The sequence below is a fragment of the Callospermophilus lateralis genome, chromosome 2 (assembly GCF_048772815.1).
Source record: "Callospermophilus lateralis isolate mCalLat2 chromosome 2, mCalLat2.hap1, whole genome shotgun sequence".
NCBI classification, from domain to species: Eukaryota; Metazoa; Chordata; class Mammalia; order Rodentia; family Sciuridae; genus Callospermophilus; species Callospermophilus lateralis.
The window spans coordinates 148,880,585-149,016,316 of record NC_135306.1 but is presented as its reverse complement, the minus strand read 5'-3'; the positions used below and the strand labels follow the sequence as shown (position 1 = coordinate 149,016,316).

At 46.3% G+C, this 135,732-nt stretch overlaps 3 protein-coding genes and 1 pseudogene across 10 annotated transcripts; 1 reads left to right on the top strand and 3 right to left on the bottom strand.

Moving 5' to 3' along the window:
* Positions 1-31,494: 31,494 nt before the first annotated feature.
* LOC143391289 (olfactory receptor 2AT4-like) lies at positions 31,495-32,460 on the bottom strand. Its single transcript, XM_076843964.2, has one exon. The coding sequence runs from the start codon at positions 32,458-32,460 to the stop codon at positions 31,495-31,497; it is 966 nt and encodes a 321-aa protein (XP_076700079.2).
* A 14,295-nt stretch (positions 32,461-46,755) lies between these two features.
* LOC143391288 (olfactory receptor 2AT4-like) lies at positions 46,756-47,720 on the bottom strand. Its single transcript, XM_076843963.2, is given in 2 exon segments — positions 46,756-46,791; positions 46,794-47,720. Coding segments are annotated over 2 exon segments (963 nt in total).
* Positions 47,721-60,889: 13,169 nt separating this feature from the next.
* LOC143388166 (olfactory receptor 2AT4-like) lies at positions 60,890-62,787 on the bottom strand (annotated as a pseudogene).
* Positions 62,788-76,179: 13,392 nt separating this feature from the next.
* Slco2b1 (solute carrier organic anion transporter family member 2B1) lies at positions 76,180-124,655 on the top strand. Of its 8 annotated transcripts, none has more exons than XM_076846641.2 (14): positions 76,180-76,196; positions 88,775-88,905; positions 90,144-90,281; positions 91,857-92,019; positions 94,670-94,903; positions 95,160-95,258; positions 97,513-97,703; positions 109,727-109,829; positions 113,490-113,847; positions 117,035-117,200; positions 120,825-120,988; positions 121,687-121,751; positions 122,011-122,131; positions 122,659-124,655. In XM_076846641.2, the coding sequence occupies exons 2-14, from the start codon at positions 88,798-88,800 to the stop codon at positions 122,837-122,839; spliced, it is 2,091 nt and encodes a 696-aa protein (XP_076702756.2). In that variant the 5' UTR covers positions 76,180-76,196; positions 88,775-88,797; the 3' UTR covers positions 122,840-124,655. The 8 variants fall into 8 exon arrangements, with proteins under 8 accessions (XP_076702756.2, XP_076702749.2, XP_076702757.2 ...); XM_076846634.2 differs by lacking the exon at positions 76,180-76,196 and adding an exon at positions 76,203-76,450; XM_076846639.2 differs by lacking the exon at positions 76,180-76,196 and adding an exon at positions 82,549-82,604.
* The last annotated feature ends 11,077 nt before the right edge of the window (positions 124,656-135,732 follow it).

The following is a 135,732-nucleotide window of genomic DNA, read 5'->3' as shown; positions in this document are numbered from 1 at the left end:
AGTGCAAGACCAAGGAGTTCGGATTTTAAATCCCACAAAAGTTGGGGATGCAATGGTTTTCAGGCAGGGAATGGTATGGCACTTGTGTTCTGGAAACATCTCTGATGTAGAGCAAGGAAAGTGGATTATAGGGAACCACAGAAGACAGGAACCACAGAAGACAGGAACCACAGAAGACAGGAGAAGACTGGGGCCATGTCACCAGAGAAGGAAAATAAGGCTCCATGTGGACACTGATCATGAGAATGAATTTTAGAGATCTTCTGACAGTGGACCTTGTTTTCTGTGAGCTTCAGAGGACTGCTCAGGAGAATATAGGATTCTCTGTAGGGTATGTGCTCGGCCTACCATTACATCACAGAAATTGGGATAGATACAGTGTCCCCTGGCGTTGCTTTTCTCCAGGCCCAATGGATTATCAGGTGGTGTGGTTTCTGGCCCCTCCCAGTGTACAGGATTCCTTATCAGAACTTGGCGTCTACTGAATTCAGTCTTTAGAGAATGCAGATGGGAAGACTGAGGCCCAGGGAAGGATAACATATGCCCAGCTGCCCCAGTATGTTAGAAATTGGCCTGTGTCCAGAATCCAAGGCTATGGGTCCTAGCTGAGAGTCTTTCTCTCATGCTACATTCCCTCTCTGTAGCATGGGGCACTGAACGAGGCACTGGCAAGAGGTTTTAGAGAGAGAAGAGCAAATGCTCACAAGAGCTTGTCCTCCACGAAGAGAAGCCTGCCCTGCAGGAGCTCAGAATCCAGAAAGAAGACTTGGGCTAGGGAAGGCTTCCCAGGCCTTCCCTACAGAACAGCACATGCCCCTCCTGGGACACAATGCAAAGGCACCATCCAGCCCTCATTCTGCTCAGTCAGGGGTGCACATATGTGTGCATATGCACATGAGTGAATGTGCGCATGCCCACTCAGAAACACAAGCTCCTCTGCTAGGTCCCAGGAACTCTTGGCTCTTGCCCTCTCACAACTTTTAGACCTGGAGATGGGAGATAGGGACCCCTGTAGGGAGAGCCCATGAGGCTACATCATTGTAGCAGTTTGGATGGAGAGGAAGGGAAGAATATAGGAGAGGTAGAATTGGCAGGAATCAGTGGCCAACTAAATGTCCAAGGTCCTTGGTGACCAGGAGTGAGGGCAGCCAGGTGGAGCTTAGGATGCATCTGCCCTCACAGGTTGTTTCTCGGGTCCAGGCCACAGGGCCCTTCAAGAGGATGAATCCTGGTTAGAAAGACTGGCTCCTGCTGGGGGATGGCCTTGCTGAGATTTCCTAGGTCATGGGGTGGGGGATGAGGAATAAAGGGGTGACTTAAGTTTGGTCTGGTGGACTTCCCCGACCACCAACAGACCAACAGTGCAGGTGGAAATCACTGCTGTGAATTAAAGACCAGTTTATGCCTCAGCAGTGGGGAGCAGCCTAATGGGATGGTTGCATAAAGTGTCCCCTTTAGGGAGCTTTTCCAACCATGAAGTTACGCATTTCTTAGATGTAACTTCCTAGGAAGGTGGAGAGGAAGAGGAAGGAGGAACATGGACAAATGGAAGCTCATCAGCCTAACAGCAGAAGAAATGTATTTAAAAAGTAAAATTGAGAGCGGGTGCCATGTTATGGGCTTGGAATTCCAGCTTCTCAGGAGGCCGAAGCAGAAGGATCAAGAGTTTCAGGACAGTCTCAGCAACTTAGCGAGGCCCTGTCTCAAATTAAAAAAAAAGAAAGAAAGAAAAAAAAAAAAAAGAATGTTACCTTCATAGCATGTCTTTTAGTGATGTTACAAACCCTGTGTTCATTCCATGAATAAATATAGAATACTGTGGGCGAGATGAGGTCTGGCACCCGCTTGCGGGGAGGGGCCCAAAGGCATTGCCTGTATTTTCTTTTTGTTTAGTTTAGTGTTATAGTTTCATTTTCACATTTAATTATTTCACTCATCTTGGGCTCATTTAAGTATACGGTATGGGGTGAAGGTCTGAAATGATTTCCCTTCAGTTAGTCTGGGTACATATGAGTTGTCATTTAGGTCAAAATTTTCCAGAGTGATTCTGAAGAACACTGGTTCCATAAGATACTCGGGAGTAAAAAAGTTTCTATAGTTGAAAAAGTTTAGGAACAGTTGCATACCCACAACATTCTCAGAGATTCGTAGCGTGGGTTATAGTAAAGGACCTGAGGTGTCCTGCAGTAAGGAAAGAGTTATTTTTAAGTTACAGCTGCGAACACAGTGCTAAACACTCTGCTTTGGGGTAAAGAGGACTCCAGGGCAGAACTGAGATTGGGGCCTCCTCTGCCTCAGATCCAGCTTCATTCAGCACACTTATAGATCTGGGCCTGGCCTGGAAGCGCAACACACGCAAGGCCAGTTCTGCCCCTGGCCTGCAGGGCAAAGAGCTCTGCCAGGAGCCATAGCCGTGGGTGTCCCAGCTAGGGCAGGGTGGTTTCCCTGGCCTAAGACTTTATAAAAGAGCATTTGCCCTGGGCCTCTGAGTGTGAGCAGAGGTGTGTGAGGTGACACACAGGCAGGACCTCTGAGGGTGATACCATTCCAGGGGAGTGACCCAGACCAGGCCTAGAACAACAAGATGTAAAGAGCTGTATGAACAGAGATGCCCATGGAGAAGCCAGGCGAGAACACGAGCACCCAGCGTGTGCTGTGGAGGTGGGTGTGGGTTGCAACCCTTTGCAGGCTCTAGGGAAGGGCAATGGCATTAACTTCCAAGCGCTGGGTCTGACTTGATGAGGGAGGGTCTCCTGGGCCTTGTTACCACAGTCAGCACAGACCACATATGTGGCCCTCTCCCGAGGCCTCTCTTTCCCTGGGGAGCCTGCAAAGTTCTTTTCTTGTCTGGAACAAATAACTGGGGAGTCAGGCTGGGGTGAGAGGAGAATGTGGGGACCCAGATTCCTAGGGATTAATTAAGGCCCTGAAGTATGATCTGCTTCCCCTTTGGAGGTCAATTAAGGAGCTGGAAGCTTGGGAGGTGGGAAGGAGGTAGGTGAATGTGTGGTGTGCCTGAGACAGTCCCTTTGGGTCCTCCACTGAAAATGGGTAGACCTCAGGGACACCCTGTCCATTTACAGCAAAAGTAAAGATAATCACAGAATTGTTTGCATCACCTAAGAGCAGGACTCGAGTATTGCACCGTATGAAGCTCACTGTCATCATTTCAGAAATCACCCTCATCTCCATAGTAACTGTCTTGTACTGAATATTCATGGGGGGGCCAGGCCCCAGGCTGGGTTTTCTCAGTCATGATCTCATTTTTTACAAAAGTTATGTTGAAAGACAATTCATATGCCATATATTTAACCCATTTATCCATTTTAAGTGGTCTTTAGTATATTTCTAGAATTGTGCAACCATTGCCCACATTGCTTTTAGGATACCCTCATCAGTCCCCAAAAGACATCTTTAGCAGTCGCTTCCCTTTTCTCCCTAACCCACCCTGCCCCCCAGCCCTAGATAATCATTTAATGAGGAAAATATAGTCTCTTCAACAAAAGATGCTGGGGCAACTGGGTAACCAAATGCTAAAGAATGAATTTGGACCCTTGTACACCACACATAAAATTAAAAGTGTAGTGCATAATTTTATTTAAAATACAGTGTATAATTATTTAAAAAAATGGACCAAAGAATTTAAAACCATTGTGTGTGTGTGTGTGTGTGTGTGCGCTCGCGCGCACGCGGTGCACACCTGTGATCCCAGTGATTCATGAAGCTGAGGCAGGAGGATTGTAAGTTTGAGGCCAGACTCAGCAACTTAGTGAGGCCCTAAGCAATTTAGTGAAACCCTGTCTCAAAACAAAAATAAATAAATGAATAAATAAAAAGTGATAAAGCACCCCTAGGTCCCCTGGGTTAAAACCCTAGTACTAACAACAACAGCAACAACAATAAAAACTTTATATTTTTTCTAAGATTTTTATGGTTTTAATTATTCTCCTCCTCCTCCTCCCTCTTCCCCCCGCCTTCCTTCTTCTCCTTCTCCATCTTCTTTTTCTTTTTTTTTTTTTTTTTTTTGGTATTGGGGATTTAAGCCAGGGATGCTTTACCACCAAGCTATGTCCCCAGTCTTTTTTATTTTTTATTTTGAGACAGAATCTCACTAAGATGCAAGGGACCTTGCTATGTTTCTGAGGCTGGCCTCAAACTTTTGATCCTCCTGTCTTAGCCTCCTGAGATGCTAGAATTACAGGCCTATGGCATTATGCCCAGCCTTCCCTGTTCCTCTGTCTCTGCCTTGCTCTCTGCCCTGTCTCTCTTATTTTTCTCTCTGTCCCCTCTGTGTCTCTTTTCTCATTCCTCTCCTCTTTCTCTAGGGAGAAAAACATAAAAGAAACCAACAACCAACAACAACAACAAAAACACAGAGGTACATTTTCGTGATCTTGTATTTGGCGGTGCTCTCTTAGATAAGACACAAAAAGAACAAGCCAAATTTTATTTTTTGGAAAATTTAATATTATTAAGATGGTAATATTTTCATCAAAACTTTTTAAAGTTGTTCTTAAAAAGACACCAACTAGAAAGTGAAAGTTTGCTGATGTACAATTATTCATAGCATTATCTTTTAATATTTTTTATTTCTATATAGTTTGTAGTACAATTCCCAATTTAATTTCTGATTTTAGTAGTTTGAATCTTTGCTTTTTCTGTCTACATACATATAGGTTTTTAATATTGTTAATCTTTTCAAAGAATCAACTTTTGTTAAGTCACTATTGCTTTTCTACATTCTATTTTATTTCCAATATAAACTCTATTATTTCTTTCCATTCCCTCTAGATATATTTAGTTCTGTTTCTAGTTCCTTACAGTATAAACTTAGGTTATTGATTTGATATCTTTCTTCTTTTTAAGGGGGTAAGCACTTATAACTATAAATTTTTATCTGACCACTGCTTTCAGTGCATCCCAAGTTTCTAGTATGTATAAAGAATGCATATTCTGATGTTGTTTGAGGTTGCTACCTATGTTTATCAGGTCTGGCTTGTTTATACTGTTGTTCAAGTTCTGTTTCCTTAGTGATTTTCTGTCTAGTTATCCTATCATCAATAGTGAGACATTGATATCTTCAATTATTGTTGCTTGTTTCTCCCTTAAATTTCTCTCAATTTTTGCTTCTTATATTTTGAAGCTCTTTTGTTGTGTATATATTTAAAATTATTGTGTCTTCCTGTCAGACTTAACCTTTTATCTGTAAGTAATGCCCTTCTTTATCACCTGTAACAATTTTTGACAGAAGTCTCCTTTATCTGATACTACTATAGTCTTCACAGTCACTCTTGCTTACAATTTACATGGAATTTTTTGGAGATGCTAGGGATCGAACCTAAGGTTTCACTTTTAATGTGTTTGTGCCTTTGGCTCTCAGTCTTTTGTTCATAGTTTACAACTATAACTTATTTTAAAGTACATTCTTCTAATCTCTGCTTTTTATATTGGAGAGTACAATCCATTTGTATTTAATATAATCAATTACTGCTAAAGAAAGACTTATTTTTGTCATTATGCTATTTGTTTCCTTTTTATGTGATTTCCAATATTATACTTTATTTTCAAAATTATTTGTCTATTCTATTTCCTTTGATTTTCATATAACTTTAGAATTGGCTTGTGTGTGTGTGTGTGTGTGTGTGTGTGTGTGGATAAAATAGCTGTGATTTTGACCAGATGCAATTTGGGTTTTTTTTCTTTCCAAAATTGGATTTTTAATTTTAATTTTTTAGTCATACATGACAGCAGAATATATTTTGACATATAATACATACATGGAATGTACATACATCAATCATATTGTCTATTCTATTCTGCTGCCCTTCCTATCCTCCCTACTCCTCCCCTCCTCTCCCATCCTTTCTCTCTATCCAATCTAATGTGACACACTTTTTTTTCCTTTTTCTCATTACAACATCATATATGTATTCTGTATAACAATGAGGTTCTCCTTCCATTTTCCGTGTGCAATTTGTTTTCTATATGCCTTTATCTCTTTCTTTCCTCAGTTCCTTAATTTACTGCCTTCTTTTGTTTTTAGGGGTTTATTTGGTTTTTTTTTTATTTTTTATTTTTGTATTGTACTATTTTGATTCCCTCCTCATTTCCTTTTCTTTTTACTTTTTGGTACTGGGATTGAACCCAGGGTCCTTTACCATTGAGCCACATCCTCAGGACTTTTTACTTTTTATTTTAAAATAGGTCTCACTAAGTTATTTAGGGTCTTGCTAAGATAATGAGGCTGGCCTTGAACTTGTAATCCTCTTATCTAAGCCCCCCAAGTTGCTGGGATTACAGGTGTGTGTGTGTGTGTGTGTGTGTGTGTGTGTGTGTGCGCCACTGTGCCTGGCTCTCTCATTTCCTTTTGTGAATATTTTAGAGATATTTTCCTAGTGGTTACCCTGAGGGTTAAAATTAACATTCTAAATTTATAACAGTCTAGCTTGAATTGATACCAACTTCATTTCAATAGCTCCTGTACACTTTGTCCCCTCCTGCTTTATGTAATTGTCACAAATTTTATGTTTTAAAATTTTGTGCCCCTTAGTATAGATGAATAATTATCGACTCATTTATTTTTCTTTTAAAATGTAGGAAAAAGATAATTACAAATCAAGTAATTTGTACTCATATGGTAATTTGAGTACTTGGAAATATTGTGGGTTTGGTTCCAGACCACCATATTAAGCAAATATTGTGATAAAGTAAGTCTCATAAAAGTTTTGGTTTCCCAGTGCACATAAAAGTTATGTGTACACTTTACTATAGTTTGTTAAGTGTGCATAGCATTATGTTTCTAAAATACAGCTTAATTTAAAGTACTTTATTGCTTTTTAAGATAATTAAAATACTAATAATTATCTGAGCTTTTGGAAAAATGGTGCCATTAGACTTGCTTGATGAGGGGTTTACACAAACTTTCAATTTGTTAAAAAAATATGCAAAATGTCATAAAATGAGGCACAATAAAACAATGTATGTCTGTGCTAGATTTTATATTTATGTATGTAATTACCTTCACTAGAGATCTTACCTTTATTTTTACATGTGGCATTGACTTACTGCTTAGTGTCTTTTCATTTCATTCTAAAGGACCCTTTTCAGTATTTCTTATAGGGAAGGTTTGAGCTCAACTTTTGATTATCTTGGAATATCTTAATTTTTATTTATTTTTTGAGAAATTATTTTGCAAAATATAGAATTTGGTTGAGAGACTTTTGATTTCATCACTTTAAATATGTCATTCTATTGCCTACTGGTTTTCATGGTTTCTGATAAGAAGTCAGGTATAAGTCTTATTTAAGAGCCCTTGCACAGTGGCACACCTATAATATTAGTAATTGAGATAATCAGTTATACCTGCAATTACAGTTGTAATCCCAGGAACTGAGGTAGAATACTTGCAAGTTTGAGGTCAGCCTTCAGAACTTAGCAAGACTCAGTCTCAATTTTTTTTAAATATTTATTTTTTTTTAGTTTTAGGTGGACATGATATCTTTATTTTATTTTTATGGTGGTGCTAAGGATTGAAACCGGTGCCTCATGCATGCTAGGTGAGCACTGTACCACTGAGCCACAACCCCAGCCCCTCAATTTTTTTAAAAAAAATAAAGGCCTGAGGATAGAGTTCAATGGCAGAGCACCCTTAGGTTCAATCCCTAGCATCACACCCCCCCAAAAAAAATCCCTCTGATGTGACCACTTTTTTCTTGCTGCTTTCAAGATTATTTGTCTTTTGATAATTTTATTTTAGTGTGAATTTCTTTGAGTTGTTTAGTTTCTTGGGTGTATAGATTCATGTCTTTCATCAAATTTGGGAGATATTTGGCTATTGTTTCTTCAATTATTTATATTTTGTACTTTTTTTCCCTATTCTTCTAGTACTTTCATGGTGCATATGCTAGATGGTGTCCCACAGGTCTTTTAGACTTTGTTTATTTTTCTTCATTTCTTTCTCTTTCTGCTCCTCATATTGGTTTATCTCAATCAATCTATCTTCAAGTCATTGATTTATTCTGCCTGTTCAAATCTACTGTTGAACCCCTGTAGCATTTTTTTTCCATTAAATCTTTGGGCTTTTCAACTCCATAATTTCTAATTAGTTCCTTTTTATAATTTCATTCTCTTTAATGATATTCTCTATTTTGAAACATGTTTTTTTTCTGGTTTCCTTAATTTTTTTTTCTCAATGTTTCCTTTAGCTTTTTGGTCATATACGACAGGTAATTTAAACTCTTTCTCTAGAAATTCCAATATCTGGGATTCCTCAAGGATAGTTACTGTTAATTAGTTAATTTTTTTTCCTGTGAGTGGGTTACACAAAACTTTTTTTTTGCATGCCTCTTAAGTTCTCTTGGTCAATAATTGGACATTTTGAGTATTATAATGTGGTAACACCAGACACATCTGATTCTCCCTATTCTCCCTAGAGTTTGCTTTTTTGTTTGTTTGTTTATCATGAGCTACTGTTATTTATTTGTGAAGTGACTCTTCCAAACTATTTTTTTGCAAGGATTGTGTTTCTTGTCATATGTGTGCTATACCCTGAAGTGGAATTCCTGGAATCTATAATTCTATTTAGTTTTTTAGGAACTGAAATACTGTTTTCCACAGTGACTGCCTATTTTTTCCACAGTTACTGAACTATTTTACATTCCTGTGGCAATGCACAAGTTTCTCATTTCTCTATATCCTTGCCAATACTTCTGGTTTGGTTTTCATTTTCCTGATGATTGGTGATGTTGAGTGTTGTGTGTGCTTATTGGTTACTTGTATATCTTTGAAGAAATGGCTGCCGAAGTCCTTTTCCCATTTTTACTTGGTTGTTTGGTTTTGGCTCTTTTGTTGTTGAGTTTTAGAAACACACACACACACACACACACACACACGCAGGACATCAATTTTTTTATCAGTTCTATGATTTGCAAATATTTTCCTCATTATATGAATTATTTTTTTACTTTGTTGATAGTATTCTTTGATGCACTAAAATTTTAAATTTTGCTGAAGTCCAATTCATGTTTTTCTTTTCTTGCTTATGCTTTTGGTGTCATAGTCAAGAAATCACTGCCACATCTAGTGTCATAAAGCTTTTCTACAGTTTTCTTCTATGAGTTTTGAGGTTTTAGTTATTATGTTTAGGTCTTTGGGGTTATACCTATTTCAGCAGAGCTCATCTATTAACTGCCTGTTAGATGATGGGTCCTGAGTCAGGTGCTGAGGAATACAATGATAAACACAGTTGTATAGGTCAGATATGTTATTGATGAAGTATATGAGATGATGAGAAATGAGATAAACCCACAATCCTACAGCTAATATTTGAGAAAATCATCACTCCAATCTAGGTTTTTGACCCCAAATCTAATTTCCTATGTAATGTCCTTACCTTGTTTGTACATCTGCAACTCCTAAATGCCCAGGGACCAAGACTATATTCCTTAATGAGGCACTCCAGGCTCTTTACTAGGACAGTCCACATTTCCAACCTCATCTTTCCCGAACCACCTTTCTGTATCCCTTACTTGAGCTAGCAGTCAGGTCTCATCCAGTGCCTCAAACTCTCTGCCTCTTTCCTCTTCTTTGTCTCGAACCCACTCACCCTCAAAGACCAAGATAAGAATCCACTTTTTCCACTTTCCTAATGTTTCAAACTTGACACATTTTCCCTTTCCTTCCATTTTAAAGAATACAGAGTATCAGTATTATACCTATATTTAGCTCATCAAAAAAAGTTTAAATATCTGAATCAGCATCAGATTTGGAGTCAGAGAAATCTGATCGTGAAGCCTCTTTTTGCCACTTTATAAAGTCACTTCACTTCTCAAACTCCTAGTTTGCTTCTCTGTAAAATGGGGCAGTAATGCCTTCATGACTAGTTTGTTGTGAGAAACAATAATCTAAAGCTGGTGTCTCCATGCAGGGCCCACAGCAAGTTCTCAGCAATATTGATTATTGGTCTTCTCCGCTCCTCCTCTGGGCCCTGACTCCCATGCCCTAAGTTGAATCTCCTGTCCCCAGCTAGGTTACAAGTGTGTTCCCCTCCAACAATTGAGCTGATTCTCTCACTGTCATGGCAGTGCAGTGCATGGAAACCATCCTGTACTCATCCTTTCCTAACCCCACTCAAGATTCTTATTCTCTTTTTACAGGGAAAGAAATAGGAAAGTAACCTATCTGAATTCACATCATGAACTAGGTCTGCCACACATGTGTCTGATAGTTTACTTCATTTATAGCGCTACATAAATTGTAATTATCTTGCTTATTTTTCTCTGTTCTTTTATGGAGTGTAGTTTCCACAAAGACAGGAATTTTGTCTTGTTAGGTCTAGCTTATAGTTGTTTTTTTTTTTCCATAAATGTGTATTGGGTGAACGAATGGTTACCAATTTGTTTCAAAGGAAAAAGGCAGTGGGAAAAATAGTTAATTCAAAATGTCCCCTGAAGACAGGTGCATATCTATCTATCTATCTATCTATCTATCTATCTATTTATCTATATTTTGGTTGTAGATGCACATAATACCTTTATTTTATTTTTATCTGGTGTTAAGGATCAAACTCAGTGCCTCACACATTCGAGGTGAGCATTCTACCACTGAGCTACAACCCCAGTCCGAAGACAGGCCTTTTTAAGAGCATTCAAATCCCTCAATCTACAAGCAGCTTTCAGCATCCTAGTGGTTCATATTAGGAAGAGCCCTTACAGACATTTAGTCTAAGTTTCTCATTTTACAGAGAGAACTGAAGCTCCAAGGTATGGGAGGGACACATGGCAAGGCTGTGACAAAGCTTGATTGGAGTCCTGGCCTCCTGTATCCAACAGTAGGAGACATTGTTGTGGAACTTGGTTCACGAATATCATTTAGGATGGAACCATTGTGGAATTGCAAAAGCCAGATGGCAGCACTGTCAGAAACAAGGCTGATAAAATTACGGGATTATGCAGTAACAACATATATTAATTTACCTGCATATTTAACCACTTTTGTTGCTATTCACTTCTTGCATCTAAAGGCCTCTATCTGAATTTAGTTTTCTCTTGCCTGAAATACACTTTGGAATAGGTTTGATGATAATGAATTCTTCAGCTTTTGTTTGTCAAAAAATTGTATTTAGCTCTTTTAAAGGATGTATAAATTTTTTGGTTGACAATTATTTTTTTATTACTACTTTGAAAATATTACATTGTCTTTTTTTCATCATTTCTATAAAAAATCTACTGCCAGTATATAAAGGTTGTTTACTGAGGGGAATTTGTCTTTTTAAAAAACTGTCTTATTTAAGAGTTTTTATTGTTCTTTGTTTTTTAACAACCTTATTATGATATATACCTATTTATTCTCATTAGAGTTTTAGGGTGTAATGTTATTTGAATATATGGATTGATGTCTTTAGTTAGAATTTGAAAAATTCTTAATCATTTGCCTTTGAATAGTAAAACTTCTCCATTTTTTTCTACTAGTAGTGATTGAGTTTCGTGTTAGATCCTCTTTCTCCACTGTATATAGTTCTTATACTCTCTTCTGTATTTGTTGTGCTTTTTGTTGTATTGTGTCTAATTCTGGATATTTTATTCTGATGTGTGTAGCAGATCATTTGCATTTTTCTTTAGGTATCTAATTTGCTGGTGAGCTTATCCATTCAATTTTATTTTGAATTATTGTATTTTACAATTTTAGAATTTTTATTTGGGTCTTTATCATAGTTTCTCTGTTGAAATTCTTCATATCTCTAAGTGGTTTTAAAAATAGTTAATATTAAATATACTTCTTTAAAAATTATTTCTCAATTGTAGGCACTTTTTTCAAAGTGGTTTTCCAGTTTCCTATTTATTCTATTGTTAATTTCATGGATTGTATTCTCTATTTTGACTATTGACTTTTTCATCTTTAATATTTCTGCTTGAATCTTTTTTGTTTCCTCAATTGTATTATAAATTGCTAGTGTCTTAACTCATAATTGTAATTTTTGGGAGGGAGGTATTAGAGATTTAACCCAGGAACGCTTTACTACTGAACATCCCCAGCCTTTCTTTTTTTGTTTGTTCTTTCTTTTTTGGGTGGGGAGTGTACCGGGGATGGAACTCAGGGGCACTGGACCACTGAGCCACATCCCCAGCCCTATTTTGTATTTTATTTAGAGACACGGTCTCACTGAGTTGCTTAGTGTCTCACTTTTGCTGAGGCTGGCTTTGAATTCTCAACCCTCCTGTCTCAGTCTCCTGAGCCACTGGGATTACAGGCATGAGCCACCATGCCCAGCTATATATGTAATATTCATTAATTTAATTAGATTTATTAGAGTGGGAAGGTTTAGTAGGTAGGTTAGGCAGGATGTTTTTTTGGGGGGTGACTTTTTTGTTTATTCTTTTTAGATATACATGACAATAGAGTATATTTTGACATATTATACATACATAGAGTATAACTTCCTATTCTTGTGGTTGTAGATGATATGGAGTTATACGGGTCATGTATTCGTGTATGAACATAGGAAAGTTATGTCCATGTAAAATATTTTAAAGCTAAACTTGATTCTTGATCTTTCTGCTTCAATATTTCTGCTACTTTGGAAACCTGTAATCCTGTGTATGTTGTTTTTCCTTAATATTGGTTGTGCTCCTCAAAGAGGAGTTTTGTCCCTGCAAAGACATGGGCTCACTGGGATCTGTCACTTCATACAAGGAAAGGTTAGATCTGTGTAAGTTCCAATTAGCTCAGGATGTGGACAGCAGAGGAACTCCAGGTTGGAGAATACCATACTCAATCACCTCCTCCCTGAAAAAAAAAAAAAATCACTCCTCAGGAGGTCAAGTTATCACCTCTTGCCTTACAGGGAGAAGCTGCATTAGGGTCAGACTGTGCTTAGATGGCAGTTACCCATTTCCAGGCCTCTGGTGAGGAAGTATGCCCAGACAAAGTCTCATACTGTTGTCTAAACTTCTGTTTCTCAGATGTACTTCTATATTACAATCATTTTGCTTGTGAGGTCACCTGGAATTGAGCTCCAAATTGCTGCTGCTTTAGGGAGCAGGAATAGTTTGTCCTAAGACAATGCTTCGAGTGATTTCAAAGCAGAATTCCAATTATTCCCTTTTTGCTTTGTCTCCTACAATCCTTCAAAGCTACTTTCTATCCAAAACCAATGCTCCCACCCTCTAGTCTACCAGCTCCAGATGGGCCCCACCATGCCAGGAACTGCTTATAGTTTTCTCAGCATCCAGGTTTTTCCCTGTGGTGGTAGGAGGAATCAGCAATTGCGCCAGTTCAATGACTGAGTCAGAACACCTTTATTTATTTTATTTAGTTTCTCTTCTTTTCATTAAAACACAAGCAAGTCCTATTAAAACAGTTGAATTTTATTTTACTTAAACTTAACAAAAGAAAAAGAAACTGAAATGAAACTGAAGAAACCTATGGACTTAAGATAAATGTATATTCAGCTTAAGAATGATTAACTCCTAAAAGAAGCATAAGAAATAAGAAATAAAAAGATTATGAAAACTTTAAGAGTTCAGAGTCATTATTTTTTAATTTCTCATTTTAATTTTAGAGGATATTAACTTTAGGATATTAACTTTTACACATTTCTTCTCACTTCCCTTTGATCTTCAGAGCAAATTTGTTATTTGTATTATTAATTTTACTTTGTCAAAGTTTAGAACATTAATTTCTATTCTGTAGTGATAAACCCCAGAGTTCTTTAGTCTGGATTCCATGTTTAAGTGGATTGTTTACTGTTTTATCATTGTCCTTTTTCTTTCTTTCTTTTTTTAGTACTGAGGATTGGACCCAGGGGTACCCTACCACTGAGCTGCATCCCCAGACCTTTTTATTTTTTATTTTTAGACAGGGTCTTGCTAAATTGCCCAGGCTGGCCTCAAACTTGTGATCTTCCTGCCTCAGCTCTCAAATAACTGGGATTATGAGCTACATAACAGAGCTTTTGTTTTGTTTTGGTTTGTTTGCAGCACTAGGGGTTGAACCCATAGCCTCATGCATGCTATCTCTTTAACACTGTAGTCATACATAGCCACTGGGATTACAGGTGTGCACCATTGCACCCAGCTGTGATAAGTTTTTAATGAAGAGCTCACAGGTGCTCTACTGCCTGAGCTCCTTCATGTCTGAGAACAATTGCCTGTTGTGTTTCATCTTAAATGACTTCAGAGACATTGTCCCATCATGTTGTGACATTGAATAATGCTGAGAAGAATTTTTCTTCTTAAATGCTTGAAATTTTTTTTTATCCTTGGAGTTTGATAACTTAACCAAGGTATACATAGGTATTGATTTTCCTGCACCAATTTTTCTTGAAATATGCTCTCCCCTTCAACACTGCATAGTTAGTTCTTTATTGCATGGAACTTTCCTACTATTTATCTTTGAAAGTTCTTTCCATTGCATTCACTGGGATCTGTACCTCAAGGACATCAACTTGCCTTATGATAAACCTTGCTGTTCCATACTTATTATCTGCCCTCCATTTAGATATTGGAAGGAAGGATGGTCTCTCTCTTTCTTTTAACCTGGAAGATATCAGTAAACTAATCCAAGAAACATCTTTATTAAATGACAGAGTTGAAAACCAATCAATCAGCATCTACTGATGACCTACTGTCTAGGATGCAACTTAGTCACAAGATTTAGCCCTTGTTCTGTCAGACTTTGTACTGAGCTCTAAGGACGGAGATGAATCATACTTGGTCTCCATTTCCAGGACTTGAGGGATGACAACAGGACACAGGCATAGTTAGAAGAAAAAGCAAATCTGAGAGAAGCAAGTAGTCTAAGAGGAAGTAAGGCCCCTAATCAAAGAAGGGAGTTGATAGAGACATATAGCATCAGAGCTGTACTGTAGCAGGGATACAAGACCACCAGTGGAAGAGAAAAGGAGACTGTTAGTATCTTCAGGATGCTGAGATCAGGTTGAAGGTGTGCAAGATGCTTTGGGGACAAGGGCTAAGATGGTGGCTGTGAATGAGATGATGGTACTGGCTGTGTGACCATGGGGTAGATAAGCCACTTTATAGGTACTTAGACTAAATTGTAGGTTTGGATCTCTTGAGGCCCTTCCCTTGTCCTTCTGGATTCCTATTGGGCTGCATTTCCTTTTCCTGGGATTTTCTTCTTCTCCATCAGCAGCTTGTCCTTACAGCAGGTCCTGATTTTTTCCCCAAGTCCATCAATTCAGGCAGTCCTGAAGGTACTTCTCTTACATCTTCTTACAGGAGAATGACTGTGATGCTTGTGGGAGGAGAATGGAGCAAACAAAATAATTTTCTTTGCACCCTACCTTCTAAAGATGATATCAGAGGAAAGGTTTCAGATAAAAAAGGTGCCAGAGTCAGGAGAGAAAAGACAAAGGCACTGGGGAGTCTTGGAATCACACTGACCTTTCATGCTGTGCTCTGTGGTTATCCTGGTCTCTGTACTCCTGCCCTGAATAACTGCTCAGCCTGATCTGTCCTTTCTCTCCAGGGATAAAAGAGATGACCTGTTGGTACTAAAAGAGCATAGACTTGTTCTGGACCTGGAGGAAGGTACAGATGCAGAAGAGGGCTCTTCTGTGTTTTAGCAAAAACACTTGATTGCCAGAGAGACAAGCCTAGCTCTAACTAGCTGTACCTGTCAGGGTCTTACCTGCAAATAACAGAAAACCACTCTGTCTGGCTTAATTAGCAAATAATTTTCCTAAAGAATATCAGTGGCTTACAGAATCTCTTTGGGACGGGAGAAGCTAGGCCACATGCCGGGGCTCTACTTGCAAGGGAGACTGGGAAGCAAGGAAAGGCTCCTCAAACCTAGCAAGGTTCTGGGCAGCCAACATAAATGGTTATGTCCATGTCCAAGTTGAGTAAGGAATTTACTTGTTCACTTATCTGGGAATTCTAAGGAAATGGTTTGACTTCTGAAATTGCTGATCTGAGTCCTAAAAATATGGTGTACTCTAGGCTCTGTACCTACTGTGCCTGAAGGTGAGTCAGCCTTGGCTCTTTCCACCTGAGTTGGCCAGTAACAAATCTTGACTCACAGCGCTGATACTGTCTTTATAGCTCATCATTCCAGGTGACGGAAATCCTCAACATGTCTCTCCCATTATATTCATCATTCTTGACAAGTCCCTGGGCTCATTTGTAGAAGATTCACTGTGTTCAGGATGTGGAGATTTTTGTCATCATACTGAGTCACGTGCCCACCTGTGTGGTCAATAGCCTCACTACAGACACATGAGTGGGGCAGGGATTTTCTTAAAAAGAAGAGATCCTAGGCACACAGAAAAGCAACACGGGTCCACTCCAGCACTGCAGAGAAGGTAGAGAAGAGGTCCGCCATCATAAATAATCAGGCCTTATGAGGAACTGGCTTGATGGGAATGAACAGCTATGATCTTCACTTAGGTTCGATTCTGAGCACCATCTTGGAAGGTGTAAGTCACTTCTTGGTAGATGGGCTGGAAAATGGATTTATTTGTTCAAGTGCCACCAGTGATTAGGTATAAAGTCATAAAACTGCAGATCCCATTTTTTTTACTGTTAGAATTCAACTTTTAAGAATTTGGAGTCATTGACAAACTTAGATTCTGAAGGTTTTAGTATTTTAGACTCTACGAATCTAAGCTCTCTAAACTCATCGAATTTTAGATTTTTACTTCTTTGCCCTTGTGATCATCTTGTCTAGGTTGTAAAACTTCACTTTTTAAACCATAAATCTCAAACCTTAGAATTTTAATATCTTACAATCGGAGAATGGTTTAAGATAATAGAATATTTGAATCTTACTCTCAAAATCTTGCCTTGGGGATCATTAGAATAAGAGAAGCTAGGGCTCTGACTCTTGGTCTCTTGACCCTAGGGCCTCTGATCCATCAGGAACTTAAAGTCAGGAAAGACATTTATTTGGCACTTCAGAATTTATTAGGAGGCACTGGGGTGGGAAGGAGGTAAATTTGCAGTTTTAGGCATGGGTTTCTGCTCTGAACCTGAACCTGAACTTCCCCTTGTCCAGTTGCTTCATACTCTTCCCTAAGGCTTTAAACACACATAGACAATCCCCCCACCAACCCCATGTCACTCCATCTCCTCAGGGATATTTCTCCTCTTTGAGGGGCTGATATGCCCAGGCCTTTCCTGGTGGACAGTCAACATGGTTAGGGTCCAAACCTGGGCAGATGAGTCAATAGGAGAGAACATTAGCCCCTTCCCAGACCTTTTCCAAGGGTCCTCTGGGACAATAAAATTCATCTCTGAATATTGGTCCACTGGCAACTGAAATGAATGGAGATCCCAGCCAAAGATGGTCCCCAGTAAGAGAGAATGCCAGTGAAATCTCATCAGACTCTTACCTCACACCATAGGAGCAGCTGCTGGCTTGGCTTAGGTGCTGGTAGTCAGTATCACTCTACCACTTCCCTTATGACGGTTGCTCAGGTCTGATGGCCCACTCTCCCTGAGGATCATTAATTAAACAGTTTAGGGAAAGGAAGATTTCCTGAAACTGGAGATCATCCAAAACAATCTACTGAAAAGAAAAGGTAACACAAAATAATATCTAGTCCTCACATTTTTCTGGTGGTCATTATTTTGTTTTAAGCAGGGATCTTCATAATTATATCTCGACACTTATGTATAATACCTATGTGTTTATTTATATTTGTTGTATAAGAAGGATCTGAGATAGCTTAGGAACTGAAGACAAGGTGAAATAGGACAAAACATAACAAAAATAATTTAGAGGGAGGGAGAAGAGAAATAGATATTTTTAGGTTCTCGACAAAGAAAGGTGCAAAAGATGAGAAAGAGGTTCTGAGTTCCTGTCAGCCAGGCAAAAAAGAATTTGGCTGGGTATGAAGTATTCCATTACCTGACAAAACAAAAGACAGTAGTTTACTTTTAGATAAAACTCTTTTCTTCCACTGCATTTAAGGAGAAACTCATAGAGCAATGCTGAGTACAACAATGGACACTGTGTTCAACTTGTCGTTCTGCACAATATTATTAAAAGCCAGTGTTTACTGAGTACTTGCTGTCCACTTATTTGTGTTAGAATTGCAAATCCTCGGCCCCACCTAAGACCTACTGGATGGAAAAATGAGAACGGAGCCCAGAAACCTTAGGAGGATTTCCAGGCATACTGAAGTTCCAGAAGCAGCTTGGTTTTGCTGGTTGTTATGGAAAATCGCGCTCAGCAAGAGACCAAGCATCACTCAGAAGGTTGGAGAACTCAGAGGTTTATTTGCCCCTGGGAAATCGGAAATCGGATAAGCTAGTGCTCTGAAGTTCTGGGCCTGAGCTAAAGTTAAATTTATAGGAAATTTGACATCATTTTTTAACCATTACAACATGGTGGGTTTGAATCCCTGGCCTATGTGACCCAAGACCATGCACAGGGAAGTTAATTTAAGATAAGTAGTTCACAGGTGCAGAACAAAGACAGTAAAACACCTGCCAGTGTTATGGCGAAGCGGCCTTCACCACAGGCAACAGTAACTCGAGATAACTTGAGTTTTCCTCCCTAAAACCCTATAGTTCTAAGAACTAAGCCTACAAGGATATGGTTTAGACAGCAGTTAATTGGCCAAGCAATTAGGTGATGTAGCTATATTTCCACTGAATTCAGAAAGTTACAAAGTATAGGAAAATCAACACTTTCCCCGGGCATTGATTCTTCATCATAATATTCTTACAACTTCATTGCATAACCAGGTCTGGCGTCTCCATCACACTGTCACCATGAATCACTCTTCAGTTCCCTGGGCCTTTTGAGGCAAATTAACCCTTGACTTTGTTTTCACTTATTGAGTATGAATCTGCCATTCATTTTTCCTAAAAGGTTAAGGTAGGGATAATGAGCAGAGACAACTTAATGGAAATGGAAGGATCTCAGCCATTAGAACTGGGCTGTGGCTCCAGGGTTTTTGTTTTGTTTTGTTTGTTTGTTTTTCATTCACCCTGAGTCCTTAGGAAATGCATGTTCTTGCTCTTCGGACATGAGTGTATCTATCCTACAATGTGGGATCTGATGAGATGATTATTCAGAGAGAGACAGGGCACCAATGCTGAGGGACACTGTGTGCCAAGGGCTGAAGCATTCATTAAGGCCCTACGAAAGGCTGGAGCTAGCGACATGAAAAAGACAGGCCCAGCACCTATGCTCTCCAGATGCCACTGTATCTGGCTTCACTCCTCCAATGAAGATTCCATACAAGTCACAACAGGGTAATTAGAATTTAGTGCCATAGGGCAATGATTGCGAACCCTTTTTTAGCTAGAAACTGTTTTTCCACTGGCATACCAACTAGAAAAACTTTTAAATGCTTTTCATGACAGTTACATAAATAATGAAGTTTATGCTACCAAAAGCACTACCATGTTTGTTGGAAAATTAAAAACTTAAATGATAGACATCAAAAGGGTTGAAAAAATGGAGAGATATATCAAACAAGTGGGAGGAGTAGTAGAATGCAATTCCCCTCAAATTTATTGCTATGTTTATATATATTTTTTGGTACTGGGGTTTGAACCCAGGGTGCTTAACCACTGAGCCACATCTCCAGCCCCTTTGTATATTTTATTTAGAGACAGGGTCTCACTAAATTGCTTAGGCCCTCACTAAATTGCTGAGGCTGGCATTGAACTCATGATCCTCCTGCCTGAGCCACCCAAGCACTGGGATTATGGGCATGTCCCAACTCAGAATGAGTAGTTTTTTTTATCCTGATGAGAAAAAAATTAGAGAGTTGAATATAGCCAGTTTTGGTGAGGATATGAAAATGGCACAATCATTCTGGGAAACAATCTAAAGCACAGTTTTCTTTATTTGCAGTAATTATATTCTGTAAAGTTACTGCAAACAGAATTAATGAACAGTGAAAAATAGTTGTAGGGAAATACAGGGTTAGTTTCCTGTGAACCTATAGTTTCAATATTTTTGTCAATCAAATAATACATAGTCTTGTTTTACATGTGTTTCTGTTTAAAAACAGACACCTTATTTAACAAATATTGATTCATTGACATTGAACTCACAGCCAACAGCACTATAATTCATGCCTGTGCAAAGCCCACCTACCACACCTATTTTTTCCAGAAGGCACATCACAGCCTTCTTAACTTGGCAACACTAGACAACACTTTGGCATCATACTTGGGGGATGTTTTAAACATGAAATCACCAAAAGAGAGTGCAAAAATGCAAAAAAAAAAATGTGACTCTAGATAGACACTGAAAGGACTGACATCCTAAGGCAAAAGGCCATATTATTTGATCTCAGCTGAAAAACTGCTCCTAGGGGACTCAGTTTGACTGCTCTGTGCAAGTTTGAGAATGGCCCTGAATCTTCCTGAGTACTGGTATTGGGTAAGGGAGTAGGCGAATTTGCAAATGTGGACTCTGCAAATCAAGGTTATGCATACCCCATGATAATCTGTTTCACTCCTTGGCATATATTCCAGGGCAAATCCTCTGTGGGTCCCTAAAGGGATATACACAAGCTCATTCATCAAGATCTACTAGTGGTAAAGAGTTAGAGGCAATTTGGGTGTCCTTCACCAGGAAAAAGTAAAATGTGATGAAATCATCCAGTGGATTGTGCATCGGTTGGAACCAATAGAACTTTAGATGTATAAAAGCAACATGAATCTGAAAAACAGATTGGGTGAAAAAAAAAAAGGTCAGAAATAACTGGACTTATGACAAGTCTGTTATATAAATTAGAAGTACACACACAGGTACAAAACAACACTGGATATTTTACAAAGATATACTTTTATCTATGGACCTATATCCAGCACATTAGAATGCTTTGGTGGGAAAGAAGATTGAAAGAGAAGAATAAGTGAACAAGTAAGGGGCCTGCAGAAGCCTAAGGGTCCACTGTGCTCTCATAAGGCCTGAAACAAAAGCTATGATGGGGAATTAACAGTGAGGGGGCCTGCGAGAATGATGCCTGTCTGACCTTTCAGGATGATGAGACAGAGCAGAGATGCTTCAGGAGGAGACTGACTTAGGACAAAGAGGGCTTCCAGAAAAGGAGAGTTTGTTATTGGTGACCATGAGAACTTAGTGTGTTTGAAAAGCTGGAAGGAGGTCAGAAGGGTCATGTGAGAAGCCACTGGGTGACTTGAGGCAAAGAGATCACAGTGCCAGATACAGCGAGCCTGTAAGTCACGTGGAAGGTAGTCAGTGACCATATCCGCATGTCAAGAAGCCCCACTATGGCCTCTGCATGGCCTGGAGCAGGGGCACAGGGAAGATGCCTGGGGCAGGGGCACAGGGAGAGGCCAGGAGAGGGAAGGGGTGACACCTACCCAATGGGTGGGGTGAGAGACAATAGGGTGAAGGGAGAAGGGGAGAGAGGAGACTGCCTGTTGTCTCTCACATCTTTACAACCTCTACTTGAGGGCCACCAGTGAGTCCCTTCCGGAGTGCACGGGGCCTCAGGTGCCTATCTGCCCGCCTGCCCATCTTTTCAAGGAAAATTGCTCCAGTGATTCTTTTTAGTTTATTTATTTAGTTCACAGACAGGTAAAAATTGTATATATTTGTTGTTTACAACATGATGTTTGAAATATGTGTACATTGTGGAATGGCTAAATCAAATTAATTGACACATATATTATCTCATTTTTTGCACTGAGAACACTTAAAATCTATTCTCTTAATGATTTTCAAGTATACAATATGTTGGTATTAAGTATTGTCACCATATTGCAAATATCTCTTGAACTTATTCCTCCCGAATAACTAAAAATTTGAACAAGTCAAAATCCTTTGACTTGTTTCTTTGCAAGATCCTCACCCATCCCTTTCTCTATTCTTGATTGTCAGTGTTAAACCATATGACTGCCCTCCATCCCTCTCCCTCTGACCACAGCTTGTTGGTACAGAGGTGGACATCTGTCAAAAGGGCAGCTAATCCCAAGGCTACTGAATGACCCCACCTGTGGCCTAGTTTGAAACTATTTAAAGTTTTAAAAAACTATGATAAATATATATGACATAAAATTTACTATTTAATCACTTTTATGGATTGGTGGCATTAAGTACATTCACAATGTTATCCCACCAATACTATTATCCACTTAAGAATTTTTTTCATCATCTCAAACAGAAGCTCTGTACCCTTAAAAAACAAACAAATAAACAAACAAAAACCTTTCCATTATTCCCACCCCTCAACTCCTAGTAACTATTGTTCTACTTTCTGTTTCTATGAACCGGACTATTCTCTATGAACTTCACTTATTTAAGTGAAAGTATGACTAGCTTGTTTCATTTGGCATAAGGTCTTTAAAGTTCATCTATATTGCAGCAAGTATAAGAATTTAATTCCTTTTTGTGGATGAATAATATTCCATTGTATGTGTTTTAGTCAGCTCTGTGTTGTTATGACCAAAAATCTGACAAGAACAATTTTAGAGGAGGGAAACGTTATTTGGGGCTCATGGTTTCAGAAGTTTCAGCTCATAGATGGCCAACTCCATAGTTTTGGGCCCGAGTGAGGCAGAGTATCATGGCAGAAGGGCATGGAGGAGAATAGGAGTTCAGGACATGGCAATCATGAAACAGAGGGCTCTGCTTACCAGGCACAAAATATAGATGCTAAAGGCACAACCCCATGGGCCTACTTTCTCCAGCCACACCCTACCTACCTACAGTTACTTCCCAGTTAATCCATATCAATGGATTAATGCACTGATTGAGTTAAAGCTCTCATAACCCAATCTTTTCACCTCTAAACATCTTACATTGTCTTACACATGAACTTCTGGGGACACCTCCTATTTAAACTATAATGGTATGTATATTCCACATTTTATTTTCTCCATTCATCTGTGGATAGACATTTAGGTTGTTTCCACCTCTTGACAATTGGGACTCATGCTGCAATGAACTTAGGTAAACAAATATCTCTTTGGGATCCTAATTATCTGGGATATATGCCCAGCAGTGGATTTGCTGGAGCCTATGGTAATTTTGTTTGATTTTTTGAGGATCTGTCCTATCTTCCATAATGGCTCTACATTTTATATTTCCAACAGTGTCCAAGTGTTCCATTTCTCCACATTTTGCAAGCACTTCTTTTCTTTTTTTTTTTTTTTCAAATATTAGCCATTGGTGAGATACTAGATGCTGGTGTCTCATTGCAGTTTTTTTTTAGTTGTAGTTGGACACATTATCTTTATTTCACTTATTTTTTTTTAATGTGGTGCTGAGGATCGAACCCAGGGTACTGCACATGCGAGGTGAGCACTTTACCGCTGAGCCACAATCCCAGTCCCTCATTGCAGTTTTGATTTGCATTTCTCTAGAGAGTAGTAATGTTGAGCATCTTTTTTTTTGTGCTTATCAGCCTTTTGTATCTTCTATAGAGAAATGTCTTAAGTCCTTTCTCATCTTTAAAGAGGGCTGGTTTTTTTGTTATGTATTCTGAATATTGATTCTCTACTAGATATGTGACTGGCAAATACTTTATTCCATCCTGTGGTTGCTTTTCACTCTCTTGATTATGTTATTCTTCTTTTTTTAAGGACAAATATCTTTATTTTGCTTGTTTATTTTTTTATGTGGTGCTGAGGATCGAACCCAGTGCCTCACCTGTGCAAGGCAAGCACTCTTCTGCGGAGCTACAACTTCAGGCTCTTGATTATGTTCTTTAACGTGCAAAAGTTCAACTACTTATACAAGGGAAATACAGAAACTGTGCCAATTAGCAGATGTGACTGCAGATGAAAATATTGTTTTCATTGTTATTATTTCCTGTCTACTTGTGATAAATGTTTAGGAGGAGCCACAAGAAAATAGTGAGTAATGCTGGGAGCCATCAGGGGTTGTTAGGAAAAAGGCCACAACAGGAGGCTGTTACTAACTCCGTTTTATCACAAGAGGGTGTAATTCAACCAACAGCCCCACCGATAGAGACAGCTGAGTGGCCCTCAAACCCTGTAGTTGATAATTGGGATCCTGAGACAGGGCTCAAAGATTAGCATGCCCTGTACTTGAACAGGTAGGAGGGCAGCGAATTCACCGTGCTTTAGATTTTAAAACAGTGAAGCAGTTAAAGGAGGCTGTAACAACCTATGGTCCCCAAGTTCCCTTCACGGTAAGCATGGTCGAGTCCATTACTAACTTGAACACAACGCCAGCAGATTGGGCTAACATGTGTAAATCTGTGCTAAATGGAGGACAATATTTGTTATGGAAGGTTGCCAATGAGGAATTTTGCGCAGAGACAGCTAGGCGAAATGCAGCAGCCGGTTACCCTCAAAGAAATCTAGAAATGTTGCTAGGGAAAGGACCTTATGAGGGTCAGCGGCAACAAATTGAATATGATCCTGCTATATATGCACAAATTGCTGCAGACGCAGTTAGGGCATGGAAGACTTTACAAGGACATGGAGATTTACAAGGTCAGCTATCTAAGGTAATACAGAGAGCTAATGAACCTTACGCTGACTTTGTAGATAGGCTCATTCAAACGGCTGCCAAAATATTTGGGGATACGGAACAAGCAATGCCATAAATAAAACAACTGGCTTATGACCATGCAAATCGTTGCTGCAGAGAGGTTATTAGACCATGGAGACATGAAGATTTAAACACATATATTAAATTATGTAGAGATATTAATGAACAAGGGCAAGTCTTGGCAGCTGCAGTACAACAGGCTTTAGATGCCAGGCCAAAAACATGCTATGATTGTGAACAAACAGGACATTTTAAAAGGAGTTGCCCCATAGGAGGAGGGTTTAACAAAACTAGGTATCAAAGAAATAGAATACCGGGTATTTGCCCACGATGCCGTAGAGGGAGACATTGGGCTAATGAATGCCGTTCTCAAACCACCATAGAGGGTACTCCCTTATTAAAAAACGGACAAGGACCAGGTATTTACCCACGATATCGTGGAGAAAGGCATCAGGCTCCATTGCCAAAAAACGGACAAGGGGGCCCAATGCTCCGGGGCCCACAACCACAAATATACGGGGCAATGGAGGAACCCAGCAACACCATCAGAGTAGTGCCCAGGACACATTGTCCATTAAATCCCTCATCAGACAAACCTGAGGGAGCGCAGGGTTGGACATCTGCGCCTCTGCCAGAGCAGTACTAACTCCAGAGATGGGAGTTCAAATCATTCCCACAGGAATAAAAGGACCTCTTCCCCAAGGGACAGTGGGCTTATTATTAGGACGTAGTTCATCTACATTAAAAGGACTTATGATAAGTCCTGGGGTAATTGATCCCGATTATGTAGGTGAAATAAAAATTATAGCTAGTTCTCCAAGAGGTATATCAGTAATTTCACCTGGAGATAGAATAGCACAGTTGTTAATAATACCCAGCCTACATAATAAATTTCCTAGTCATAGTGTAAAAAGAGGTTCCAGGGGATTAGGCTCCACAGGTGTAGATTGGGCTATGCTGTCTTTAAATTTAGATTCTCGCCCAATGTTAAAACTAAATATTCAAGGACACGACTTTAAAGGGCTACTGGACACAGGTGCTGACCTTAGCATCATATCTAGTCAGGAATGGCCAAAACATTGGCCATTACAACAAGCCACTCAAACGCTTCGAGGCCTAGGAGTGGCTACTAATCCCCATAGAAGTGCAATGGTATTAGATTGGAAGGATCCTGAAGGATGTGAGGGAACTATACAGCCATATGTATTGGATCATCTTCCTATAAATTTATGGGGATGAGATGTCCTAGATCAATTAGGTTTGACGTTAACAAATAACATCAATCCTAATGCGCCCACTACTAGGGCTAGACAAGGTTTTAGGAAAGAAAAAAGATTAGGAAAACAAGGACAAGATATAGCAGCACCAATTCAAATAGATCAAGGAACAGACAGACATGGGTTGGATTTTCAGAAAGGGCCACTGAGACAATCAAAATTACTTGGAAATCAGAAAGACCAGTGTGGGTTCCTCAGTGGCCCCTGACTAAAGAAAAGATACAAGTAGCCCATGATCTGGTCAAACAACAATTAGCGGAAGGACATATACAACCTTCCATATCTCCCCATAATACTCCCATTTTTGTCATCAAAAAGAAATCTGGTAAATGGAGATTATTGCAAGATTTAAGAGCCATTAATAATGAGATGGTTATTATGGGACCTGCTCAATCGGGGATTCCTCAATTGTCTGCTTTGCCAAAAACCTGGCATGTTTTAGCCATAGATATTAAAGATTGTTTTTTTTCAATTCCAATTCATCCCGAGGATAGTCCACGTTTTGCATTTACTATCCCTGCATTAAATCATGAAGGTCCAGATCAGAGATATGAATGGAAAGTACTCCCTCAAGGGATGGCTAACAGTCCAACTATGTGTCAAATATATGTTAACAAAGCAATCCAGCCACTTAGAAATCAAAATCCTGAACTACAAATATTTCACTATATGGATGATGTATTATTGGCACGTAAAGATAAAAACATATTGCTGGAATGTTATGCCACACTTACAAACTTATTAAAAAATTATAATCTAGAGATAGCAATAGATAAAGTACAATTAAATTTTCCAATTAATTATTTAGGAGTTCTATTATCCTCAACCATGGTCCGTCCACCAAAAATTCAAATATGAGTAGATCAACTCAAATTACTTAACGACTTTCAAAAGTTATTGGGAGACATAAATTGGATAAGGCCTTATCTAGGCATACCAACAGGAGAGTTGGGACCTTTATTTGATATTCTAAAAGGTCCATCAGATCCAAACTCACCTCGCATATTAACTCCTAAAGCAAGAAAGGCATTGAAAATTATTGAAACATATATGGAAAATATACATTTGGATAGAATTGATATAAGTTTGCCTTTATTATTTATTGTAATACCAACAAAAAATATTTCTACAGGAGTATTTTGACAAGAAGGTCCATTATTGTGGATACATTTATCTTATTCTCCTAACACTATTCTTACTAGGTATCCTGAAGCTGTAGGACAATTAATACTCAAAGGAATAAAAGCAGCGAAGGGAGTGTTTGGAATTTCTCCCAATAAAATTATTACTCCATATACTATGGATCAAATTGATGAGTTAGCTAATGAGTTAAATACTTGAGCAATAATCATGTGTAAATCTAATGTTGCATTTGATAATCACTTACCATCTAATCCTTTGTTGTCTTTTTGGTCTAAGCATCCTGTAGTTTTTCCAAAAATGACAAGAAAAACCCCTATCATGAATGCTCCAAATATATTCACTGATGGGTCAAATAATGGTACAGCAGCAGTAGTTACCCCTAATCAAACTTTTACATTTTTAGTACCCAAACAATCAGCTCAAAAGGTAGAGCTTAATGCAGTTTTACAAGCCTTTTTGATGTTTAAAGATTCTGTATTTAATTTATTTTCTGATAGTCAGTATGTAGTTAATGCTATAGTATCTCTTGAAGATGCTGGTAGGATTTCCCCTTCCTCTACTGTTTTCTCTTTGTTTTCCACTATACAAAGTCTAATCTGGGACAGAAAAGATCCATTCGTTATAGGACATATTAGGGCACATACAGGATTGCCTGGAGCCCTTAGTTTGGACAATGATTTAGCAGATAAAACTACACATGACATACATATTTTCTCTACACTAGAAGAAGCTACGAGTTTTCATAAAAAATTCCATGTTAATGCTAATACTTTACAAAAGCGTTTTAAAATAACTAAGGAACAAGCCAGACATATAATAAAACAATGTCAAAATTGTGTGACCTTTTTACCACAAGTTAATCTTGGAGTCAATCCTAGAGGACTGATACCTAACCATATTTGGCAGATGGATGTCACACACTTGCCAGAATTTGGAAAATTAAAATATTTACATGTTACAGTTGATACCTCTTCCGGATTTTTGATGGGCTCCCTTCATGCCGGAGAAAAAACTAAAGATGTTATAGCTCATTGCTTACAAAATTTTGCCACTGTGGGTGTTCCTAAACAGTTAAAAACCGGTAACGGTCCTGGCTATACCTCTACCTCTTTTAAACAATTTTGCTCATCATTTGGTATTACTCATATAACAGGAATCCCATACAATCCACAGGGACAAGGCATAGTTGAAAGAGCTCATCAAACTATTAAAACGTACTTATTAAAGCAAAAAGAGGGAATTGGAAAGGGGTATATACCCCCCAAAGATAAACTTAAAATAAAGCTTTTTACTCTAAACTTTTAAAATTTGGATTCATCAGGACTTAGTGCTGCGGAAAGGCATATGTATCCAAAAAATGTACATAAGCCTAAAATACTTTGGAAAGATATTCTAACAGGACAATGGAAAGGTCCTGACCCAGTGATTGTCTGGAGTCGGGGCTCTGTTTGTGTGTTTCCACAGGGAGAACAGCAAAGACTAACTAAAACGATTTCTACAGATCGAAAAGAAGATGATTTGACTCAAATCCATAACAGCTGATATCCAGAACTCCAGCTTGGCCATTCTTACATCTGCGACAGTGATTAACCAGGATGCTTTTTTCAATATCTATTTTATTATTGCATTTTTCCACATCATAAGGTTCTATTTTTATTTTTTGAGCTCATACAAACCTAGGTTAATGTTTTTCTGATCAGTTTTATTTTTTGACTGTGGAGTTTTTAAACATTGCAATGGAGATTTCACCTAGGTAAAGCTACAAGGCCTTTATTATTATCTTATGTGTTGTACGTTTGTTTGCACATTTGTGTTTTGTGTTGTATGTCTGTGTGTGCGTATGTCCATATTTCATATATGAGGAGCGCTCATGAGAAAATGGATCCAAATTATTATTTTTTTTATTCATGTGATTTAAATGGCTTAATTTAAATTAGGTAAACAGCTGTTAAGGATTGTTTTTTAAGGAGGTTAACAGATCTGTTTGTTTACTTTCACCTTTCCTTTTCATTATATCTAATAATTCTTTTCAGGATAATGTCTCTTTAGCATCATTGCCAGAATTCCTATCCTCATCCCAATGAATATAACTCAACAAGTATGCTCAATCAAGGAGTCAACTTACTTTGGGAGGAAACGGGTTTGGGGAGGAGACGAACATATTGATAGATTCCTCCACTTTGAACTGCTTGCAGAACTTGCCTGGACTATGTAACTATCCTTTGGTGCAGCGAATTGTGGTAATGCTGGCATATCTTTGCTGATGGTGTCACCAGTGATGCAATTTTTATTTCCTTGCCAGCGCACCACATGTTAATTGTTAATATCTTTGCTGATGGTGTCACCAGTGATGCAATTTTTCCAAAGGAACTGTCAATTGGCTTGGTGTCCTGGCATTTCTGTATCCTCTTCCCTTCTGCTAGTGATGGTCTAAAATTTGGGGGCCAATGGCTATATGCTGGACCGGTAGTCAGTGACGGGTATGATCCAATTGCAGTGGTATCAACCTAAGACAGGAGGCTGACGCCTAAAGGTCAGTTTTCCAATGACGGGTAAGAAACATATGTTGAATTGGACAACCTACCAGGCACGGTCCTTAAGCCACATTACTTGTTGTTTAATTAATCAGAAGGGGGGAGATGCTGGGAGCCATCAGCCAAGTAGGTATGACAATTTCCTTGCCAGCGTACTCCCATGCTGTCTAGTGGAAGGACTCCTGAAAGGTGACCTTGCTCAAGGACCAGGGCAGATCCGTGTTTAGGGTGTCCCCGGTTTAGCATAATAGGAGATTAGGGTGTTCCCCGTTTAGAATAGGGCGTATCCTGCTGCCTGAGTTCCTCTTGAGTTCTTAGGGTCAGACAATATATTTTGGGAGACAGAAGCCCGGTGGAGGTGTGGATTTGGGCAGAGAACGTGGATTTCCCCAGAACGTGTTTGTAGACGGCCGGTGTGAGTTCGGGAATAAAAAATTGCTGTTTGAATCTACAAGCTGTGTGGTGGCTCGTGATTTGTGCGGCAGAGTAAACTATCTGGGGATTCCTTATCACCGCAGTTCACTCTCCAGATGATTCTTTGTTCCTTCTACAAGGATTTCTGAAGATGAAAAGGTGTCATGATCTGGGGACACAACAAACCAGTTTCACCTGAAACTCAAATTGCTACCAGAAGATAAGTTCTGAACAGAGGAGCCCCAAACAGAACTTCTGTAGTAAAATGGGGGTAATTTTGGAGTGGTTTATTGCATGGTAGTGGAGTAAAGAGAGAAAAATATTCCTCTTCACATCCTTAGGTTGAATTCTAATAGCTCATGGAACTCAGGGACAAAGTAGTTTATTATTCTGTCTCCTTTAGAACTTGAGGATTATAGCACCAGAGAGGTCTAATACCAATTTCAAAGAGCGAGGAATAAACATAATATCAAATGAATAAATTTTAGATAGAAAACAGGGGTCCCATTCCCAGGTGGCAAACAAGGAAACTTAGTGGCTTTATATCACTCTGCTTCATAAAGCCTTTTCTGACTGTTAGCAGGATTTCTGAGACCTCTGAGAGATGAATTCAGGAGCAAATCATATTCTTTGTGGAATTGTGTTGGTTGAATTTCCATCTTCATTGGGTTTTATGAAATAGGAAAATGGTTAAAATTCATGCTTTGATTAGCAAAAACTGGAACCTTAGAAATTGGAATGAGATTATCTGCGAAGAGCCAAAGATGAGGAGGACATCTGTCACTGGGGTCACCCATCTCCCCACCAAATATTTTTTACTGTTCTCTTATTTCCCTGGTTGGACAAACCTGACAGGTCTTTAAGAGGAAACTTAGCATAGAGGAAGGGATTGAGAGGCTGGGCTGACTATTAAGGCCAGAAAGAGGAATACTGGGGACTATATTTTGAGAAAAAAATGCTGGCTGTGGGAACAGCATGCCACTGATAAGGAGAAATTTCTCTACTTAGCCACCCAGTGTCATGGGTAGAGAAACTGCAGTGTGCTTAGAATTAAAACAACTGTGACACTTTTTGTTCAAACGGGTGTGCTCAGGGACACCCTTAACTGAGCGTAGGCTGGGTGGAGACACCTTTAAGTCCTGCCTTGAAGACACCCTGAGGTTCTAGATAGCAGATATAGACCTCCTGGGGGATGGCATTGAAGTATTTTTAGTGGCAGTGACTTTTCAGCAGCCACTGAGGATTGAGATAACCGTTTCAGTTTTTCCTGGGAGGGGTGTTTGTGAGCTACTTCTCCACAAAGAACAAGAGTGATTTATACCTATATGCCAGAGAAGCTGGTGATTTTCAGAAATACTGAAAGAAGAGATTCAAGTGAAAGACTAAATGTGTTGCTGAATATCTGCAGTCTCTGAGAATGAACATTGATTTAATGATAATGGTGACCCCAATTGTATTTACAGTCTTGTGACATTTAGGACTTATTGCTTAAGCCATGCTGACTATGAATGAAGGAAAATACTCTTATTGGGTTATAATGAAGGAATACCTAGGACATACTGTGAGACTCATTGCTCTGCCTCGCTGCCTGAATTCTCTACTTTTCTCTGTACTGCTGTGTTTATGAGAAAAGATGGAATTGTCCCTCTGAGTCAGGGAATCCCAGAGTTCTTTGGCTCCTGGGGACATGCTATTTTGGCAATGGCTGCTTTGACATCCTTGTTTCTCAGAGTGTAAATGAGGGGGTTGAGGACAGGTGTGAGAATAGCATAGGCCACATTGCCCATGATGTGGAAGTCCAGGGGCAGGTCGGCCCTGTAGGCCACATAGGCCACGGCAATGGATGAGTAGTAGGTGCCCACCACCAGGAGGTGGGAGCTGCAGGTGGAGAAGGCCTTGGAGCGTCCTTCTCGGGATCTGATGCGAAGCACCGAGGCCAGGATGTGAGCGTAGGACAGAAGCACCAGGAGAAGGGGGAGGAAGGAGACCACCATGGCGATGCAGAAGCCCATGAGGGCCTGGGGGGTGGTGTCAGAGCAGGAGGCCTGGACCACAGCCAGGTGGTCACAGAAGCAGTGATAGATGTAGGCAAGGTTGTCGAATGCCATCTGGGAGGTCTGGACCACTGCTGGGATGGGCAGGAGGAGGGCGGTGAGCCAGGCACTGGCCGCCAGTGCAGCGTTAGTCTGTGGGGTCATGTGGACGGGGTAGTGCAGTGGGCGGCAGATGGCCATGTAGCGGTCATAGGCCATGACCACCAGGAGGAAGGCTTCTGAGCAGCTGAAGCCATGGAACAGGTACATCTGCAGAAAGCAGGCAGGGAAGCTGAGAAGGCGGTCCCCAAGCAGGAATAGGGACAGCATCTTGGGGATAGTGGTTGTAGTAAAGAGAATGTCCAAGGCTGAGAGATTAATTAGGAAGAAGTACATGGGCTTGTGGAGGCTGGGCTCTGCCACCACAGCCACCAGGATCAGGGCATTGCCCACTAGGATAAGTAGGTAGAGGAGAAGGAAGATGAAGAAGATAGGAAGGAAGAGGGATTTTGGAAGAGAGGGAATGCCCGTAAGGTAGAAGGTGACGGAGGAGTCCCCTGATCCATTACAGGGTGTGATCTCCATGGTGGGTCAATGCTGAAGGCTCAGGAGGTGAGTCGTGGGAACATCTTGGAACCAGGCTCACTGGAAAGAGAACAATCTGAAATTCTGGAATGAGAATTACAGAGTAATCAATCTATAATTAATATAATCGTGTTTATTGACAAGTAATTATAGTGGATAGATAATGGGACTGTCCTATCCCCAGACTCTTCATCCTATTCTGTAACTCCCTCTTTCCTTTTAAAATTAAGTATAGAAAAAATACCTACAAAATACAACCATGTTTCATTTGCTGGGTGTACAGTAGAGAAGTGGAACAAGCAGGAGAAGGTTTCTAACCTCATGGGACTGAAATTTTAGTAGCAAAGAAATACATTAAGCAATGAATCATATAATTACTTAATTGCAGTTGTGTTAAGTGCTGTGGAAGAACTTCTGTGTTCTTTTTCATGTTCCATATGACTCTTTGGGGGATATCGGATCTCTTAAGCCAGGACCCTAATTCCCTTTCTCTTTTGGCACTACTTCAAGTTTTTTTTTTTTTTTTTTTTTTTTTTTTTTATAAAAGGACATCTTTGTCACAGTGTAGCTAGGGAGAACTGATTTTCTACAACACTCTGCCTTCCTGTTATAATTATTAACCAGGGACTGGCTTCTTTCTCTTGTTTGCTTGGTGTCGTGGTTCTTCTGTCTCCATCTAAGCTGAATCCTCAGGTCCTGTCTCTGGGCATTGGGCTCTTTTCATTGTTAAATGTGAAGGAAGTGACTCTTGGCAGGAAGGGTGATTCCTGACTAGGGTCTGGGTAATAGCCTCTCCCAAAATTCTGCTAAGAGAATCCAGACAATCTCTGCAATTTCACTGAATGTTCCTCCTCAGTGGCTGCTGCAGCCAGCAGTTGCTTGTGCTTGACCACTCAACTAACCCTGCCCAGCAGGCGTCCTGGGGAGCCTCGCTGATGGAGATGACCTGGAGATGACCTGCTCCCAGTAGCTGCTCCAAGACAAAAGGATCTCTCCCAGAGGAATCAGAAATGAGTGCTTCAACCCAAGGACCTAGGGATTTTGAGCTAAAGGAAATACTGATTTCTTCTCTTTTATAGGCTTGTCCTTTGGACTAAGTGACCCTCATGTCAAATTTGTATCATTCTCTCCTTATTCCTGATGATTCCATGTGTAGTTTTCCTCAGAGTCACTTTTAATGTTCCATTCTTTTAACAAAAAATCTCTCATGTGTAAAACCAACAATATCAAAACTGGAAAATACTTTAAAAAAATTTTAATACCTTCTCCCATAGGCCAGAGACTGTGTGGAGAGAGGGCAGGGGCTTTCCCAGGTGCTACAGCCAGTGGCTGTACAGCTAGGAGCTGGGCCAGGTCCTTGATTCCCAGGACAGTGCTTTCTTCTCTACATTTTTTACTGGAGAATCCAAGGGGATTCATATTTCCAAGGGGAAAACATTAGGACAAAGAATTCTGTTTCCCCCCTTTTTTAAAATTGTTAATATCAGACAAAACCAAATTTCAACTTTTCCTCTGGGTTTCTCTATGGTAGATACTAAATTGGTTTCTGGCAATGCCAATGCTTCCTTGAAGTAATGTCCTAGAACCAGGCAAAAGAATGAGACTGCTTTGTCCCAAATTCAGAGGGCTGTCCCTCAGTTAGTCAGATCTCATTCCAACAGATTCACTAACTAGGAGGGACACAAACCGTACCTCCCTGGACATTGTGGCACTCAGAAGAAGCCATTGGCTATTGTTTCTGGGTTAGGCTGAATTGGGACATTGGAGGAACAGAAACTCAGAAGTTCAAAACTAAAGGGACCCTAGTAGGCCACCAAGTCTAGCTGTCCTTCCTCCTCTCTCCTCTGTACACTGTTTTTTTTCAGATGCTAAGATCCTGGTGGAGAGATGGTCCATAGATTTTCATTGTTGGACCGTCTAACAGGAAGCCCAGGCTTAGGTCACCAGCAAAGTAGGGTCATCAAAACTACTTTTCAAAAGATTTAACATTTAATACTTCAAAGCATAGTCAACTAGTTCATCATAGGAAATATTGGAATTTGGCTGGGCTTTCTAACACTTATTTTACAGTTCAAGGTTGTGTTGTTCTGATTTATATGCTACCTCTAAGGAATACAATCCTGTGCTTAGGGCCAAAAGGACTCTATCTCAAGGCACAGATCTTGCCTGTAAGGAATTATCTATAAGTCAGCTATAGGGGGAAAAGACAGAAAGTCACCTGAATGTACATCCTGCACTTTTATGAGCATCTCCTCTCTTCATTCACACAACCCTGCCACAGAGGGGTTATGTGGCTTCAACAAATGAAGAAACTGAGGGTCAGAGAAGGACAGGCCACAGCTGATGAGGGGCAAGAGCAGAGGTTATTTCTGTAGCCAGCCTGCTGCAAAAGGCTGAGCCCCTCCTAGAAACCAAGATCCTGGCTCCTGGAGCAGTCTTGCTGCTTGCTTACTGCGACCTTGAGCCCCTGAGTCTTTGTTTTGTAGTCTGTTCAGTGAGGGGTTTGAGGAAAGGATCCCTGGATGGCTTACAATTCGATGAGCCATTTTCTGTGTCTCTTCTCTGTGTTTGGCAGAGCAGAGCTTTCTGAGACAGATGTTGCATGATCCATGCCCCAAAGTGGAAGAGAGAGTGCTCTTCTGCTTAGCTAGCCCTCTCTGCAAGGCCACAACCTCACCTTTATTATGCCACATGCAGCGTAGTGGTTCTACTACTAGCTAGAGAGGGCTAGATTCCAATCCCTGTTCCTACCTCCAGCTGTGTGACCTTGGACAATTCACTTCCCCCTTTCTGAGCCTTGTTTCCCTCTCTGAAACCTCATAGGGTTTTCTCTATGGAGAGAATGATGAGGCAGTGCTTACAAAGAGCTTGGAACTTTTAAGAGCTCAAGGTTTTCCATGTTTTCAATGGTTTCTGCTGTGGTCAGCTTTGTCTTTGTGTGGGAAGGCCTTAGCCAAGATGGTTTGAATTCCTCCCGTGAACACACCTCTCTTCCCCTGATATACTGAGGTATCTGGCCCAAGGTTTCACAGCTCTGGATTCTGGGTGCCTGCCTCTGTGTATATCTAATTCATCTTCCTAACCTCTGGCCCGGGTTTGTAGCCTGTGAGTCCCCCTGTCCTTGTCTTTCCATTCCAGCTTTCTCTGCCTGTCTCTGGGTACTCCATCCCCAGCAACACGTACCTGCTGAGCCTGATACACACTGGTGTGTTCTGTAGTTCTCCTTGAGAGGCCTTGGTGGAAGTAGCAGGCTGGGACTGAGCCGTGGCCCATTAAACCCTTGGGCCCCTCCTTTCAGGCAGACCTCTTGAGGTACTTTCCCTAATACTAGTGCTCCCCCGGCACACACCTACCATCCCTCAGGGATCACATCCTGGCGTCTCCTAGAGCATGAATGATGTGAGCAGTTAGGATTTGTCCCCAGGCTTTGATGATAGTGAAATCATTGTTAACAGCCCTCAAGGGTGTGGAATTTTACACAAGTGTATTTTTTATTCTCATTAACCCATTTGATATTCTCAATGGTAGAGGAGAAGGAAGAAACAACAGGGCATACAGGAAGTCCAAGAGAAGGAAAATGAGGTCCAGGAGCTGAAATAACTTGTCCATTTTGATACTGGTGTCTATTGGCAGAGCTAGTATTCAGACCCAGGGCCCTATTCCGTGTGTCCTCTTCTCTACAATGGGATTACATACTGGTCAAGAGGATTGGGTATGGAGCTATTAATTATTAAACATCTTCCTGTATTGGTTTGCTGATTTTTCCATTAACTTTTGCAATTGCACATAGAAGTACTAATATATTCTCCAGAGAGTTCTCTGGTTCTAGAAATAATTCTCCTTCCCATTACATAGCCACAATTGTGTTCCCTCTTTGTCCTCAGATATATTAGTTGTACCCTTCTTTGCCTGTTAATTCAGTTGCATGTGGAGTCCTAAAGCTTAGGTGGCTATCTCCACTTACAGTTCAATGAAATGATTATTTCATTTCTGGCAGAAATGGAAAGAAGGAAGGAAGGAAGGAAGGAAGGAAGGAAGGAAGGAAGGAAGGAAGGGAGGGAGGGAGGGAGGGAGGGAAGGAGAAAGGAAGAAAGGTAGGTGCATTTCACACTTAGGAACTAAAAGGTATAAACTAGCAGAATTTGAAGTTGAGGAGAAGCAAGCAAATATTTTGCAACTGGGTTCTTAAGGCTAGTGAGAAGAGGTGCTCCTGCTTCTTGGTTCCCAGACTTGTGTGTTCTGGCCATATATTCTGCTCTGCATTTTGACTGCTAGTTCAGCTTGTCAGGCTGTGCCCATACCTGCCAGGGATTGCTATCTGGCCAGCACCCAAAACTGTCTTTAGGAGTGCAGGTTATTCTCCATTCTTAAACCAATCTAGTTGCTTCTGAGAGATGGGATGCATTGTAAGGTCAGTGACTCCTATGTGCATGAGACTTACTGCTTCACCTCTTTTGCTATAAATTGAGTTTCTTTGTCAAAAGAAGGGCATATGGGATATCAACATGATGAATAAGGCATTTATTAAATCTTTAGAATGTGAAATTGGCAGAAACACTGTGAGCAATAAAGGCAAATTCATACCCAGAATAGGATTCTACTCCAATAAAGACAAACCACTTCCCCCAGATGATGAAAGAGATCCAGTGAAATGAACCTGCCATCTGTGGGGATGAGTGTCCTTGAGTGACAGTTCACATCATTGTGCGTGGCATATTTGATACTTATCAGAAACTAAGCCAGATGAGCCTTGATGAACCCATGTACACCCCCTATCCACACTACTGTGACATTTTTCCCCATGAATATACTGAGCAAAGAAGAGCTAGGATAGACACTGATTGACATCCACGGGATGGATCATCTTGTCTACTTGATTTTTCCTACTCTTGCTGATTTGGGAGATGTAAATATCTCCATCATTTGCACTCATTCTGAGAGGTCTACCACCTCAACTCAGCCTCCTCTCCATCAATTCATCCACCCTTTCCTTCCTTTCCTTCCTTCTTCCTTCCCTTCACCTCACCCACTTTCCTTCCTTCTCTTTCCAGCATGGGGAATTACACCTGGAGTACTCTACCGCTGAGTTATATCCTTAGCCCTTTTTATTTTACTTTAAGACAGGGTCTTGCTAAGTTGCCCAGTGGCCTCAAAGTCCTCTTGCTTTTCCAGGTGAGAGGAAGTTTCCAGGTGAAAGAACCAGATACACAGCCACAAGTTCTGCCCATTGATAGTGTTTACTTCCCTGGTGACCCTTCCGGGCCCTCCCAGATGGCACTGTAAGGCAGCAACAGTCCACTTTGGGGCAGTACAAGCATATTTTAAAGAAATATTTGTAATATAAAGAAAGGAAGGAAGGAATGGAAGGCCTGAATTTTTTCTTTCTGAGGGAATTGATTACAGGGAATTTCCCATGAGGCTGTGTGTTAGAGTTGATGGAAAGATGACAATTGCAACAAGACTGCGTGTTACTGGAGTCTGTATCACCTGCTTATGCTAGTGTCCTCATGATTTGCTTGAACCTAATATAACAGTTCTTACTTTCACTTGATGGTGGGATGTGATCAATTTTAACATTTATTCAAATTAATAACTAATTCATAAGGGAAAGTTGGGGACCCATATTCATTTAGTGTTCCCTGGTTAAGCATTCAGTCTGCACCAAGATTAGGAATAATTTCTCAAAAGATGGCTATCTACAGAACAAAACATGGATTTATGCTAAAATCCTAGGAGACTGTGATTCTCCTATCAATAGTTTACTCAAAAACTTAAGAGGATTTTAAAGTTTGGGCTATGGTAGAGAAGCAGGATTGTTTGGATTAAACTATGCGAAAAAAAAAAAAAACCTGCAAAGCTGCACAAAATATATAAAACAACAGTTTCAAGGCTCTGGAGAGAACCCAGGGCAGGCCTTCAAGACTTCAGTCCTTGGGAGGAGGGAGCCCCAAGAGGTGGAGTTCCATATGTCCCCAGTTCTTCACCTGAGGGCACTTCCCAATCTGTGAGATGGGAAAATAGAGTCCAATTAGGAAACAGAAGTCCTGTTGGGCCGAAGATAAACAGGTTTGAATTTGGGTTGCCAAAGTGAATGAAAGTTTAGAGTCAAATTCCTGGAAAAGAAGACACTGCAGAGAAGGAATGCCAAAATTGGTGTATAAATTCCCTTAAGTCATTGACCAACTTCTAAATTATGTAAATACAGGGAAATACTTGAAAGATCCAGAAAAATGCAGCAGCTGGGAGGCCAAGGAGCTGCAGAAAGAGTTTAACAGCCATGTGATGCTAGAGAATCAGTCAGCTGTTTTCATGGGTTGGGGAGCACCATTTGAGTGGAGGGTATACCAGGCTCTAGGAATAAGGACCAAATCCAAAAGAAAAAGGAAAATGGAAATAAATGAGTCATAATCTAAAACCAAGGCACAAGGACAAACCATTAGAACTATTTGCTGGAAAGAATACAACTCTTTCTGGAGGAGAATAAGTTATCCAGAAATTTATTTTTTTAAAAATATTCAATGTCTAGTACCCAATCAAAGGGTATGAGGCTTGCAAAAACACATCTCGGAGAAAGACAGCCTTTTAAACAAATGTTGCTGGGAAAATTGGATGGCTATATTTAGAAAAATTAAATTAGACCCCTATCTCTCACCCTACACAAAATTCAAATCAAAACTGATCAGACTTAGGAATTATACCAGGAACTTTACAACTGCTAGGAAAAAAAAAAACATAGAGTCAGCACTCCATCATATTGGTGCTGGTACCAACTTCCTTAACAAGACCCACACAGTGCAAGAAATAAAATCAAGAATCAATAAGTGGGATGCCATTAAGCTAAAAAGCTTCTGCACAGCAAAGAGAATGATTAAGAGTGCAAAGACAGTATACAGAATGGGAGAAAATCTTGGCCAGCTACCCCTCCAATAGGGGATTAATATCCAGAATATAAAAGAACTCAAAAACTTAACAACAATAAATAATAATAACCCAAATCAATAAGTGGGCAAATGAACTAATGGGAGAAGGGAGGGAGGAAGGGAAAGAAAAGGGAGGATTATGAACCAAATTCAATTTCCATAGAGGTATGAGTTTGTTGGGATGAACCCAACTACTATGTATAACTATAAAGCTCTAATAATAAATAAGTAAATAAATAAACAAATATTTCTTAAAAGTGTGATGCATGGTTACAAACAAGCAAACAAGTCAGTGAGCAAAAACAAGAAGAGGAAGAGAGAGTAGAAACAGATGTGCGTGATTCAGATATAATTATCAGCCAGAAAATTTAAATACTATTATTAATAATTTTTAAAGGAAAGAAGAAAAAAGAGACAATATGTAAGAATCAGAGAATTTAAAGACAGAATTTGGAACTATCAAAAAAAAAACAAAGAAAAAGAAATGAATGTTCCATAATTAAAAATATAGTGTGCAAACTTCAGAATTTTTTAGATGGTTATAAATAAGAAAGTATGAATGAACTGAAAGACAGAAAATATCCAAATCAAATCACAGGAGGAAAAATATTTGGGGATAAAAATGATTATAGGAACTAGCATAAAGTTCTAATGTGTACTTAATGAGTCCCAATAGTAGAAAAGAAAGAGAGTGATGCAGAAACAATTTAGACAGCTGGATGTGGTGGCACATGGCTGCAATTCCAGTGATTTAGCAGGCTGAGGTAGGAGGATCACAAGTCCCAGGCTAGTCTCAGCAACTTAGAGAGATCCTAAGCAGTTTAGTGAGACCCTGCCTCAAAATTAAAAAAATAAGGAATGGGAATTTAGCTCAGTGATAAAGTACTTATGGGTTCAGTCCCCAGTACCAGAAAAAGAAAAAAAGAAAAAAAGAAACACTTTGTATAAAGATAATGTCTGAGAAATTTCCAAACTGACTCTAAAAGGTCAATTCATAGATTTAAGAAGCTCAACAAATTCTAGGCCAAACAACACAAAAACAAACTAAAACAAAACAAAACAACAACAACAAAAGGAAGCACATTATTGCAGAGTCAAACTGCTGGAAACTAAAGATACAAGGAATAACTGAAAAATAGAGAAAGTGAGATTCACTTTGTTTAATATAGCAACATAGGACTGACAGCTGTCTTTTCAACAAGAACTATTGAAGCCAACAGACTATGGGATGGCATCTTCACAATGCTAAAAGGAAAAATCTCTAGCTTAGAATTCTATACTCACTGAAAGTATCCTATACAAACAGAATTCATAGAAAATAACATCCTCAGCTTGGTCTGAGGACATCTATGAAAATTCCACAACTGACATCATAGTTAATGGTGTAATGTTGAACACATTTTACCATAAGGTCAAGGCAAGACAACATGTCTTCTCTCGCAACTTTTTTTTTTTTTTTTTTTGGTACTGAGGATTGAACCCAGGGGTACTTAACCACCAAGCCACATCCCCAGTCCTTTTTTATATTTTATTTAGAGACAGAGTCTCACTGAGTTGCTAAGTGCCTCGATAAATTGCTTAGGCTGGCTTTGAGCTCGCAATCCTCCTGTCGCAGCCTCCCAAGGCACTGGGATTAGAGGCGTGAACCACTGTTCCTGGCTTCTTTTATTCAACATTGTGTTGGAGGTCCTAATCAGTGTGAAAATGGGAAGAAGAAAATAATAAAAGGCATTTATATTAGTAGGGAATACATAAAGTCATTATTCATAATAACATGATCAAATATGTTGAAAATTCTAAAGGATCTAAATAGCTTCTAATATTAATATGTGAGTTTAGCAAGATAACAGGATACAAAATTATTGTACAAAATATACCTTATTTCTACATACAAAATAAATTATTGGAAAGAAAAATTTAATATATAATTATTACATATGAATTAAAAATGAAAATGATATCATTTACAATGGCAAACTATAAAATATTTGGAGATAAATTTAACAAAATATTTGCAAGGCTGTACTCAAAATGATAAAACATTGCAAAGAAAATTTTAAAAATTAAAGAATTAAATAATTGAAAGATAAACCATGATTATAGAGTAGAAGATTCAACATTGTTTAGATGTCAAATATGTCAAATTGCTCTATCGAATCAATGCAATTTCCATCAAATCCAAGTTGGCATTTTTGGTAGCAACTGAAGTAATTTTAAATTTATATGGAAATACAAAGGACTTGAAAGAGCCAAAATGATTTTGAAAAATAAAAGTAAAAAAAAAAAAAAACCAAAATAATAAGTTGGGAGGACTTAAGCAACATGATTTTCAGAATATCTACCTGGAAGATGTGAAACTTGATCTTTACCTCACACCATATTCAAAAATCAACTCAGAATGGATTAAATGTTGAAACCCAAAACTACAAGACGTCTAGAAGAAAACATGGGAGGAAAATCTTTGAAAACTTGAGGTAGGCAAACGTCTTAAATAGGGTATGAGAAACATAAAACATAAAGGAAAAATTGGTGAACTAGATGTTATCAAAATTAAAAACTTCTACCCTTCAAATGATATCATTAAGAAAATGAAAAGAGAAATCAAAAACTGGGGGAAAATAGTATAAACCTAACAGAAGACTCATAAAATAAAGAACTCCAACTCATTAGTTAAAAATAAATAATTCACTTTTAAATAGGCAAAATATTTGAACATATACTATAAAAACAAGATATGAATGACTAATGGGCACATGAAAACATGCCCAACATCATTTGTCATCATAAAAGTGCAAAATAAAACCACAGTTGAACTACAACTACTCATTTATTAGAATGGCTAAAATTTTTATACTGATAATACCAACTGATGGGAAGGACATGGGACAACTGTCGGATGGAACACACTGGAAAGAAGTTTAAATAGTTATCACATGAACTAGCAATTCCACTCCTAAGTATTTCCCAACAGAAATGAAAGTGTTTCCATACACACACACACACACACACACACACACACACACACACACACACAATGTTCTTGGAAGCTTTATTTATAATACCCCAAACCCAAATGATCATCAATGGGTAAATGAACATGTATATCCATGTAATGAAATAATTCTAGCAATAAGAAGGAATGAATTATTGATATATGTAACAACATGGGTGAAGTCTTAAAATATGCTGAGCACAAGTCATATTCAAAATACTATATACTGTAGAATTAGATTTACAAGAAACAAACAAAAAAAAAGACAAGTCTAATCTATAGAGATGAAAATCAGCTCAGGGGTTGCCTGGAGCAAGAGTTGGGAAGAGAGCCTGGGAATGGGCATAGTGAACTGGTGGGGTTGCTGGAAATAGAGTACCGCTTGCTTGTGGTGGTGGCTCTGTGGGTGTACACCTTTGTGAAAACTTACCAAATCGTGCACTTAAAGTGATGCATTTTATTGTTTAAATAGTTTATCTCAATAAAATTGATTTTTAAAAAACTGTAGAGAAAAAAGGAGGTAAAGTAAAGACGTTACGGGTGGAGGCTGGGTTATAGAGTGGCCAGGGATGGAGTCTGAGGACCTCCGAGGATGGAATGCCAGTGAGCTCTGAGGATGCATCGCGAAGTGACCTATGTGGCTAGCACCTGTAGTCTCCAGAGTCACATTCCTAACAAAGAAGGGCAAGACTTTGAGAGTTTTTGTGGCCTTAGGATAATTTTAAGAGAATAAAGAGTATACTCATACAGGTGAGGGTTGACTATTTCTCACAGAGTGTGGTTGAAAATCTCCCAATATTAGGTTGGCCAACTGGAAGCAAATAAGAACCTGGACTGGCCATGGAACGCTGGAGCAGGAAGGATGCCCCATCCAGAACTTGGTCATGTGTGCTGTCAAACAGCAGCCTGAGGCCATTTCCCAAAGATGTGTTCTGTGGTCAATGTTAAGTCCTTGATTGCAAATCTGACAATCGGGATGTGGATATGCAAGAAGAGTTGAGGACACTTGACTCTTTAGATCATCTGAAACATCCTACTCGCTCCCAACTCCCTCACAGGACAAATTTGTAATTTTTCTCCTTAGGAGACCATCTCAGGAGCTATGTTTGTGTATGCAAAGGTAGGGGGCGGTGACAAGGTGCAAAGGAATTTTGGGAGGAAAAGGTGCATGTTGTCCCATGCCCATATAGGTTATTTTTCACAGCATTTGCAGAGTTGGCAATTAAGGGAATGATAGCAGCTATCAGTTGTTATAACACCATTTGTTAAGAATTTCCTTCTTCAGTGAATATTGGCCAATTTATAAACTTCTGTCCTATAAATCTGTATTTCTCTTCCTATGCCAACAGTATATACTGTCTTGATTACTGTAGTTTTATAGTAAGGTTATACCTGTTTCTTCACTTCCTTTTATCCGTTTTTGCAGTTTTAGTAAAGTGTATTGCTAACTTTATTTTGCTAACTTTATCCCTAAGTATTTCCTATTTTGGTTGCTATTATAAGTTGTATTTAAAATTTTTTTAATACCTTTATTTTTATTTATTTATTTTATGTGTTGCTGAGGATTGAACCCAGTGCCTCGAATGTGCTAGACGAGCACTCTACCGCTGAGCCACAACCTCAGCACCTATAAGTGGTTTGTTTATATTTGGTTTCCAATTGTTCTACAAAACTGTGGAACCAACCTTCAATGGATAAAGAAAATGTGGTATATATACACAATGGAATATTATTCAGCATTAAAAGAGAATAAAATCCTGGCATTTGCAGGTAAATGGATGGAGCTGGAGAAGATAATGCTAAGTGAAATTAGCCAATCCCAAAAAATCAAATGCTGAATGATTTCTCTGATTTAAGGATGCTGATCCATAATATGCTGCGGGGATGGTAGTGGTGATGGGAGGATTAAATAAACTCTAGATAGGGCAAAGGGGAAAAGGGGAGGGAGAATAAGGGTGGGGGCATGGGGGTAGGAAAGATGGTGGAATGCAATGGTTGTCATTACCCTAAGTACATGTATGAAGACATGAAGGTCTTAAGTACGTGTATGACTCTACTTTGTGTACAACCAAAGACATGAAAAATTGTGCCCTATATGTGTAATATGAATTGTGATGCATTCTGTTGTCATATATAACAAATTAAAATTTTTTAAAAATGTTTAGCACCATAGTGAAAGATTACTATAAAGAATAAGAATCTGAGAATATCAGCTTTCACCACTTTCACAACATTGTACTGGAAAATTTAGTTGGTGCAATAAGAAAAAACAATAAGAGAAAGAGGAATTTTAAAGTTTTAAAAGGAAAATGTGAAACAATAAGGCAAAAGGAAAAGCATTTGTCAATTGTAAAAAAGAACAAACCACTCACACAAGCAATAAAACAGGTGAATGTAAAAAATCCTGTGGTGAACAACAGGAGCCAGGTTCATTTCATTTATATGAAATCCTGGAGAATGTAAAACTGATCTCCACTACCAAAAACAAATCAGTGTTTGCCAAGGGACAGAGTAGGAGGGCTGACTAGGAAGGGATGTAGGGAACCCTCCAGGGTGATAGAATATTCTCTTATCTCAACAGGGATGGAGGTCATACCATTGTATGCATTTGTCAAGATTTTTGGAAACTTCACTTAAAGAGATGTCCTTAATGTTGCATATAAAGTCTGCCTCAATAAAGTTTTTTTTTTTTAAAGAGAGAGTGAGAGAGGAGAGAGAGAGAATTTTTTTAATATTTATTTTTTTTAGTTCTCGGCGGACACAACATCTTTGTTTGTATGTGGTGCTGAGGATCGAACCCCGACCGCACGCATGCCAGGCGAGCGCGCTACCGCCTGAGCCACATCCCCAGCCCTCAATAAAGTTGATAGCATAAATTTCTAGTTCATCTTTGAATTCCCCTGGCCGTTTTATAACTGGTTTGTTGGAACAATAGAGAAATGAAGAGTGGTGCAAGTGGAATAAACTAAAGCAAAATGCAATTAATCTCTTTGTTTAATTGCTTCAAAAGGTGACTGTCAAAAGCAAAAGTAGCAATGTTCTGTGTGTTTAGAACATATATAAAAGTAGAAGGTTTGAGACAGCACACAGGATGGGGGAATCTACTGGTACAAGTTTCTTTTACACATAAAGGTAGATTGTAATTAATTAAAAATGTATATCATAAACCCAACGACAACCACTAAAGAACAATAATAAGCTAAAAGAGAGGATAACATAGAACCTTATTTTTAAAGCTCTTTTTTTCTGAAAATTTAAGCAAGTTTAAAATTTTTTTTTTCTTGTGAAAACACTGTTTTGTAGCTTTGTGTGTATGTGTGTGCGTGGGTGTGGTGTTAATAGAGATTCAACCTAAGGGTGATCTACCACTGAGCTATATCCCCAGCTCTTACTTTATTTTATTTTGAGACAAGATCTCACTATCCTGTCTCAACCTCCCAAGTCACTGGGATTATAGCCATGCACCACTGTGCCCAACTGCTCCCTCTACTTACTTAACAATATATCTTTAAGAATGACATCATGTCAACATGTAGAGCTTACTTGTTTCCTTTCCTGACTCATTTCCTTTCTAAAAAGGAAAATGTATGTGCATTATACATTTTTATATTTTATTCAACCAGGCCCTTATTGATGAATGTGTAAGCTAAAGAATGATTGTCAGTCAATCTTTGGGACAGATTCCTAGAGTAAGATTACTGAATAAAAGGGGAGAGCATAAGTACCTTTGATGGCTACTTATAGTAGCACTGTACTAATTTTTCATCCTCACAAGAGACTTATGAGACTTCTACTTTTTCCAGGAATATTGTCAAAATCTTAGGTTTTTGCTTTTCTAAGTAAGTAAAATACGGCATTGAGGAATAGTTTTAGTTTGTATACATTGTAGATAGTAGATGAAATACCTTTTAATTGTGTGAAGGCCAGGCATTGGTCATCTATCTACTCACATTGTACCCATTTTTATATTGAAATATTAGACTTTTTCTTCTAAAGTTTGAAGAGCTCTTTATGTATTATAAGTAGTTGTTCTTTTCCTGGGCTATGTCTTTTATTTTTTGACTTTGTTTATAAAGGGTTTTTTTTTTTTCCCTGCCGGGCAGATTTTTTTTTTTTATTTCAGCAAACTATTGTTGAATTATTCAGTAGCGAAAATTTTATACAACTCCAGATTCCTGTGTACATTCACATCATTCCATTGCACCAAGGAGAAAACCCTGGACCAAAGTATGAAAATCACTTTTGGAGCCATCTACTCAGTTGAATTTTATTTTACTATTTTATATGATTAATTTATTCATTCAACAATATTTATTGAGTTTCCACTCCAAGCTAAGCACCATTATTTGGAGTCCTGGGAGCAGAATTGGCTGCATTTAAAGGTTAAATGTCCCTGTCCCTGCCTGTTTTTTGAGATATGCAATTTTCATGATGGCAGCCTTGACATCCTTATTTCTCAGGGTATAAATAAGCGGGTTAAGAATTGGTGTAAGAATAGCATAGGCCACATTGCCCATGATGTGGAAGTCCAGGGGCAGGTCAGCCCTATAGGCCACATAGGCCACGGCAATGGATGAGTAGTAGGTGCCCACCACCAGGAGGTGGGAGCTGCAGGTGGAGAAGGCCTTGGAGCGTCCTTCTCGGGATCTGATGCGAAGCACCGAGGCCAGGATGTGAGCGTAGGACAGAAGCACCAGGAGAAGGGGGAGGAAGGAGACCACCATGGCGATGCAGAAGCCCATGAGGGTCTGGGGGGTGGTGTCGGAGCAGGAGGCCTGGACTAGAGCAAAATGGTCACAGAAGCAGTGATAGATGTAGGCAATGTTGTTATATGCCATCTGGGAAGTCTTTACCACTGCAGGGACGGGCAGGAGGAGGGCAGTGAGCCAGGCACTGGCCGCCAGTGCAGCGTTAGTCTGTGGGGTCATGTGGACGGGGTAGTGCAGTGGGCAGCAGATGGCCACGTAGCGGTCATAGGCCATGACCACCAGGAGGAAGGCTTCTGAGCACGTAAAGCTTTGAAAGAGGTACATCTGCAGTAAGCAGGAAGGAAAGCTGAGGAAGTGGTCCCCAAGCAGGAACAGGGACAGCATCTTGGGGACGGTAGTTGTGGTGAAAAGAATATCTAAGGCTGAGAGGTTGATCAGAAAGAAGTACATGGGCTTGTGAAGGCTTGGCTCTGCCACCACGGCCACCAGGATGAGGGCATTACCTGTGAGAATGAGAAGGTAGAACAGGAGGAAAATAAAGAACATGGGGAGGAAGAAGAACTCTGGTAGAGAGGGGATGCCCACCAGGTAGAAGACGGGGGTGCTGTCCACTGAGCCATTACAGGTTGTGGCCTCCATAGTGAGACAGAGCTGGATTTCTGGGAGATGGACAGCTGGAATATCTGGACACTGAGAACATCTGGAAACCACAGCAACAAAGGATTTTCAAGTGATAATTCTGTAATGTTTACTCTGTAGTTAACATGAGCACAATTATTTATAACCAGCTCTTGAGGGCTGAGGGTGGGCTGTGATTTCTATCATGTGAATCCAGAATTTGTCAAATATTAATTATTAATTAATGATCTAGTAGATAGAAAGCTTCATGTTGTGTTTAGGTGATCATGCTGAAGGTGAAGAAGAAAAGCAAAATTCCTGTTTTCTGAGAGTTTACATTTTACTGGGAAACCAGATCTAAATAGTTGGATATTTAATCATGACTGAATTCTTTGGGAAGACTTTCTGGTTCCCATCTTAGGTTGCATGATGCATGGTTTGTGTTGTGAGATCTCTTGAATCAAGTCATTAAGCTTGTGTCTTGACTTTTGCACTCACTTTAAGATCCACCACATGGCTTTGGAGGGGCTCCTGGGTCCAAGGTTCACTGTAATACACTGCTGCTTAGATACTTAGTAAGCTTCTCCCTTCCCTGTGTTCCTTGAGTTGTGGTCCTTCCTGACTCCATTTAAGCTGGGTGTCTGAACTTCTGCTACTGCCAAGGATGTAATAGGCCATGGTAGCTGAACTTTCCCACTGCGACAACTAGGAAAACCTGGATAAACCACACAAATCACATTTTTAAATAAATTGAAGAAACATAAGTGCATTAAGAATAAAACTGAACTCTTCAGGTTGGGACCTGGGGGGCTCCAAAGCAAATTAACAATCACCACTTGTTCTTGCAAGAATGCCATTGGACATAGCAAAATCAATTTGGGGGAGCAAACTGGGACTGGTGAGAGGATCCATTCACCAAAATTTCATTGAAATCCATTTGTAAAATTTTTTTCAGCAGCAACAATCACCAGCTCTTTGTTTCTCTGGAAATGTCTGGTTTGAGGGCCATCATGGGTTTTGAACTCAGACCCAGCAGAGGGAGAAAGAAGCAAACCTTTTTATCAGTCAAAGAAAGTCTTGCAAAATAGATTAGAAATTCAAATGGGCCAACTGAATTCTGGAGCTATGCAAGGGAGGCTGGAGAGCTAAAGGGCTTCTAAAAAAACCAAATCTCTCATGATTTTGTGATGCTTAAAAGACTAGTGAGAAAAATGGAAGTAGCTAAATCATTTAAAAATAAAACATAAAAGAGGGCTTGCCTCAAACACACTATTATACCCCTCAAAAGATTCCCCAAGCATTGAAGCTATATGAATGGGGGTGGATGCCATGGAGTGGGTAAAGGGCAGCCAAGGAGCTACTCAAACCCTCCAAAGGAAGAAACAAATCTACTAGTCTTTCAGGGCTAAGGGGACTGATCAATAATGTTATCAATTCAAAATACAGGACAGTCATGCCTAGGAACAGAAACAGACCAAATTTAGTAAACCCTACTAGAACTAAAACCCAGCCTGACCTAACTCAAGCATCAAGGTGATAAGCTCCTTACTCAACCTGCCTAATAGAGAAAAGGTAAAATATATCTGGTGAGACATGTCATGTAGGATCTCCTAACATAGCATTCTACCTACAATAAAAATTATTAGATATGCAAAAGGAAGGAAAGCGTGACCAAGAGTTAAGAGAAAAAACATAATATAAAAGTTGACAAACAAATGATCCAGATACCTGAGTTAGCAAACAAGGACTTTGGTATAACTATGTTAAAGAAAATAGAGGAAAATGTTGGCAAAATGGACTTTAAAACAGAGAATTTCAACAGAAGACTGAATTCTATTTTTAAAAGTCAAACATTCTAGAATAAAAATATCCAATATTTGAAATTAAGAATTCTTTGGATAAACATTAGTAGCAAACTGAACATAATGGAAGACACATTAGAGACCTGAAAAATAGATCAGTGGAAAATATTAAAGTCCCAGAAAGAGATAAAAAGTGCTGCTGTGCAATTTAACTGATATTAACTGACAGGATCAAAAGTTCAAAGGCAGCCTCAGCAACTTAGAAAGGCCCTAAGCAACTTAACAAAACCCTGTCTCAAAATAAAAAATAAAAAGGGCTAGAGATGTGACTCAGTGGTAAAGTGCCTCTGGGTTCAATTCCTAGTACCAAATAAATGAATAAATAAATAAAATCGCACACACACAGCCCAAATTGAGAAGGTAGGATCTTGATTGGGAGAAAATATTCTCAATGCATATATCAAAGGGCATGTATACAGCATATATACAAATCTCCTACAAGCAATAAGAAAGGAACAGATGAACTAACAGAAAAATGGGAGAAAGACTTGACTAGGCAGGTACCTCAAAGAGACCATACAAATGGTGAATAAACACAGGAAAAAGTGATAGAAATGTAAATTAAAATATAATGATAACACTACATCCTCACCAGGATGGCTAATATGTGAAGAGCTTCCAAGCATTAGTGAAATTAGGAGTGATTAGTGAGTTCTCTCACACATTGCTGGTAACTGGTAAACCACTCTGCATGATGGTTTGGCAAAACCTCCTAGAACTTGTGACTCAGCAATCCTGCTCTGGACACATAGCCAAGGAAAATGAGTGCTATGTCCATAGCCCTAAAAATACACCCCCAAAATTGAAAATCTGTCACACAAAAACTTGTACATGAATGTTCATTGCAGAATTATATGTTAGTCACAAAGTATAATATTAAAATATTCATCAGTGGATGAATGGAAAAACAAACTTTGGTTTATCCATGAATATTAGTCTTAAAAGGAAAAGACATGGATGAATCTTTTAAACATTATGCTGAATGAAAGAAGCCAAATATAAAGGGTACATATTATATGATTCCATTTATAGAATATGTCCAGAATAGGCCTCTATAGAGCCAGAATGATAAGTGATTGCCAAACTAAAAAATGGGGGTTTCAGGGTACAGGGGGGGCTGCTTAAGGGATATAGGAGTAATGAAAATGTATTGGAATTTGATAGTTGTAATGAGTGTACAACATTGTGTAATGTACTAAAAGTCATTAATCAGTATAGTTTAAAATGGTAATTTTTATGTCATAAATTTTGCCTTAATAGAAAATGTACCTACCAGCTTTTACTTATAGTTCCCAAATGAAACAACCCAAATATCCATGACAGTAAAATGGACAGATGGTAGTATAGTCATACAATGAGGTACTAAATGGCTATGAAAAACGATGAGCCACTGTTACATGCAAAATAATATATGCAGCTCACAGTCATAATATGGAATAAAAGATTGCATGCTACATGATTCCATGTAGCCGAAGATCAAAAACAGAAAAAGTTCGTTCAGCAGCTACACTGTGGTTGAGGATTGGTTGGGTCTGGGGCAGAGAGGCTTCTAGGTTGCTGAAAATGTGCTATTTATCTAGATATATCTGTAGCTGATCTCTAAACAGCCATATCTATGCCTAACATTTGCGGGCTTTATTTTCCTGTGTTCCTTAAACACATACAACTGAATATATTGCTTGCCTCTGGTGTGTGACTGTTGTTACGTTACAATAAAAGGAACAGCAGAGGATACTTTTTGTGGGAGGAGTCACTTCCGATTGGAGTCCAAATTACAGGTGTATTGTCGGCAACGTTACATAGAATGCCCAATTGCCCCTTGTTGGAAGGGCATCCTTGTGTGATACTGTGGCTTTTCCTTCCTCCTGGCTGCTACTGTCATTCAGCAGGTGTTTCCAGTTGAGCATTTCATGACTAGGCTTCCCTTGCCACAAATAGGTATACACTATAGTAATGTAGACTTAGGAGCCATTTTCACTAGAGAACAACACAGTGTTGTGACAAGAGCCCAAAGGCCAAAGCCCCACCTAAGAAGTTGCTTCCCCTTATGGACCCACAGATCTGGGGGGCTCTAACTGAGGAAGGATAGGACTTCTCTGCTATTTTGGATGTTCTCCTGAATAAACGAGCCAGGAGCTAGCCTGTGTGCACATGGGTATAGTTGCCTCTTTAGTACCGATGATTTTGAGATTACTGCCTCCCTGATTTTTTCAGAACTCTCCCATTTCTCTTAGCTCCCATAAAACACCTGTCATGGCACTCAATTGCAAAAATGTCAAACCTGAAAATGTCCAGTCAGCTTTTTCCTTTACAAAAATGGACAAATGACAAAAAAGTTTAAGGCTCTGCCCAAGCTCCTGTGGCCAGTCAGTCATGGGTCCCTCTCCCCATCACTCCTCTTTCTTCTCTAATCTGGAGAATTGGGAAGCTGAGGTTTTCATGAGAGATTGAGGCACAGGTTTTTTCTTCCCTTCCACATTTCTTTGCTGTTAGTGCCATTTTACTGCCTGATCTCCACATTCCAGAGTTTTTTTTTTTTTTTCTCTTAAGCATGTGGCCTGGTTCTCCATTAGAGAGTGAAGGCTGGTAAAGTATCTTTCTAAATGACACATGGGACAGTCACTCTATTGTGAATGCCCCCTTGAAAGAGAGTTCTAAGGGTCGGCCCCATTCCCCAGGCAGGAAACCAAAACCCCTGCACCTCTGTTGAAGAGGGTTAACCCTGTTAACCATACCCAACTGCCAAGCCCATCACTGTGTTTTTCTAAACCCAAAACAGATGCTAGCTATATTTCCCTGAATGTCATTATGGCTCAGAAAAGTCAACTATGGATTAAATATCTCTGAATTAGGCTGAGATGGCATTTGAGGGGCTAAAACTCAGAGCCACTGAGTGCCATTTTACCAAAACTTCTCTTCCTCACTTCCATCAAACAGTGGGAGCATTTGCTGATTCTGAAGCCCAGAAATACAGAACATCTTTCCAAGGTCAACCAACAAATTTATACCAGAAGTACAGGTCCTGAACCCAGGGTCCTGACTCCCAGCCAGCACATCCTCCATTAGGGAAGATGACTCCATAGCCTGCCAGCCAAACCCACCACCTTGCAACTTCATCCTCCCCTAGACCATGGCAACTCCCGACCTGGCCTGTGCTTCTGCCAAACTCAACTCAAAATATCACCTCCTCGGAGAGGCCTCATGGTCCTGGCTGGCTCAGTGGCCTCTTTTCCAAGCCTTGAACTTTCTGTACTGCCCTGTGTCATATTTCTGATCACACTGGGTTGTCATGGTCTATTTATGTGTCTATGACTTTACCAGACCAAGCGCACTCTCAGGGCAGTAACGGGGGCTGATTGTTTTCTATTTAATAATGCACCACTGCTCCTCCAAGGAGCTCTTGCTGAAGAGATGGGAGCCGAATGCAGCTCCCTCAATTTGCCTCTTTTTGCTGATGAATCATAAAATAGGCATGAAGGAGCCATTAGTGATTAAGCAGTTTTAGTCTAACCCCTTTTTTATATAGATGGGAACACAGAAGGGAGGCTGGGAAATGGGCTGTGATTTTCCTAAGGTCACACACAGTAAGAGGGGTGACAGCACTAGAACTAGACTCCAGGAGGCTGGATTATCAGCCTTGAGCCAGGGGTGATCCAGCCAGGAGCCTGAACTGCCCTACTTATTTGGGACCACAGGACACACCAGCCAGTTGAGGTTTTTGTGCTTACCCAAAGGCACTAGAACACTTTGATCCCCTGAACCACTGTTCTGGAGAACAGGCCTGAGTGACAGACAAGTGAAAGGTGTCCTTAGGGCACCAGCTAGATGAGAAGCAACACCAAAAAATGTTTTTGAAAGAATTTGGTACCTGATATCTTTAAAGAGCATTGAGGGAACACTGTGGTAAAAATCGGAACATTGTTTTTACTTCTTTACACTTATTTATTCATTTAGAATAAGGGATTTTATTTTTAATGACATGAGTGTTTTTGATGCTTCAGGTTATTAATGGAATTGTTTGGGGACCATTTTCTTAATAGGCTTTTCCCTGTAGAGATTGCCTAAGAACCAGGTACTGTACCGATAGGGAGAGAAAGGTCAGAAAAGCCAGTCATCTGAATGTTCAACCTGCACTTTTATGAACATCATCTCAACTTCTGTCATCACACAGCCCTGCCAAGGAGGGATTGTGCTACTTCAACAATGAAGAAACTGGAGGTCAGAGAAGGCCCTCATCCAAGGCCTTGGGTGGTAAAAGATGAGAAAAAAGGTTGTTTCTGCAGCCAGCTTTCTACAAAGGTCTGACCCCTCCTGGCAACCAAGAGTCCTGGCTCCTCGGCCAGCCTTGCTGCTCACTCGCTGTGACTTTGGGTCTCTGAGCCTCAGTTTTTCCATCTGTTAAAAATAAATAAATAAAGCCTTTAGAAAAATTTTCTTCTTCAGGTAAAAATAAAATTTTGTGCATCCCTTCTGTTTGGACAGGGAGGTGTTCAGAGATGGCAACCTTCAAACCTATGCAATTTGGTCAGGAGGCTCCCCACCGTGCTGTTCCTATCGGGGGAGCAATACATGTAAATAATGTAGGTCCATTAACTTTGGAGTTAAACAGACCTGCTTTCCCCTTTCCCTGCCTGCACCACATTTCCCTTGCCTGTGACTCTTGCAGAGCTGACAGATGCTTCATTAATCATCCCCATGTCTCTTGCTGTCATTGGCTTTGCCTCCTCGTGAGACTCTCCTCCCAGATCTGCAGCCTCCTCCTGGTGACTGCACATCCCTGCTCTGGCCTGCTTGTATCTGACCTACAGTCACAAGGACTGTGTGCACAGCTGACGTAGATTCTAAGACCCTGTCATTCATACGTCCGGTGTGTGTTCCCAGACTCTGCACTGGGGCCACTCCTCCCAAACCTGTCTCCACCCCAGCCTTTGTCTGCATCTGCACACTCCATCCCCAGCCCAACTCACCAGCCAAGCCTGGTTCTCCTGAGTGCCTTCTGTGGAGTCACACTTGGCTCTGTTGGGAAGGGCCAGGTAAGAGCTGAGCCACAGTCCATTAAATCCCCAGGTGCCTCCTGACAGCCATGCCTGCTGGGGTCCACCCCCCCACCTCCAGCTGACTTTCCTCTGGGACCACAGACCTGCCTGCCAGCTGGGAGTGACTTCCCAGGGTGGAGCGGGAGACCTGGCTGATGGTGAAAATAGCAGCGCTGGCAACCCTCAAGGGCCTCCGAACTTGATCACCAGGGGAACAGTCTTGTTCCTGTTTCCTCAACTGGTCCTCGCAACCACCTGGGAAGGCAAGAGTCGAGATTGCTCATTTGGGGAAACTGAGTCTAGAGAAGTGAAGTGACTTGCTCAAAGTCACACGGCATGCCGTGGCAGAGCTGGGAGTGGGACCTGGCTCAGCAGCGTGTCATCCAGGAGCTGAGACCTGAGTCTTGCGGGGGTTCCGCACCTGTAGAGAGGGTGGAGAGATACCGCCTGCCTCACAGGCTGCTGGGTGGAGCTGGGTTGCTTAGTCGGGAGCTTGTCAATCACTAAGCACTCAGTAAGTAGGAGCTGATATTTAATGAAGCAAAATAGTCAGACTCAGCCACTGCTGTGCCATAACAAGCACGCCAAGGTTTTGAGGAAGGACAGTGAGGGTAGAAAGCTACATCTTAAACGCAGGCGGGACAAAGGCATGCGTCTCAGACCCCTCTGCCTCATCTCTCTCCTTCCCTCCTTTGGCTTTACTGCTCTGTTTCTGATTCTGTCACTTTTTCACTAATACATATATGAATTTCATCAACTTTGGAAATTTCACAATTAATAAATATATTATCATTATAAAATATTTTAACCAGTGCAGAGCTTTTTGGAGTGAACTGGGAAGTCCTCATGCCATCCCTTCTGTGTATTCCCCCTTCCCACCCCACAGCTAATCACTGATGTTCTGTTTCTTCCAGGCATTTCTAAGTGAATGTGTGGTTTTTCTATTAACATAAATTGAATCATTTTGTACTTATTGTGTAAAATAGTTTTAATTCAACAATAAATCTTAGAATCTTTCCATGACTGATCTACTTCATTCTTTTGATCTCATATTTGGTATTTCATAATAAGGATGTAGTTTCTCTAATAAGTCACCTGTTGGGACATTTAGGTTGGATCCAATTATTGCTACTGTGAACAGTTTGTGATGAATGTCCTTTTAACATGCATTTTGGGTTACATGTGCCAGAATATTTCTTTAAAGAAGTAGATCCCTAGAAGTAGAACTTTGTGCCAAACAATTATTACATCTTAAAACAGCACAGGTACACATGGGCAGAACCATCTGACCCGTATGTAAAGACTTTGGGAACACCAAGTTTCAGCAATGATTGTCATGACCCTCTTACACCAGGGGCTGATGCTTCTGTCCAGAACCAGGAGAAAAACACGCACAAGGGGTTCATTTCAGTCCGCAGCAGAGATTTCCATAATAGACCTCTGGTGACTGTAGATTTACAATGGCAAACTGGGATTACTAAACCTTTGGCAGCAGGGCAGAGATTGCTCTCCTTTTGATCTAGCAAAGTTCATGATGGAGCTGAAGATGGTTTGGAACAAGCAGAAGCTATGTGTACCACCTTCTTTTCTCTGTGTTTACTCCCTCTATTCAAGAGAGGAATTTTGGGTTGGGCTAAATGTGTGTATGGATCTTTGCTTTAGTACCATAAAGGTAAATACAGAAAACGTTTTAGGGAGTGAAGATCTAACCACTCTTCAGTTAAAAGCAAAGAATCCTGCAGAATTGCCAGATGGATGGGTGGATTTTTTTATTCTGCTTCCTAATTCTCAGACATAATAGAGATCTTTAATAAACTTTTTTTTTTTTAAGAGAGAGAGACAGAGAGAGAGAAAGAGAGAGAGAGAGAGAGAGAGAGAGAGAGAGAGAGAGAGAATTTTAATATTTATTTATTTATTTTTAGTTTTCGGCAGACACAACATCTTTGTTTGTATGTGGTGCTGAGGATCGAACCCGGGCCACATGCATGCCAGGCGAGCGTGCTACTGCTTGAGCCACATCCCCAGCCCCAGAGATCTTTAATAAACTTTTAAAGGCCCTTTTTTTGGCAGCACAAGAATCACTAAAGGCTTTGGGGGATATGTGGCTGAAACTGATAAAAAGAGTTGGGTGTCTGGGACAGAAGAACCCACATGGAGTGCGACCATTGGCAGAATTGTAGAAAGTAGAGAAAATCAAACAAAATCCAAGTTTAGATCCCTTTTTAAGAGGGTTCTTGTTTTACTGAGTTTTCTTTTAGGAAATGAACCAAAATAGGAGAGTAAAAATGTTGGGGGAGACTTCTTTGGAAAAAGCTAACATTCTAAAGAACTGCTATTATTGCGTCATAGGATGGAATACAATTTTATTACCTCTGAGAATAAAATTGTTCTCCTATTTCTAGGAAATGACTGGTTGTTCTGTAGCCATGGTAATAAATACTTACCAGAACTTGTTTTAAACCTGCTTATTGTTCAATGACAGCTTCATGTCAGCTCACACACGTCCCAAAGTCACTCAGAATGTCTTCCCTCTGTCACCATGCTTCCACAGTGAAGGCAGACCAGTCCTTAAACAGCCCTGCCCGAAGCCCAGCTTCCCCTGATGTCCACGTTTCCACAGCCCTGTACAGGAGCAGCTCCCCGGGACACTAAGAAACAGACTGCTGTAAACCGCAGCATCTCCACAAAGAAGCCAGTGAAAACCCAGCTTTTGGTTTCAGATTCTATTTATTTATTTATTTTTGGTACTGGGGGATTGGACCCAGGGGCCCTTAACTACTGAGCCACATCCCCAGCCCTATTTTATTTAGAGACGGGGTCTCACTAGTTGCTTAGTGTCTCTGTGTCTACTCCCTCTATTCAAGAGAGGAATTTTGATCCTCCTACCTCAACCTCCCGAGCCACTGGAATTACAGGCTTGTTTAGGCTTGTTTCAGATATTGAGTGGTGGTCTTTTCCTTTAACATTTCTTATCTCCATATGATGAGAAGTAATAGCCCCTCATTTTACTGCTTATTTTAGTAATTGGAATCCTCTCTATATATTCCCTGTTTCATTTATCCGCTCTGATTTTGTGCCTGATTCCAAGTTTTATTTGATGTTCTTTTCAAATTTCTTAAAATGAAAGGTTAATGATTTGAGATTATTCTTTATAATATAGACATTTACAGCTATAATTTTCTCTCTAGTTACTATTTTAGCTGCATCCCATAAGTTATAGTAGGTTGTTTTCATTTCTTTCAAAATATTTTCTGATTTTCTTGATGATTTCTTCTTTGACCCATTGGTTCTTTCAGAGTAAGTGGTCTAATTTTACATGTATGTGGAAGTAGCATTCAGTGACAGAGATTTTATGACTTTAATGATAAAATTTAAAACATATTACTTAGGGAAAAAAAATCTAGTTATAAATAACTAAGTCTTCAAAAGTGAAACTAGGTAATGTTAGTGTGAACAAGTCTGGGAAGATATATTTTAAAAAAATGAACCATGCTATTTGAAATATAAACATAAAGTCCCAAGTAAGAATTTGGTATGAGTATTTTATTTACCTCCAGAATATATGCTAGAATTGAAAATCAAAATTACTCTTGGGGTTGTGGCTCAGCGATAGAGCTTTTGCCTAGCACATACAAGGCCCTGGGTTCGATCCTCCGCACCACATGAAAATAAATTAATTACTTAAATAAAGGTATTGTGTCCAACTACAACTAAAAAATAAATATTAAAAAAGAAAACGTACTCTAAGATTTCATCTCACTCCAATCAGAATGGCAGCTATTAAGAATACAAACAACAATAAGTGTTGGAAAGGATGTGGGGAAAAAGGTACACTCATACATTGCTGGTGGGACTGCAAACTGGTGCAGCCATCTGGAAAGCAGTATGGAGATTCCTTGGAATACTTGAAATGGAACCACCTTTTGACCCAACTATCCCACTCTTCAGTTTATACCCAAAGGACTTTAAAACAGCATACTACAGGGACACAGCCATATCAATATTTATAGCAGCATAATTCACAAAGGCAAAATTGTGGAACCAACCTAGATGCCCTTCATTAGATGAATGGATAAAGAAACTGTGGTATATACACACAATGGAATATTACTCAGCATTAAAAGAGAACAAAATCATGGCATTTGCAGGTAAATGGATGGAGTTGGAGAATATCATGCTAAGAGAAGTTAGCCAATCCCAAAGAACCAAATGCTGAATGTTTTCTCTGATAAGTGGATGCTGATCCATAATGGGGATGGTGGGGAGCATGGGAGAAATGGAGAAAATTTAGATAGAACAAAGGGGATGGAGGGGAAGGGAGGGGGGTTGCAGTGGGAAAGACGGAGATGGACATCATTACCCTATGTACATACATGTATGAAGACACGAGTGGTGTGACTCTACTTTGTGTACAACCAGAGACATGAAAAATTGAGCTCTATATGTGTAATATGAATTGAAATGCACTCTGCTGTCATGTATAACAAATAAGAATAAAACAGTTAGAGAAATGATACTCTTGCACCTTGTTTCATAATTTTGACTTAAAACAGTGATAATTGTGACTCGGAACAGGCAGTAGAAGGGGCCATGGGTTGAAACATTCCTAGGAGACATGCTTACTGTGACTGAACACCAACCTCCCCTCCTGCCATCCCACCCTGCTCCCCTCAGCACAAACACCTGTGCTATTTGCACCCACATCTGTGACCTCCCTGGACTGGGAGCATCTTGAGGGCAGTGACTGTTCTGATTTATTCTGGGCCTCGAGCTCAAAAGTTCAGTAAAGACTGCTTAACTCAGGCATGGTGATATATGCCCCCAGTGTCTCTGGAGGTTGAGGCAGAAGGATCCCAAGTTCAAAATCAACCTCAGCAATTGAGGGAGGCCCTAAGCAACTTAGTGAGACCATTTCTAAATAAAATATTTCAAAAAGCTGGGAATGTGGCTCAGTGGTTAAGCACCCCTGGGTTTAATCTCTGGTACCAACCAACCAACCAACAAAAACCCAAAACTCTAATGAGGCCCCCAAATTCCTTTTGCCTAGTGATGTCATAGCTATCAGAGGGTCATAATGCCACACCTTCCTCCTGGGTCTGAGGTAAGGCTGGTGTGAACAGCCCTACTGTGTTGCCAGCTGTATACAAGTGTAGCCCACACAATTAGACAGAATAATGCTTGATAATGCTAATAAATGGCTGTTGCCATTTTAGGTACTTACTATACTCTTAAATAGTTATTTTAGTGTATAGTCCTACTTATAAAAAAAAAGGTTACTATGAACAGTGTGCTGGGCTGCTCTGGAGGCTGCCCCCTGTATTTTGTATCTATTTCTTCTTTTGATTGCATCATATTCTCTGGTACTTTATTTAATCTCATGCTCTTGCTCATCTCTTCTCCAGGAGCAATACATTTCTTATAGCCTTGGGGTGTAGCTGGCCACACTCTGTGATGCTGCCCAGTGATGCAATCCCCCAGTGACGCATTTCTCAGAATTTATCCCTGTTAAGCAACACACCACTGTGTACAGTCTCATTTAAAACAAACCCCTGTGCCACCATCCAGGACAGAACACTGGTAATACCTCACAAGCCCCTGGGGTTTCTCAATGCTTACAACCTTCCTCCTCTCCTGAAAGTGATCACAATTCTGATTTTTATGATGGTTATTCTTTTTTCATGGTTTATGACCTTTGTAAGCATTGATTTTAAAAAAGTAGTTTAGTTCTGCTTGGTCCTAAACTTTATATAACTGACAAGCACTATATCATTTTGAGTCTTAATTTGCTCAACACTAAGTGAGATTCCTCCGTGTTGCTGCCTGCAAATGAAAGTCCTTCAGCATGTAGTGGAGAGGGTTGAGCACAGGCATGAGAATGGCACAGAGCATTCTCAGCAGGTGGGCTCTATAGGCCATGTTGGCAATGGCAAGGGATGAATAGCAGGTGCTGTATTAGTCAGCTTCCTGTTATGATAACAAAATGCCTGAGACAATTAATTTATAAAAGGAAAGGTGTATTTTGGCTCACAGTTCTGGAGTTTCCAGTTCAAGATGAAATGGCATCATCAGTTTGGTCTGGCAAGGGTGGTTCATTCATAGCAGGTTTTGTGGGAGCAAAGTGATTAAGGAAGTAAAGAGAGAGAGACCAGCGTCTCACAATCGCCAATAACCTCAGAATCTCCAACAAGACCCCATTTCCTAAAGGTTCATGGCACTGCCAATACCCCACCCTAGGGACAAAGCCTCTGTGGTGTACCCAATATTCAATCTACAGAGGATGTCCACTATCACCTCAGGTGGAGAAGGCCTTGGAGCGTCCTTCTCAGGAGCTGATGCGAAGCACCGAGGCCAGGATGTGAGCGTAGGACAGAAGCACCAGGAGAAGGGGGAGGAAGGAGACCACCATGGCGATGCAGAAGCCCATGAGGGCCTGGGGGGTGGTGTCAGAGCAGGAGGCCTGGACCACAGCCGGGTGGTCACAGAAGCAGTGATAGATGTAGGCAAGGTTGTCGAATGCCATCTGGGAGGTCTGGACCACTGTTGGGATGGGCAGGAGGAGGGCGGTGAGCCAGGCACTGGTCACCGGTGCAGTGTTGATGTGAGGGGTCATGTGGATGGGATAGTGCAGTGGGTGACAGACAACCACATATCAGTCATAGGCCATGACCAAAAGGGGGAAGGCTTCTGAGCAGCAGTAGCTGTGGCAAAGCTACATCTGCTAGAAGTAGGTGGAAAAACAGAGGAAGCAATCCCCAACAGAAATAGGGACAGCATTTTGGAGATAGTGGTTACAAGGACTGGGAAGGTTGATCAGAAGGAAATGCGTGGATCTGGCGTGTTGGCGCACACCTGCAATCCCAGAGACTAGGCAGGCAAGAGAAAAGCAAGTTCAAGACCAGCCTGGGCAACTTGACTAGACCTTGCCTCAAAGCAAAAAAAAAAAAATTAAAAGGGCTGGGGGTGTAGCTCAATGGTAGAGCACCCTGGGTTCAATCCCCACTACTGAAAAGAGAGAATGAGAGTGAGAGTGAGTGTGTGTGTGTGTGTGTGTGTGTGTGTGTGAGAGAGAGAGAGAGAGAGAGAGAGAGAGAGAGAGAGAGAGAGAGAGAGAGATGCACCGGGCTTGTGAAGGCTGGCCTCTGCCAGCACAGCCATTGGGAGCAGGGCATTACCCATTTGGATGAGCAGGTAGATTAAGAAAAAAATCAAGAAGATGGGGGAAGAAGAGGGACTCTTAAAGAGGGAATGTCCACCAGGCAGAACTGGGAACATTAGGACACGTCTAGACACATCAGGGATATTTTAACTACCATGTGCACTTTTTTCTTTCCAACCATCGATGGTAATCCAACATTTTCTTTGTGTCAGGATTTTCGTTGCACAATTAAGATGCCCAGATTGTGAAGTGTCCAACAGCCATGGTTGAGAGAGATGGTTCTGTTTAGTGAGGAAAAGAGGTGCATGCAAATGCCTTAAGGGCTATGGGAAGAAGGAAGGACACTTACCAAGAGTGGCAGCAGCTTCAGGGACCCAGAGTGCCGCCCACAGAGGGAAGAAGGTTCCTGCCATCAGAACTATTGCATAAGGCAGAAGGTAGCTTGGAAATCAGTGGATTCCATGTAACAACATGTATGCAGGGTGGAGTGCTTTGGGCTGGATGCTACAGAAGAGATCTAATACTTGGATAGGAGCTAGATTAAAAACCTTTAAGCAGCCTTCTAAACCTAGATCTAATGGTTCTAAAACAAACAAAAAAGTTTCATGCGTGAACCACATTCCTAATATTGGAAGGCATATGGAACCCATCTGAGAGAAAAAGACTTGAGATGGATCCATTCCAAGGTTTAAACGCCAAGTATAAAATCAAGTAGCTCCTTTAAAGGGACCTGATGTTTTAGGCTGGTGCTGCAGCCACAGCTGAAGGAACATTCGGGGCATAGTAATGTTAACCAGTCACTAGCCAGACTTTGCCCACGGTCACCCGGCGCTCTTGACTACAGTCACTGAATACACACCCATCCAGTCCAGGAAGCTCTTCACAACTCCTGAATGGACTTCTTTAACTCAAGACTTTCTGAAGACAACAGATGCAGTGGTTGAGAGTGCGTGAGGTCAGGTCCTAGAGAAAAACGCCATGTGGTTTACTTGGAGGTTCTCCTCTAGGCCTCCAGGACTGTCCACAGCCTCCATAAGGACTTGTGCCCGTGAACTCTGAGGAATTGAAGGGTTCCTTCAGGGATGGCCGGAAGAGCCACTTCTGCTCTGCTTTGGATTCAAGTCCTCTTCTTCTGTGCCCCACTCCATCCTCTAGCACCATCTGGGCAGGGACGCCATGTCTGCCCTTTGTCTCTGTCTGTCCATCCTCTTGAGGACCCCTGTCCTGTGCTATCTTTATCTTTAACTGGACTCCCCTTCTGTGCCCCTGTGCTGGGGCTCTCTGTGTCTGTCTCACACTACCTGGGTGCCCTGGGACCTGCCTTTGTATCTAGTCCCTTGTCACATGGTACAGTGATCAGTCATCCTGATTTGCTCAGAGCTGTCCTGGTTTTAACACTGAAAGTCCCTTGGTTTCCCAGATCATCGACACCCTCAGAGGGCTGACTTTGTACTGCTATATGTCCTTGATAGAAGGAGTTTTGTCCCCTCATGGCATTCAAGTTGAATTCTATTTTCCCATGGCGGGGAAGCGGGCCCCACATCCCGCCAAGTCGCTCTGTGGGTCTGCCCTCCTCCTGGCTGCTGCAGATGTCGCTCTTTAGTGGCTTCCTGCACTACCCTAGAGCTTCCTGTCTTTGTCCTACTTCAAAGAGCATCACAGAGAGCTGAAAAGTAGTAGAGCCAGTGTCACAAGAGAAGACCAACCACTGCAGAGAATCGTTCCTCTCACCTGAGGCTGTGGAAGAAGGTTACCAGGTGTGATGGTCTGGTCATTTGTCCCTTTCCAAATGCATGTTGAGACATCCCCCAAAGTCATATGCATTTGGAGGCGGAGCCTTTGGGTAATACTTAGGACCAGATGAAGTCATGAGGAGGGGACCCCCATGGTTGCATTAGTGACGTTTAAGAAAAGGAAGAGTAAATAGGTTGCTCTGTCCACCTGTGGTGCCCTCCATCACGTCATGACCCAGCAGAAGGCCCTCACCAGATGCCCAGCAGATGCTGTCACCCTGCTCTTGGACTTCCAGAACCATGAGCCGAATAAATCTTTATTCTTTATATATTTCCCAGTTCTACATCTATCACAGCTTCTGTGACCACCTGGCTGTTGTTATAGCAACAGAAAATGAACTGGGCATTCCCAGCAGCCCACGACCTCTAAAATGAGACTTTTCAACCCACAGAACTGAACTGAGGGAAGACTTGTCCCTCTATTGCTATCTAGGGCCAGGTAATATGACCTCTGGAACATTGCCACTTCTAGTCTGATGACACCTTGGGCTTTCCCAACACCATCTTTGACTTCTCCTTCTAACAAAATCTTTCTCATGTTGCAAAACATGAGAAACAGCCCCACAGATGATGGCATCCATGTCCTTTCCTCACAAATGAAGGAATCGGACTTGAGTTGGGTGGGAGAGGGGTTGCCACCAGTACAACAGCTGGCCCATGACAGAGCTGGTCCTAGAACCAGGCTTCCTGGCTCAGGCTACCTAGAGAAGTTGGAAGTTCTGATTCCACCAGATGGAAAATTAGGGGAAAGGTTTTATTTTCCTCTATTTCTTAGATTGACATCAGAGACAGCTACAAATCAGTTTTGTTCTGAGGGCATTGAAAATAGACTCAGATGGACTGAGTACTAAGCAGAGGCTGCAAATAGCTAGGAAAATGCTGTTTTGAGAAATGACTTAAGGAAGAGAGAGATTGGGCTTGTTTTCATTAAAAAAAAAAAAAAAAAAAAAAAAAAAGCTCTGGGCATCCAAGCTTCACATTGAAGTTTTTTACACTTGCTTCCTGACACCTAATAAACCCTCCCTCTATAATGATTTTTTAAATAAATTAATTAATAAATGAAAGGGTTAGCATGAGTTAAACTGAACGTTTTCCCATAATGAACCAGTCAGTGGAGATTTTTCTCACGCATCTAAAGAAATACAAACCACACACTCTAAGTAATTCTAAGAAGTTGTTCCCACCACCCACCGGGACCATGAAGGTGCAGAGTTTGCTGGGCAATGCCAGAACACCAGAGCCTTAAGCAAACAGTGTTGTCTAATTTCCACATCCCCTGTTTTTCAAATAAAAGTGAGTCAGCAAGGGGAGAAACTTGGTCAAGGTCACACAGAGAGCTGGTGGCACTTTCACCAGAAGCCATACACTGCTCCCTGCCCAGGGCTCCTAAAGGCTCGGCATGTGAGAGGCACTGAAGCCCGCCCCCCTAGGCCCAGCTCATCTGGGGCTTGTTGTGCACATATGCATCGGTTTCTCTCTAGGCCTGGGGGTTCCTTGGGCCAGGGATTCATTCTGACCCCTCTCAAGAAAGCCGACACATCAGTGGGGCACAGGCACCTTGCTTCCTAATTTTCCAGAGTCAGAGATGGGGCCATGGCTATCCTGACAATCTCAGGGCTTTTTGTCCAGCCCTGCAATATAATAAGAAGCCATCAGCTCTGTTGAGAGCTTCTGGTCCAACTCCCTTATTCTTGCCAAAGGGATGGGGAGGCCCAGAGAGGGTAATGACCTGGTCAGAGTCACACAGCTAGCAACTCAGCAGCAGAGCCAGGCAGCCCAGCATGCCATAACCTAGAGCAAAAAGAGAGTAGCTGCTCCCTCCTTCACAGCCCCTCTCAGAGCTGGGTGAAGGGCCCTCACCGCCTCCTCCCAACACCCCGTCCTCCTGGAGCTGGGCCCCTGCTGGGCCTGTGGCCACGTTCCCCTTAGCCTTCCTGCCCTTGCAGCTTGGCCCAGCCCGGCCGTCCTACCCAGGCCTCTGCAGTGGCTCCTTCCTCTCCCATCCAGCTCAGGGCTGAGCCTGGTGGCACTGAACTCCCAAGCTCTACGCCTCCCCGTCTGCCAGGGCCTTGACCCCCTGAGATCCCCTTCCACTGTGACCTTGAGTAACGTTATGAGGGACTCCCGGGTGGTTTGTTAGCAGCTACCACTGGGCCTTGTTGATAATTCGAACAACAAGATTAATAGTCCTCACTGGGACATAAAACTTATGGTCTATGGGGGCTGACTGAACAACAATCGGCACCGCCAGGTGACAGACAGGGAACAGGCTCAGGTGGAGGGGGTGGCCTGGCCACAGCAACCCAAGCCCAAGCAGATCTGAACTCTCAGATTTGCTCACCCCCAGTCCAGCTTCTGTGCCCACCAACAATGCGAGAAAGGGCTGTGAGTTCTCTCTGTGACCATGAAGTGTGCGTGCCACTGGGCTGTGGTGCCCCTCTGCATGCTCTGAAGCTAAAGGAGCAAGTGTGACAGCAGAGGCCACTCGGCTCCTCAGCCTTCCCCCTTCAGCTTGCTCACACTCTCTCCTTCTTTCTTATTCTTGCCCTTTCTAGATGCCCTATCATTCCAAGTCACCTTCCTCCAGGGAGCCTTCCATGACTGCCTCTTCCTCCAGCCCCAGTGAGCTCTCCCCTCTGGATTAACCAGGCCTGACTGCTGATGCTGCCATTTTATGATTCGAACTGCAGCTCCATATTCATTCCACATTGAATGAAACTAGCTTTACGTGGGGCATTTCATCACAGCCATCTGACAGGCCAGTGGGGTGGCCAAGGGAAGAGCTGGCCTTCACAGACGCTGTGAGCTGTGCGACTCAGGAGTCTCAAAGCCCAGAGGAGGGGAGGACAAAGCAGGCCTGTCTCAGGGAAGACAGCTTTCCAAATCACAAATTATAAGCAGATGAGGAGCGTTGTCCCAGGCCAATAAGGAAAGGGCAAACAAAGTCACCGTAGGGGAGAAGGCAGGAGGCTTGCTAGGGGGCTAGGTGGAAGTTTGTTTGGAATCCAGTGTAGACGGAGAGGCTGAGTCTCAAAAGGTGAGGCGAAAGGAGTCCGTGGGGGCCAGAGGGAGAAAGGTCTCAGATTCCAGGCTAAGGTGTACGAACTCAGCCCGAGGAAAGCTAGACACAGCCTCTAGACGGGACACTAACATCATAGTGGCACGTTTCAGAAAGCTCAGAGCCACTGCAGCAAGGAGAGTGGATTAGAGCAGGAGAGGCTAGAGGAGGAAGTCCAGCCAGGGAGCTTGCCGGGAGGAAGGAGCAGGAAGAGTCATAACAATAAAGACTGCCCCTGTTGAGTGCTTCCTTGTGCTAAGGGCTGTGCCCTGGTCACCTACTTCATCCCCTTAATCCAAGCAGTAATTTTTATTACCCCTGTTTTATCAGATGAGGAAGCTAGAGAGGTTCAGACACCAAGCCTGCCTTTATCAGAGTTAGAGTTTGATCCCTCTCCAAGGCTGGTGCCTCTTGACTCTCAAGGTGTAAAGGAGTCTCCAGGGGCAGAGAAGGGACTAGAAACAGAGTGGGCTACAGGTTAGATTGACAGACCTGGTGCTGTGAGTTGGGGGCTGGGGACAAGCCTCAGGGGATTTATGGGAGAATCCCCTGAGGATGCTGGGAGTGTGGGTTCACCACCAAACAGGACTCAGGGCAGGAGAGTGAATAAGGCTCAGATCTTGGTGCCAGGTGGATTTGGATTCAAGTCTGGCACATTTGAGAATCTGTTTCCTTTTCTGTGAAATAAGGGTTTATAAGGGCTGGGAATGTAGCTCCGTGGTAGAGTGCTTGCCTAGCCTGCGCTAAGGCCCTGAGTTCAAATCCACCGTGCTGCAAAAAAGAAAAACAAAGAAAAAAAGAAATGAGGGTTTGTTCAGTAAGTTGTTTTGTTTTGTTTTTCGGTGCTGGGAACTGAACTTGGGGTGATTTGCCACTGAGCTACACCTCTAGTCCTTTTTATTATTTATTTATTTTTGTACCAGGGATTGAACTCAGGGGCACCTGACCACTAAGCCACATCCCCAGCCCTATTTTGTATTTTATTTAGAGACAGGGTCTCACTGAGTTGCTTAGTGCCTCACTTTTGCTGAGGCTGGCTTTGAACTTGCAATCCTCCTGCCTTAGCTTCCTGAGCAGCTGGGATTATAGGTGTGCACTACCGCGCCCAGCTATTTTTTTTTTTTTTTTTTTTTATTTTGAGGCAGAATCTCACTAAATTGCTGAGACTGGCCTTGAACTTGAGGTCCTCCTGCCTTAGCCTCCTGTGGGCCACTGCTCGGGGCTCCGGCACTCCTTGTGTGGAAGCACTGTCTAATATGGTACAGGTTAAAATGCTGTAGAGGATGCAAGAAAGTGGCACAAACATTTTCCACCCAAATCACACAAGCCTCTCTCTGGGGAGGTTCATACACTCACTGTCCACTGTCTCTCCTTCCTCAGCAAGTGGGGAGGTCCAGCGACATCTCTGGAAGGAGCCTACATCTCAGGAATATTTAAAACTTCAAAACAGAAAAATAGCCCGGCCCTCAGCCCAGGCAGAGACCGGCTGCCTGTGCCGGGCCCTGGCACCACTCTGCCCTGGAAGGGCTGGAAATGGTGACAATCTGTCTCTCCCTGTCTCACTCCCACTGCCCCTTGCCACCTGCATGAGGCCTTGGCAGATGCAAAAGTTATAAGGAAGAAAATGAAGTTATAAATGTATCCAGGGAGAACCCGGTCTGCCTTCCCCAGCCTGGAGCTCTGGGGAGGAAAGTCCAGAATCAGCGCCCAGTGTTGTCATGCCCTTCACTGCCACCAGGGGGAGTGTGGTCTGAGGGAAGGGATTCGCTGTGGGGGCCACAAGCACCTGGGTTCAAATCCCAGTTCTACCACTAACCAGCTGTGCGTCCTTGGGCAGGTGACTCCATTCCCTCTGCCTTTGTTTCCCCTTTGTGGACGAGGGTGATGGGACCAGCAGAGTGGCTCCAGTCAAGGTGTAGTGACATAGTTTGTGTAAAGTACTTTGCAAAGTGTGAAGTGCCTTGGGACTGTCACCACCACAGCCACACAGAGGCCACCCCCATGTGTCCCTTCCTCTGGGGCTTCTCACCCTAAAAAGGCTGAGACTCTTCCACTATTTCTCTTCAGGACTGTGTTGGTCCTGGGATGGGTCTTCCTGGGTCACCTTGTTCTTAAACAGGGTTCCAGAAGAGAAAGAAACATCAGAACTCTCATTGGAGGGACGTTAGAGGAGTGGCAGGAAGAGGGTGGCTGGGGCCAAGGAGCTGGCCGCGGGAACTCCATGGCTGGGTCAGCTGCTGGCTGCTCCTTGATCGAGGACTTGTGGAGAAGCAGGAGGTGAGCTCGGCCGCATCCGGAGGAGTCTAGAAACACTCAGGTGTGGGTGGGGGTGAAGGTGGCTGGAGGGTGAGGAAGGGTGTCTGGCCAGAGGCAGGGAGACAGGAGGGGGGCGGTGACTGGGTGGGGCTGGAAAGCAGGCTGCAGGTGTGTGGTGATGAGTGTGGAATGTTTGGTTAAGAAATGAACCTTTGCTCCCGAAGAAGGACAAGGTCTTCTTGAATGCAATCGTCAGCACTGTAAGCTTAGCGTTTGGAAGTCTTCTGGTGGAATGTGGAGGGTGGGTTAGAACAGGGGAGGGGGTCGCAGGAGGGTGGGGAGGCGGTGCAGGTGTCCTGCAGGAATGAGGACGGGGCTCTGAGTTAAGGGGCGGGGCCAGGAGGAGACAGAAGAGTGTGGAAGACAGAGTTGTCACACAGGTTTAGGAGAGGAACACTGTTCCTGAGGCCAAGGAGACTGGTGGCTCAGCAGGGACTGGGCAGGAGGGCAGTTTTTCCACGGGGTGAAGAGCTCCGCCAAGCTTGAGGGGGCCCCTGGGGGTGGATGTGAAGAGCTCTGGAGGAGCCCTGGGCCGCAGCAGAGATCTGGGGGTCACCAGCCAGGATTCAAGCCCTTCCTGTTGTGGGAGGGAAACCTGAAATTTGACAGGGAAAGTGACATGTCAAGGTCACACAGATGGTCATCAGTAGAACAGGACTGGAACCTAGCCACGGCACTAGCTCAGTACTCAACTCGGTGTTCAAACCCAAGGCTTAGGGACTAAGGTTGGTGACAGAGTCCTCAAACCAGTTCTCTGAGACAGTCAGGGTCATGGCTAGGGATCTGGATTCTGGGGCCAGACTGTGTGGGTTCAGATCCTGGTCTGCCTCTTGCCAGCTGTATAACCTTAAGCAAATGTCTTAGCCTCTCTGTGCCTCAGCTTCCTCATCTGTAAATTGGGGATCATAATAGTTTGTTGGCAATATTGACTGTGTCGCAAATAAAGTACTTAGAACTGTGCCTGACATGTAGTGAATGTCAGTCACACCACATTTGTTTTATAGTCAAGTAAACTGAGGTTTTGAAAAATAAAGTCACTGCCTAATGCCCCCCGCACCCCCCCCCCCCAGCTAGTTGTTGGCAGAGCTCAGAACTAAGACACTGGAAAGACTAATTGGTTTGCTTAGGCTGAACTGCCTCCCTTGCTGGCTATTTCTAGCAGATGATTGATGTTTTTAACTTAAGAGACTGGAGTCCCCCGCAGAGGATACTTAGTTGCAGACAAGCCATCTAGGCTCCTGGTCTGGGCCCAGCTCAGACCTCTTTGCTGGAGTGACCCCTGCCTGCCCTGGCCAGAGACAAGGCCACTCCATTGTGAGGCCCGAGGCATGGTCTTCCCCCTGCCTGTAGGATATGCCTGTGCTTCACCTAGTATGCGTGCACATGTGCATGCACACACACACACACACACACACACACACAGGGCATGCATTTAACTGGGGGGGGGGGGGTGTGGCTCACGGGTGGGAGAACCTGAGGTAGGACCCCAGCACAGTGGGAGTAAGATCTGGAGAGCAAGCTGGGGGGAGGGCGTGTGTCCGGGTGTGATGGGAGGGACTCAAGCCAAGCACAAACTGACAATGCCCTGAAAAAACAGCCCTGATGGAAACAAGGCACTGCTCCGGGCCTCCTGAGGGGGAGCAGAGGCAAGTTAGGGTGCCCTACCCTGGTCCGCTCCACCCTGATGCCAGGCACAATGCCCCTGGCCTCTCTGGCCATGCAGCGTGCACGGGACCCTGGCGGGGACCAGGCTGGCCAGAAGCAGCTGCGGAGCTCTGCCTGCTTCCTGCCTTCCCCTCCCCAGGCTGTGGCTCATCAGGGGAGGAAGTGACTCATCTTCCTAGAGGAAGCAGATGGCGTGCTTCCCAGCTGCTGTCCATCACAAGCTGCCCAAGCCTCATAAATGAATCCCAGGCAGTGGCGGGGGCCGTGAGTTTTTAAAGATCTCCCGCTGGCTTCACAGAGCAGCCACACCGTCAGGGACAAATACCTATGCCACCTACCAGGCATGGAGCGGCACCAGTCTGAGAGCCAGCCCCATCCGTCAGATGAGAAAAATGAGGCAGAAAGAGTCAAGTAGCACATGGGTCTGGAATCTCAGTTTGGGAAGATGACCAAGTTCTGGAGATGGACGAAAGTGAGGGTCCCACAACACTGTGAATGTACTTAGTATCACTGAATAGTATACTTAAAAATGGGTGCAATGGTAATTTTCTGTTGTTTGTACCTTACGACACTAAAATAAATACTACAAACTGAGGAGTAACACCAAGTGGCGGAGCTGGAGGTCACACCAAGCAGTCCTGCCCAAGCATCCCGTTCATAACACCCTCCTATTGTCTCCCTTGCAAGTGGAGATAGTGACCCGACAGATAGAGAAGATAGTGACCTGGATGTGGCTGGACAGGAGGACAGGTGCCACTCAATGTCAGGCTGAGAAAGATGGATTATGTGGGAGAGAGGGAACTATGGCAGGATTTTTTAAATATATATATTTATTTATTTATGGTACTGGGGATTGAACACAGTATCTATCACTCTATTGTTGCGCTACATCCCCAGCCCTTTATTCTATTATTATTATTATTATTATTGTTATTATTATTTTAAACTTGAGACAGTGTCTTGCTAAGTTGCTGAGGATTTTGCTAGATTGCTGAGGCTGGCCTTGAACTTGTGATCCTCCTGCCTCAGCCTCTTGAGTCCCTGGGATTTCAGGCAGTGTCACCACGCCCATCTGTGGCAGGGTTTCAGGCAGGAGGGCTCTGGTGAGATCTGCAGGTTAGAAGCTCCCTCCAGCCAACAGGAAGTTGGAGTAGAAAGTAAGACTGGAGGTGGGGAGGACCTGAGCCCAGGCAAGAGATGCTGGGGGCAGAGACCAGGACAGAGGCAGTGGAATGGAAAGGGACAGGCAGGCGTGCAGGGAGAGGGAGGAACAGGCGATGGCTGCTCTCACTAGGCTCCTTCTGGAAGCCCCCATAGACAGAGGTGCTCCCAGAGGTCCCCTCCTCCCTGACTGGAGTCTTAGAGGAAAAGTCAAGGCACAAAACTCCACTCCGCCTCCAGGGGGCAGTGTTGCAAAGTCTTCTGAGAGCCTGGTTCTTGCTCCCAACTGTCCACAGCCTGGACTGATGCTTGCTCCCATCCAATCCCTACCCCAGCTGTATCTTCCCTCCCAGCCTGTCGTACCACCCTCCATCAATGTACTTTCTCCAAGGACACAATTATTAATAACTGTAACCCCATGCTTGACACTTTATAATAACAATGGTACATGCATTAGCTCATGTGGTCCTTCCAAAAGAGGGTCAGAAAAGATCCATTTCCAATCCCCTCCCCTCAGGAAACTGAGGACCAGGCAGAGGACAGGACTTGAGTAATGCCAGGATATGGGGGGGGGGCTGAAGCCAGGGCTGGGGGCCCAGCTCAGCCCAGGCCCAGTTGGAGCCCTGTGAGAGGCACAGCTTGGCAGCATCTGCAGAGCTATGGCTGTTATCAGAGACCACAGCCTCCATTTTGCCCTTGAGCTCCCTCCCACCTCAGGAAGCCCTTCCCAGTGATTTTTATTCCCATGGGTTGTCACTCAGGTGGAACTGACCTGACAAACACCTGCTATGATGTACTTCCCCCTCACTCTCTGCTTCCAGAATTACAAGAGTCATCACCCTCACTCTCATTGCCATATTGACAATGGCTTGCATCTGCTCAGGTGTCAGAATTTAGCAAGCATTGACTGATCCATCCATCAGTTCATCTGAGCCTTGACAGCTCTGGGGAGACATTTCACAGACAAGGGCATGGAGGACCAGAGAGGGAGAGGGACTGGCCCCAAGTAGCCCAGCAAGCCCTCAAACTCTAGAGGTTAGTCTCCCTGGAGAGATAAGCTGTGCACTTACCAAGTACACAGGGAGAAGACAGGGCAAGATGATGGCAGGTGCAGTCCTATCAGGAGGTTTCTTGTCTTCCTATTTGACAGAGGATGCTGAGCCTCAGAGAGCTTCTTATTGGATCAGGATGGAGCTGTCTGGTGCCTAAGCTCATGTTTTTCTGGGACACAGGGCAACCACCGCCAGGGAAGGCTGTAGAGTGTGGAGCATTGTCTGCAGGCCTTGGGGCCCAGGAGAAGGTCACTGCTGGCATGAAAGAGCCCAGGAGTGGGAGGACAGCTTCCCGAAGGTGTGGGGTCCTGGGCAGGGTTAAGCTGCTATAAAGGCTGGCCAGGCTGGCCAAGGTGGGTGGCGCTGTTCAACCTGGACCCCTCCTGGACCCCCACCGGGCCTGCTGCCCGCGCTTCTCACCTGGTTGGGAAACGAGCCACGTGGGGATGAAGGAGCTGGGCCAGTGAAGCGGGGAAGCCCTGCAGGCTCGGCAGGTGGGGCTGGGGCTGACTCCTCATCCATCAACCAAGGAAACCGAAACCCAGGGAGAGGGAGACGGCAACCACCCCATGGTCACCGCACTGTCCAGGCCTCAGAGGGCAAATCTGGAAAAGGGACCAGTCGAATTAAATGAGCGCCACATACTTCCTGCTCTGACCTCTGGGAACCGCACGTCCAGCCTTTTGCAATCCTTGGCTGGCACCCCAGCCCCTGCTGTGTGCAGACTCAATGCAGAGCCCTGGGCAAGTCACCTCCAAGTGGCAGTGTCCTTGTGGGTGAACCAAGTCTGACATTGCCTTCCTTGGGCAAAGCCAATGAGCCAGGCAGGGGTGTCTACAGTTGGGGGTCTGAACCCAAGGTGGCATCTGAAGCAGGGGAAGGTCACGTCCCTGACCGAGGCCCTCAATTGTCCACCCAGCCCAGGGCTCATTTATAGATATCCGCTCCGTGGCTAGCAGGCTAGAGGGAAGTGGGGTCAAAGGTGCCGACGCGGCATTTTGGAGCCTTTCTCAGGAAGAAGCCTCTGGTTATTCTTCCTCTTTTCCCCCTACCCCTCATCTTCTGGGCAATCTCACAGTGACCCTCAGGACCATCCTGGAGGTAGGTAATGTGACGTCATGGTGTCCATTTAACAGATGGGAAGACTGAGACGCAGGGAGAGGTTTGTCCAAAGTCCCACGGCAGGGTTGTGGCAGAGCTGGCAACAGAATTGAGCTCTCTAATCAGGACCCAGAATCCTTCCCTCGTACCCCAAAGCAGGTGGTTCTCTAAGATGAAGAATCTCCTATTTTGCCTGGTTTACAAAACTCACGTCTCTAAATGGGTTGACTAAGAGGGGAAGGGCTTGGGATTTGCCAACGGTCCAGGATTTGACAACAACAACAGGCTTAGCGTGAGACACAGGGCTGCGCCAGCATCACAGAGCCCTGGGAGCTGCAGAGTTTTACAAGCCATGCCAGGCTCTGCCAGCAGCACCGGACTCTCAAAAAGGCATCAGGTTTTGCTAACTGTGGGAATCCACAGATGGCGTTGGGATCCACACACATCATGGGGCCCCATAACAAGCACAGGGTGCAGCAAATGCCATATGTTGGCAAGTGGCCAAGCAAAGGTGCCAACCAGTGTGGTCAGACTTTAAGCCAGGGCCATCCACAGTGGGACCTCTCTGTGGGACTAACCCAGGATGGGTTAACCTAAATGCCAGGATCCTTGTTCCAGTTCCACAGCTCTGAGTTCAGGAATATTCTGGTCCCAGACTATTCCATGTATACATTTTTTTTTTTTTTTTTTTTTTAGTTTCTAGGGCCAAGATGGGGCAGTGATGCTTCCAGAAGTCTAAAAGGACCTCCCCCTCTCAAATGTGCACCTGCAATTTGAAATCTGGAAAGTTCCACCTCCACTAATCTCTATGAAGACCCACAGTGCAGACTTTAGACTGAAGGATTTAGAAAGAACTATGGAAAGAACTCATTTAGTTTTCTCAAGCAGGCTCCGTGTCTGCTAACTATTAACCTCTCTCAATGGGCATGCATTCACGTGTCTGGTTTCTCAAAGACACGTTCATTTAAACAAACATTAGGCATTCTCTGAATGCCTGCTAAGTGCAGGCAGATCTGTGATTATTTCAAGCATTATATTCCCTATTTCCTACGAACGCACTCATGCAGCCACTGGGACCCAGTGGGGCTCAGGATGCTTCTCTATCATTGCCCTGAGTGCTGGGCTCTGAACCTGTATCCCCGCCAATGCAAAGACCCTATTTCTAGAGTGGGATCTTGGATTTGGGGGAACTCAAGGGTCTTCCTCCGAGAAGACAACTGGGAAGAGGAAGAAGCCTGGTTCTAATGTCAGAGATCCAAAACATGGCCCACAGCCAGTAGCTGGCTTATCTCTGGCAAATTTCTGAGACCAGCATCCCTTCTGTAAAAGGGGGGCATACCTGCCCTGGGGGGCCACGGCCAGCCAGGGGAGCCTGGTGTAGAAGGGCAGAACAAACTGGAAAAGCAGATAGATTTGTTTTCAGTCTCCCTTTTCCTGAGTCCTGCCTCTGCCACTCCCTGCTGCTCCCTCTGCGCTTAGGGGCCCAGACTTGGCCTCTGTATAGCTCCCTGAACTTTCCCAACGTCCTACAAGCGATGGTTATTTTGCCTTCTTTAGAGATGAGGGAGCTGATACTCAGGGAGGTGCAGGTACCTGTCTGAGGCCACTTGGCTGAGACCAGACCTGCCCATCTGGTCTCCATCCTTTGTGCTCAGTCCAGAAATCTCTGGGAATCTCACAGTGGCCCTTCTGCTCCCACCCCCCTGCATCTAGGTGGCTGTGACTGACCTACAGATGGGCTGCCACTGTGCTTTCCAGGAGCCACCTAGGCTGGAGACCTGGGGGTTATTGTATGAGAGGGGACAAGAGCCCAGAAAGGATGGCATTTCAGTGGGGGGAGGACACAGTTATGTGGGCTCATAACAGTTCTGCAAGGGGGACAGGGCTTAGTAGGAGACGGGGCTCAGAGGAGAATGGGAGCGAAGTGAGGAGATGGAGGAATTGATGGTGCAAGGTGCTGGGCTGAGGGAGGCCCATCAATACACCCGCACTCCCACCTCTCCACCTAGCAGAGCAGGGGAGGTATCCAAGGGAAAGGCAGTTGCTGGAGGCTGGGGAGGAGGGCAGACCAAACCAGGGGGAGGCGGGACTACAGCCTCCCCCCCACCACCCCGCAGGGGCTGGACCCAAACAAACCCAGCCTCCTCCTCCACTCTGCCTCCCCCCCACCCCGCCCCTCCCGCTGTCCCAGCCAGAGATTGGAGGAAAACCATAGGAGGGAGAAATAGGGCGGGGGTGGGGGTCAGGACAAACAGAGAAGGAGCAAAGGACCAGGAAACACAGGCACTTGGAGAGGGGTGAGTTTGAGTTTGAGCAGGGACCCCCCAAGCCTGCCTGGAGAGGTGGCTGCTGTCTGTCCAGTGTGGCCCAAGAAGCATTGCCCAGTGCATGCGGTCCCTAACATCGACTTGTCCCTGCTGTGGCTCACCAGTTGCTGTCCTCGGGATCCCCAGGGCAGGTTCGATTCCTTCCTCCTGCTAAACTCCAAGTCCTGAGGTTGAATTAGAGTCTGGAACTCACTGCACCCCAGCAGTCATGGGACCTAGGATAGGTAAGTCCAGGCGAGGTGAAGAAGGCGTGGGAAGCGGGGGCTGGGCATGCTGGGGAGGAGGGGCGCACAGGTCTCTGCACAGAGTGAGGTGGCGCTGGAGCCCTGTGAAGGTGCAGGGTGCTCCGAATGAATGAAGCGATGGCCCAGGGAGCTGGAAGGGACACCAGCTGGAGGAAACCCAAACAGACCGCTTGACCAGACAGAGACCCGGAGGGCGGGGAGGAGGCTGGAAGGGTAGGGTCTAGAAGCCTCCAGAAGCCCAACCTGGAGCAGGACAAGGTATACTAGGGGCAAGGGAGATGTTTCTGGAGCTGAGCGTCTGACCCAGCCTACCTCAAGCAGCAAGGAAGGACCGAAAAGAAACAAAGGGTCTTTAGCCTCTAGCCTTTAGATCCCCAGCTGGTCTCCCTGCAGAACTCACCTCTGGCCTCCTTCCCAGCTGCCTTTGCCCTGGTGTGTTAGGCTCACACCCACTCAGGCAAGGGTGGACTTGTTCCCAGGAGCTCCACAGTGAGGGCTGCAGGGGAAGCCCAGGAGACAGACCCAGCCAAGGGGCGGCCCAGGGACTCCAGGTGGACGCAGCCACAGCGTGGGGACCATGGCATGGCAGGAAGAGTAGGGTGGATGCTTCCTCACGGAGAAAAGAGAATGCGGTCACGTGGAGGGGGTGGCTTGTGAGGGTGGCTGGGCCACTGACTCACCAACTTTGCTGTCAGATTTGGCTCCGTATGGATGGGAGGGTTGGGGATCCAGAAGGTGGGAACTACCAGACACTGATTGTCCTGCACCTACTCCCAGCCTCCAGCCCTACCCCGTGACTATTTTTCTGGCCTCTGAAAGGCCCAGCTCTGGAATATTCTCTAGGTGCCCCCTGACCTGCCACACATGTACCGGGAGGCTGATCCCACATCTGCCCACTCGGCTTCCAGAGCCACCTCTAGCTATATTTTCTGAGCCCCACCTGAGCTGTGGCCAGGGTCACCGGGCCCTCTGAAAGATGAGGGAGAATACAGGGCCTGGAGCCTGGAAAGGATCCTGGGCCCAGCTGACCAGACAGAGAAGGGCCTGCTGTCCCCCGCCCTGGTCAGACAGACGGAGGGAGGGTCAGATGTGTTCCCACCACCAGCTGGCCTTGTGCCCTTAGGCAACATGCCGAGCTTCCCTGTCTGTGCAGGGAGGGGCTGAAGAACATAATCTCCCTGTGCTGTTCCCACCGTGTGAGCCAGAGAACCCCCTTTCCCACCTCTGCACCCTTGCTCGGAAGGGCCCTGGTCACATCCCATTCTGGTGAAATTTGCCTTGTTTCCCATTCTTCCAAGCACCAACTCCTCCAGGAAGCCCCCCAGGTTGACTCTCTCAGGGGAGGTAGCATTCGCCGGTCAACATCCATATGCTCCATGACCCTCTCTGTGAGGTTCTTCCTTCCTGGCTCCCAGCATTGCTGCTGGTACTCTCTGCAGCCCATCTGGGTTGAAATGTGAGCTGTCCCAGGGCAGAGAGTGGAACGAGGGAAAGAACCAGCAGCACTATGTTCAAATCCCAGCTCTGCATTATATGTGGGTTTTTGTTGTTGTTTATTTTGTTTCTTTTTTGATATTGAGGATTGAACCCAGGAGCACATTACCACATAGCTGCATCCCCAGTCTCTTTTATTTTTCATTTTGAGACAGTCTCACCAAGTAGCTTAGGGCCTCGCTAAGTTGCTGAGGCTGGCCTTGGACTCACGATCCTCCTGCCTCAGCCTCCTGAGTTGCAGGGATTACAGGTGTGTGCCACCACATCTAGTTAATGATTGGAGAATTAACAGGACTGAGGGGAGTTATTCACTCCCAGGCTGCACCGAGCCTTGCCTGTTGGATCTTAGGCAGCTGAGAGCCAGATGTAGCTGGCCTAGACTCATCAAAGGGTAACAGGCATTCAGTGCCCAGTCTCTTTCTGTGACTTGGTTTTTCCATGGGTGCATGGACGGGGAGTGGAAGGTGGTGGCCAAATGGTCACTTGGTTCCTTTTTTTGCTGATAAACTTGGTCTCTGGAGGGAGCAGTGGCAAAAGCCTCTCCACAGTTGCAGGGCTAGGTCTTCCCATCAGTGTTGGGGACTTGGCTATCTCCGGGGTGCTGGCCTGGGCCTCAGCTGCTGCCCCTCACACGCTGCAGCCCAGCACCTAAGTGCTACTGCCTGAGATGATGGAGAGCAATGCCCACCTCAGCACAGCAGGAGCTCCCTGGGAGCTGGGTCCTGCTTCATCCATTCTGAGCCCAGCTTAGGGCTGGGCAGAGATAGGGTGGTGGGAAAGTGCAGTTCATAAACTGTCCTCCACCTCTCCATGACCCGTCCCTCCCTCCAGGCTTCTCTGAAGACCTGAAGCCTGCACTGAGCCAGGCTCCTTGATGATGAAGGAGACCCAGGATGAAATCAGACAGGGATCTGTCCCCCCAGGGGCTTCCAGGGGACCAGAGAGTCAGACACACATCCCATGGATAACAAAACCAAGGTTTGAAACAGGGAGGAAGTTGGCCAGCCCAGAGGAAGGCCCAATCCATGACGTGGGCTGGGGGTTGGGGAGAACTCCAGGAGAGTGGGCGTCAATGGGGGCTTGACAGGATGCATGTTCCAGGGGTCAGAGGCATTGATAGACCTGTTTGTGGGGTGCAGTTGGAGTAGGGGAGGTCCCTGGCGATATTTCAAAACATTAAGCTGAAGCTGATAGGGCCCCATCAAATACCAAGTTAGGTATATGGACTTTGTCATTCTATCGCAATCGGGAACTATAGAAGGTATGCGAGGAAGGCAGTGGCCATGCTTCAGTGGCACAGGGAATTTGTGTCTTGGGGACACTCATAAGCCCACTATTGTGGACAGCACTTTTATGAGTACAGAGCACTCTCATGTCCATCTTACAAATGGAGAAGCCAAGGCCAGGAGGAGCCCATTTACCTGCTCCAGGTCAGGCAGCTAGTCAGTGGCAGAACCAGAGCTCACACTGGAGCCTCGCACTAGAGCCAGGGCCCTCTCTGGCCCTCTCCTTGCCTTCTTTCTTGATGAGTCTAGATCTTAATCTCCCATGTGTCCAGCTTGTGCCTGGTGGACACAGGCCTGAGGGGCCAAGATCTTCAGATCTTAGAGTCAGCAGTGTTCAAATAGGTATCTGGATGACCTTGTGCCTTACCCAGGATGGAACCTCCTGACATGAAGTGAGGTTGAGAAATATGGCCCTTAAAGGAGACACAGACACAGGAGCCTGGATCACAGGGAGGGAGAGGCAGAATGGCCTTGGGTCATTAGCTGCCTGTCTCTGAGCCTCATGTCATTCTCCCTCTCCCTCTCTCTCTCTCTCTCTCTCTCTCTCTCTCTCTCTCTCTCTCTCCTGCCTCAGTGTAACTTACACAGTCAAGGAACTGAACTCAGAATCCACCCCTCAGGAAGCCTTAGGACACCCCGGGCTTATAGGTATTCCACCATAAGAGCCTTATCTCTTTGTTTGAGGCCTAAGGAAATTGGCCTGGGTTCTCTGAGGGGTCAGGGCTCACCCTCCCCCACAGGCCCTGCTCCCTATTTTTAAGGTCATCATGGGTCTAGATGGGGTAGCTGGAGACAGAACTGGGAACAGAAAGTCCCAACACAGGGTCTGTGACCCAGCTCGGAAACCACCAGAAAGTGTCTGGCCAGACAGATCTCCCTAAAGAAGCAACAACTGGACCTCAAGCATGTCGCTGTCCTCCCAAATGACCACCCAAGGGTCCTGCCAGAAGGAATTCCCCCAGAACGACAGCCAAGCCCAGCGTCTGCTCAGGGAGCCCCCTTCCTGCTTTGACTATTTCCCCTCTACAGTGCCAGGCCGGGTCAAACCGGAAACTGGAACCCAGAGACCCCGCTGCCTATGCCCACCCTGTGAGCACTTGGGCAGCCCCTGCCTCTAGCCCAGGCTCTGGCCTTCTCGTCTCCCTCATGTTTAGCTCAACTCAACAATGGGCTCTTCAGCTGGGCCAGGCCTTGAAAGATAAGTGGTTTGCTGGAGAGGAAGGACATTCCAGGCTAAGGGTACGGCATGTGCAGAGGCTTAGAAGTGGGGAGGAACATGATGGATTTGGGGAATGGTGAGGATCTATTGGGACAAGAAGATAATGTTCTCTCAGGGCAGGGAGATGAGACATGTGAGGTTCCCAGTAGCCTTGATCTTGAGACCAGGGAGTCTGGACGCCACATTGCAGGTGGGCAGAGAAGAGACAAGGGAGCCAGCCATCGTTGAGGGTCTGAGGACAGCTGTGTGCCAGGCCTGGGACATTTTCCCTCCGTCCTAACCAATCCTCAATGAGACATGCATGCTCTCAAGAGAAGAAAATGGGACTTAGATAAGATTAAATAAGCTGCCCAGGGTCAAAAAGCTACAATATGGCAGAATAAATATTTGGATCCAAAGTCTGCTGACCCAGAGAGTTTCAACAGAGATCTAACATAATCCATCAGGACAGGTGGAGAGGACAGTCCCAGCCCTGGGGGAGCTTACCACCGAATCAAGCAGATAAGAGAAAGACATAAATAGCAAGAGAAGGACCAACTGCAGCCGTGGTAAGTGGCCTGGGAGAAGTGTGCTATGGAGGGAGGAGGCAGCTGACCTGGGCCTCAGAACTAGGCAGAGGATGGCAGATGAGGGATCCCGGGCAACTTAGGAGGTAGGGCTCAAGGCAAGGGTTAGCCACAAGAAAACTGGCGTTGCCACTCTACAACTCTGGAGAGAGGTGTCTGCCACCATCCTGAGGGGTGGATTGCCTGCCATTTGCTGCTGGGAATACTCATGCTTCTGAGTGCAGGTTGTGGGCACGTTAGTGCTAGAGGCTGGTGGCTTTTCAGTGACAGTGTCCCCCTCCTCTGCACCTGGAACATGAGTGCAGGGTGGACACCTCCTTCCATTCCATTCTCCATCACTGGAGCCATGGCAAGGGTTTCTCTCTCTCACTGGGCAAGTTTGGCCACTGTGGCTTCTGTTACCTTTATCCACCCATGCCTCCCAGACCCCCAGAGCTCTGTCTCCAGCCCACGTCCTCTCTCCTGGAGTCACAATCTCCTGGGCATCTCCCTCTGGTGTCTCTGCCACCCAAACACACCACGTCCAAAGCCAAGCACACCACCATCCTATAAACCTGGCTTGGACGGTGGGCCCAGACAGAAAGCTGTGCCTCTCTCCAGCCTCACATCACTGCCCGGTCCCTCTCCTCCTCAGCTCCGGCCCCCGCTCTACCTCAGTGTTCCACCTTGCCACTCTTTGTCCCCTGAGCAATCTTTACCCTTTCACACTTCTGCCCTTTTCTCTGATGTTTTTTCCTCCAGGAAGCCTTACAAACCCTTCCTGTCCAGGCCAGGGCTCTCTGCTGTTTCCATAATAGCCTTCGCGTACCTAGAGTCACGGCACTGAGCACTGGTGCCTTTGGATGTCCCCCATCCCTCAGCTCACACACCAGGAGCTCCCCAAGGCTAGGGACTGGACTTTCTTCCCTGGGGCTCCAGGGCCTGTCAGTGTGTGTAGAAGGAATTTTCACTTCACTTTGAGGACCAGCTAAGTGCCAGCTCTGTCCCTAATGTGGTGACCCTGGGCAGGTTATGGGCCTCTTTGGCCCGTTTCCTCCCCCTTCAAAGTGGTTAGCCTGGTCCCAGATTCCTGTCCAGGAGCGTCCCCAGTGACACTGGGACATCGGACAGGGAAGCCCAGAGGTGAGGAGAGCAGGGGAAGCCAGTGGCGATCGCCCCCAGCCAGGCTCCCGCAGGGTGAATTGTTACCGTGGACCAGCTGAGGGTCATCACATGGGAGTGTGGACTGTGTTGCCAGAACTGCTGACCTTTCAAGAAAAATACCCCTAATCTGGAGTTTTGTGTGAAATTTCCTGATTTTTAAATGCTGGCAACTAAAAATGGCTCAGTGAGCCAGCATTGTGCAAGTTCCAGCCCCCACCAGCAGACCGAAGGCCAAATGTGTCTTCAGTCAGGACAACGGCAGAAATGATCCCCGTGCACTGCTGCACGGCCCGGCTGGACTGTCCTGGTGTTGTTTTCTGCCTCCGAGGGTTCCTGAGCCGGCGTGGGAGGGGCAGTGTGGGGAGAGGCCTTTCTCTGTGTACAGGAAAATTAGGAAAAAACAAAGAAGTCCTGGAATGCAGTTGGTGAGGACTGGGAAGGGACCGGGGTGGAGTCAGGGTGGGGACACAGATGGCGGGGAAGGGACAAGGAGCCAGCCTTCAGAAGGAGGCATTCCAGAGGGGGCTGTGCTGTGTCCAGGACCAGGAGGAGGTGAGAGAGCAGAGCAGGGGTGAGTCTCCCCACAGGAAGGAAAATAAGCTATTCTGAGTTCTGGTGGTCAGGCCTGCAAACAAACGCTCTGGGTGAGTTTGGGGCAAAAACTGACCAGGCTGGTACTTGTGTGAGGCACCTTGGAGTTGACCTAGGGCGGCCCTCACGCAGCATGAGAGGTGAGCCTCATTATTCCCGTCTTACAGGATCGAGAGGTCTATAGCTAGCCCAGGGCACACCGCTGCTGAGTGGTCCTAAGTCTCGCTGTCTGTGAGAGGAGACAGGCTGGAACATTCTGGACAGTGGCCTAAGTCTGCCCTCCAGAGGCTGACCCGGAGTTGTCCTCAGGACGTGTGGACCCTCGGGTGCTTTCTTGGCATTTCGAGGAACCTGTTGCCATATTTCTCCTGAGTTTCCAATCCAGGGCTGAGCTGTGAATCCGGGACTGCCATCATAGTGTGGGCCTCTGGACTGGAGGCCACGTGTCTCTCTTGCCATTGTCTGTCTCAGCGCTTTCCTGACAGTGTTCCCTCACGCTGTGGGAAGAGCACTGACACTCAGTGAGTTGACTGAGAAGCTAAAAGATGGACTGGGGGATGACAGGCCATCCCCATGCAATCGCCTTTGACAGTTCACAGAGGGCAGCTGGACCAGAGTAAGGAATGACCACCTAGGGATTACCTTTAGATCTGTTCTAAGGCCACACATGCAGCCACCATCCTGCCATTGGGGGCCCAGGAGTCAGACACATCTGCCTTCCGGTCCAGGCTTTGCCATTTACACCTGCCCTGGGACCCTGGACAAGCCGCTTCCTCCCTGAACCTGTTTGCTCAACTGCATCATGGAGTCCTGGCAGCACCCTCAGTAGACTGGCAGGAGGATGGGCCCGTGTGCCCAGCCCTCCTCGGACATGGTGATGCTGGGCCTACAGCAGTCCCTGCTTCTGCTGAGCTCAAGATGCCTGGACAAACTCCGCCACCTGGTCTACGGTTCAGAGACCGCACTGTGTAGGGAAGGGCAGCTGAAGAGTGCTGTCCCAGCTCGGGCTTCCATGATGCCCTCCCCCTCCCCCAGCCTCTGCAGTTGAACTCTGGCCTGCTTCTCCAGTTCTCCATGTAGCAGTGCTTGTTGCTGCCACAAAGCAAGTCTGGAAGCTGGGGGAGGGGGAGCGTTGTGGCAGAAGGACAGACAGCTGACAGAAGGACTGGCCGCCTGATAGGGAAAGGAGCAACATTTAGTGAACACCAACATTCATCCTGTGGTTGCTGGCTCTCCAGGCGTGACCAGCACAACCTGTCCACGCGGCAAAGCGTATTGCTGACAGCACTACGGGCTCCACCACGGGGGTGAGGAAGGTGGGTGTTTATGAAGAAAGACAAATTGTGTTCTGAAGCCTTTCGGTGCAGGATAGAAGGTGGGGTTGATCAGGACGGGATCAGTGTTGGAAACTACGGCAAGGTAAAGATTTGGGGAAGGGACTCAAAGGCCAGCAGTTTACGGATGGGTTCTCTTGATGAGTTGGTCGGGGACTTTCATGAAGTCCCCGTAGTGAACAGTCCATCTGTCTGCTTGGGCCAGGAAGGCTGGGAAGAGAAACACGGGATGACACCATCACGGCAGTATGGAGAGGAAGGAGTGGTTTCAGGGGACGCAGGTGCCCAGGTCAACCGCCAGGTAGACCCTTTAGGCTCTCAGTGACTGCTGTGTGCCCGGGAGGAGGGCTCAGAGTCACTGCATTGAGGAATCCAAGGGGCTGGTGACCTAAGGCCACATGGTGGGGCTGCAGAGGGAGGACGGAGAGGAGGGGTCCAGGTCCTCAGACCTGTCAGTGACTGGGGCTTGGGCAAGAGAGAGAGCCAGTCCAGAGATGGACGATGGCGATGTTCGGATAGAAGAGCTCCCTTGGAGGAGGACACCGTGAGCATCACTGGGTACGTGGAAGGGGACGTCTCCCGTTGGACCATGTTGCCTTAGGGGTGCTTGAAGATTTGTCAGGAAAGGGGAGGGAAACAAGGCTCACCGTGTGCCAGGCAGGGAGCCAGGTGCCCTACCTTCATCATCCCCTCGGTGCACAGAAGGAATGATTTCTTGTCCTCCTCCACCACTAGATCCATGGCTGAGACATTGACAACAAAAATAGATTAACCCAAGATCGATCAGAAGAAACGAGGCTGGGGGCAGTGAAGCTAGTTTACGTGTTTTCTCATACAACAGCTATTTTCTTAGCTACTTAAGCAAGTCCCTCTATGGAGGGATGCAAATCGTTTTCCTAAAGTTGTTTCCAACAGTAAATAAAAGCAACTCATTTTCACATTAAAAAAGAGATAGATTAAGAGAAAAGCACGTTTATTTAATATTATTTTGTTGTTGTTGTTACTGGGGATTGAACCCAGGAGCACTTTACCAGTGAGCTACATCCTTGGGCATTTCAATTTCTTATTTTGAGACAGGGTCTCACTCAGATGCTGAGGCTGGCCTCAAACTTGTAATCCTCATGCCTCAGCCTCCTGGGTTGCTGGGATTATAGGTATGCACCGTCATGCCCAGCTTATTTAATATAAATTGTACACGATGTGGGAGCCTTCAATAATGATGATCCAAAGAAATGGGGAAACCTGTATATTTTTTATGCAAAGTTTGATGAAGAGCTCTATAATTGTGGAGAAGTATGATTGAACAAAGACTGTATGAGATAACAGTAATGAACTGAGGGGGATTTAGCAAACTTGTTTGAGTCTTCTCTGTATCTTCAAAGATAAGGATGTGCCTTCTCTCTGTATATAGGGAAGGTAGCTTTCAAATGAGGGTTTTATAACATACTTCAGAGGGGAAGGGTCAGTGATCTTCCTAGGTCTTATGTCTGCTGGAAGGGAGAAGGACAGGGTTTGGTGGGGCCCTTCTGCTTCTGCTTTCTCAAATGCCAACATGCCATATTTGGGGGTAGCACATCCTAAACCCTCTTTGTAGATACAATCATCCTCTCCTTACGGTGAGGCAACAGGCTGAGGAAGACAAGAGGTGTGTCAGGCTCACACAGAGCCCAGGGTGCTGGAGCGGGGATTCCAACACAGTCTGAGGACAGAAAGCCTATGTACACATTTCCCTGGAATTTGCTTTTTGCCTGTGGAGGAAGTAGAAAGAGGCAAGGTCCTGAGCTTCTGATCAGAGATCAGGCAGAGCCAAGGGGCCCTGCCTTCAGGCTGGTCTCTGAAACATTGTCCAGTATCACTGGACTCAGCTGGAAGGAAACATACAGACTCCTGCTCACAGGGGAGGCCACGCAGGAGGCCCTGGCCAGCCATCTGCCTAGTAAATGAGATTTCCAGCTGGTAAATGCTGGGGGCCATCGCTGCTCTTAGAGCCCAGGACCTGGCCAGTGCTCCTTCCCTCATCCAGAGGCTAAGGCTGTGGATCCTGTCCTCGGTAACAGCCCTATTGCCAGAGGATAGAGGAATCCCAGGAAGACTTTGAGCTTTGGCAGAGGAGGTGAGGTGGAAGCTTCAGGGTGGTCACCTGACCTCCGCTGTGCCCCAGGGGCCACATGTGTTGAGCTGGCCTGTCCCTCCCCCATCCATTCCTGAATTTCCTTCGAAGCAGGGGCTTCGGGTCGATGTCTTTGGCCCTCCCAGCATTGGCCTGGCCTCGGGGCTGCCTACGAGGTGAGGCAAGACAGAGAAGAGGACTGTGCTTCCTCCCCTCAGCAAACCTGTTCAAGGGACATCAAGGGATGTTAAGCTTGAGCCCCTGGACAAGGGTCCACCAGCAGAATGGGGTTCCTCTGAGCTTGGGTATCCTCATTAGAAGCACAGACAATAAAGTTTGAGAGGCACAGACCCCTGGAGAGGTTCATGGGCTGAAGCCTGTGGCATAGGATCCAGATGGTGGCGGATGACAGGTCTCTGCTGGTGACAGAAGCTAAGGCTCAGAAATGGTCCTCTCAGTCTCTGGGACATTGGCTTTGAACAGCCTTATCTCCTCTTGTCCTTCAGGTGCCCTCTGCAGAATCTCCCCACACTTCCCTTCCCGGGCCTACCCCCAGGCTCCTCCCAGCCAGGTGTTGGTTTTTCTTATTTCCTCCAAGTGTTTATGTCCAAAAACAGAGATCCTCCCAGACACATGCGCTTCCATCTCCTCCCTCAAATTCCTCAAGCGGTTGGCACAGACAGTGCCCTCCAGAGCTACACAAATGGCCAAGAGGCCCGTGAAAAGACGCTCACCATCAGTAGCCAAACCACACAGAAGACACCATGCCATGCCTACTAGATGGCTATCAGTGAACAAGGTATAGAAAAATTGGCACCATCATAGATTGCTGGCAGGAATGTAAAATGGGGCAGCCACTGTGGAAAACAGTTCTGTGGGTCCTCAAACAGTTCAACATAGAACTACCATACAACCCAGTGATTGCACTCCTAGTTATAGACCCAAGAGGACTGAACATGTATGTCACCAGAAACTTGGTACATGAATCCTTATAATCTCTGAAACAACCCAGGTGTTCATCAACCGATTAATGAATAAACTGATTTATGCCCACAACGGAGTACTATTCAGTCATAAAAAGGAATGAAGCACTGATACAAGTTATAACAGAGACCAACCTTGAAGACACTATGTTAAGAAGCCAGTCACAAAAGGCCACATGTTGTACAATTTCATTGTATTAAACATCAGAGCAGGCAAACCCATAGGGACGGAAAGTGGATTAGTGGTTGCTGGGTCTGTAGGTTGGGAGAAATGGGGAGCAGCTGCTAATGATATGGGGCTTCCTACTGGGGTAATAAAATGTTCTGGAATTAGCATTGATGGTTGTGCAGCTTTGTGAATATAGTAAAAACCAGTGGATCGTGAACTTCTGAAGAGTGGATTTTATGACATGGGAATTAAATCTCAATGTTTAAAAAGAGTCATCGGGCTCCCAGGTACCTTGTGTGAGGGGCACAAAACCTGGTTCTGGGCCTTGGTAGCCCTCCCCAAGTTACTCTTCCAAGGCTGGAGACCGGGTGGGAGGCAGTTCCTGGGGCCAGAGTGTCCTCAGGTCAGCTTCCAGGTTTCAGAAGCCTGTTGAATGAGGGGAAGCTGCTGCCTGCTGTGGGAGGGGCGGGAAACAATGGAGGGGCCTCCTGCAGGAAGTGGAGACTCCGAGGGGAGGATGGGAGGCCTGGGCTGCCGGGAGAGGCAGGTGGTCTCCGTCTAAACGGCCAGGCTGTCTCCCAAGACTGGACTTCCGGGCTCCCCATGAAGAGTCAGTCAGGAGAGCCTAGGAGTGCCTCTGAGGGCCATCTGGCTGCTCTCACTGTGAGAGTGGGATGCTGACATGGTTGCCATAGTTACCATGGGAGGAAAGTCAACAAGAGCAATGGAGCCCAAGGGGCCAAGACGGCCCTGCCTTCTGAGTCATCGTCCCACTTGGTCTCTGTTTGTCCAGAAGGGGGTTAAATGGGATGAGCTCTGACAGTCCTTTCAGCACTGACCAGGTTTCATGGCATGATCCAAGGAGTGGACTGGTTAGCTCTGACCACATGCAGGGTGGGACCATGGAGGGGGGTTGGTATCTGTTCCAAAATACACCCAAGCCTTTATTCCCTGATTCTGAGCCAAGCCTTGACCCCACACTTGACCCCAGACCCCTGGTCCTGGACTGAGCCAGACCCACCCGAGCCCAGATTCAGCCTGCAAGAAGACAGACAGACTGCCTTAGCTGGAAGCCCAAGGTGGCTGAGACCCTGTGGCTCATCCTGCGATGCGACCGGGCCGCTGCTCAAGGGCCTGCTGTGTGCAGAGCTCTGCAGCCTCTCCTCAGAAGGGAGGTCTATGCTGGGAACAGTGAGGGTGTAGACGAGGTGGTCCTCAGTGAGATCTGGCTCACAACACATGGCACACGCCCCCTCTTAGGAAGGTCCCTTCCAGCACTAGGAGCCAGGGAGGCTGAGAGTGCTCTGGTTCTCAGATTCCCACCAACCTCCAAAGTCCCTTCCCCCTGAAACTGAGGTCAGGGCCATTCTCTGGAATTTCATCTCACCCTTTGGCTGTTGTCTCACAGGGCCAGCAGGTGAGAGGCCCCAGATGCCAGACAAGGACAGCAAGGCCACCATGGACACAGAAGATACATATGGAGGCAAAGCCAGCTCAGAGCCTCAGAACTTGAGGCCTCGTGTGTTTCACAGCATCAAGGTACCTCTCGGGCCAGGCGGGGCCGGGCCTCCAGCCCTGCAGGTTGGGCTGTGTAATGAGGCCGGTTTCTGCCTTCCTCTGTTTCCTCACCTGGAGGGCCCTTGGTTGTGAGGATCAAGGGGACAGTTTCTGAAAACACTTTTTGGCTTGGGTTGGGGTTCATAGACAGTGTCCAGAACATGTCCTTTCCTACCAGCGATGAAAGAGGGGTTGTCCTGTGGACAGTGGAGGACCAGGACACTCGCCTCCTGTTTCTCTAGAGAAACAAAGTGCCCAAGGAGGCCTGGCTCCACGAGGGTGGCACTAATCATCCAGCATCACTGTCACTGACACCTACTGGGTGTCAGACCCTGTGCCAGGTGGTATTTGTGCATGATTTTTCGTTTTTGGAATCCCAGGGGGCTCTACCACTGAGCTATTTCCTCTGGCCCTTTTATTTTTTATTTTGAGAGAGACTCACTAAGTTGCTCAGGCTGACCTTGAACTTGCTATCTTCCTGCCTCAGCCTTCCTGAGTAGCCAGGATTATAGGTGTGCACCACCACATGCGGCTTGAAGTGAATAGATTAAGCTCTGACATAAATACTCTATTTTTTAATTCTTTGAAGCAAGTTTTCTTGGGAATTCTGCCAGTGTTTTAGCAGGAGGAGCACAGACAGACCGGGATGTTTAGGGTGGGGTAGGATTGGGTGGCTTGGGGATTCAGTGTGGGTGGTCCCCAGTGCAGTAGCTCTAGGGAGAACTGAGTAACAGTGGGGTGGGAAAGGAGATGGGCCAATTTGGGAGCGTTTCCTGGAAAGGAGCAGGTCGGTGTGAGCGGATCTCTAAGGGTCAAGAGGGCCCCCACCATTCCCAGCCCTGTGGAGACTCGACTCTGAGTCACTTGGATCTCTGGTCGCCCTTAGACCCCAGGACAGTTTGTGTAGTTTTGAGGCCTATGTGAGATGCCTTGGGCTATTCCAATAACTAACTAAGTACCCCCCACTCCCACCCCACCCTGACACATCCACTTCGGTCTCTGTCTCCTTTCTCTTCTCTCCCCCTCCCTTTCTGTCTACCTGTGTGTGGCCTCCTCTGACTCTGGTTCCCCAATCCCTACCCCTTCATTCATCCTCTCCCGTCCTCATCCTCCTCTGTTCCATCCATCCCTCTGCCTCCCCGCCACCTCCCATCTCCGACTGTATCCTCTGCTGTCTCCCGGTCCCTCCACCCGTGGCCACCTCTGTATTCCTCCTGCAGTTCTTCGTCCTATGCCACAGCCTGCTGCAGCTGGCACAGCTCATGATCTCCGGCTACCTCAAGAGCTCCATCTCCACGGTGGAGAAGCGCTTTGGCCTCTCCAGCCAGACCTCGGGGCTGCTGGCTGCCTTCAACGAGGTATTGGCCCTGGCCCAGCCACAGGGGTGGACCCCAAAGGAGGCTCACATCCCTAGATTCCACCAACCTCTTCTATTACTACTCTTTCCTTCCCAGGCCCAGGGCAGCCCCCCAACACTGCCCTCCCTGAAACCCTCCTTAGCTTTCCCCTCCCACCTTGTCCTGGCCCAGAAACTGGCCAGCCATAGTTCAGACAGAGCAGGCCCCTCCTGCCCCCAACTGTCATCCTGTTAGCAGCTGTTCTCTAAGACCCTGTGGCCTTGCCCTTAGGAGCACTTGGCTGGAGGGTACCAGATGTTTTAGAGCTAGGCAGGGTCCCCAACCCATCCACTCATCTTTGGCCTCCTTTACTTTCTCAGACACCTAGCTGTTGGCTGTCCCAAGAAGGAATTCCAGAAAGTCACTTCTATTGTCTCCAGAGAGGCTTTAATTACAGCCAGGGCACTCTCTGACCTTGGAGTGTGGCAGGGTGATGCCTTGGAGGAGTGTCTGTCCTCAGAGTTGTCCTGGGAGCAGCAGACAGGCCTCCGCCTGCAGCCCACAGTCAGACAGGAGGAGGGGATAGCTGCTCTGGTGGATTAGGAGATCAGATTCCAGCTGTGCCCAGTGCTCCACCCCAACAGATGTTTCACCCTCAGAGAAGGAATCAGTCTCTTTCCGCCCCTCCCCTGCAGATTTCTGTGAAATTCCCTCCCTTGGGTACTGTGTCATATTCCTCTGGACCTAAAGCCTTCCAGCTGCAGTGTCCCAGAATGTGCCTCAGCACCCCACCCCCAAATCTCAGAAGGGAAAGGCAGTTCATCCATAAAATGGACAATGACCGTCCTTCCCAGGGCCAGTTCCACCAACAACCTGTGCTGATATGGCCCCACTCCCCCGCCCCCAGACCCTGGAGCTTGCCCACAGTCACTGGCCAGGAAGTGGGGGGGCAAAGGTACACCTTCCCTTGCAGTCTCACAGATCCTTTCTAAAATATATTTATTTGTTTGTTTGTTCGTTTATGCAGTACTGAGGATTGAACCCAGATTGTTTTACCACTGAAATACATCTCCAGCCCTTGTAATTTTTATTTTAGGGCAGGGTCTTGTTAAGTTGCCCATGCAAATTCATAATTCATAATTCATTCAAATTCATAATCCTCCTGCCTCAGCCTCCTGAGTCACTGGGATTACAGGCGTGAGCCCGCACACCTGGCCACAAGTCCCCTCTAGCATAGCACCCTAGAATTGTGATTTAAAGGTTGGAAATTCCCAGCCTTAATTCTCTGGCTTCAGACTTTCTCTGTTGAGTCTCTCTTTCATGAAGTCCTGAAGCTCAAAATCAAAAATTTTTCTCCACTGCCTATTCTCCTCCGTGTTCCTAAATGAAATTGATCTTCTAGCTTTGTGCTCATTTCTCTTCCTTAAAGGGGCAGCGAGATCCTTCCTAGGAGGACCCAGAAACTATGTTTATAAGAGAGATCAAAATAATGCTTATTCATCCAGTCAGTCCATTACACAGATAGGAACATGGAGGTGCAGGCCCTTGCCTCTGGGTCTCTGCTGCACTCTGATGGGTCACCTCATCCCTTTGCAGGTGGGGAACACAGTATTGATTGTGTTTGTGAGCTACTTCGGCAGCCGAGTGCACCGGCCCCGTATGATTGGCTGTGGGGCTGTCCTGGTGGCCCTGGCAGGCCTGCTGATGACTCTCCCGCACTTCATCTCGGAGCGGTACCGCTACGACCACAGCAGCCCTGGTAAGAGCCGGAGGGGCAGGGCAGGAGACCAACATGAAGCATGACAGTCCTGTGCACCAGGGTCCATCTGCAGGCTCACGTTAGGCAAGATGGGTCCCCACTTCCCAGGACACTTCCCAGTCCTCTCCATCTACCCCCACTGTCTCCCCAGGCCCAGCCCAAGTGGGTGTCTCTGGCAGGCCTGGGGAGGGAAGCAGGGGGTAGCCCCAGGGTAAAGGGATGAACCCTTGCAGGCCTCTCTTGGTCAGGGCCGGCTCATGCCCCTGTAGCTTATTTGAGGTAGGGGCCAATTTACCATGCAGCCTACTTTAGGGCCTGGCATGTTGTTGGTGCTCAGAAATACTTGAGAATAATAGTAGTATCCTGCAGCAGTTCCTCTCCATTGGACACCAGTCTAAGCACTTTCTGTGTATTCGTGCATTTTATCCCCACAAGACAGTGGTGAAAGAAAGAAGGAATGAGTGAGAGAACAAATTAAAAAATGAAAGAGTTTAAGTCAGGAATAGTGGCACCTTGTTCAACCCAGTGGGATTTTGTTGTGGGCTTCCTTAACAGACAGACACCTGTCTCTTCGAGAACCACCAAAGCAGCTGAGCATTTGCTCCATCCCTTCCCACTCTCTGGCTCACCGCCTGCTCATCCACCTATCCACCCTCCTGCTCATCTACTCGCCCATCCATCCTCCCACCTACCCACACACCCAGCCACCCAGCCAACCAAAAGTGCCCATAACAAAACTTCCGTGCTGCCTACTCTGGGGGACTCGGTCCTTGCCCCCAGGGAGCTCCCAGTCTGGGAAAGAGACAGACAAATATATGTGTCAGTTATGTGAGGAGAGAGACACAGGGGTGCGGGGAGGCCAGGGAGGGAGCCGTGCCCTTGCCAAGCATCAGGAAGTTCCCCAGGGCAGGAGAGCTGTTGGAGAACCCGTCCCCCCTCGCCTTCCTAGCAGCCCTCACCTCTGGAGCTGCTAAGCCCAGGGATGAGAAGATGAAGCAGACATGCCCCAGTTCAGTGCGGGTTGGGGTCAGCGTGGACGATTCTGCTACAAGGTCCAGAGCCCAGCACCTTAGGAGACATTGGGAGGGAGCCATTAGAAGTCTGGGTTGAGGAAAGACATTCCCAGCTGCAGGGAGCTGGCAGGAGGTGGGCGGTGGCTGCCCTGGAGAAAAGGTGGGCATTGCAGGAGGAGGGCGGGGCGTGGGCAGGGCCGGAGAAGTGGGGAAGTAGAGTGCACCTGAAGCATGTGGGTGGTTATCCAGGCCTGAGGGACGGTTACCTACAGGGCTTCTTGGAAGGCTGAAAAATAATACTTCCATACATTTCTTTGCTGAGAATTTTCACTTTAACACAGCTTTTCTGTGCAGGGTCACGCAGTTGGCTGAACAAGTGGGCGAGACTCATGATCTGTGAGCCCCCTTCCTGTTGGAACACTCCTGGCTACTTCATTCATCCTTCCCCTTCCTCTCCTTCCTTTATGTTGCTCAGTATTATGTGGCAGGCCATCTGTGAGCCACTGGAGACTCAGGGGTGGGAAAGGCAAATACAATCTTTAGAATAATCACTATTATCTAATGTCCAGGAGACTCCCGGGCGGGGGCACCATTCTCCAATCTGTGTCAGAACCCCGAGAGGCAGGTGTCATTATTTCTTCACCAGTGAGGACTCTGAGGTTCAGAGAAGAGAAGCTCCCCGGCCCACAGCTAGTCAACTGTGCCCAGAGCCCTGCTCTGAACTCCCGAATTATTCTGCTTTTAAGTCCTTCATCTCTAGAGAGTCAGTTCTAGGAGATCCATTTCAGAGGTGAGGAGCAGAGGGATTTCATCCACGTCACACAGCAAGGCTGGGGCAGCCTCTGATAGAGGCCTGGATCCATGGCTCTTTCCAGTTTGAGGGAGTGGCCCTTGGAGTCCTGGATCCCACAAAAGGAAGTCTGCAGAGAGAGGGCCATGTTTATACCAAAAAAATCTGAGATAATAATAGTGTGAAGATCTCTTCAAGTTTGCTCACCAAATATTGGTGAGCTACAGGGAACAGGCATCTGGTACTAAATTAAGAACTTGTCCTTTCCTGCACTCCGCGTCTGTGTCCTGAGCTGACAGTGCTCCCTCCCCAGAGTGAGTGACAAGGGCACTTGCCTTCCCTGCCTGGCCCTGTCAGAAGCCCTGGTCTGGCCCCTCACACTTCATGATCCACCGTTCTGAACTTCTCATTCTACTGACACGGAGTCCTTACGCGGCTCAGGGTTTTGCCTGTACTGTGACCTGTCCCTGGAACACTGCCCTTCCCTCTCTTTTTGGAAAATCCTGTTTGTTTGTTCTTCTGGACTTAAAAACTCTACCTCTTTTGACCTCTTCACCCCACCATTGCATGGCTCTTCCGGATGCCTCTGCTTACAAAGTTGACCCAGGGCAGTTTGAGGGCAGGGGCTCTGAAGTCAGAGCACCAGGGGTCCTGTCCTTCCTCTGACCCTTGCTGATTGGTGTCTGAGCTTCAGTTTCCTCGTGTGTGAAATGGGGTACTGAGCACACCTGTACCCTAGGTTTGCCAGGGGATCAAATGATTGGTATAAAGAGCTTACAACAGTGATTGCCAAAAGTCTGGTAAGTGCTCTTGTCTTAGCTGTGATCCCATTTTTATTCTTTCTCAGAGGATATGTCACAGGACTCTGAGGCTTCCCTGTGCCTGCCCATGACCTCAGCCCCGGCCCCCACTCCCTCCAATGACAGCTGTTCCAGCTACACGGAGGCCCAGCACCTCAGCGTGGTGGGGATCATGTTCATAGCTCAGACCCTGCTTGGCGTGGGTGGAGTGCCCATTCAGCCCTTCGGCATCTCCTACATCGATGACTTTGCCCACCACAGCAACTCGCCCCTCTACCTTGGTGAGGACCCACCAGCTCCTTGGGCTCTGAGGGTCAGGCCAATATCAGGTAGGAGAAAGAGAGGCCTGGGGTGGGGGCTGGGCGTTGAGTCCCTGACCTCCACCCCATCGGGCCAGTAAAGGTCCAGAGAAGCCCTGGAGAGTCCCCAGCTCTGAGAGTGGAAGTGGGCACTTCTTGCCCACTGAGGACTAGACAGGCCCCGACCTGCTGAGGAAAGCCAGGGCCAGAAGATCCTAACCTAGGCTTTGTGTCGCAGGGATCCTCTTTGCAGTGACCATGATGGGGCCAGGCATGGCCTATGGGCTGGGCAGCCTCATGCTTCGCCTTTATGTGGACATTGACCGGATGCCAGAAGGTGAGTCTCAGGATGAACATTTGTCCCCAGGAGTACACAGATGCTAGCTCACTGACTGCTGGTTGTATAGATGCTGAGTCGGGGGACCTAAGTTCAAACCCAGCCGCACCACTGACCTGTTACCCTCTCTGAGCTTCTGCCTCCTCATCCTTGAGGTCATCTCTGTCCTATCTTCCAAGGCTGCAACCAGAATCCAGTGAGGTAGTGAAGAGAAACTGTAAAGTGCTATCTAATGAGAGCTGTGCTCCTTGTCACAAGCCCTCACCTTGTCACCTGCCCACCCACATCCAGGCCGCCACCCTGGCCCGCCATTGCTGTGGACAAGGAGGAGAACTGGCTCTCTTGGCCTGTGGGGAGCTCCCATATTTAGTGGGGTACAAGTTTCAGGCAGAACAGAGAGGATGACGGAAGAATGAGCAGGACTCAGTGACTCATGTGTCACTTTGAGGGGGACATTTGGGGGCACCATTTGGGAAACAGTAGTCTCTGATACAGCTAGAGGTCAGAGTGCACCAAGGATTGGGGCTCTAGCTTGGTCTGAGGTGGCGAGGGGGACGGGTGTTGGGGTTGCCATAGCTCTGGAGCTCTGGGGCAGGGAGGGGATAGAAAGGTATTCCTGTTAGAGCATGTTACTGTGGCTTCTCGTGTCCCTTCTTGTCACACCAGCAGCTATGAGCTTCAGGTTGGCCTTCTGCCTATTGCTGCTCAGAAGTTCTCTATCTCCCCTGGAGACTTTCCAGCAGGTCCTAGAAGTCCTAGGTGACATGCACATGGCTGGCTGGATTTTCTCTAGCTCTTATCCATGGGTGCCTCAGCAAGGACTGGTCTGGGGATCTCTGTACAGCAGTCACTAGGATCAGTCATGTCCTGCCTCCCTTTCTTCTAGCCCCAAAGCCAGACCTGGGCTCTGGTTGCAACCCCTCTCCTCCCTGGGAGTCAGGGGTTACCTAGGTTTGCCAGATACACCTCTGCTCTGGAGGAAGAGGATGTGTTTTCTGACCATGTGTGCATTCATCCTGGAAGACGAGGCAGCTCCACTGGCAGATGATACATTTCTGTGGACTGACATGCCACTTCCCAAGTCCCTCTTTCTTTATGAGGGATTTCATAAGGTGGGAGGATTTTGCCTGCTTCAGGCACAGACTGATGCTGTGAGCGGGGGAGTCGAGGAGCTGTGCGTGTGAACTTGCCTCAGCCTGGCACCAAGGCAAGGCAGATAACAAGCAATGAACAAACCAAGTCCTGTGAATGCAAAAGCCACAGCTCTCCCAGACTGCTGGGTGCCAACTGGGTGCCCTGGCCCCTGCCCAGGAGCCGCTGAAGGCAAAGCACCTGGGGAAACAGCTGCACAACTGGTGGTTGCTGTTATCATGCATTTGCAGTTTTATAAATATCTGCAGATGCTGTGGATATTGAAGGGGGAGGTCCCCAACTCAGCCTGGGTTTAAGAAGTCCCAGGGCAGATTTGTGCACTGCAGCCAGCAGGTACATCAGGGATAATCCAATCGTAATTAAGCCTGGTGGGGAATCAAAACCATCCAGCGAACTTGTTAAAGGTACACATTTCCTCGGTCACCTTCCACCCGCTACCCCACTTCTTGCTCATTCCAAGTAGGACTTCTGGGAAGCCAAGTAGTTTTGACCAGCAGCCCCGGAATTTCATGTAGGCCTGAGTCCCAACCATTATTTAATATATTAATAATCAAAAAAGTAATGGTAATAGGAAGAGAAGGAAAAAGAAGAGGAGGAGCAAATATTTATATAATATCTACTTTTCTAAGTACATGTATTTTTTGGTAGATTTTTTTAAAATTTAATTAAATTTTTCTTTTAGTTTTACATGCATTAGTTTCCATAATTCTCCAAAAACCCTATGATAGGAAACAAAAAAGATATCCCCAGCACTCCCCCTAAAACTACTAATACCTGTATGTCACCACAGGAAGAAACTGGGGCTCAAAGAAGTGAAATAACTTGCCCAAGGTCATAAGTTAGTAATGGAATCCAGACCCAGTAATCCATTTCCAAAGTCCATGATCTTGACCACTGCACAGAAGAAGTGAAGAAGCTAGGCCCATAAAGGGTCAAGGACTTGCCCAAGGTCACACAGGACATAATGGCAGAATCAAGACCAGGAGGCAGGTCTCCTGACTCCGAGCTGGCACTGACTTATTTCTCAAAAGCCAGACCCAGGGTGGTGACCTAGATGTGACAGACCACCTGACCCCAATGTCTCCATGGTCTTCTCTTACAGGTGGTATCAACCTGACCTCAAAAGACCCCCGATGGGTGGGTGCCTGGTGGCTGGGCTTCCTCATCTCTGCTGGCATGGTGGCACTGGCTGCCAGCCCCTACTTCTTCTTCCCCAGGGAGATGCCTAAGGAGACGCATGAGCTTAGGTGCCGGCGAAAGGTCTTGGCAGATGCAGCGTCACCTGTCAGCAAGGTAAGCCCCTGTGTCCCTGTCCTAGCCCAGGCTCTGCCCTCCACTTATGTGTCTTCCTCTGTAGTACTGAAGTCCTCCCTCCGGGGCCCTGTGTGTCAAGCTTACCAAGATCCTTTCTGTCGGGGCACCTCCCCAGCCCCCACAGTGAGTGCCATCAGCTCCTTCCATGGCTGAGGAGCTCTACGCCCAGAGCTGGAAGTGACTTACCCAGGATCCAAGTTGGCAAGGGAGCACCCAGGCCTGCCTGAGTCCACGTCCTTCCGAGCTGTTCACTTAGTTTTGTAAATTCTGAATGTTCTGTAGGAAGGCTAAGGACTGCCGGGCACAGAGGATGGGTCTGGGAGGATTTCCTGGAAGAGGAAGGACCTGAGCTGGATGTGAAGGATAGGAGGAAGCCCAGAAATGAGAGGGGCAGCCGTTTAGGTGGAGGACAGAGAGGTTGGCTATAGAAGTGAACCTGAACCTCTTTGGGGACAGTGAAGGGGACAAATGTGCACTGAGTGCCTCTTCTGGGCCAGGATCCAGACTGGACTTTGGAGGTCAGTACACGGTCTCTACCCTTAAAGCGGGCATAATATGGCAAGGAGAAGACTCCTGGGTGAGGACCAGCAGTGGGCAGGATGCACAGGGACAGCCACCGAATGTCCTGCTCAGCTCTCAGAGCGGGTGGGCTTCTCAGAGGCCTAACTAGGTGCAGGGATTTGCCTAAGGTCACAAAGCTGGCTGAGAGGCAGGACACTGCGAGCCTTGGAGGGGAGAGACCGTCCTGAGCCAGGGGACTCCACGTTTTCTAGTAACTCACAAAAAACACAAGGTATAAAAGACAATCAGTTGACTCCAAATGAAAAAGAAAATGACAGAAGGAGGAGGAGGAGAAAGAAATGCTTTTTTCTTTTCTTTGCAATCCTGGGTTTCTTTGCAGTGCCAAGACGTTGAGCGTCTAGGCCAGCTCTCTACCACTGACCTACACCCCCAGCCCTTTTCTTTTTATTTATTTTTTCAGTACTGGGAAATCAACTAAGGGGATGTGACCACTAAGCAAGACCCTTTGCCCTTTTTATAATACTTTGAGTCAGGGTCTCACTAAGGTTGTCTAAGGTGGCCTTGAACTTGTAATACTCCCGCCTTAGGCTCCTGAGTTGCTGGGATTACAGGGAATGTGTCACCATGCCCAACAAAAGAAATGCTTTTTAAAAGTTTAATTTTATGTCACCAATGTCAACTGTACCAATTCTTCTTTAACAATCACACTACATGTCGTTACATCCTGAAAATTTATGCAATAGATTTCCTCTTTTCCCAAGCATAGAAAGCAGTTGTTGAAAAATCACAATCATAAATTAAGTAAGCTACTTGTTGCTAAGTAATTCTAAAATTTTGAAGGGCGATTTAAAAAATCCAGTTGGATATTTTGTAGCAAGGTGAGTTCTGGTTCACGTGGCAAGTTGGCTGCTGCACGGGCCTCCTTAGAGCAAGGAAGGTTGGGCCAGGATGAAGGCCGGAAGTGTCTCTGCCTGGGGAGGCTGGGGTTTGAACCCAAGCCTGCCTGACTCCTGGCCTGGCTGCCCCACAGAACCTTCCCATCCCACCCAGGCTGGAGCAGAGGGTGTGGACAAGGACCCAAGAAAACAGGCTGGAACAGCCAGCAGGGGCCAGAACAGGTTTTACTGGTGGCTTCAGGGGCAGCAGGTAGCCTGGAAGAAGGGTAAGCAGCGGGTCCTCTGGTCCATCTCAGGTGCTGGGTAGATAGAGGGCTGTGGAGGACCAGGGGTGTGTGGAAGTCGGGTGGTGGGTGAGCAGCTGTGCAGTGGAGCAGGCAGGGAGCAGCGCTTTGGTAGTGAGGGGATGGGGCTGGATCCACGTGCTGCCTGGGAGCGGGACTGCCCAGATGTGGGTGCCGCTGTGCTGTGGAGGCCCCAGAGAGTGAGGCATGGACGGGGTGCACTGTCTCAGAGACAGAAGCAGGTGTGGGGAAGGACCAATTTCAGGGGAAGAAGACAACTGGGGACTTCACATTCTCCTTCCCGGTTCTGCCTAGCTCAGGGCCAAAGTTTGGAGGAAATGGAAATTGGGGAGGAGTTCCCAGAAGTGAGCGTGATCACAGAGGAGGATAAGAGGCTGGGTTGCTTGTGTCAGATACTCTTGAGTTGGAGCCTAAATTTGAAAGAGAACACCAGTGGGCCATGGGGTAGATAGGTGGAAGAAGCCTGCGGGGGGGGGGGGGGGGCGGCCTGTGTGAGGCTGGGTCACATGTCAGCAGTATGACCTTGAGCAACAAGCCATTTCCCAGTCTACACTGGTGTGTGAGGTGCCTGGAGCAACACTCCCTGTGCCTCGGATTCCGAGAATGTGCCAGTCCTGAATTGGAGCTGCTGCGATTCCCAGAGTTGGGTTTTGAGAGCTGCGTGTGATGATGCTTTGAAACCCCAGCTCTCTGGCTCCCCAGCTCCCCGGCTGTGAACCTGTCTGGCTGTCTGCATTTATTCTGTCAGCACATCAGGGATGGGAATGGGGAGGGTAGGGGGTGAGAGGTTCTTAAAAAAGAACTGAAGGCCGAGAACATGATGATCTGCTTCCAGCAGCTCTCAGGCAATAAATATTGATGTGGGAGGAATCGTTCCTTGGCCTCCTTGAGGCTCTTTGCAGCCTGGTCGGGCTGTTTGCAGTAGCGCTGGGGGCCTCACCCACTAGGGCCACTGATGGGGAGGTGCATAGAGTGGGAGGATAGCCCCAAAGAGCAGAATTGGCTGCCATAAAGTCCAGGTTCCCAGAAAGGAACATGTATCTTCTGTAGGGAGACGGAATGGGCAAGGGGAGAAAAAATTTCACTTGGAAATTCCTTCAACATCCCCTCCTAAGCTTAAGGTTCAGGGCCCCCTGTGTCCTTAGATGTAAATGCAGTTTTTAAAGGTATCCAGGAGATGGTGGTTCATAATATAAGGATTCTGTGACCCAGAGAGGGTCTCTGGCCTCAGTCTCCCAATCTGTATCCTGGGCAGTAGATTTTTCAAGGTCTGGTGGCTCTGACAGGTTCAATGCTGTCTCCTCTGAGCATTTTTATAGGGAATTTGAGGGGTGACTCCCACACTCCCTGCCTCCAGGAGCTCTGATGTAGTGAAGGAAGGATGGGTGCAGAGAAATCAGGAATGTCCGAGTGCCAGCTCAGGTTTCTCCAGTGGCTGTGGCTGTGACAGTGGTTCTTTGCCTAGGGGTAGGGCTCTGCAGAGTCTGTGGAACAAGATGGTCTCTTAGGGGCTCCAAGTTTTCTGTTCCCACGTGTGCCTGGGGTGATGGTGTCCCTATTCAGCCAGCGCTCCTCCTCTGAGAACCTGCCCCTGGTGCTGGGCCAGGGGCCAGGAGGGGTCCATCCAGCTGCTCCCATTCTGTGAAGGATCCCAGCCTTGCTTGGCCTGTGAGCATCACTGGACTCCATGACTTTCTCTAGGGTTATCTTTGCCAGGAGTTTATGTGTCTGTTATTTCTGGGAAACCTCTGAGAGTCTGGGATTCTAAAACTATTCAGATTTGAAGTTCTGTGTTTCTAATAGTTGGAGATTCGCAGGTACTTGTGTTTTAGTATTCTGAGGTTCTGTACTGGAAATAGAGTGGTCAGGAATGGGGACAGGAGCCCGAGGTGGTGAAGGTTCTTAAAACTCAAGACTTAGAGCTTTTCTATTAGGATCTGCCCACATTCTTCTGGGACTTTCATGTTCCTACTGCAGCCTTTGCAGGCCTTCCTGTCCCCTGAGCAGGTCCCCTCCCAGGCCAGCCTGGGGCCCTCTGTGTCCTTCCCACCCCTGGTAGTCCAGGCTGTGTCTCCACCATCACCCCACTGCTCTCTAAGGTCAATAGACTTGAGAGACCATCCAGTTTGGTGGCCCCTGCACCTGTCTGTATGAGGCCAGGTTCTGATCCCAAAGGGCTAAGAGGCTCCCCTTCATCTAGCCCCCCATAGAGCTTCCTCATACACCAGGGTTGGAGCCCTTTTTTTTGGGGGGGGGTCTGCTTATGTGGTTTTCAAACCACTCAAAACTTCACCGTAAAGAAAATGAAGAGGGATGTCCCCAAGCAGAGCTAAGAGCCTTCTACTCTCTCACACACACACACACACACACACACACACACACACACACACACACACTTTATGGCAGTTTTTTTCCCCTGTGCTGGGGCTTCACACTCATGCTAAGCAAGAGCTTTACCACTCAGCTACACCTCCAGCCCACTACACCAGTCTTTAGAATGAGATTTCAATTAGGGAAAGCATTCTGTTACTAAAAACCATTTGATCTAGTGTGATACCTCCATTGACAGAGAAGAAGACTGAGGTTAAAGAAGAGAGATGACAGGTAACTGATCAGACCCAAGAGGTACCATGTGAGTTTTCTTGGCACCTGAGGCATCCTGCAGCTGCAAGCAGGAGGCAGCCCAGCAGAATTAGGTGCTCTGCATCATATCAACCCAGCTCTGCTACTTACCAACTCTGAAATCTGTAAAATGAATATAACTTCAGTTTGGGTTTTTGTAAGAATTAAATGAGGTAAAGTGTGAAGGTTAAGTGGTTTAATGTCCAACATACAGGCTCAGAAAAACAGGAATGTAGCCAGGTGGGTACAGTGTGGAGGCACATGCCTATAATCCCAGCTACTCAGGAGTCTGAGGCAGGAGGATCAGGGTTCAAGGTCAGCCTGGGCAACTTAGCAAGATATGTCTCAAAATAAAAAGTAAAAAGCCTCTTGAGCAGTGGCACATGCCTGTAATCCCAGCAGCTCAGGAGGCTGAGGTAGAAGGATCGCAAATTCAAAGCCAGCCTCAACAACTTAGTGAGGTCCTAAGCAAATTAGTGAGGCCCTATTTCAAAATGAAAGATGGGGGGCTGGGGATATAGCTCAGTTGGTAGAGTGCTTCCCTCACAAGCACAAGGCCTGGGGTTCAATCCCCAACATCACAAGATAAGTAAATAAATAAATGAAAGGTGAAAAGGTCTCGGGATATAGCTCAGTGGTAAAGTACCCCTGGGTTCAATCTCCACTACAGAAAAAAGTGAAAAGGGTAGGGAGTATAGCTTAGTGGTAGAGCACCCCATGTTAGGCCCGCTCTTTAAAAAAAAAAAAAAAAAAAAAAAAAAACCCTCTTTTCTAATATTATTTTTAAATGCTTTAATTTATTTTTAATTTTTTGAATTATTTCAATTTTTTAATTGGCAAGTAAAAATTGTAAATATTTATGGCATAGCAAATGTTGTTTTGATAGATGCATGCATTGTGGAAGGACTAAATGAAGCTATTTAATGTATGTATTGCCTCACATACTTATCTTTTGGGTGTGTATGGTAAAAACACTTAAAATCTACTCTGCTCTTTTAGCAATTTTCAAGTATACGATATCATGTTAGTAACTGTAGTCACCATAGTATACAATAGATCTCTTGCACTTATTCCTCCTGTCAACCTGAAGTTTTGTGTCCTTTGATCAACATCTCCCTGTCCTTCCTCTCCAGGCCTGTGCACTACCATTCTCTGCTTCTGAGTTCCACTTCCCCAGATTCCACATATAAATGAGATCAGGCAGTATCTGTCTTCCTGGGTCTGGCTTATTTCACTTAACATAATATACTCCAGGTTCATCCATCCTGTCACAAATAACAGCCTTCCTTCTTTTTTAAGAACAGCACTCTGTTGTTAGAGACCACATTTTCTTTATTCATTATCATAACTTAGGTTGATTCCAAATCTTGGTTACTACGAAAAATGCTGCAGTAAGCATGGTCATGCGTCTCCCCACCCCACCCCACCCCAGGCTAAAACAACAAACATTTCTTGTTACTAGTTCTGAAAGTCTGAGCCAGGGTGCATAATCATGTTCTGGTGAGGGCTTTTGGTTCCTTCTTGCTATGTTCTCGCATGGCAGAACCAGATGTCTCCTTGATATATTAATTCATTTCTTTGGAAATACATCCAGTAGTAGTATTGCTTGTTTATGCTGTAGTTCCTTTTTTTTTTTTTTTTAATTTTTGAGGAACTTCCATACTGTTTTCCATAATGGCTATACTGATTTACATTCCTACCAACAGTGTGAAAGTTTCCCTTTTCTCTGGGTACTAGACAGCCCTTGTTACTTTTTGTCTTTATTATAATAGCCATTGTAACTGTAGCAGGTGGTGCCATGATGCTTCTACACCCCCTGTCCCCTCCCGTTGTACCCAGGGTCACTCTACCACTGAGCTACATCCCCTGCCCTTTTGATTTTGAGAAAGAGTCTCGCTAAGTTTCTAGGCTGGTGATCCTCCTGACTCAGCCCCTTGAGTAGCTGGGAATACAGGCCTGCATCACCAGCCCCAGCTGGTCCTGAGTTTTCCAATAGCCAAAGGAAAAAGAGTGACTGGTTACAGGAATCTCATTGGAAAAAAAGCTGGAAGCGTAGTTCATTCCTCATAGAAGCTCACACCCGCCGGTGCTCTGCTAAAGACCTCTCCCCACCATAGAGGGCTGTGAAGTCTTACAGGTGCCCCGCTGCTTCTCATGGTGATATGAGATGGAATTTGAGAGCTGTCAGTGAATTCCATATTGCCCACCAAAGACAGCCCAGGCTCCATGGGATTGGGGACCCCAGGACAGGACCTTCTGGAACTCAGTTCCGTGCACAGGTTAGCTCCAGGATCCCTTGAGGCCCAACAGCCAATGGGGCCTCCGTGGGCTGAGCCACATAGTGTGCTGTGCCCACATCTTGCCACAGTCAGCACAGAGCCCTCAGAGGGGAAGTTCCAACAGCCCTCTGCCCAGGCCTGCTGACCCGGGGAAACCACAGCCCAGATGGGTCCCCCTCCAAGCTCCCCTTGAGCAGAAATACAATGTTTCCTGTTTTTGGAACCCACTATTAGTCATCTGTCCTGAAAACAAATGAGGGATAAGAGGCGGAAACCTACTGGGAACACAGAGGACAGGAGCTAGGGGTAAGTTAGGGCTCCTGATAGTCACAGAATAAAGCTCAATCCTTTAGTCTGGCCCCAAGCCTCCTAGATCTGGCCCCAGTCCCCCTCTAGCCCCAAGTTGCTGCCCAGCTAGTCACCTGCTGTAATCAGGCTGGTGTCCCAACTTCTCACTACCCTACATTAGTTTATACTAAGCCCTGCTTCAAATCACCTCTCCCTTCCTTCTACCCAGTCCCAACCCAACTCCTTCCTACCAACTCCTTCTGCCTTCCCTGGCCCCCCAGATCAGTCCCTCCCTTCCGGTCTTCACACCCCACGCTCTTTTTCACAACAAGAGTCAGGGATACCGGAAAGGCTGGCTTTGAGAGCCTGATCTACCAATAACTTGTGGTGACATTTCTCTTTGGGGCCTCAGACTTCTCCTCTGTAAAGTGGGTAAACAAATGATGCCTACATCAAATAGGCTCTAGTGGGAATTTCATGACATGGTGGATGTGACAGTGTAGACCTTATAAGGATGTACATGTGGGAACAGATGACACTACTGATATTTTTACTATTTACCTGGAGATGAGGAACTCACCAAGATTCTGCTTGTTTTTCAAGGATAAGCCTAAATCACCCTGATAAGAATGTTGGAAGGCTCTCAGTCTCTCTCCAGCTTCTCCTCTTTCCTTCCTTGGGCAGCACCTGGCTCCACCGTGGTCCTTCCCAGGCCACTCTCCCATCGCAAGAACAAGGCCAAAAGAAATACCCAGGAGCCACCTTATATAATTCTAAATTTTCTTTTTTTTTTTTTTTAGTTGTTTACAGACCTTTATTTTATTTATTTGTATGTGGTGCTGAGAATCAAACCCAGTGCTCCACCACTGAGCCACAACCCTAGCCCCTAATTCTAAATTTTCTAACAGCCACACTCAAAAGTAAAAGAAACTAATGTTAATAACATTATTCTATAGTATATAGAATAATATCTAAAATATTCTATTGGTTATATTCTTGAGCATATAACCAATATAAAAAAATAATGAAATCTTTTCCATTGTTGACACTAAGTCCTCAAGATATAATGAGTATTTTACAATTAGGACATATCTCAATTTGAACTTGCCATATTTTAGGTGCTTAGCAGCCAGATGTGGCTCTAAGGTATAAGTGAATAGGTCCAGGTGTCTCACCTGAAGAAAATTTCAATGGTGAGATTTCAGGCCCCTTCAAATTATACTACTGGGCCTGGGGATGTGGCTCAGTGGTAGAGCACTTGCCTAGCATGGGTTTGATTTTTAGCATTGCATATAAATAAATAAAATAAAGGTTCATTAACAACTAAAAAAAATCATACTAGTAAGATGTCTCCTAACTCTGCCGTCCTGACCAAGGCAGCTAGCTGACTCAGAGGATTTAGTAGAGAAAGCATGAGTTTCCTACCTGCAAGCTGGAGCTCAGGTCTTAGTTTTGCTGCTTTCAAAATGTGTGTTGTTGAACAAGTCACCTAATCTCAGAGCTTGTTTGCTCACATGTGAAGAAGTGTCTGGCTCCTTCTGCAGGTCTCAGAGAAGATGGAGCAGGTTTATGCACATGAAGCCCTTGGTCCACATCCCTGAGGCCTGAATCTCAGTTCTGCTAGCCCCTGGGGTGCTCTGGGAACCCTTTGCTGGTCTCTGAACATCACAGTGCTAGAGCTCCCTCCCAGCATGTGCATCTCCTCTTGATGTTCTCATTATTCTTCCAAGAACCTGGCAATGCTGGCTGGAGCTGTCTCTTATACTCCTTCTTTTAATAGGAATTTGTCTGATGCTCACTGTTTTGCCCCAGGCCCTGTGCTAGGAACCAGGGTTTCAACAGAGAGCAAGATAAACATGATTCTTGCTTTTACAGTGCTCAGAGTCCAGCAGGGAAGATAGACACAGAGTAAGGTTTGACCCAGACCTAAGTGTATATAAAGTAGTTTTTTTTTTTTTTTGGTCCTGTACTGGGTATTGAACCCAGGGGTGCTCTACCACTGAGCTGCATCTCTAACCCTTTTTCTTTTTTATTTTGAGTTACCCCAGCTGCCCTCAAACTTGCTGTTCTTCTGCCTCAGCCTCCCAAGTCACAGATTATAGGGTGCTACTGCACATAGTGATAAGCAGATATTATTTATTTTCTCTAAGAATCATCATAACTTCTACTCTAAAGGCCTATACTGCCAGATCTGCCAAAAACTAAACCTCAGCCCTTCTCAAGGATCTCCCACCAAGTTGAAGCAAAGTTCCTGAGGTTTTTAGTGCCCAGGCTCCAGGTAGGCCCCACACCACCCATGTCACTACAGCCATGCCCACCTGCCATCTTGACCCATATGGTACCTATCAGTGTGCTTGGAGCAGAGGAGTCTTGTGTGGCTGGGACCACAGGGGCCCAACTTCCCTAGGGCATCCTGTAGCCTAGTATTCAGAGGTGACCTCCCTCCCTGGGCCTCACCTCTGAGGGTGGCTCCCCACTTCTTACAGAACCCTCAGAGGGCTCAGTGTCTGTCCCAGCCTGGTTTCCAGAGTTTTGTTGCAGAGAATGTCATTCCCTTTCTCTCACTCTCCCAGGCCTCTCTCTCCTTACTCCCCCTGCCTCACCCCACAGAATTCTCCCAATGGCCTCAAGCTTTGAAAACAAAAGCTAGGAGGGAAAACCTGGCAACTCATTAGTGATCTCTGCCTTGCCACAAAAGTCCCCTGAGGCCAGGAAACTCAAAGCCTGCTCCCTGCTGGAATGAAAGAAGGGAGGAGCCAGGGAAACCCGGGGGAGAGGAACACAGGAATGAAGGTTTGAAAGAATCGCCCTGCAGGGACAGGACAGGCTTTTAGCAGCCAGCCCAGGGAGCAAGGCGAGGATGCGTGGCCGCCCCTATAGGGATTCTGAAATGTGGGGAGATCCAGCATTTGCCTCATGAGGTCCACTAAAAATACAGAGAAGAAGAAAGATGTCAGACCCTGACAAAGGGTGGCCAGGTCTGTAGGGAACTCAGGGAGACAAGAGGGAAAACCTGAGGAGCCCAGCCCAGCCGCCTGATGGCACCCAGCCTCCTGGACCACACTCCTAGTTATGGAGAGCTGACTGGCTCCCAGGGCAGCCTCTTCCAAATTATTCTTTACCATGGACTTACATAGTCTTCCATAGAACTGGTTCCTTCTCATTCCGAGCTCAGGCTCAGGCTGCATAGCGGAATGTATTAAATCAGGCTCCATTTGGTCACTTAGACATTCGAATGACCCTGTATCAGTATCCAGTATCAGTACCAACTTCTCCAAGACTTAGTTTCCTCACCTAAAAAGTGCGCACAGAGATAGCACCTGCCTCAGGTTGGGATGCAGGAGAATTACCCGGGCCTCAGCGGCCTCGGCTGCCTCCCTCCTGTAGGCTGTAGCAGCTCAGAGCTCAGACTCTGGAGTGGAGCTGTCTGTCCGGGTTTGACACTAGGTGGGCCACTTTCTAGTTGTGTGACTTGAGGAAAGTTACTTCATCTCTGTGTCTGTTTGGTCATGTGAATAAAAGGGCTTTTCACGGCATCTATTTCGAAAGCTGTGGGGAGGGCACCGTGAGTTCTATGCGAGTCCTTAAAACTGTGTAGTCAGTGCATGGAGCAAGCACATCATAGGCATTAACCACTGTTTATTATTATTTCCTTCCAAAATGGTGATTGTGCCCAACCACATAAGCCTTCTCTTCCCTGGACCTCTCCTTCAGGAGTTGCGTGGAGGCCATCCTTGTCCAGGTTGAGGCTCCTTCTCCGTGGTGTCCCTGGGCATCCTCACAGCCTTGGCCCAGAGCTGAGCACATCCTCCAGGGGTGGCTTGACTTTTCCCAGGGAGGAAAGGGAGCTGTTTTCTCTTGTCCTAACCCTCCAGCTCCCATTCTGCACCAGAAGATGGTAAAGAACAGGATGGGCCCGTAGACCCACACCATCCCTACCTCATGGTAGCCCAGCTCACTGGAGGCACTTGTTCCTGGTGACTGTCCAGGTGATGACAGTCATGAATGACATAATAACTGAAGAGAGAGATATGGTTGTCATCATGTTGGTGAAGCTGATGGTGGTGGGAGTGGAAAAGATTTTAATGGTGACAGCAACACAGATGATGGTGGTGTTGGGGTAGCAGTGACACCATTGATGGCAGCAGTAGGAGTGACATTAATAATGATGTGAGGAATGGAGATATTGGTGGTGAGAGTAGTGATGATGACAGGATCATGAGTTGACGGTGTTCCTGGTGACTTTGGTGGTGATATGGTGGTGGTGATGAAGATGAGGTTGATGACACTGATACTGGTGAAGACTCTGGCAAAGATAATGATGGTGTTCAAGACAGTGCTCATGTTCTTGATGATTCTGATAATCATATTGGTTCAGGTGATGGTGAGAACAATCCCAATTGTTGTGCGGGTGATGGTGGGAACTATGACAGAGACAATGGTAGTAATAATCATGTAATGATAGTATCATTGCGAATCAACTGGTCATGTATTCAGGATATTGGAGATAGGGTTTGGGACGATTTTTAAGGTAACAGGAATAATACTGATGATGATAGTTATGGTGGTAATTTTCATGGTCGAGTTGGTGACTATTAATATGCTAATGATGGTGATGACACCATTCTCTCCTTTTATATCTCTCTCTCTCTCTCTCCATATATATATATCTCAGGGTTTGAATCCAAGGACATTTAACCACTGAGCCATACCCCCAGCCCTTTTTCATATTTTATTAGTATTCATATTTTATTATTATTTTAGAGACAAGGTCTTTGTAAATTGCTTAGAGCCTCACTAATTTGCTGAGGTTGGCTTTGAACTTCCAAACCTCCTGCCTCAGCCTCCCAAACCACAGGGATCACAGATGTGTGCCAACCACCCCGCCATTATTCCCTCTTTTAAAACCTTCTGTTGAGTACCTATAGGGCCAAGAACAAATGGAACACTGTTGGCCTCCATTGTGTCTGATGAAGTGACAGAGCTTCCCCTCTCCCCACCCTTCCCACAGAGCTTCCTTGAGTCCAAAGCCATCTCTGGGTAGGATCTCTGGCATCCAGCTGACTACCCTTGATTGTATGTTTCCCCAGGGTGAGAACTCTCCCTCTGAGCAGAACCCTGGGGAGTCCCTGAAGAAGCAGGATGGCCTAGTCCAGATTGCACCAAACCTGTCTGTGATCAAGTTCATCAAAGGTGAGTGAGTTCAGGCCAGGTGCTGGGGAGGCAGGGCCAGAGGACCATGCATGACCCAACCCCTACCTGCCTTTCTCGATTCACCTTCTATTCCTGCAGGCCTGTCATGAGCACCACACATTCCTTCTGAGTCTTGGCTGGGAACATCTTGTGAGTCTCTGCTCTCTGCCCAGAACATCTGCTTTTATTGCTTCTGTCAAAATCTTTCTTGTCCCTCTAGGTCAAGCTCAAGAGCCACTCTTTGCTTCAGCATGCCTGGCTCTCTAGCAAGCAAGGCTGCTTCCCTCCCCCCTCTGGGCTCTCAGAACCCTCAGAGCTTCTGTATCAGCCCAGATCTGTGCCATGTACTTATCCAGCCCTTCCCCTAAGTGAGGAGTCTCTGAAGGTCAAGGCCTGAGCTCTTCCTCTCCCACCCACCAATGAGCCTGCAAACAGGGCCTCAGTAAATACTTGTTAAAGTCCCAGGCTGTGGCATAGATGAGGGAGATCTGGGCTGAGATCTAGAGACCTGAGCTTTTATTCTGGGTCCTTGCTTCTTTCTGGGCTTCAGTGTCCTCCATGCAATTTCTCAATACAGTAAGACTCAGACTCAGTGAGATAAGAATAATGTAGCTGGGATCAATCCCGTCACCAGACTCCACAAGAGACCAGGCAGTCCTTTCTAAAGAGTCCAACCCCATGAACACTGATTGAGTGCCTGCTGTGTGGCAGGCTCTGAGAGAGCCCTGGATGGCAAGTCAGACAACCTGGACTTGAGGCCGGCCCACCACACTAGCCAGTGTACAGTCTGCTAGAGTTCCTTTCCTTCCCTGAGTTTCCTCATCTGAAAGATTGGGTCAGTAATCTTTGCCATTCTCAAGGATGATAGCCCTAATCAAATGGGATGATAAATGGAAAGTCCCTATACGTTGTTTTTAAAACTGTACTTCCAAAAGGAACAATTCTTCCCATCACCACTCCTACCCTATAGTTCTTATTACGACCAAACCCTAGAAGAGTAAATGGAACTGCCTGTGGTTCAGGATCGTGTCATTCATAATCCGTCACAGGGGACTTTTCAACAGGGAAGAATTAGGCCCAGTCCTTGCAAAGAGCTTCTTAAGACTCGGCGTTGGGGGTATTAGTAATCTAGACCCCATCCCCCATCCCTGATCTCCAGCACTCCCAGGGAAAGGGATGCCTGGACTCCATGAGGTTGAGCCTCGAGGCAGGGGCCTGGACTCCCTAACCTCAGGTCATCCCCAGCTGCTGGAAGCCCTCAGCACACTGCACCATGGAAGAGCTTATTAATCACTGCTTTGGCTCCTGCCCAGAGGGAAGTTGGAGCCAGAGTTGGGGTTCTAGGCCAGCTTGTCTCTGGTAGTTTAAGCTTCTACATGAGCCTGCAGGAGACTATAACAGGGCTGACCATGGGCCCTGTGGCCAGTTAGCCAGCCTGGTTTCTGGGCTTCTACTGAGCTTCACAGGGGCCAGTCTGACCCACAGCCTGGCCTTGACCACCTGGAATCATGGGGGATGTCTGATGGAGGATACGAGGTTCCTGAGCTGGGGAAGGCTAATGAGGGAGACTGACTAATGAGGGAGACATTGTCCTTGGGTTAAAGAAAGCCCCTGGCCCATGGGATCAGTCCTAAACTGAGTGGGCCTGTCCTATTTGAGGCAGGTACAGGCCTCTGAGTTGAGAGAGGCCCCTGGCTTTGTCACCGAGTGACTGTCTGCCCTGGTGTGTCTGATGGTGGAGACCATGTGCTGAGCTGAGGGAAGCCCTGTCTTTTCAGGAAGACTTGCCTTTGAGCCGGAGGCAGGCCCTAGAATTCCCTTTCAGGTAGTGCTGAGTGAAAGGCATAGCCCTGTCCTCCAGGAATTTTCCATCTGTTCTGGAGAAGGCTGTGGATTCTGAGATGGAGGATGTGCCTATAGTTCACTGCAGTGATTAGTGCAAGAAACCATCAGTGGATGGAACTCTCTGAAGTCAGGCTGCCAGAGAGGCTAGGAGTGGAGCGGGAGGGAGGAGGGGATCCAGGGAGAATGGCACTGCAGTAGGAGTCAGGGGACTCTGGGGAATTCCTGGCCTTGGTCTGGTTGAACCTGGGCCTGGGCCTGGGCGTGTCCCTGCCCCTTGCTGGGCCCCACCTTGCAGTGAAGGTATAACTTGAGTCTGTATAACTTGGGTCAAGCCATAGCAAAAATCCCCTGGCACATACAGGACCTCAGATGCCCCAGCCAGGCAGCTCACAGGAGGGAGGGAGGGAGGGAGAGAGGCCCAGCAGCCACCTGGGGTGAAGGCCTGGCCATGCTGCTGCACTGCAAGTACTGGCTGGATGGGCTTTGCGCAGAGGGGGAATTCCATAGCCCCAGCCCCTCCCACCCCACCTGGACCATCTCTCTTTATTTCCTGGCTTCTAAGGAAACAGCTCCTCTCCCCACCCAAGGCACTAGGGCACCAGTTGGCTTGGCCCCGCAGCCTGGCAAATGCTCTGCTTCTCTTCCTCCCTCACCCCTGTCTAACTTCAGTCTTGCCTGCTGCAGGTAGAAACATGGCTCTCCCTCTTTTGCTGAGAGTGGAGAGGGGGTGGTACATGTGAACACAGAAAGTGCCTTTGGACGTTCCCTGGGCTGCCCCTATTGATGAGGGCACTGGACCTCAGAGGGCAAGGGACTTATCCATCCCTGTGTTCCACGCAGGTTAGCAGACCTGCAGTGAGGCAAAGCATTGTTCTAGGGACAGGAGATGGGGGTGAAAGAGTCATTAGTGCCCCAGCTCTGTTCCACGCTCCAAGCTTGGGCCATGCTGGGCTTCTACAGAAATCTTTTTCCTTCAGAGTCTGCCTCTCCAGGACCCCTCTAGGTTTGTCCCAACTCCAGGAAGCCTCCCAGAACTACGCCTTCTAGGGTTTCACCTTCTCTAGAGGCCTTAGACTCGGCCCCAGACATTTTGATATTTGAATACATATTCGTCGTCATTCCTTCATTTCTTCATTCATTCTTCATTTGTATATTGAGTGCCTCCTGTGCCCCTGCTCTGGAGGTTCAGTAATTAACACAACAGTCTAGAAAACAAAGCAAAACAACAACAACAACAATAAAAACCTGATCTTAAAAAAACAGGTTGGGAGGACAATAAAACAGTTAAATGAAGAAAATGTGTAATCTGTTAGGCAAAATGTTCTGGAGAAACCAGGGATGCAGGCTTGGATTGGGGACCCAGGAGGGAGGACTAGGTCTGGGTCAGTTTGGAAAGAGCTATAGCAGGACAGGATGGAAGGGGCCTAGCTGGGGAAAAGGGATGATTAAGTAGAATTGAAAGAATGAAATGGGATCAGATGGAGTTAATAATGAAATGGAATCTAAAGGGATGGCATGGACCAGAACTGTACGGAACTGAATAGAATTTAATGGAAATGAACACGTTGGATAATATGCAGTCTAACTCAATGGCATGGAAGGAATGAAACAGAATTTCAAAACTGGAATAGAATTACATGGAATGGAGTCAAATGCAATAGATCAGAAATGAATGCAAAATAATTAAATGGAATGGGATGGGCGGAAGGAATGGAAAGGAACAGAATGGCTTGAACTGAACAGGAGGGGATGGTCAGGCACGGGGTGTGGAGAGCCGGCCTGCCCATGCCCACCTCTTTCCCACTTACCCAACAGTCTTCCCCAGGGTGCTGCTGCGGACGCTGCGCCACCCCATCTTCCTGCTGGTGGTCCTGTCCCAGGTGTGCATGTCGTGCATGGTGGCGGGCATGGCCACCTTCCTGCCTAAGTTCCTGGAGCGCCAGTTTTCCATCACAGCCTCCTATGCCAACCTGCTCATTGGGGGCCTCACCATCCCCTCAGCCATCGTAGGCATCGTGGTGGGGGGCGTCCTGGTCAAGCGCCTCCACCTGAGCCCCATGCGCTGTGGTGCCCTTTGCCTGCTGGGGTCACTGCTCTGCCTGCTCTTCAACCTGCCCCTCTTCTTCATTGGCTGTTCTACCCACCAGATTGCAGGCATCATCCACCAGCCCAGGTGGGTGTGTGTGCGGGGAGGCTGGGACGGGGAGGGCAGTGGACCTGGCAGAAGCCAGGTCAGTGGGGCATCCCTTACCTTACTCTCACCTCCCCATAGCTCCGTCTCTCCACCTCTGCCCCAGAATCCTCCATTCCAGCCCCTCCCTCGGCTAAGGTTCAGGCACAGGACATTCTCTGTGGAAGGCCCCAGGGAAGGCAGCAGGCACCATTAAAAGGGGCCCAGATGGAACTTCAAGGGCAGGGAAGCTCAGGCCTGGAGAGGGCTGCAGGCTGAGTTGGGGCAAAACCACTGGTGCAATGGCATCTCCAGAGTGGCCGCGCCCTGCAGGGCCAGCTGTAAGTGAATGAAGGCTATGTCATAAGAGGTAGGACCCGGCTCACCCAGAGGAAAGCTTTTGCTCCCAGCCAGAGGTTAGAGCCTGCCCAGAGGGAGCAAGGCCCTGCCCTTGGGCTAAGATGGGAGAGAAGATGAGGGTCAATGGCCCCTACCCAGGATGCTGTCAAAGGGACTTATGCATGGAAAGGCTGGAAGTCTCTGAGATTCTTGGTTCTTAGATCCTGGGAACTACAATTCTGTTGTCCCATGATCCTAGCATTGCAGAAGTCTTTGTCCAAGTCTGTGGGACAGCACTGCCCCCACCTCCACAGTAAGGTCCCTGATGCCTATGCCCCTCCCACTTCTTCCCACATCCCCACTCCCTCCTACTTCCTCCCCCTCCCACATCATATGTACCCGCCTCCCCTTGGGAGCCTTCTTGGAGAGGTTGTTGGAAGTTCCACTCCGGCCTCTGTCCCAGAATGATCTCATTTTTTCCTGGAAACTGCTCCAGGCTTAGGTTGGCCCAGCACCCAGCAAGAAATCCCCACCTCCCCTGCCCGCCTCCTGCTTGGCATCTCCTTCCTGCACCCAGGTGCCAGCCTTCCTCACCTGGGGCTTCTTCCACTTGGTTGCAGCTACACGGGGCCTTGCTCAGGGCCAAGGGATCCCAGGTCCCGTCCTCAGGCCTCTCTCCCTCCCCTTCCTTCTCTCCTTTCTTTTCTCAAACAGAACAGTGAGGCAGCTCAACCATCTGGCGGGGCCTTGAGTGTGCAGAGCCCAGTCTGGTCACTGCAGCCATGACTTTGGGAAACCTCTCAATGGAGGAGGGACCCAGTTCCTTACAATGATTTCCCTTATAGCAAAAAGTAATTGTTTTAATATTTAAATGAATATTTTTATCACAATTTTTTTTAAGTAACTGGGGAAAGTCAACCCTTCCCTCCTGCCCCTCTCTCCTTCCTTCTCCTCTCCCTCCTTGGCTTTGACATCTGATCTCACTAGATTCTCATCAGCATTCAGTTCTAAGTCACTAAAGAAGCTTTTAGGGACCAACTGAGCAAGTCAAACTTCTCATGTTTTTTTGTTTTGTGTACTGGGACTTGAACCCAGGGGCAACTTAATCACTGAGTCACATCCACTTTTTTTTTTTTTTTTTTTTTTTTTTTTTTTTTGAGACAGGGTTTTGCTAAGTTGTTCAGGACCTCACTAAGTTGCTAAGTTGCTGAGGCTGGCCTCAAACTTGCAATCCTCCTGCCTCAGCCTCCCAAGCTACTGGGATTACAGATGTGCACCATTGTGCATGACTCACAAGAGGCAGGGACAGCTCCCAAGAGTCAAGGGTCTCCCACTCAACCCAGCAGTGGGCCCCCGTATTATCCATTTTAGTGAGACTCAGAGCGGCAAGATCACCCAGCCAGCTGGGAGGAGGCAAAGCCTGGGCCAGCACTCTCCCCACAGAAGCAATGAGATCCAAGGAGAGAGGTGGAACTGAGGAAGCCCCCACCCCCACCAGCTCTCACCTGCTCAGCCTTCCAGCTGCTGGCCGATGGCTCTGGGAAGTGCCTCTCCCTAGGCAGATTCCCATAGGCACAGCCTCCTGAGGAGTCCTCGGCTAGGCTCAGGATAGCACCAACCTGTGTCCCCTCCCAAAGGAGTTGTACCAGGATGGGAGCAGGCCTGTGGGACAGGGAGGAGAAGGAAAGGGCTGTGCTGGTGATGCCCCCCACCCCCGGGCTCAGGGGAGACTCCCACCTAAGGGAGGGAGAAGCTCACCTCTGCCCTGATAGCACCTCCCTGCTCCCCCCCCCCAAGGTTTCCAGAGGCCCATCTCAGTCATTGTTCCTCTCCTGGCCTCCCCAGCCCTGTCAGTTCCTCTTCTTCATGGGACTGAGATTTTGCTAAACTTGCCAGACCTGCCATCAGCCTGGGTCTCTGCCCCACTCCCTCCCCAAACCCAAGGTGGGAACCTCCAGCCTTCCCCTTGCTTCCCTCCTCTGCAGCCTGGCTGACGCTGGCCTCCTGTGTGACCCTGTACAAAGCATCAGCCTCTCTGGGCTTCTTTCTCCTCCCAGGTGTGCTGTGATCCCTCCTAGCATGAACCAGACCCTAGCCTTCATCCCAGGGAGACATCTCCCTGTCCTTGTCCCAGAGTGATCTGCCCCCATGGACTCAGCCTTTCTCTCACCTCCTGCCCCTGTATACCCCCACCTTGCCCTGACCCCCTGGAGTAGGGACATCCCTGAGATTTGGTAGCAGGCCCTCAGGAGGGAGGCAGTGGGGCTGGGCTCAGTGATCGGGACAATAGAATGAGCAGCGAGGTCAAGAGACTGGGAGGGTGACAGGCAGGAAGGAGCCCTGGCCCCGCTGACAGACAGGGAAACTGAGGCCCAGAGCGAGGCAGGAGCATTGGAGGTCCCACAGCTGGTCAAGTCTCCCATGAGTCCCCCTGTATAAAAACTGTCATTTTCTGAGAATAAGAAGCTACCCACCTCCCAGAGAGAATGGCCCCTTGATCCAACACTAAGTTCTAGAAGGAACTACCCTTGCATTCCCTAGGGAAGGGCCCCTGAGGAGCAGAGACATTTCCTTAGGATTGAGGGCAGATAAGAGGTTCCACGGCTTCCAGCCCAGACTCCCCCCTTCTCCTGCAGGAGACCTCAAGAACTTTTACCCTTCTCCCCGCTCCCACCCCCCCGCTGCAGGAGCTCACCACGGCCCCTCTACGGGGTCACCCAACAGCAAGAAACCCCAGCCACAGCTCGGGTCTCTGGCCATTGCTCCCAGGGAGCTGCCAGGGTGGCTCCAGCTCATGGCCCAAGGGAGGAGAGCTGGACCAACCCTGCCATCTGTCCTTCACCCCCATCAGTACGCAGCCCGGGCTGGAGCTGTTTCCAGGCTGTGCGGAGCCCTGCTCCTGCCCGTCAGACGACTTTAACCCTGTCTGCGACCCCAGCACCCGAGTGGAGTACATCACGCCCTGCCACGCCGGCTGCACAAGCCAAGTGGCCCAGGAGGGCCTGGACAAAAGCCAGGTGAGGCAGTGTCTGGCATAACTGTGCCCCTCGGGGCCTCTACCCTTTGCATCTCTGCAGATCTGTCCCTGCTCCTCTGAACCCTCCCACTCTATTGGAGCTCTGCCTCTGTCTCTTTCTCCTTCTGTTGGCAGATGTAGAACATTATTCTCTCAATAAGCTTACAGCACCGGCCTGGCCCCGGGAGGTGGGTCAGTTCTGGCCCCCAGCTCTCTGTTCAGGGAGGTTGCAAAGAAAAGAGCTCTCAGGAATTCCAGGGGTGCTGACGGGCAGAGATGGAAGGAAACACCACCCACTCCGGTGGGTCCCAGAGGGCTCCAAGGGCCCTGCATTTGTACCAGACCTTTAAGGATGGATGGGAAAACCGGAACTTGGGTGGAAAGGGCTTTCCAGGTCAGGGAACAGCATATGTAAAGATTTGGGCTGGTGCAGTGGGACATGCCTGTCATCGCAGCTACTCAGGAAGCCAAGGCAGGAGGATTGCAAGTTTGAGGCCAACCCAGGAATCTTAATGAGCTCCTTTCTCAAAATTGAAGAAAGGCGGGCAGCGGGGCAGCGGGGTGGGAGGACATAACTCAGTATAGAGTGCTCGTCTAGCAGGTGCAATCCCAGGATCGCAAAAAAGATCTGGAAGAAATTGATGGGTGGACTCAGAAAAGGAAGGACAGTGGATGCCTGTGCAAGAGTGGGGATGTTTCGGGCAGATCCATGGGAAGCCCTGGGGGGGTTAAGCAGGGGAGTGGCAGCATCATATCTGCGCTCAGCCACACCTGAGGCCTTGGTATGGAGGAAGGAGCAGAGGCAGGAGGCACAGAGACAGTGGGGAGGCTGGCACAGGCCACCCAGCCAGTCACTCAGTGAAGCTTCCTCAGAGCCCTTCCTCTGTGTCTGGCCCTGTGCAGGGGACTGAGGACCTACAGCCAAGGGGCCTGGCCTTCAGGGAGCTCCCAGAAGTGAAATAGGGGCAGTGTGAGCAGCCGCAGCATTCTGTGCAGACCTGGGCCTCTGCCCAAGACCCACTACTGCCCCTCCCCTTTCTCCTCTGCTCCCCCAAATGACAAATAGGGCTAATACCCTCCTTCCTTAGGCCCTGGCTATATTCAAGCATGTGTGTGTGTGTGGGGGGGTATCAGCCTGGTTGTTATGACAACATCTTCCCCTCTCCAGAGTCCCCACCTGTTGGGCAGAACTTCTAGTGCTGGGCATGAGCACCAAACCCAAGTCTCCTCCAGGGAGATGAAGGGCCCCAGCTTCTGCAGAGGAAAACACCTGGCTGGTGGCTGTGACTGGTGGCTGTGGCTGGTGGGCCTTCAGAAGCCAGCCGGGGTAGCCACAGCTGTGTCAATTGTTGGTGTTTGGAATAACGGCTGTCCCAGTCTTTGGGACCTCCTAGCTCTCACTGTCCTGACCTCGTTTGACCTCTCTGAAAACTCTTCCAGGACCATCAGGCCCAGGACAAGATCCTGGGTAGGTGGCAAACTCCTACAGTTATGGGTCCCTGAACACTGAGGGGCCGGGTCACCTGGCTTAAATCCCTGTTCTGCCTCTACCTGGCTCCATTGATTTAGGCAGATTATTTGATCTGTGCATCATTTTCCTAGTCTGTACACAGAGATGGTATTATGGAATGCCTTCTAGATCATGGGGCCTGAGCTAAATAAATGCTTTCCAGGGTGAACTCATTAATTAATAAGTGAAGAGCCACATGGCATCATCCGTGAGAGCACTTGGCACTGTGCCTAGAGATTCGAAGCACCCAGTACCACTCCTGTTATGCCCATTGTGCAGATGGGAAATGAAGACCCAGAAAAAGACCAAGCAATGCCCAGAGTCTTTTTCTTTTTCTTTCTTTCTTTCTTTCTTTCTTTCTTTCTTTCTTTCTTTTTTTTTTGTACTGGGGATTGAACCTGGGGTGCCTAACCACTGAGCCACCTCCCCAGGTCTTTTTAATATTTTATTTAGAGACAGGGTCTCGTTGAGTTGCTGAGGCTGGCTTTGAACTTGCACTCCTCCTGCCTCTGCCACCCAAGCCGCTGGGATTACAGGCGTGCACCACCGCACCCAGCTTGCAGAATCTTAATACCAGATCCTGAGGCTCTGGCCCCAGCCAGGCCGCTTTGGACCACCACAGAGGTTTAGTTGGGGTACAGTATTGGAAGGAGGGTGTGGCCTAGTCAGGGTCAATACATGGGGTCCTGCTGGCTCGAGTTTCCCTGGCACATGTGCCTCCTCAGGCCCACTGAGAGCACCTGGGCTTAGGGATGGGTGGATCTATGCACAGGATGGTTGTGCTCCATGAACAAGTGAGTGATGGGGTGAGAGGGGAAGGGTGGGTGTTAGGGGGGTCTCAGACTCAAAGGATGGGGCTGAGCTTTCAGGGAATGGGAGTCAGAGGCAGCAGGAAAGACAAAGGGCATCTGTGAGAAGAATTTCTGCCAAGATTGGATAAACATGAGTGCAGGGTCAGGCAGATCCTGCGAGAAAAGTCTGGCCTTGGAGTCCATCCCAGAGCCTCTACCTCTGAGCCAAGGAGCAGTGGCAGGACATCCCTCTGCCAGAACTTGGCCTTAATGCGCTTCCCATCACCTGTCCCTCCATTGTATCTCCAGCCAGAGGGCTATTCAGCCAGTAGCAAAGGGCTAAGACCACCTTCCCTGCAGTATGACATGGTGTGAACTTAGGAGGTCACACACATGTGGCAGCACAGCCCTGTCCTGCACATGAGCTCTGCAGGACAATGGAAAGAGCATCCAAGAGTTACCCAAGCTGAAGTCCCTTTGTTTTTTCTCTCTCTCTCACATGCATGTGGACCTTTCTTTAATTTTACCTCCTAAATAATCTCAAATCAAAACTCCTTTACCCATCCAACCCTGACCCACAATGGGGCCCTTCTCCTGTACCCCACCAGTTCACCCTCCCAGCAGCCTCCTGGGCATCCTTAGTTCAGCACCCTCAGCTCCATCTCTGCTGGGCTTGCAGGTCCCCCGGCCAGGTTCCTGAGGACTCCCTAGCCTGCTCACACAGGGCAGTGTCTGAGGCTGCCATGGCTGAGGAGAGAGAGGCAGAGGGCAGCCTGGCAGCCCTGAGAGTGGACAGTACCCACCCCTACACACCCGTGCCCACCTGCAACTCTGGGCACACCCATCAAGAAATGCTGATCTGATGGAAAGAAAAGCCCAGCTTCCTGGCTTGGCTCTGCTCCTATCAAGTGCCCAAGTTCACTGCAGCCAGACCACTTCTTATAGAGCCCTTGGCTGGAGGTCCCCGGCTCCCAGGGAGTGTGAACGCAGGCTGTGGTCAGACACCCGGCGCCGCTCCAGGGCGGTTCCCTGCGTTGGGTGCGTCTCTGGGGCTTCTGCTCTTCCCAGTCCCTCCCGCTTTCTTTCTCTGCTTCCCTCTCGTTCCAGTAGCCACAGCCCAGGCCCTGCCCAGTCTGTCCAGGCACCTGCGTGGTTTCTCCAGCCATCTGCACTCTGCTAAGGGACCAGAGTCCCAACTCCAGCCAGTGCCAGCCCAGCTGGCTGTGGGCCTTGGGCGCCTCGGGCGCCTTCCCCAGCCTCAGCCCCTCAGCAGGCCGCTGCCCTTGGAGGCTCTGAAGGCTCCACTCCCCTTCTCCCACCCCAGGTTCTCTACACCAACTGCAGCTGCGTGAGCGGGCGTGGTCCGGTGCTTGCGGGCTCCTGCGATTCGGCCTGCAGCCACCTGGTGCTGCCCTTCATTCTCCTGGTCAGCCTGGGGGCGGCGCTGGCCAGCCTCACCCACACCCCCTCCTTCATGCTCATTCTAAGGTGAAGGCAGAGGCAGGGCGGGGGTGTACCAAGAGGCCCTTCGCCACAGTGGGAAGCTCAGGGACTGGCCCCAGTTCTACAGAAAGTGTGTGGGGTGGGGAGTAGGACTGGGGTCCCAGCAGAGCCAGGCCCCTCCTCGCATCAGGGGAGGGGACGCCTGCCCCAAGGCCCTGGCCTGGCCTCCCCCAAGTGAGGAATCACTCAGTAAGGAGGAGGCGGACTCCACTTGACCCTAACCACAGTGGGTGAGCCACAAGGGCTGCACCCAGGAGACCAAACTGCAAAAGTGAGGCCCATGACCCTGAGGCCCCGCCAAGGTCACGAGCAGATAGCGCCCATCACAGATCCAGCCCGTGCCCAGTACTGCCTCTTGGTCCAAGATCTTCCTGGCCTTTGTCCTGACAGTGCCCTCCAGGCCTGACAGATTGTCACCTGAGTCCAAAGTCGAGGACCCCCAGGGTAGAGGCTGGGATGAGGAGACCTTAGAGCAAGATCATTCCAACTCCTCCTTCTGTTGGGATTATTTTATTCACTATCTACTTTGTAGAAAATTAGAAAGGAATGAAGCTCCTCATAGATATTAGAAGACACAGGGGTCCAGGAGGCAGGCAGGGGGCTGGCCTGGGTGGTGGCAGAGAAGGGCATGGTGACCTTCATACAGCCGCCGGCCCTCATGTTGCCGTGTCCCTGCTTGTTAGGGGAGTGAAGAAAGAAGACAAGACTTTGGCTGTGGGGATCCAGTTCATGCTCCTGAGAGTTCTGGGTAAAGAGCCGTCTTGGGCCCTTTGGTGGTGGTGATGGGGACCCAGATGTCCCCTGTGTGCCAGACTGCAGGGGCACAGGTGCAAGGGGGCAGCAGACCCAACCCAGGTGCAAGTAGAGGCCAGTCTGATGGGGGCTTCCTCTGATTCATAGCAAAGGGGTGGGTTAGAGGCCCCCACCATGGCCCAGAGCCCCTGAAAGATTGTGAGGGGCCTGGGAATGCTGGATCTCTACTGTCCCCTGAGCACATCCTCCCCTAGCCTGGATGCCCAGCCCTGTGATCCACGGCAGCGCCATTGATACTACCTGTGTGTACTGGGCCCTGAGCTGTGGGCGTCGAGCTGTTTGCCGCTACTATGACCATGACCTGCTCCGGAACCGGTGAGACCTGGGCCAGGGGACGTGGGTAAGGCGCTGGGAAGACCCTCAGAATCCCAAGTAGGACACCAGCAGGGAATGGAGATCCCATTAAAATGTCCAGTGCAAACTCCCCAGTCCTGGGTGCAGGACACCGTTCCCTCTTGTATGGATGAGGAGAATCAGTAGCTGCCCAACTGTAAGAGAGATGAGGGTGGTGTTGGGGAAAAGCCCTGTCTGCCTTCACTGGGGCTCGGTCTACCCATCTGTACAATGGGGGCTTAAAGCAACCTGAAGGCTCCAAGGCCTCTGGTCTAGGGTGGATGTGGGAAGGACCTGCTGGCTTCTGCCCCACTAAAGGCTCCCTCTGCAGAGCCTCCCTGCCTCCTCCAGGATAGGGCCCACTGGGAGTCTGTGCCCCCCACCCCCAGCCTCAAGGTCTCTGATGGCACCATGAATGGTATCAGCTGACTCCACTCAGCCCCAGCCCGAGGACATCTGAGCCCTGGACCTGGGGCTCCTGAGTCCAACAGTCCCTTGTTTCTCCCCAGGTTCATTGGACTCCAGTTCTTCTTCAAAACGGGCTCCCTGGTCTGCTTTGCCTTGGTTTTGGCCATCCTGAGGCAGCAGAGCAAAGAGGCAGGGGACAAATCAACCACGTCCAGCCCTGGCCTAGAGCAGCAACGGCTGATGTCAGGGCCAAAGAAGCAGCCAGAGGATTCCAGTGTGTGAGCTGTCCCCTGGCCTCACCTGTCCATGAGTGATGGTCAACAGAGGTACCTCCTCTGAGTCCTTTGGCCAAGATTGGGTGTCAGGAGCACTATGTTTCGATTCCAGCTCCTTCCCTAAATTGCTGTGTGACTTTGGATAAGCTACCGGCCCTCTTTGGGCTTTTGCTTATTGGAACCAAGGAGTTATTTGGGGGGTTGCTGTGTTGGCCACTTCTAAAGCAAGAGGGTCTTCCCTGTTCCTTCCCCTGCCAGACAACTGACCTGGAACCAAACTTTCCTGGGTGGAAAGATTGCATATCTCTCCTGTGCCTGAGGGGAGGGAAATGGACCACAGTAGTCCAGGCTGCCCTCCACACCAGGCCACAGCCCAGCATCTTGAGTCCCAAGCACCTCCTCTGTCAGGTGGGAATGAGCTTGCCAGCTGCCAGGCTCATTTGGCTCTGACCATCTGTGTGGTCAAGTGAATTCAGGTCTCCCCAGCCCCAGGCCACCTTGAAGACATGTCCACTTGGCGCCCCCTGGAGGCCAAGACTGGTGCTGGCCTCGAATGGAAGCCCCGTGGGGAGGAAGCTGGCCTCACTCAGGGCCACTGGGCCTGGGAAGGGGAAGGGAGCCTTAGCTGAGGGGGAAACTCACTCTCTGGCTCAGGAAGTTCCAGCCCTTATGCTCAGGGGGCCACTGTTTAGGGGTGAGGCTTAGCCCTTGCCCCAGGGGCCCTGGTGTGCAGAGGGAGACCCCTCCCCAGATGTGGGTACATTCTAACTTCCAACACATACTCAGTCCTGCTCACAGCTCTTTCTGCACTGCGGAGGTGTCACACATTGACCAGGGACCACTTTTGTGACTTTTGTGAATAGAATCCTAGTTCCTCCCGTTTCTTGCCTTGTTCCTGAGTCTGTATCACTGAGGTTGTACAATGTCTGATTCAGTGACACGTCAAGGGCAGCATCTGGTTCTCTGGGATGCCTGGATCAGCGTGACACGGGACCTTTCACTTTAAGAGTAGTAGGGTCCAGCTCTGCACACAGCTACCCTGCAGCGCTGGGGTCTGAACCACGGGATCCTTTGCTTTATCAGGCCTGTGTGGGTTTCTGGCCTGGCTTATCTGGCCTGGATATTTCCCAGGAGGAAGAAAGGTCTCCTGATCTCCTCCCAGCCCCTCTGTTGCCACCACACCCCTGACCTGGCTAGGACCTGCTTCTGGGGAGGCAGAGACTCCCACACCCCTGTATGCCCAGCCCTGGGCGGGGGGCTGGGGAGAAGCTGGAGTTGGGAACACGTGGCTCAGGTCCTCTGAACAGCTCCCCATGCCAGGGCTCCGGGGCCTTCCCATGAGAAAGGAGAAGAAGGAAAGATAGATGTTCTCAGGCCTGCTTTATTCCACTGATTGACTGTAAATGTTTATCAAATAGCAGGACCTGCATTTATCAATGCCAATAATTTCAAAGTCTCCTCCAACCAGATGAGGCCTTTAGTGTGTTTATATTTCTTCTCCTTCCCTCTTGTTGCCCAAATTTCACAGAAATAATCTGAAATTATAGATACAGCTTATTATTAAATTTGTTCATGCATAATGTCTCTTTTATTACAAAAATCCCTTCTTATAAACTGCATTAGAGGTCTGCAACAACCACATTATTTCCAGTTATTTAGATTTAAGTTTGACTAGGTTCAGTGCGCACCATTATTTCTGGTATATTGCATCTTTCTCTCTCTTTATATTCTGGTCTAATTTCCGTTTGGCTGGGTTATATCCTCTAGTAATGGTTTCAGAAATGATTCAAATAAAGTCATGAGGCTGTGCGAGTCCTCACCTATCCACATTGTCATTCGCATTTTCCAGAGGAAGAAACTGGTTCAGAAAGGATAAGCGACTCGCCCAAGACCACACAGAAAAAATAGGGTGGAGTCAGGGTTGCATCCAGATTTTTGGGAACTGAAGTTAATACAATTTGGGGAGACCTCTTTAATAAAAAGAGCTCAAAATTATGAATACAGGTTGAGGATCCCTTATCCAAAATGCTTGAGACCAGAAGTCTTTCAGATTTTGGATTGTTTTCAGATTTTGTAATATTTGCATACATAATGAGATATCTTAGGGGTGGGATCCTAATTTAAACATAAAATTCATTTTTGTTTCATAGACACCTCATCTACATAGCCTGCAGGGAATTTGCTTTTTGTTTTTTGTTTGGTTTGGTTTTTGTACCATGAATTGAACTCAGGGGCACTTAACCATTAGTGAGGCGTGACCTCACCAATGTGTCTCTGTGACACATCTCCAGGTCTTTTTGTTTTCCATTTTGAGACAGGGTTTCCCTAAGTTGCTGAGGGCCTTGCTAAGTTTCTTCTGGGATTGGCCTTGAACTGATGATCCTGCTGCCTCAAGCTCCAGAATTGCTGGGATTACAGGCGTGCCCCACTGTACCCACTTAGCCTGTGTTCTGATGGTAACTTATGATCTAAGGTCAGGTATGGACCTTTCCACTCGTACTACTACATTAGCTCTCAGACAGCTTCGAATTTTGGGACATTTCAGCTTTTGGATTTTTGGATTAGGGATGCTGAACCTGAACAAAATTAGGTAAGAAAGTGAATATTTACCCAGAATGAGAAAAAAAAATTCTACACACGATTCAGAAAAATAGTTTTTAACTAACTGTCATGCATACCTCTAAAATACATTTCCACAGACCAGCTTCTGGCTTTGCACATTTCAAACTTTATATCTCCCATTTCTCCTCCTCTCCCCATATATTTTCAAGTCACAAGAAACAAAACACATTTATCCCATGATATGACACCTTAATGTCATATTGCCAAGTGAGGTGGACAATTGGTAGGGTTATTCTTAGAAGCCATTCTTATGCAGAGATGGCTACAGTGATTTACCTGTACACAGAACTATCTGAGATCCACATAAACATAAGGACCTGAATTCAATCTACCCTCAACATGACTCCCCCCTCGGCCAGATCCCAGAAATGTCAATGGTCCCTTGTGTCATTGAGACACAGGGACATTGGAGTGGAAAGAAATTTGCAATCTGGGTTGTGGTCAGAGTGTCTTACCTGTGTACATTTCACAAAAATATGACAATATGAGTCATTGGTGAGGCATGACCTGGACCTAGGGCAAGGCTTTTATGCCCAAAATTCATGAACCTCACAGGGAGCCCAACTCTGGGTTGAACTGGAGCTGGAGGAGATGACTCTTGTCTCTATGGTTGAAGTCTTCCAGACTGGTAAGGGTGAAGAGGCTCAGGAGTCACTGAAAGGGGGACATGGGACCAATAACCAAGGGATGGAGCAGAGAAGGGCTGGACGTCCCTTAAGGATCAGTCCTCCCCAGTATAGTCTGTGGCCAATGAGGAGCCACAGTATGGGCTGGGGTTGTGGCTCAGTGGTAGAGTGCTCGCCTAGCATGCATGGGTTCGATCCTCAGCACCACATAAAAATAAAATAAAGATATTGTGTCTGCCTAAAACTAAAAAATAAACCTAAAATAATATTTAACCAAAAAAAAAAAAAAAGAGCCACAGTATTTGCTTACGCTCCTGTCCCTGCTCCCGGAGTGGGAGGAGAGGACATTAAGTCTTACTGTTGGAGTCTACTGGTGGGAAAATCCAGCAGAAGACTGGACGGGGACTGACGTCCTGACGCCTGGCCCAAGTTCCTTTACTTGCACATGTATGCTGGGAACTTCCAAGTCAGGCAGACACCACTCAGGAGCTGGGAGCCAGGAATCATGATTGGCACACTAATGAGTGAGGAGAGAGCAGCCCTTCCAAGGCCTGGACGTGTGGAATTCTTCCCCTGACCACACTGCTTTGCCATTTCCTCCTCCCACTCGGCCTGCTCCCCCCCCCCCACCCCTGGGCTTGTCTCTGTCCCTGCTTCACGAACTCCTACCCAACCTTCCAGGCCCAGTTCAAAGTCACCACCTCCAGAGAGGCATAGGATAGGCAATGGGTGGGTCGGGGAAGGGGAACAGGTAGCAATCACCTTTGGGATCTGATTAAAGACATAGACTCTTCATAATTAAAACACACACACACACACACACACACACACATACAAACAAATACAATTGCATGTGCAATTTCAGAGGTTGAGCGAGACCCCTGCAAATCCAGGGTCTCAGGTCCAGACCCTTCATGGAATGCGAAGATGACAGCTGTAAAGACAGTCAGATTTAGGTGCAGATCTTAGTCTCCTGGAGGGACCTGAACAAATGACAACTCCTCTGCACTCAGTTTTTTTCACCTGCAAAGTAAGGTTGATCAGGATGTCTGCCCCCACATAATGTGCAAAACAGATAAAATAATGCTCCTCCGGCACCCAGGAGGGGCACCTGACGATCAGGGTTGTCAGACTCCTCCCCTTCCCCTGCGCAGGGAAGGATTTAATGAGCCCACGGAGCAGAGAGTGGGAGGGGGTGGAGGAGATGGGGAGGGGGTGGAGGAGACACACTCCCTTTGCCCTGCCCTGGCCACAGCTCTGCTTGTCCCCTAATCTCTCCTCCGCTGTCAGCCAGGGCTCAGCCGTCCCAGTCTTATCTCTTGCCACAGCCAGCTTGGGACAGCTTTTCTCCACTAGATTTACATTTTTATTGATTTTCTTTCTCCCTTCCAGCTCAGTCCCTTCCTTTTCCTTCCCCTTTGGTTATAAAGTGGGTTTGCCCTGGGAAGCACAAGTTCTGAGACTGGCTGAGGAGTGGTGATTCTAGGATGGATCCGTTCATTCATTCGCCTCCCCAACCTGCGTGTCAGCTCTGTGCCCCTCTGCTGGCACTGCTGGGACACAACCATGTGTCAGATAGAGTTGATTCTAGGGAAACCCCTCCTGGAAGCAGACAGCTGACAAATAGTAACAAAAGCACAAGCAATTACACAGGAAAGGGGAGAAGAGGAAACCGTGGCTCTCCCTGGGTGCAACCGGGAAGACTTCCTGGAGGAGGTTATAGCAGGGCTGACCCTAAAGATTCAGCAGGGCTTCCCCATCTGTAGAAGATGGGGGTAGACAGCAGAAACAACAGGGATGAGAAAAGACAGAGCAATATGTCTGGAATATGGTGTCAAGAGCAATGTGGTTGGGGTGTACTGCTTGAGCAGCACAATCAGGAAAGAGCAGAGAGGCAGCAGGGACCAAGCCTTGAAGTCCAGCCGAAGGCTTTGGATGCTTTCCTGAGGGCAAGGAGGAGCCCTTGAAGCATTGATTGATGGATTATTCCATTGACCGGTTATTTTAAGCAGGAAGTGACAAGACAAAGATTTGTATTTTAGAAAGGCGCTGGGGGCACTGTGGGGGCTTTGAGTGGAAGAGAGAAGCTGGAAGCCAGGAACTCAGGCAGGAGACTGGAGCAATGATCCAGAGAAGTAGGAGGTTTGATCCAGGTCAGGAGCAGCATTCTGGAAGTGGGACGTCTACGCTGAGTCTTGAAAGCTGAGAAGGAGTGCGCCCAGGGGAGAAGGTGGGAAGGGTGTCTAGACCAAAGACACAGCAGAGATAAAGTCTCAACACACAGAAAGCTCCTGGCAGCCTGGGGAAATTTCCACTGGTGCTGTAGGGCTGCAGCCTGGTCTGAGAGAGAGGGCGTGGTGAGGGTGAGGCTCAAGAAGCTGGTCAGGACAGACCCCCAGTGCCTCTATTCCCTGAACCTAGACGGAGGTGGAGAGGAAAAGGTGCCCCACCACTTGTACAGACGTAGATGTGCTGGGCAGAGAGCCCGGGTCAGGGCTGTTCCTTCCTCAAAGCAAACCTCCCCATGTTTACAACACTTCTCATGGCCCCCTGGAGAGGAAGGCAAAAAGAGATTATTCTTCCTATGGATTAGGTAAAGAAACTAAGGTCCAAAAAGTGTAGGAACCTGTCCAAGGTCACTCAAGAGCTTAGGTATCCATCCCCCTTTCAATTTCCCATGTTGTTTGCGGTAAGCCAGCTTGACCCCGAATCACTACACGATGGATAGATAGATAGATAGAGTAGCAGCTAACTAATCTGGTTGGAATGGAATAAAGGAGGAGGTGGACGCATCAGAGAAAGAGACCACTTTTTCATGTCCTATTTCTTCAATTTTTATGCTGGGACATCCCAGATGATAAAACAGGTGCCTTCTGCTTTGGAAACCAAGAGACAGGAGGGCAAATCCCAGCTCTGCCACTTATTAGGTGTCACTCCATTCCACTGAGCTTTATTTTTTCCATTCAGAAGGGAGAGATACAAACTCCAATCCATCGGAATTGTGAGAATTGAATGTGACAGTGTAGCACTGAAGTAGTCATCTGTTGCTGGGTAACGAATTCCCTCCCCCACCCCAAATTTAGCAGCTTAAAACAACCAGTATTTATTAATCTCACATGATTCCAAGGGTCAAAAACCCACAAGTGGATTGACTGGGTGGGGCTGGCTCAGAATCACTACTGACGCTGCTGTCAAGTGTCAGCGGGGATTGTATTCATCTGAAGGCTTGACTGAGTTTGCAGGATCCTCCTCCCAGCCCACTCTGTTCCTTGCTGGTAGTTGGCCAGACTGATACTCCTTCTTACATAGGCCTCTAAATAAGGTCACACCTCACATGGAAACTAACTTCCCCTAGAATGAATGATTTGGGAAAGAAGCTGGGCACCTTGGCACTCGCTTGTAATCCCAGGAGCTTGGGAGGCTGAGGCAGGAGGATCGTGAGTTCAAAGCCAGCCTCAGCAACAGCAAGGCACTGAGCAACTCAGTGAGACCCTGTCTCTAAATAAAATACTAAATAGGGCCAGGGATGTGACTTAGTGGCCAAGTGCCCTTGAGTTTAATCCTTAATACCCACCACCCCCCCACACACACACACACAAAAAGAGAATGTGTGCTACCAAGATGGAAGCCATGATATCTTCTATCATCTAGTCCTGGATGTGACACACTGTAACATTTGCCATATTCTGTCACCCATGCTAACCCTGGTATAATGTGGGAGAAGAAAGCAAAGTGTGTGAATGCCAGGAGATGTGGATCATTGGGAGCCTTTGGGAGATGACTCCCACGAGGACCTAGAATAATGCCTGGTGCACAGGAGGTCCTTATGCATAGTAGTTACTATTACTCTCACAATGATCCCAGCCAGGCTCGGAAGACAAGATTTGGGCATGAGAAGATGAGAAAGCTTGACAAAGCAGGATGCAACTTGAATTAGGCAACGCTCAATTGCATGATAGAAGAGGCTGTGCTGGCCAATGAGAGCAATGGGAGACGACTTCCTGGCAGAGGCGGAGGAGGGGAGGGCCATCCAGAAACAAGACGGAAGGTGAGTGCCACAGCCATTGTCGGCTGCCTTCCTGTTGTCCTTCACCTTTTCTTCCCTGCAGTAGTAAAGTGCCTAGCCACAGAGGTAACCAAGCCAGAATAGAAGTGTCTTCCCTTTTGCCAGCAAGTGGGCTAAGAGTAGACATGTGACTTATTTTGGCCAATGAGATGATGTGAGAGCTCCCTGATTGGGAAAGCACTCCTCCTGGGTGAATGAGTGGCTAAGAGGGGAACGAACAGACCCTTTTAGCTACCAGACCCTTTTGGCCTGGGAGGACAGAGCACTGATGTGATCATAAGAGCTATCCCCCCCAAGCTTAGGACCCGAAACTCTCAGGTCATCAGAGACATTGTTGAATCACCAGACCATCCCTGGCGCCATCTTCTTCTGGCCTCTTGTTAAGGGAACAAGAAGCTTATGTCTAAGGTAGGTGGTCCCTTCTTTGCATCCTGATTCAGGGAGCCAAGTACCCCTGCTCCCTCTGGGCTCTTTCCTTTTTTTTCTGAAGAAGGTAGATAGATGTTTTGGATGGGAAGGCCCCTGGGCAGGAAGGCAGAAGTCCTTGGTCTAACCCTAGGTCTGCCTCTGAGCTGCTCTGTGATCTTGAGCAAGTCCCTGCCCCGACTGAGCCTCCAATAATTATAGCTAATATTTATTGACTGCTTGCTGTGTGCCAAGCGCTCTGACAGCTTCCCTTGCATTATCTCGTTTATTCTCACATCAACTCTATTGTGCTAGGATTACTATTCTTTTTATTTTAGGGATAAGGAAACAAAGACCCAAGTGACAAGAGGCTACACAGCAAGTCAGAGCTGGATCTCGGCCTTGCAAAGCCAGGCTGGTCTCCCCCAGGTTCAGGCTCCCACCCATCCTGCCGTACTGCCTAGCAGTGAAAGGAAGTCTCTAGACGGGCTGACCTCTAAGGGCCTCTCCAGCTCAAATATTCTTTGATTTGCTGTCCCATTTCTAGTTAGATGATCAACAAGCCAGCTTATCCTAGAGAAGAAAGCAATGAGGGCGGTCTTTAGCCATCTGAAAAGCTGTCGTGTGAGTGGGAGATTAGACTTGCACAGGGTAGCTCAGAGGATATGAACTGGACCAGTGTGGGAACACTATAGGGAGAGAGTCAACTTATATAAGGGAGAACCCTCCAGCTGCCATTTGAGCTATGCCCAGATGTAATGACTTCTTTTTCATGGAGGTTACACAAGCCTGTGTTTGATAAATCTTTGTCAGAAGTCTGGCATTGAGTGGAGATGGAAATGAATGGCTTAAGACTTGTGGTGGGAATTAAATGGGATAACATGAGAATACTCCCAGCACTGTAATTGACACAGATAAAGGGGGTCAATGAACTGTTGGGGTCTCCACCCCCCCCCCTGATTTGACTCTGAAATTCTTGGACTTTAAGATTCTCTAAAATGGATTTTTAGTTCTCTGACTCTAACCTTCTGCAGTTTTATAATTTCAAGACACTGTGATTCTTCCCTGCTAAAATGTTATGGTTTTTAAAACTTTTCCATGATTGTGTGGTTCAAAATGCTGAGAAGTCTATGATTTTTATAATTTAATAGTCTCTAGTTTTAACAATTTAAGGTTCAATAAAATGTCTCTCACCAGCTCTAGAAACATGAGGGAGTTGCCTCAAATGCTGTGTTTCAGTGGCCTGGGCACTTATCAGGCTCCTCCCTCTGCCCACTCTATCCTCTGCCCTCCCACCCCAGTCTCAGGCTCTGCACTCTAGCCACTGTCCTCCTATATCCCTGCCCCACCCCCACTCTGCTGTCTCTCAAGTCACCAAGGGGGTGCAGTCAGTCCCTGTATGTTGGTGGTCATTCATTAAACAAGAGCCTTTGCTATAACCAACTTCGTCCTTATTCCAAAGGGGATAGGAGGGAATGAGAAGACTAGGTCATGGTTCTCAAGGGGCCTAAGATCTAGGGACCCAAATCTCTGCTTTTCTTTAAACCCAACTCAAACTCACCTCTACCAGGAAGAATTCCATGATTGACACTAAATGTCTAATAGCAAAAACTTCAATCATGTGAAGCTCTGAGCTGTTCCCCTATTTATGTGGGAGACTTCCCCTTCTGCCAAGAGTTATGTCTCCTCAGCCTGGTTGGGAATTTTCGAAAGGAAGACCACGTCTTCCCTATCAGGACGGAGGCTCCATGTAGACATAGGCCATGGCTCCCTAAAGATATACTTGGGTTAGAGTTAGAGGTTGAATGACGTTCCTCCACCAGATCAATAAATTCCCAAAGGCAAGTTTATGTCTCTGTCATTAAACTGAGGATTGCATAAGAGCAGAAGCCACGTGTTCTCTGAAGATAGGGAAGTTCCCAAGGTCAAAGACTGTGCCTCCACTCTCAGATGGACTCAGAAGTCTCCCTGGCAACAAGAAATCTAGGGCCTCCCCTCTCTGTAGATTCCTCAGTCTCTCCTCAGGACTCTGGCCACAAAAGGGATGTTTTCCTTAACAGAAAGAGAGATAAATTTAAAAGGGAAGATTCAGGAAGGACAGTAGAAACTCCAGCCTCTCCCAACATGTCCAGACCCTCTCTTGGTCTATCCTGAGCCCTCTCCTAGAAGCTGCCAACCCTATGCTGGGAGTGGTCCTCTCCCAGCTCCTCCCAGGAACGCAGAGCCAGTGGAGATGTCAGCACCTTGGACAGCGCCCAACCCATTACAGGACTTGAAGCCAGCGGAAGCGAAGCTCTCCAACTGCCTCAGCCTCTGGGTGATGGATTTCCTCATTTCTCAATTTGATTAAAGCCCAGTAGATAACCAGAGCGCCTTGTTCCTTTCTCTTCTCCCTTCCTGATGAACATAATTAACTCCGTTAGGCTGGGAATACTTGCCCTTAAATACTGCCTGCCCAGCCCCCACCCAGGCATGAATCAGTAACACAGCCAGACACTTTGAAACCTCATGTTTCTTCCTGGGGGATGGAGGTGGAAGAGAAAGCTCTCCAGAGATAGAGGCTGTGAGTGGAGACTGAAATGTGGTGATTGGGTAAAGAGACCCTGTTGAGAGCCACAGTTTAGTCAGAATGACACCTGGCACCCCATAGACACAGAAATTCCACTTGAAACTCAGAAATGTTTTGGGATTTGCCCAAGGCCATCCAGCAAGGCAACTATAGAATACTCTTGAAAGTAAAGAGTGAATTCTTATCTTAAAAAAGTATTAGGGTGCCCTGTCAGAAAAGAGAAGGATAACATCAATCAGCAAGACTGTATTGAGTTTCTTAGTGTACTCAGCCCTCTGACAGGCACCTTGTCAGGGATATGAAGAATAAGACGTGAACTCTGCTCTCAAGGCGCCACGTCTTTGATGTGCTGTTTCTACTTGGAACTTCTTCCAATGCACCCATGTATCCAAATACTGCTGTTCAACCAAGACCCACACCAAATATTTCTCCTACCAGGAAAGTATCCATAACCTCATTCAGATGCCATTTCTTCCTCCTCTGAATCTCAAACTTTATTTTTGTTTCTATTTTATAGTATTTAGCACTATTTGTTTTATCTGCTCCTATACTCTTCTATAAGGATAATGAGGAGTGTGTGTGTGTGTGTGTGTGTGTGTGTGAGAATGTATCTTATTCAGCTTCAAATTCCTCAGAATATTCAATACAAGATTTGACATGTGAGAGTATCTCATTAAATATTGAATGGATGAATAGATGGATGGATGATGAGTATTCGATGCATAGGTGACTAGGACACAGAGAAGATTGCAGGATAAACATGTGGATGGGAGAGTTGGTTTATAGATGGGTTAATGGGTGACTGGATGGACAGATAAAGTGCATGATTGGATAGGAGGATATAAAATGGATGAAAAGTAAGTGGATTTGTAGATGGATAGTTTGATGGATAGGTGACTGCCTGTATGAGTGAATCTTTGGACAGATGAATCAAATGGTGTGTACCGGATAGTAGTAAATGGATGGATTGATGTATAGTTGGACAGTTGTGTGGGTGAATAAGTAGATAAATAATTGTGTTGTTGTATGGGAAGAAAAATTTCAAAGTAGGTCAAGAGAGGAAATATGGAGGAGGAAACATGGAGATATTCCTAATGTCACAAATGTCAATTTCAAGGAGACTATCCATTGCTAGTGCCAGAAAAAAATGACCATGGGGGTTTTCTGACCGTGTGCTTAAGCTGAATCAGAAGTGTTAAGTGCTAAGCCCCCCCCAAAAAATCTCAGGCAATTTCAGGCTGTATCAATATAAATCCAATAACGAGATAAAAAAGACTGATGGTCCTGCTCTGGCCTGAGCTATTCATACTGCATTAGAGTCTGATCTGCTCTCGGGATCTAGAGAGGTGATGCTATCCATAGCTTATGCACACAGGAGATACAGTAGGGAGTGATTTAGAAAGTCCACACATGGGGAAATGTTAAAGAACCAGGAGTGTTCATCCTGGAGAAGCACAAACTCAGGGGTGGTGATCACCGTGTCCCTGGATCTGGAGGGCAGATGAGGTCTGATGCCCTGAGGTCTCAGAGGCAGAGCTGGTTTCCAGAGGAATCCACAAGACTGGAGCCACAGCCCCACATGAGACAGGGCTCTCTCCCAGATGGAGCTATCACTAAGGGAAGGCTGCCCCAGGGGAATGAGCTCCCCACCCCTGAGGGTGCACGAGAAGGGCCTGGCATCTTCCTTCAAGAAAGCTGCAAAGTGGACACTTGCTTGGCGTGGAAAGTCAAGAAAGGTCTCTTCCTACACTAAAATTTAGTCCTCTGTTCATCTCTTCATTCTTCAGTAAATTAGGTTCATCTGTGTCCTGTGCTCAGACTGGAGTACAGGGAGATTCTGTCCAGAGCTGGGGTTTGGGGGGATCTGAGAGACAGATAGGGTCTCATGGGATACTCTCTATACCTGGGACTGGGGCTGGAGGAATGAGGAGTTGCTGGAAATGTCCTTTCATACACCCAAATGACTCGGGGGTGTGGGAGGTGGAGAATCAGGGCCATCCAGAGCCAATCCCTGACCCAGATTCCCTGTAATTAATGCATCTACGTCACTGATGTGCTGGCTCTTGATCAATGCCATCTCCTCAACCCCAGCCTAGCTCTCTGGTATGAGAAGATTAAATCAATTAGGAGGAGGAGGAGATCTAGCTGGCGCTGGTTGGGGACAGAGGATAATTCACTTACATAACAGGGGATTGAGGTTTGGATTCCACCTTCGAGTAATGGGGGTGGGTTTTAGACCCCATGCCTTTGCAGGGGAACTCCCAGGGCTAAGAGCAAATGCAGAGGGGGAAAGGGAGGAAAGGGGAAGGGGGAGCAGTGACCCCAGACCCATCTTCCACCTTCCTGCTGAGATCTAATCTCCTATTCTCTGGGCTGGAAGAGGGCCAAATTGAAAAATTACTATCCTGTCTCCAAATGAGGTGCCCCAGCCACCAGAATCCTTCAACAAAACCAACCTAGTCACGCCTCTCTCCTTAGCCTGGCATTCAAAGCTCTGTAACCTCTCTAGCTGCATCTTCTGCCACCGAAGGGTGGGGGCAGGCAGAGAAGAAGCCATCTTGTCCTGGTACCCTCTGTGCCAGGAGGTACAGAGAGAAACAGACCCATTCCTC

What these genes read in the sequence shown, in the direction of transcription:
- Slco2b1 (XM_076846634.2), top strand. An exon ending in CAACTCGCCCCTCTACCTTG is followed by an intron (nt 94,904 to 95,159) that starts GTGAGGACCCAC and finishes TTTGTGTCGCAG; the next exon opens with GGATCCTCTTTGCAGTGACC. An exon ending in GGCATCATCCACCAGCCCAG is followed by an intron (nt 113,848 to 117,034) that starts GTGGGTGTGTGT and finishes CACCCCCATCAG; the next exon opens with TACGCAGCCCGGGCTGGAGC.
- LOC143391289 (XM_076843964.2), bottom strand. Translation starts at nt 32,460, where the DNA reads ATGGAGATCACACCCTGTAATGGATCAGGGGACTCCTCCGTCACCTTC.